This window comes from Juglans microcarpa x Juglans regia, chromosome 1D (assembly GCF_004785595.1).
Source record: "Juglans microcarpa x Juglans regia isolate MS1-56 chromosome 1D, Jm3101_v1.0, whole genome shotgun sequence".
In the NCBI taxonomy this organism is placed as follows: Eukaryota; Viridiplantae; Streptophyta; class Magnoliopsida; order Fagales; family Juglandaceae; genus Juglans; species Juglans microcarpa x Juglans regia.
The window spans coordinates 41,966,645-42,091,496 of NC_054594.1; the positions used below are offsets into that span (position 1 = coordinate 41,966,645).

Below are 124,852 nucleotides of genomic sequence, written 5' to 3' on the forward strand. Positions count from 1 at the left end.
AGGTCTAAGGTTCAAATCCTCTTGGGTGCAAACAATATCTAAGGGCCATCAGACTGGGGGAACTTCCCCTTGAATTACCTGAGGTGCACTTGTGAGAAACTCATTGCCGAGGACCTGTGCACCCTCGGGATTAGTTGAGACTTCGTTCTCGGACACTTGGTGCCAATTAAAAAAAAGATATGTCTCAAATATAATAAAGTACAAGTGTATAAACCAAACCAATTCTATCTATACTAACTGGCATTTATCCCCTATAAGCCAAGGGCGGGGAATGAGGTCATGAGGGTTTTATTCCACATAGGTGCACAAGTTATTGAACTATGGTGCTGGCACATACATGTAAACGTGTTCTGGGAATCCTGTATATTAGTTTTGGCTTGTGGGTTTATGATTATTGAGGAATTGTAAAAAGCAGGTGGTAATAATTTAACGTTCATTTATTTCCTCTCATAGATAGAATTATTGGTGGCTATATCTGACCACCACTGTTTGTTTGCCATTGCAGGTCCAAGAAAAGAAGATCAAGAAAATTTCTGATATGAATTTGGACCCTTTAAAAGGTGTTGGAAATGGCAGTGTTGCTAGTTCGAGTAATTCGGTTAACCCTAAGTCATATCTTGCAAATGGGGGATTCCAAGACAGATTGAGTAATGACTTCTCATTCCCACCAGGGGGCATTCCATCATTACGTTTACCAACGGTAGTTGTTCTAGATCCAAGTTACTAATTTTCTTGCGCTATGCATTTTTTTTTTTTTTTTTTGTATAAGTGCAACGAATACATTCTTAAAATGGGTTTAAATTACATCATTCTGAATCATTCCAGTACTCACTTGGTTATAGCTTACATAAGCTATCAATAATATGAAAGATAAACCAAAGAACAAGAATAACGTCTGGTGCAGCCAACCACACCTTGAAGCCTTTCCTCCAAGGAGCAATGATTTCAGCTGGGTCTCAGATATGGGCTTTAGCACACATCTTAGCAAAGTGCATTTGTGAGTCGCCTGGAATTGAATATGGGGGCTTTTGTGTTATGAGCACAGCTCTTTGGATGAAGTAAATGTTATTGGTCAAACTTTTATCTTGTTTCTGTAAATGTTTACTTTCAGCCTTGTCTATTTGAATTATTTTAAATGTACATACAAGCATGTGTGTATAATTTTGGATTTTTTTTTTATTAAGAACACTCTGGAAAGTGTATATTGTCTGTTGACCGTTGTGATTGGATGAATTGGTCCTTGCACTTAAACACCCAAGGCTGTGAAGTTCTTGTCGTTTTCATGTCCGTGTTTGCATCCATGTGTGCAAATCAATTGCTGCTGGGTGGTGGGAAGTTTCAGAAACAGAAAGTTTTGTTGGATTCCATTAATTTTGTTCATTTTTATTAATTTTTTCCTGATCCATGCAGCACTAATGCTTAATCTATTTAATATGTAGGTAACTAGCCAAGAAACCAGCCTCACAGCTAGATGTCGAAGGGTATACGCTCATGCTCATGATTATCACATCAATTCTATTTCGAATAACAGGTGCTTCCATTTCTTTACTGCTAGTGTTTTTTAATGCTAGTTTCAAACTTTTTGCATTGTTTGTTGCTACTTGGGATCGTATTAAGGTCCATTGCCAAATATCTGAAAACCATTTGAGGCATTAATGATACTCACCTGCTGTTTGGTTTTCTTTTGTTTCCCAAAATTGCTGTTGATGTCACCTGTGCATGCCCATCTTGGACCTTCTATACTTGTAGTCTTCCTCTAGAAAGGAAAATAGGATTAAAACTTTATGCCTTTTCCCACCTTTTGCAATAAACCTTGGTTCTTTATATTTAACGCTGTCTATGTTTGATGAAGTTAATTTATATGGATGAGGCATAGATAGCAGATTGGTATGTGGAGAATGCCGTAGAATTTTGAGATATAAGTGCTACAAAGGATTATTTTCTGACCTTGTATGACATACCTTTTGTAAGATTTATTTGCTTTCCTATTCCGTCCCTTTACTACATCAAACATTCAACATGTGCAAAGATTCTGTTTTGATTCTTGCTTGCATTTGTAATTTTTAATGAATAAGAAAATTTTATTAAGACAAGTAAAAAGGTATAGCCCAAGTACACAGGAAGTATACCAATGCTGAAACCTAGTTACAAGTTTTTTTTTTTAATCATTCGAAACCTATTTACAAGTTAGGAACTAGAGACCTGGAAAAACAACACTTAGGTCCCTACCACCAAACCGAGTCATGCCAAAAGCTATTCCTGGAACCATCACCAACCACAAAAGTAACGTGTTTGGCAAAATCATCCTAACCACTCCTAATATTTTTCCACACCCCCACACCATGTGTACCTTCAACCTCATTCAAGCACAAACACCCACCCCCCCCCCCCAACACACCAAGCTCTCCCATATTTGGAATCAATCATAGCCCTCCACAAGGACTCACATTCCTGATGATATCTCCATAATCACTTCCCAAGATGGGCTTTATTAACGATCCTAAACTTTCGAACCCCCAACACTCCACGCAACAATGGAGTACAAATTTTGTCCCAACTAACTAAATGAAACTTGACTTCCTCCTCGATACCTCCCCACAAGACGTCTCAAAACATCTTTTCAATCCGGTTAGCCACGCCAATTGGTACGGGAACAATGAAAGAAAGTATGGCGATTAGAAGGAGTGCTTTTGATTAAGGTGATTCTTCCCCCTTTTGACAAGTACAACCTCTTCCATCCCGCTAGCCTTCTATCTTTTTAATCACCCCATCCCAGGCTGGTCTTGCCTTAAAAGCAGCCTCCAAAGGGAGCCCAAGGTATCTTATCGGCAGAGAAGAAACTTGACAACCAAGAATTTTTGCCAAATTTCTCATATTTCTCCTTGGACCGACCGGGACCATCTCAGATTTACCCTGATTCATCTTAAGGCCAAACACAGCCTCAACCAAGATTCAACTTAAGGTCGAACACAACCTCAAAACAAAGCAAGAGCGCTCTCAAAGTTTGCACATGACCTGGTTTCACGTCACAAAAAAACGTATCATCTGCAAACAAAAGGCAAGAATTAATCAAACCATCATAAGACCCTCCCACTGAGAACCCTGTCAGCAAACCACCATCAACCGCAACCCCCCAACATTCGGCTAAGAGCATCCATAACAAGGACAAAAAGGAGGGTTGACAACGGATCCCCTTGTCTCAATCTACAAGAACTATTAAAAAAAATCCATAGGGGAGCCATTCCCCAACATGAGAATTGTGCAGTTGAAACACAATGCTTGATCCAATTACACCACTTCCCCTTAAAGCCATATTTCCCAAGTAGATAAAGAAGAACGTCCTAATTGACGTGATCATAAGCCTTCTCCGTGTCAAGCTTACGTAAAATACTTGGCTCACCCAAGTTAATTCTACTGCCCAAACATTCATTAGCTATTAAAAAAAAATCAAGAATTTGTCTCCCTTTAACAAATGCATTCTGAGATTTCGAAACAATCTTCTCCATAATAGTGTTCAAACGGTTGGCAAAAACTTTAGAGATGATTTTATAAACCCATTGACAAGACTAATGGAATGAAAATCCTTCGCGTTAGAAGCTCCGGCCCTCTTAGGAACAAGTGCAATAAAAGCTGCATTTAGACTCTTTTCAAACTTACCAAAAGAGTGCAATGCATGAAACACCTTCATGACATCCTCCCATATAATGTCCCAACAATCCTGAAAGAAAGCCATGATGAAACCATCTGGACCAGGAGCGTTATCCTTAACCGTCCCTCTTACAACATGAAGAACTTCATTCTCAAAATGCCATTCAAGCCATTGAGTACTCAAGAGGTTAATATTATCAAACACTAAATCGTCCAGGTTTGGCCTCCAAACCTTTGAAGATGCAAGACATTTAGTCATCGGGATTTGCAAATATCTCAGTCATGTCTGGTTCATTATTATGCTTGGCACTACTTATAAAAGAAAAAAAAATTATTTTGCTTGGCACTTTGGCATGGTTTAGTAAAGTTTTCACTGATCACTTTGCTCTCTCACTTTTTTTCCCTAGTGATGGTGAAACTTTTATATCTGCGGACGATCTTCGAATAAATCTTTGGAACTTGGAAATTAGCAACCAGAGTTTCAATATTGTGGATGTCAAGCCTACAAACATGGAGGATCTGACCGGTAAGTTTATTATCTGGTATTTGGTGTTTTATTGAGAATCCTAGTGCTAGTTTATGTTCTTGAGCCATGTAATGTGCTTACGATACTTATCCAAAAAAAAAGTTTTAGCTTATGCTTGTTTTTTTTTCATGTATGCTTTCTGATGCATGATTTTGGGCTGAAATTTATTTTGTGAGCTTGTATACTTGTGTACATAAACATTTGCACATGGCCTTGCATGTGCCTTTGGTTGTTTCGAAGGCTCAATCTGGCCATTTAATTTGTGGGAGAATTGGGATCAGATGGGGTAGTCGCAAGAAAATGTGAAGATTTGTGAGACAACTTGGGAGTATCTTGTCTCGCATGACATTTCTTGAAACATGTGAGGCATTGGATTTTCCTGTACTGCTAGACTGGTTTTTGTATAAGCCATCCTTTTGTGATCAATTCAAGAAGTGGCACATGAAAAACTAATACAAATGACTTATCCTTTTTTTTTAGTTGAATTTCTACTTTCCCATTTTCTGTTTTATCCTCACTTGAAAAATAAAAAAATAAAAACCAAGATGAAAGTTTTGCCACCTCCAATAGAAAGTAAAGGAAATTTGTAGGAAGATCGCTATATCTTTTCGTAAATACTTGTGCCTTGTCTAGAAATCTATTTAGGAAAAGAGTGATAATAGTTTTCCTTCTTCATTTTTTGTTATCTGTTATTATTGGTAAGCTTTTGTTAGATGATACTATTAGTTACTTATAAAAAAGATTGATACCATTTGTTACTTCTCAAAAGATGACTATTTGTCAATCATTTGTCAATTTTCTTGCAGAGGTGATAACATCAGCAGAATTCCACCCTACTCATTGTAATATGTTAGCATATAGTAGTTCAAAAGGCTCAATCCGTCTAATTGATTTGCGGCAATCAGCTTTATGTGATTCTCATGCTAAATTGTAAGCATTTGACTTGTTTTCATTCTATTGCGTCATAGTACAGCTGCTATGGAAGTTTGATTGGCTTGCAAATTGTTAGATGGGGTAAAAGGAAAAAGAAAAGTCTCTTTTTTAGGCCCCCAGCATATGGGTTAAAACTGCTTCCAATAGCCTTCTTGGACTCATCTGTGCTGCCCTTTGGATACAGGTTTGAGGAACTGGAAGTACCTGGTTCTAGATCATTTTTCACGGAGATAATTGCTTCAATCTCAGATATTAAATTTGGAAAGGATGGAAGATATATACTTAGTCGTGATTACATGGCTCTAAAGGTTTGGGTTTCTAAACTGGCTATTTATTTTGTTTCATAATTGGCATGTTGTTTTTGAGTGTTACACCACTATTATTGATAATTGGTAATACCACTTAGATAATTGGCATGGTGTTTTTTTTTTTTATCGGTAAATAATAATTTTATTGATGATAGAAAAAAGGCATAGTCAGGGTACGAGAATCTGGCTCTTTTAAGCATGCCATGTCAGGTTTATATGGCTCCATTTGATATATGAAAGACTCATTGATCCATACGTCCCATAGGGTGCTGAAATGGTATTATTGCCATGAATATGATCTGAAACATGATGAAAGTCTCAATACTTAAAGATGTGCCAGAAGTGTATCAGAGACCTGAGACTTGCATGATGTGTATATAGTAGGGTTTTGCTCCATAGAAATGTTAGTCCAAGGACCCATAGTTTATGAACACTATAAGATTATTCAAGGACAGAGCATGTAAAAAGATGTTACATTCAAAGCTTTGGAGGGGAGGTGGGGGGGGGATACCTTTAGCAAAACCTGTTCACTCCAAAAGGGGTGGCTTGTTGATGCTTTAAAGGAGATACACTGAGAAGTGGAGTTGGAGATTTTGGGTCCATGACCCTGGGGCCAGGGTGTATAACTCACCAATTAAAAAAAAAAAAAAGGAACTTAGTTAACATTGTTTAATACTTTAATTTAAGAGACAACAAAGAGCAACATGTTTCAACTTTAGCATGGCCTACAAAAATATTAATTCACAAACACCTAAAATGGTAGGTTCCACAACAATATTAATCCACTTCAATTTGTGAGATTATAGGTTCCACGACAATACGAAGGTCAAGGTGCTATAACAAAGGTTGGAGTTGCTTTCCCAACTTCCTAGTTCTTTTCCTGTTGCTGTAGTGAAGGGCAGAGAGAAGTCTTGAATTTTTTCATCTAGTTATTTTAAGTTTGTGGCGAAGTGTTCTTATTTGTCTCACCGGTTAGAGAATCCTCTACTTGGGTTATGATTGGAATAACTTGCATAGATATTCCTCCCAGAAGAAAAGACACGGAATCATTATCTTCAACACATCATCTAAGTCAGACCGTTTGCTATTTACAATAGCAAATAATGGCGCAAAAAATTTAGAATGGCTACTTTTGATGGTTTATGTTCATGGAAGCATAATTGACTGTAATTTTCAAGACTTTTTTGTCCTGCTATTAGTTATTCTTTTTTCCCTTTTTTTTTTTTGAAGAAATTTTGCTTCAATATGTGTAAGCAACAATTTTATCACAATGTAGTTATTAAAATCGGTTTTATCATGATGTTGTTATAAGATTTGATGTTTTTGTTTTGTTCTGGCTCCTTTGTTACTAACTCGAGTACCATTTACTTGTTTGTCAGTTATGGGACATCAATATGGATTCGGGTCCAGTTTCGACCTTCCAGGTTCATGAATATTTAAGACCGAAGGTGAGATCCCTACTTTTTTAACATGGTGGACCTAAGATTTGTGCTGCTGTGTCTTAGGTCCACCAAATCTAAGATTTGTGCTGCTGTGTTTGCTGTATGCTGATCACCCTGTTCTTGAATGAATCCAGCTCTGTGATTTATATGAAAATGATTCGATCTTTGATAAATTCGAGTGTTGTCTGAGTGGTGATGGATTACGAGTTGCAACAGGTTCTTATAGGTCCGTGTTTTTATGCTACATCACTGTTTGTAATCTCACTGTTATTCGAGCTCTCTGGCACGCATCTCATGTTCCTGTTGATGATATTGCAGCAATCTATTTCGTGTGTTTGGATGTGCCTCAGGAAATACTGAGGCAACAACTTTGGAAGCCAGCAAAAACCCAATGAGGTAATTCTGATAGAAGATATTGATCAGAATGGCTAATAGGATGGTTTATCTAACTGTATATATAAACTTTGATGTTTAGGCGCCAAGCACAGACCCCTGCAAGGCCTTCCAGATCCCTGAGCAGTAGTATAACAAGGGTTGTCAGACGAGGTTACCACCATTGTTTTCTTTTCTGTTCTTTTTTTTCCCCAACTTTCTCATTTTTGGCCATTTAAGTTTTTCATGAGAAGTTTTTCTTGCCCTCGTAAACTTAACCGTTACATTACTTAAATTTGTTGTTGGGAACAGGAGCAGAAAACCCTGGGGCTGATGCAAATGGAAATTCATTCGATTTTACGACAAAGTTGCTGCACCTAGCATGGCACCCAACTGAAAACTCGATTGCCTGTGCTGCTGCAAACAGCTTATACATGTACTATGCATAAAGATGATCTGGGAAGAAACGTATTTGCTTGATTAGATATTTTGGGTTGCTGTTGGGAAAGGCTTTCTGCCTTTACTGCCTACCAGTGACTTGGAGGCCACATCAAATTCTCACATTTCAAGTGCCCCACAAAATATTTTGCATGTGCTTTTGGTATCAAATTCCGGAAGTGGCGGCCGGCATCCACGAGGAAGCAACCTAACTTTGTTCCCGGGTGGGCAGCATCTCTTTTTACTTCCTCCCTTGCCTCCTTTAACAATTGCCAAAATTTCTTTGCTTTTCCTTGTCCTTTTTTTTTTTCAGTATCTTTTTCTGAAAGGGAAGATGCAGTTATGTCCTAAATTTGTGTTGGGTTGAAGTCAAGAAAGAAAATATGATTGTAGCTCTCCTACAACAAAACCCTGAAGAATGTTCAATATATGCCACTAGGTTTAAGATAAAATGTAGCTTTTACTCAGAAATCTGTGCTGGGATAGAGATGTTGAAAACTTGCAGTGCATCAATTTTTTGATTGATTCTTTGTCATGATGGTATACATTTCATTGGGGATGTTTTAGTCTGTCTAGTATTTCGTGTAGTTTTCAATTCAAGTATAAGAACAGAAAAAGGCAATATTTATTTTCTGTCGGTTTTGATACAGTTATATATATTTTGGACTTGTTTTGAGTTCCCAGTAACGAGGCTTGGAAGTTATAATTAATCTCAAAAAATAAAAAATAAAAAAGACCAGAAAAGAAGCGAGAAACCGGTTGGGTCTAGGAAGTCGAGTCGGAGACCTTAACAAAGATAATGCAATGCTCCGACAGCGTAAATCACAGCCAGACGCCAAGATTGATCTAATCTAAGACCTTTTTTTTTTTTTCTTATTTTTGAAAGGGATCTAATCTAAGACCTTGTTTTGTGTGGAAAACTTCCTTGGTATTATTGCAAGAGAAATGAAATTTATAGTCGTGGGTGTATAAATATTACGTAATATTTTAAAAAAAGTAAATATATATGTGATACCCATGAAAAAAAAAATTAAATTTTTAATAGTATTAGTTCTTTTTCAAAGCGACTCACGGTGTTTATATATTTTATGACTGTATGTAATATTATTCTGTTAGTGAAAAAATAATAAAAAAATAATAATATAAATAATAATAAAATAATAAATAATAATAAGATATTCGAAAATAGCCCAAACTAGCCTAAATCTTCATCCTACTAGTGTCGTAATATTCATCAATTTGACCCCATACTAAATAATAGAAATTTTTTTTTTATTTTTTACTTATTTATATCACATCAAAAAATAGTAAAATAATGATTATTACAATGACTTGAAAAATGTTATTTTTTAATTAAAATTTTATTATCTTCATTCATAATAATTAGCATATCATGTGATTGACACGAAGCATTCAAAATGTTTTTCGTTAAAATAGTTTTCATCGGAATCCCAACTTATCTGCCCATGCTTTTGTGGTTGACTAAGACAAAATATAGAAAAAATCTATTCATTATTATAATTTTCATCATTTTATAATGTGATATTAAATGATAGATTTATAAGTAAAATATAATAAATAATTTTTAATCACTTAATATCATATCATAAGATGATAAAAATTAAGATGATAAGTAAAATTATTCTAAAATATATACCTTATTTTCGCTGCCCGTACGTCGGAATTGATCTTATTAACCGCAGCGTCCGCATTAGGCTCCTCGCCCAAGCTCCTTTCCTAAATATTAAAAAAGAAAAATTTTATTTATCATTTTTACTTGCATATCATATATAATTTTTTATTTTTTATTTTTATTAAATACTTAATGTAGAAATAATAAGTAGAAAAATTGAATTAATTAAATTAAAAAAAAAGAATAAGTATAATACTTGGAATGATGAATTGTAAAACTTGGAATAATAAGATAAGATGAGATTAAATGAGTTGAGATTAAAATTAAAAAGTTGAATAAAATATTGTTAGAATAAATTTTTTAATATTATTTTTATTTTGTGATTTGAAAAAGTTGAATTGTTTATTTTATTTTGTATTGGAGGTTAGAAAAGTTATAATGATTAGATGACATGAAATGAGATGTTTTAAAACAAACTCGGCCTAAAATTCGGCAATAAATTTATTTGAGAGAACGAGTACTACGGAGCGGTTTGGATTTAGAGATGAGTTGAGATGAATTAAGATGGTTTGTAAATAGTAAAATAAAAATTGAATTATTTATTATATTTTATGTGAAAATTTGAAAAAATTATTTTAAAATTTGAAAAAGTTGAATTATTTATTATATTTTATATAAAAATTTGAAAAGATTTATGAGATGAGATGAGTGGAGATATATTTTGAATGCAAACGGGTTATTGACCAAGGAATTACAATTTACAAGGCAAAGCCCTCTGCTTTTAAAACTTAACCGGCTCTCGTAGAGAAGGGTTTCTCTCCCCAAAACCCTAAATTCTGCGAAATAAGAGGAAATTACCCAAGGTGTTTTATCTATTTTTCTGTGAAACTAATAGCTTTTTCATTTTTTTTTCCTTGATTTTTCTCGGACACTTTGATCAGAGGCGTCCCACTACTCTTCGCTCGAGTTCAGAGAAAGTTTTGGGAAAAAGAAAATATTTGTATCTTTTGATTGCTCTCGCGTCTTCAGAAAATCATCAGCAAAATATTTGTGTTGGGTGCAGTTCATTGACATAAGGATCTTCTATTCTGGCGTTATGAAACAATGAAGAATCTGAGCTCAGACTCCATTTTGTTTTGTTTTCCTGCACTTCCTTAGCAACCAAACAGACCTATTTTCTATTGAAGTAATGCAGTGAATTGGATTTTTGGAATTTTGATTTTAGTGTGCGTTTATAGTAGTATCAATTGTGTGATCTTTGATTGGGGGCATGGGACTATAATAGTGTGATTATTGTCAGCTTTTTTTTTTTTTTTTTTGAGAAAGTGATTATTGTCAGCTTGATGACCGTGAAAGTCCCTGTTAGTTTTATATGATATGGTTAGGCTGTGTACGAATGACCTGTTAAAATCTGTCAGAACGTTTTAACAGGTCATCTCATTTCATCTTAATACAAGAAATATTTTATCTCATCTTATTATTATAATTTTTTTAAATTCTCAAACAAAATATAATAATCAACTCAACTTTTTCCAATCTCAAAACAATAAAAATATTAAAAAATAATATTCTAACAATATTTTATTCAACTTTCATCTCAACTCATCTCATATCAAATTACTATCCAAACTGCACCTAGTTTTATGCACTATGAGATAGAATTTGCAATTTTACTTGAAACGATATGGTTAGGGTGAGGATGAATGTCCGGTGGATTGAAGTAGATATTCATTATTCATTATTGGATTAGTGATAGTAGATGACACAGTAGACATTTCTGGAATTGTAATGATAGCAGCCATTTGTTTTGATGTCACCATTAGCATTGATGTATTATGGCAAGCGTTTCTAGAGAAAGCACAACGGGGTTACATTGTAATGCTTCCTGGCAATAGAAATTTTTGTCTTATAGAGGCTGGCCAAGTTTTCTTTCAGAATTTTGTGTGACTTCACTTATCAGGGAAAAAAGTAATTATGATTAGGGGGAGTAAGGGGACAATTGGGTCATTACTATTTCATTTCGTCATAATGTTTTAACATGTCTATAGTTAATTGGCTATGCAAATGCATAAAAACATGATAAGCCAGCAAACCCAAATCTGAATTCTCATTACGTGGTCAATGGTTGACTATTATGAAGTAACTGAGCAACTCTATGCTTTTGTCTGGCTATAATGATTATGATTTGAAGTAAATTTCATGTTTTTCATACTTTTATGTTCTGCATACGTTATGTAGATGTAAGCACGGATTTCATGGAGTTATTTGCATTTCGAATAGTATATTATTTGACTTCTTATTTGCTGAGATGCAACAATTCTCTCACCTTGTTAGATTTCAGGGTGTCCATGGCGTCAATGCTAACTCAGTTACAAACTAAGCTGGCTCAGGCTTCACAGTACATGGCCAAACATGGAGGTGCTCGCTACAAGCAGTTGTTGGAGCAGAACAAGCAATATATCCAAGAGCCACCCACCATTGAGAAGTGCCAAACGCTAGCTAATGAATTGTTTTACACTCGTCTTGCCAGGTTCTTCTCTGGGCATTTTGTGTTCAATTCTAAAATTATTATGTGCAGTGGTGTACGGCTATTTGGACATGCATATCAGTTTACATTCTATAACTCGGGGTGTTATATAGTAAAATTAAAGATGCGCTATACTATGCTGTTATGATTTTCAACACGGTGTGCATAGGGCAATTCATCCTTTTATTTATGGTCATATGTAGCTTAAAGTGCCTGGTTGGCCTAAGATTTTTTATCACAGACAAAATTGACGTGTCCTTTGTGTTTCAAATACTGTTAGTCCTGAGAGTAAATTTTTGGGGCGGGGGGTTGGAAATTTGTTTTTGTTAAAGGCTTATAGGATGGGGATTAAAGGGCATGCAACTAGCGAAAATGAGAGTCTGTGTCTATTCCTATGAGCAAGAGTCTGTCTACATCTCATGCCATATGATATAATGGAGTCCTGAAAATATTTGAGAGCATACGAGGCATGCTTGGGAAATACTTTTGAAGCTTTGATTGTGGGCTATGATGGTACGGGAGGAAAGGCAACTTCATATCAGTGTATTAGTTGACACTTGGAGTTAACCAATTACCCAAAAAGCATTATTTATGAGCTAGTCTCTCTCTATCTCGGATTTTCAAGGGTTGGCATTTAACTGTTAGATCTTATCTTTTCACGAATTCAAGTGGTCTGTATTTTATCTTGTTTCTTAGCAATACAATGTTGTTTGACATCTCATAGTTTTGGGGCAATATGTATGGAGAATTTTGGAGTACAAGTATAACAAATATGGGAGTGGACATTATGCAAGACAAGTCATCTTTCCTATCAGTCTTTAGAGTGTTATTATTCTGCGCATTTATATAACCCCATCCTGTAATGTTCATGCAACATTATCTACTTGTTATCCTCGTGTTATATTCATAAATTCTTTATCTTCCTGCTTACTATCTACAGTATTCCTGGTCGTTATGAGTCCTTCTGGAAGGAAGTTGACTATATCAAGTACCTATTCAAGAACAGGCAGGAGATGAAGTTAGAGAATGCTGGCATTGGTGTTCTGTTTGGACTTGAGTGCCTCACTTGGTTTTATGTCGGTGAGATTGTGGGCAGGGGGTTTACGCTCACTGGTTATCATGTTTGAGAGGATGCTTTAGGGGTAAACATCCTAGTTGCTCAGTTATGGAAGATTCTTACATGGTGATCTGCATCAATATGCTTATACATACCATTTTTTCTTGAGATTTGAAGATGAGGCTGACGAGTCAGCAAAACATAGCTAACTCAATAATATATGAATTTACATTTTTGCCATGAATGTTCTCATTTAAAGCCAGATGAGGCAAACTGTTGACATTGAAGTAGATGGATAAGATCAAGGAAGTTCTGCATGAGTTTTATGATGGAAGAGTTTTGGAATTCGGCAAAGTGGATCAGTTTAGCGTCTCTTCAAACCTATATAGTAGGACATTATCTCTGGAATCCTAGGCAGAACAATCTGAACTTTGTTTTCACACCTGCTTGTTTGTTTTATTGTTCCATATTTTTCTCCCCCTCTCAAATTTATTTAGTTGCGCAATTTATGGAGGCACTTGGGCAAATACATCACAGTGTTACCCATGTGAATGCATTGACTTAGTTGAAATTATTGAAGCGAATAGAATTTGCATTAAGAATATGTTGGACGTGAAAGTAGCATCAGAAAAGATGGAAAGAGGGCAAGAATACGCACCTCTCGCCTTCAGTTTTCATCATGAAGCCAGTGAAGAATAAACACCTTTAGCTTTTCTTGATTTTCATATATGGTTGGTCAACCCAATACAGAGTTTTAAATGCAAATTGGCCAGAGTGTTTGGAGGAGAGAATCAAAACACAAACATAGTAGAGAATCGAGTTCCATTCATGTGAATCGAGCTAGTAAAACCACATTGGTTTAGGAGATAAAAGGTCTCCATGCTTTACAGCCTGAAATAAGGTGGGAGAATTCAAATAGTGTAAAATAGTGGAAATGTTTGTATACGAACTAGTGCACACCTTCGTGTTTTGTGTCTAAAATATAGAAACAAGTGAGTTTTTTTGTATGCAGCTAAAATCGAAAGATTTACCGACAAGGTCCTGAAATTCCGAAAAAAAAAAAAAAAAGAAGTGAGAATGGTAGGGTTGCAACAACAATAATTCATTGTCGGTATGGAGTGTGAGACCAGTAGGTCAAGCTGATGTAGGATACGGCAGCATGAAATTCCACCCGCCGACTTGAATAATGCTCCAAGGACGACAAGGGTCCAGGCAGGCAGGCAGACACACACACACACACCCAAAGCAACAAATCAATCCAGTGCTGGGGATAGGTTAGGGCTTAGAGACACACCATCTAAGTCGGTTTGCAAGAGGAATGGATGGACACAGACAGAGACAAGACATTTCCCAGGGTCTACTCTCAACCCCACCACTAAACTAAACTAAACTAAACTAAGACCTTTGTGTTTAATGGCTCTCTGCTCTGTTGTTTGTTCTGGTGTTGTGATTGGTGGAGGTGTTAATGTGATGATAGTTTTGATAAGGGGTTTACGGTCACGCCTAGTGGGGTGTTGGAATGAGTACGTTAACGCAACGCCTGCAATTGGGCGTGGTGGAATCATGGCAATCGATGTTTGGGTTTTTATTATGGCTCCTAGGTTTATCTTTACAATTACATAGATTATTAGTGTTGATTGGAGTGGTTGGCGATGATGACACCCTTCGCCTTCGCCTTCGAACTACACATGGAGAGTTGGGTCACAATTTCATTTTTTAACCCAAAATTCTTTTGGAAAAAAAAAAAATACCAAAAATAACTTATTAGCTACCAACAACACAATGTGCCTCAATCTTCAGAATGAAAAAGGAAAACTGCTCCTCCAACTCACAGGCCGGAATCACCTCCCATCAAAAACTCGTTTTTGGAGGATTCTAAGCAATCGAGACTAATTACGGGATTCAAATCTAGCATCCATGTCAATTGGATCAAAGGTCACGATCTAAAAAACATTGGCAATCATTTTTTTTTTTGTTTTTTTTTTTGACAATTCAATGCATTGGATTCCTCATCCAAAATCAAGCAAAATTCAGGCCACTTCAATTCAGAGATAGATTGAAATGATTTTAAATGAGTTGAATAAAATATTATTTTTAATATTATTATTGTTTTGAGATTTGAAAAAGTTAAATTGTTTATTATATTTTGTGTGAAAATTTGAAAAAATTGTAATGATGAGATGAGATAAGTTGAGATGTGTTTCAAATCCAAACAAAGTCAATCGATCAATTTATACGCAGATAGAATATGATATTATACGTACTAAGTGGTAATCTTATTTTATTAATTTTTCTTTTTTAATTGAAATTTCTAATTTTAAATTTTTAAATTTTAATTATTTTAATAACTGACACATCAATATATATAATTATGTGTGTAAAATTATATGTATAAATATTATTTTTTAAATAAACATAAGGTAATAAATAAATGCATGAATTAAACAGTAATATAATATTGCATTCATCTTCGTACTGTTAGTTTTTGGATGTACAATTGTTCCAGTGGTAACACCTTAATTTCTTATCAATAGAATTAATAATCGAATCTTTCTCTATACTTAAAAAATAAAAATAATAATAATAATAATTACAGCCAGCCGTCCACGTGTTCTTTATGCTAATCGAATCCATTGAATAGTAATGTGGATCAGTCCTAGTGCCTGAATTTTCTCCCGAGGACGGTGGTTATCTTCAATTCCGAGCCATCTCAAAGATCCTTTCCCAATTGACGGTCTGGATTCTCTCCCGTTAAATGATCTTGGCCGTCAATCTCTATCTACAATAATCCGTGGGACCCTTAACGACAGTGTTAAGTCAACAATTTCGGATTTCCGAAGTGCCGATGGAAGACACGTAATCGAAGAAGACAGTCGACTTATATACAGAGCAGAACAACGGAGTGGGACCCGCAATCGGTAGTGACACATGAGTTTCACAATCGTGTTTGATGTAATTAATCAAAATAATTATTTTATATTAAAAAAAAATACAGATAACCGCATTAATAAAATAGATGCGGTTATTATGTCGCTTTATAAATTTTTTTAAATATTTTTTTAATATATTTAAATATTTTTAAAAATTAAAAAAAAATTAATCTACTTAAAATCACTTTTTTAATTATTAAGTAAAAAAAAATTAATCAGCAGTCAAATAAAATGAATAAAATAAAAAGATAAAGTAATTTTTCTTAATAATATATCACTTTAATAAATTTTTTATTTTTAACAACCACCTTTTATAAGTCTAGCTGCCTGTGTGTCACTATAGCACTCGCAGTAGTCCGTATAGCACTCATGCGGGGTTCTGCCACGTGTTGACGGCAACTTAACGCGACGACTTCTGTGGACGCTTTGATTGCATGGCTGGACACCTGGGACAGTGCTGATCCGACAAATTAAGAATTCACGGTCCTGATTTGCTGCTGAAAACTAAATGATGCTTTCTCTGGGTGCGCTTGCTCTGTTTGCACGCAAGCTTGTTTATCGGCTTCTTGGCTTCAGCTTACAGTTCCTGACTTGGCTGGAGACTTTCGTGGCTTAATTGGCAGTGATTACTATAGACTATCATTTCTCTTAACAGTGTAATCAACGGGAGTTAAATCTGTTGGCTCAAACTTCGAGCTTAGTCGACTAGGCTCTCACCATTTTTTTGTAAATATTTTTGGAAATTTATGACGTGTTTCCATATACAAATAAATTAATATTGAAAATTTCATATATTGACGCAAATGATAGGTTTTTTTCTTTTTCTTTAAATATTTTTACTTAGAATTAACCCAACTTTAACTAAAGTTTTTCTATTTTGAGGATCAGACATCTTTTACACATCATCTCTCAAGAATAATTTTCGAACTAATTATTTACATCGATTTTTTTAAATAATAAAAAAACCAAAAATATTTTAAGAGAATTAAAAAAAACATATCACAAAATGTATTTTCTACTAACATTAACTTCAGCAGATCCACTATTTTCCAAACTTCAATAAAAACATATTTAAAAGCTTTCTCGATTTAAATTTATTTTTATAAGTTCGACTCTACAAAAACCTTATCTATTTTGAAATCTCATAAATTTTAAGAAAAATCATTAATCCCAACAAGCCCTAATCTACTTCCACACAAAAACCACATCATCACTTGTTTCTTAATTATAGACCATTTTCTATTATTTAGGACTGGTTTGGATAGTGAAATAAGATGATTTTAAATGAGTTAAATAAAATGTTATTTTTTAATATTATTATTGTTTTAAAATTTAAAAAAACTAAATTATTTATTATATTTTGTATGAAAATTTAGAAAAATCATAATAATGAGATGAAACTCTCTCTACATTCAAACGGCCTTGGTGTTTGCCCAAAACATTTATAATAGATATTTTTTTTTCTAACAAACTATTTTTCATAAAACATGTTCTCGACTTCTGTCACTAATCATTAGCACTAGACAGAGAGAATTAGAAAGATGTGCTTTCCAGGCAAGAATGAAATTAAACAAAGGGAATTGTAATCCTGCACAGTAGTGCATGAGAATATAATATATACTTTGGGAATGTAGTGTCAGCTTATGGAATATTTGCTTAGTTTGCATTCCTCTAACTTGTCCATTAAGTGAGTTTTGTCTTTAGCTCCTCCCATGAAAATGCCACAAAATATATTGTACCTCCAACTTTAATAATACGATCTTATTAATATGATCTTATCTGTAGATGCTTCATCATATCCACATATTAAATTACTCATATATTTAAGGTTAGAGAAACATCTCACCACACCTATTAGGCTATTAGATATTAGAATGTGACAATGTTTCTTAGGGAAGTTCAGAATTCACAAGTGTTTATTAATGTTCATCTAGATTTTCAATATTTTATTTTTTAATAATAATTTTTTAACTTTGTAATTGTCCAATTTGAATAATGAAAATGTTTCATCTCATCTCATCTTATTATTATAATTTTATTAAATTCTCATACAAATATAATAAATAATTCAACTTCTTCAAATTTTAAAATAATATTAATATTAATAAATAATATTTTAACTATATTCTATTTAAAATTCTATTCAAAATAATATAACTCACAAACTAAATATTTTCTAATATTAAATAAACTTAATTATTATACCTATAGGCTATATCTTTTTAAATTATAAGATTATTTAGATAAAAGAATTATAAAAGATTTTAGTGTATGCAGTGAGACTGGCCAGGAGGAGCTTCGCCAGTCCCAGACCCACTTTGAGAGAGAGAGAGAGACAGAGAGAGAGAGAGAGAGAGAGAGAGAGAGAGAGGTTTTCTCTCCATTTGAAGTCTGCTCGTCACTATCACGAAGACACAGATAGGTCATCTCCATCAAGATCTTGAGACCCAGTATTCTTTTCCCTTCTACATCCTTCTCTATAGAATTGAATTCTTCATCCCACGAAACCAAATCCCACTTGTGCTCGAAGCCAAACGCGCACACGCAAAAAAAAAATAAGTCTCGTGCTTCGCTCATGGTTTTCTTCTTTCCTCCATGATCTGAAACTTCACTTCTTTTATGGTTTTCTTCTTTCCTCCATGATCTGAAACTTCACTTCTTTAACAGCTCCGTACTTTTTCATTTTTTCGTGTTGCCTTCTGGATTGGTGGTCATGTGTGGTTTGGTCTCTTCTATGGAAACCCACTTCCGAGTCTGAGAAATTTCCGACTTTTTTTCTTTCATCTTTACTCTACTTGCTTTGCTTCTATTTTCTGCTTCGATATTTTGATAAAACCAATTCGAATCCTCTAAATCCCAGTCCAGTTCAAGTCGAAAAATCCATTTTCCAAATTCCACCAGCCTAACACTTTCAATCTCTACCAAACAATGATTCGACAATTTCTCATAAGCCAGTAACTTTCATCTCATATTTTGGTCTTTTTCTTTCTGGTCGTTTCTAGTTTAAAATACTGTAGAAGTACTCAAAATCCATTCCGTAACCACAGACTCCACCAAATTCTCCTCAATACCAAAAACCCAACACCAAATCAAATCCCTCAAAAAGCCACAATCGGTTAGTCATCAAATTAGCAAGCCTCTTTTTTTTTTTCTCCTCATTCCTATAAAACTTGCACACAAAAGGATCAGAAGTTAGAAAATGCAAGACTCAGCAACATTCCAACCCATCAAACCCCACTTCCCAGAGCAAGAACTACTCAAATGTCCACGCTGCGACTCCACAAACACCAAGTTCTGCTATTACAACAACTACAACCTTTCACAGCCACGCCACTTTTGCAAGAACTGCAGGAGGTACTGGACGAAAGGCGGTGCTCTGAGAAACATCCCAGTTGGCGGTGGAACCCGTAAGAACACAAAGCGGGGATCAAAACCAAAACGGTCTTCTTCGTCATCATCTTCATCGTCAACGGCATCAAATTCGGTGGTGGAGAACCCAGGTCTGGAGCATGACCCCAACCGGCTCTATGGCTCTATGGTGGATCAGGACCGTCGAATGCTGGATATTACGGGGAGCTTTGGTTCACTTCTGGCATCAAATGGGCAGTTTTCCAGTTTACTGGAGGGTCTGAATCCCGATGGGTCGGGTGTGAAAATGTTGCAAATGGGTGAGTTTGCGGAGAATTTGAATTCGGGTCATGTGTTGGAAACAGGTTCAGTACGAAACCTGGGAATGGATGTGCAGAGTGATAACAATTCAGAGAGTTATTTAGGTCTGCAAAGTGGTGATTCAAGCTGCTGGACTGACGGCAATGGGTGGCCTGATCTTTCTATTTACACACCAGGTTCAAGATCTCAGTAGAGAAAATAGAGAGTGTGTTTATTTTTTTCTTATTTATTTTTCTAATTGTGCTGATTATGATAATTTTCTATACTTAGAAACTAGGGTGGCGAAGAGAGGAGCATGAATAAGTCAAGACTTTATTGTGGCATTTTCTAGTGCTACTGCAGGTGGCATACCACGGGCCGCAACACTAGCGCATCCTATTGGTAAATGGTTTATCTTCTGTTGTTTCTGTCTGGTTTTTGTCTGTATGAGTTTTATGAATGATAAGCAGAGAGAGAGTGAGAGAGAGAGAGAACTATTCACTATTGTTTCTTGATTGGTCTGGACTGAGAGAGAATTGGCATTGGTGGTATATATATGAGAATCATTCCACATGCCCATACTATGCTAATATTAGCAGTAACTGTTACTAAATAGCTTGTTCCCATGCTGATCTTGTATCTGTGCATATGTACGGTTTTTTTTTTACATGAATGTATGCCATTCTTGAGGGCTTTGCATGTGTGGAGTTTTGTATGCGTCTCTGCATTCTTGAAGTTGTGATTTTAGGGACGACATTTTCCTGTTTATGAATAAAATAATCGAGTGGTGGGGTAAGTTATGGTAAATTTCATACTCCTATACTTTCTACTGTCTGTCAAGGTCTAGACAAAACTTCAACTTCCCTTCCTCTTATCTTATTGTAAAGTTCTTGCAGCGGTCTTCTCCGCAATTTGCAAAGATTACTGTTATTATTATATTATTTTTATTTTTATTTAATTTTTACTATTTTTATGATAATTGAAAGTAAAAAAGAGTACTAGGCATATCAATGCAATCCGTAGGGCTTTTTAATTTTAAACAGTAGCAGCTACGTACGTATTTTATTTTGAAATGCTACAATGTTATTATTATCTTAAATCTTGGTATTTTCTTTTAAAAAAAATCATTTTATTTTCGATAATCATTTAAAATGTACCGATAAATTCAGAACGAAGAGCATCATTTAAAAATAAAAATAAAAAAAAACTAATTACTATGATAATTGGGGTCATGTTCATTCTAAACAATAGTAGCTTCTAATTAATCCGATGCTTTCCACCATTCTCTGTGTATGATATCATGGGCCACACGCTCTATGATGTGCTTAATTGGACCACCCTAAGGTTTGCCATTTCATCAAAAAACAGCCACTCGTGGGGGGGCTGCTTATCAAGCTTTCACAAAATGGAGAAGGAAAAAATCCCATATAGTAATGTAATGGATTTTTATATGATGAGGAGATCAGCCAATGAGAATAAGTCAGTGACTGAAAACAACGCTTCATGAAACGACAGGTGATTGATGAATTTGAAGAAACTAATAGATAGATCTTTTTATGTGCAAAAATGGGTAATTATTTGCGGGTCCTCATTCCTAGATGGAAAGGGCAAATTCTTTGGTGAGTTTCGGGGTATGGTACTATATATGGTCCTTGACTTGGAGCTCACAACTTGGTTTCCAACCAGAACGGATGAGAATGTCGACTAGCCTTATTAATTGTGTGTGTGGTCTGTGCCAAGCCAGAGGAAGTTTGGCACTTGAGCATGCGCATTGACAATGGTGATCTGCATATCCTCTACGCTCCCCCCCACTTGGTTGTACTGGTCACAGACATGAAATATATATATATATATATATATATATATATATATATTTATAACAAAGCTTCTTAAATTTTGGGTCAGAAGTTGGTCTTCTTCCCAAAAAACTTTACACCAAAAGATAAAACTCCTTTGTTTTGTTTCTTAGTGATTTATAGTGAGGACTTTTGTCTTTCCTTCCAAGTTAAATTAAACTCTTTGAATTGTGGATCCCATGCATTCTTGATTATTGCCTTAGTCGTGTCCTTCCTTGCCTTGGATAAAAGGTAAAGAACACGAGTCGAAGTTACTATTAAAATTGGAATGGCTCCAAACAAAACCGGTTCTCTCTCTCTCTTGGTTCTATTGCTGAAAAGCGTGTGATTGGCTTTTCTTAACAGTAGTCAAGCTTCAACATTTTGCACTTTTTCTTGCTTCCTATGAAAATAATCTCTGTATATAGTCTGTGTACCCATTTATTGTCTTGATCTATTGAATGAATAGTCTTGATTCTTGGAAGCTTCACAAGATATCGGAACTAAACTCACTTTTTTTTTCACGTTTTATGAGGTGGAGACACGTGCTCATATATATATATATATATATATAAAGAATTTGAAATCACAGATAGGTTGAGATGGCTGATAAAAGAAAAAAGGCATCGTGGGAGGTGATTATTTTTTCTTTTCACGAAAGATTGCACGATTAATGATTGTCCTTATCCACAAAGTAAACGTATAAAAAAAGGTCTTGTGAGATTTGTCTTCTTTCGGTCAAAGTTCATGGGAGTTTCGAGTAAGAGCAAGGGTGAGTTTCATCAAAATTATCTTTAAAATTTAGTTAAAAATACATATTTTTCATAAAATCAAAACCATTCAAATATAATCTCATATTTATTAGTCAAAATAATAATATAATATTATTTTTTAATAATAATATTTTAAATTTTTTTCATATCTTGGAACTACACTAACCATATATTGATTAATAATTTAATAACTCAAAATTTTATCCGGCATCCTAATGTGAAAGGCCCAACCAAGTAGCAAGAAAATGAGCAATGTCCTAATGTACAGTTGGTGTATATTTTTTTAAAATAATTCTTTTGAAGATGAACAATATATCTCTAAATTTAAAAGAAACTTTAGTGGTACTGTAGCTCATATGTAGAGTTTTCTTATTTTGACTACTCCAATACAGACCATTTTATTGATATTTAGTCAAATTTTGAAGATGTATTGACATTTGTCTAAGTCAATACCAATACTCTAAGTAGGACAAACTGGATGATATTAAAGCGTGAGTTGGCATGAACCCAGCCAAATGAAACCAATAATTAAAACCCCCCTTTTTTTGGAAAAATGATGGTATGTTCTATGGTTTTGTTTCATTTTAATCACTCATGTATTTAATTTTTTTATATTTATTTTTCTTACTTAATGGTTAAGAAAATAACTATTAATGTATTAACATATTTTTTTATTTTTTAAAAATATTTAAAGATGTTTAGAAAATATAAAAATAAAAAATGCAATTTTGCACTATGGGCCATGACCGTTGGGCGCCATAGTAGCATGGTCTTTTGGGGGAGGGCGTGGGGATATGCCTCAAACGGCTTAATTGGACGGTAAGCGGGGTTGAGAGCTCTAATAAGTAACGGTTGTTTAAAAAAATATTATTAGAATATAATTTTTTAACATTATTTTTATATTATATTTTATGTAAAAGTTTAAAAAAATAATAATAATTACATAAGATGAGATGAAATAATTTATACCAAAGAAAATCAGGGCTTAGACTGGTGTTGAAGACCTAACAAATTCTAGGATATTGCTTAAAAAACAGAGAGATCTTTTATTGGGCTTTTATGTGAACAGTAACTATAGGCGCGCAGCTTATTGGTAGTAATTTTCTTGTTTTTGAGTTGTAAGAGGCCATTACCAACTAAAACTACATTAATTAGACACAATTAGAGATTAATCTCAAGCCCTATATATGGAAGAATGGACTCCATAAATTAAGGTAGCATGCTCTACCAAATTTTGGGTCATAATTGTTGCCCATTGAGTGTTAATTATAAGACCTAGTTAACAAGCTACACACACACACTCTCTCTCTCTCTCTCTCTCTCTAAATAATTAGCTAGAGGAACAACATTATTTTCAAGGTAAGGATAAAGGAAACATAGGTTTGAGGTGGCTCGCAACTACTATTATGAGCACATTTACCATTTACAATAGACTTTTTTATGTTTGGTGGGTTTGAAACACTGCTCGTAGTGATCTTACTCATTCCTCACCAAAGCCACACCCATAATGACAACCTTCATGCGTTGCGTTAATTGTACGTTCCTGAAACTTTAATCAACGGCAGTTTCTCAACAACATGTCTCTGATTTCAGCGACAGGTCGTGTTTTATTACCCTATATAAATGTAGGGAAACGCTTCTAAACCGCCCATCTGGTTTTATAAGAAAACCAGCCCTCCAATCCCAATGCGACACGTAAGAAATTGTGGAATGAACACCATGCATAGACCAAAACACAGGAGATTGAAAATAGAAAGAGGAGAAATCGTGTAGCCCACTGTATCGAAACCAGCAACCAGCTTCCCCACTGCACAGCTCCACGCTCTACCAAAGGCTCATAGTTCCAACTGCAAACTGATCAAGAATTTCCACATCGCTTCTGTTATCCTTGATATTTGATTTCCAAAATTGACCAACTTGATCACAGTCTTCACATGCTCATATGCAAGTGAATAAACCCAAAGACCGAAAGGAATAATGATATAAATACCCATCACGAAGTGGTGAAGTACAATGACAGAACAGATAAGCAAAAATAAAGCCCAATAGTACTCCTCTCACTGGATTCTAATATGTCAAAAGTAGTTCATCCGCACCCTATAAATATGAAGGAGGTGTTCAATGTTAGCAGTGTCTATATTCTCATCTCATGTTGTATATTCTCATTCATTGAATTTTCTAACAAATCCAAGGTTTAAGCTATACTTCAGCTCGCTTTAAGGGAGCACATGAAGCTTTTTTCTGGTCTGATTTCTAACTTTTTTTTTATAAGTCTAAGCCAATGAAAGATTTCTAACTAATAGAATACCACCTGGATCACATCTAACTAAAAAACATGTCATCCTGCTCTTAAAAAATAATGGGGTGAATGAAAGATAAAAGCAAGTGTAAGAAAGAAAAGTTTCCAAGTGTCAAAGCATAATATGATTAAGATAAATGTTTTAGTAATAAATAGTGCTCATAAAAAGTAAACTAATAAATTGACGTGATTTGACGTGGTAAGTTATTTTTATTGTAAAATAAATCTAACATATCATATGAAACCATGTCAATTTGTAAATTTACTTTTACGAGATATTTTTATGACTATAGTACTTCTATATAATTAATGTCAGTGTACTGTAAGAAAGTTTTGAAACTGTCAAACAAAGAACAAAGTGTTCAAACTGATCATCTGGGCTGCTGCATGATCTCTTTTACTACCAGGTTTCTAGCCCTGTTTATGGTCATGAAACACAGATACAAATGTTCCTCTAGTTCATCCAGCTGCTCCCTAAAGCTGCAATCATTCTTCTTCAATTGTCGCGCCACTTCTTCATTGGCTTGAAGCTGCTTGTCCTCTTTTCTCTCAATCCAGAACTTAACCATTGCTCGCATGTGTTCCAGCTCGTCATTCAGCCTCGCCACTTGCTGGCTTATTGTGTCCAAATCCCTATTCAATATGTAAGTCCCCTTAGCGGCTGCATCGAGCTGAGCCATCGCACGAGCTAGCCCCCTTGCGGAAACCAACTCTAGTGAAGCCACCATAAGAGCCGGCATGGCCACGAGTAAAGTTATAACATGAGCTGCGACTATTACAACGAGTGAAGCCGTCAACGCCACGAGAAAAACAGCCGAGCCACGTTCTAATCTATTTACAAGCCGAAGCTTGACTTGAGCCTTGTCACGGCTTGACTCGAGTTGTTTCAACAATCCGAGGCAATTGGATTGAATAGCCCGAACCCGAGTGGGCGATGTTGCGGTTGAAACAAACGGGTTGGTGAAGTCGGCCCGGGTCAAAAGAGTAGTTGCTCTAAGAGAGCGGTGTATGACACGTGTACGGTCAATATCTTTCAATAGCAGGCCACATAGGAGAGAAGCATCGGCGGTTTGGATAAAATAATCGGATAAAATGGATTGGTAAGGGGGTTGAATACGGGCCGAAGCAAGGATACGGGTGACGGTGGGTTGGTCCGGGTCGAGGAGGTGTTCGGCAAAGAGGCGGTAGGATGGGAGCCGAGCTGCAGTGGTTGGAATGGTAGAATCAGCATTGGATAGGGAGAAGACGCGTGCCCAAAACTCAACGTAAGACTCTGTACGAAAGGCATTTGAATATTCCTCGCGCAAGTCCACACCGGCTGGGTCGGGCGGAGTAGTATTATTGCTTGCTCCAGATGCAGCTGCTGCATGCAGTTTTTTGTCTTTTTACATTAAGCAAGCAATTTGTGAAATAAAAATTCTCTTGTAAACTCAATTTACAAAAAAAAATTATTATTATTTAAATAAATTCCAGATAATATTAAATATTGTATAATTCACATTTTTATCTCTTTTTTACTTAAAACGTAAAGTGTGATTAAGAAATCGAACGAAGAGCCAAAAGCCTAAAGGTCTGATGGGATATGTTCCGGTTCTCTAAATGAAAAATTTAAATTCAAAATCCCTCACTCTGCTTTATAAAAATAAATAAAATAAAATAAAAAGAAATCATGAATAAAATGCTTACCAGTGCAAGAAATAAATTTTCTGAAACGAGCACTGATTCTTTTCCTCATGTCGCCTTGTTAACTGTAACGTTCAAACCTACAGAGAAAAATCGAGAAGGAATTCCTGAAAAAATAAACACGATGATGATAAGCTAAACGTACTAACCGGTCTAAGAAAAGTTTTTTTTTTTTTTTTTTTTTGCTTTTGGCTTGGATTCTTCCTACTGCATGGTGCGGAAGAAACTAAAGGGGACAAAGCTGGGCCTTTATAGAGCAAAATGATACAAATAAAATATTTATGAAGCTTTTGCTTGAAAGCAATATGCAGGATATTTCTTCTAAGCTGGACATTGTAGTGCACGTGAAGACCTGTCTCAATATTGGATGATACTTGAAGAAAATGTTTTCTTCCTACTTTATTTGAAGAAAATATGGATATTTGCTTCTAGACGCACGCTTGATCATGCAGCCCAATAAATCAATCGTGGGCTTTTTTTTTTTGATCAAATATTGGCTTCATTGGAGATTGATGTACTGACTTAACTTGAACCTGAGTGTAAAGTCCTAAAATGCATCATCTCTTTGGTCACACAAGTTTCAAGAACATCCTAGGTTAGTGCTATTTATTATTTTATTATTCCTTTTTACCTACTTTTTACTATTATTCACAAAATATCTGAGAATACCTTACTACCAAAACGAAAGCATTTCAGTAGAAAAAGATTATACTCGCAGCTTTTTTTTTCTTTCACCGAAATTGAATTATAAAGAATTTAAAATACACCATCCAATTGAAGGCTGTATGTAGCACACTTCTTTTTAAACCTCAGTGGTAACAATACAGAATTCTGTAATTCCTATTCAACAGGTCTAAGAGACAAAAAAAATCACATGGGGACGACTCGGGCCTTGTACATGCATATATAAGCCATGTGCCAATCACCTGTAACAAGAAAAGATGAAACTTCAGCATAGGTACAGGTTGATAATGATGGGGGGGCTTGCAACAGTAACACTTGTAGAGAAAAACCATATCTAGATGGATAAATCCTATGGTGAATAAATGATTAAAAAAAAAAAAAAAAAAGTAAAGGGTTGGTTCAGTCCTCACAAAACGTATCCCTATTCTATTGTAGGCACACTAACTAACAAGGATGCTTTTCCAATTAACTTTTGCCTGTCTGCACATATGTGCCAGGGCAAACTGATCCCATCATGCGAGCCAATAAAATTCCAATCTTACCTCCTCCAGACAGTTTAGTGATGTCTTCCTCCCGCTGTGCAATTGGGTTGTCATCATCATACTCGATCCATTTCCCTGAGGTCAACAATGGTTATTCATCAGTTGAAAGCTTACATTGAGCCCGAGCCACATGAAATGAAGTACCAAACAGTATTTTGCAGAGAGCTGACCGCTTTCTTGCTTGACCCAAGCAACATAATGCCCCGAGTCAGCACTCCTACCCTTGTGGGTCAACACAGCGACCAAATCATAAACACCAGTCATATGTGTTTCCCTGTCTGATGGACCACCTGCATTGTAGAATCAGTCAAACGGCAAAAATGAGGGACCACATGCACTAGATTTCCAAAAGCCTGAATTAATTGTACAACGGAACCCCCAAGTTCAGCTAACACGCATATAAAGTTGGTACCTTCTTGGGATGTAGCATTGGATGGTTCACCGCTTCCATTTGATGATCCCTGTGTGCAAAGATGAGAACAGATCATAATTCCATTATCACATAGAAATAAGTGTTTGTACATGTGTGTATAACTAGGTTGGGTAGTCACCTCTACATTAGACATCTTCACATCATCTTTCGAACCAGCACCATCCACACCATCCTTGCTAGCTTTCAGACCAAGTTTTTTGCCTTCTTCGTCCCTTAGCACCTAAGTTTTAAAATGTAGAAATGACAATGTCCGACAAAACATAAGGTAAGAATCAAGTATTTTTGAGACGGAGATGTAATTCAAAAAGTTCATCGAAGCCATATGTAAGCAGAAACCTGGCGAGGAGTTTCCAATCTTTTGCGGAGATCATCTGAACACAAATCATAAACATCCAACTCCAATGGATAATCCACTTTCTGAGACAAGTAAAGTCTTTTAAGTAACACTGACACTGACAGTTTTAAATAGGCAGACGCAGGATGTGGACTTGTACTCAACCCATACCACGCAGAATAATCATAAAAGAGAGAGCTCTTGGTTTATTTCCTTTCCCTTTTTTTCATCTCAATTTCCACAATGATATGAAAGAGAGAAATCCACCCTCTGCAGTGTAACAATATACAGGAGAAGGAAACTTGCATTACCCGCAAAATTTTGGCCTTCTGATTTGATTCCCTCTTCCAGAAAAAACGCACAAACTGAACGGTCAAGTACCTTGAGAAAAAAAAATAAATTGCATCAACTGTTAAGGATTCACATAAACTGCAATGAAAGATTTTCTTATTGCTCTAATCAGGATAATTCAGACATTAAATAGGAAGATCCACGTGTCCTAAAACCTCACAGTGGTGGCTTCCATGCTACAAAGGATAAAAAGTACATTTTTTTATTTTTTATGACGGGGGAACCATCCCACGGCAGAGCCCTTATGACTCACCCATGGAACCTAAACCCCCAGGGAGACTAACACAGCGACCCACAGCCTCCCACTTAAATCGCAGTTGGATCCCAGGGGAAATCGAACTTGTGACATGGGGCTCATGCACACTAGTTTGCTCTTACCACTTGGGCTACCCACAGGTGGGCGATAAAAAGTACAATTTACAATCAGAAGAAGCAAGTTGTACCTTGGTAGGCCATTGATACGAGACTCTTTCAAGTAAATTGCACTACGCCCCAAGGAAGGAGAAGCCTTTTCCAATTCTGATTTTAAACCCTACAATAACCAGTAAAATTAACAAGATAACAAAGCTTATTCAACACCTAAAAGTGGAGGATCTCTGGGTAAAGAAATTAGTCACTGCTTACTTGTTACTCAAAGTTTGAACATCCACATATTCCACACAAAATTTCAATTTAGCAATGCAAAGAGAGCACCACAAACTCAAATTCCAATGGACATGGTAATTTGCAAGTGCTTAAAGTGGAAAAAAATAAAGACATTCACAATTGGATGATTATACTCACATGCTTTAGCCCTTCATGCAAATGGTTCACCTCTTGCGATATGTGGCATTTAAGAGAATAAACTGATTCTGTCTCTGAACTTTCTTCACCACTTTCTTGGCAATGCACCCTGGCTCGCACCAGCACAAATAACACATTCATTCAAAAAATAACCAATCTTCCTGGTTTTAATAAAAGAGAATTCAGGTGAATCATAAAAAGATGCCTCAGTACAATTTACAATTAATTACTCATGGAATTCTGCCTATGAAAGCCAATATTTCTTTGTCCCACAGCAGACAATGTGCTTTCCTTTTTGGACTGTCCCAAAATAGATGAGAGTTTCATAAACTGAAAGTGATATCTATTAACTTCTCACCTTACCTTAAAAACTTGAACTCACCTTTTTTCCTTTCAAATATGAATCCAGCTTTCTTGATCCATAAGTGTATTTTGGGAAGAGTGTTCAGTTCATTAAAATGTGTATCATTTGTAAACTCTCATTTATGTTCAGATCAAGGAAGTAATAACTAAACTAAGACTACTGCTTTAAGCCATTGTTTAATTATGAAATAATGGCATGCATGACTACCTGCTAACAAGTTCGATGCCAAAGAGGGCCTTCATAGTGTCAGGAATTTCACTGCAAGAGAATGTCATACAGGATGACGTTATACTACTGATAGGAAAAAAAAGGGAAACAATTAAACCAATAAATGCAGGTAAGACAAAAAAGGATCAGAGTGCTATAGAAGAAACAGCCTTTTGTGAAAATTAGCCATGCAACAAGTTTGAAGGAGGGAAAAGGAAGAGTGGGCACAGGTAAGTATATAGCAATCAATAATCTACTATAATTTTTTCTACAGCCAACATCAGTTCCCAGACATCCACATGGACCTAGTATAGTAGCATTTACATCCTACAGAGTAAAAGGAAAAATACCTAGAACCAGTTGATTTAAGAGACTGAGAAAGTGTATATAAAAGCTGGGTCCAACATTCTTCAGCATCCTGTGACATAGATAAAATTGAATAGATAAACTTATCACCAGATCAAACTAGTAAGATATTACAATCAGAAGAAAGTAGTTTTTTTTAAAGGTATCAGAAGGTAGTTTAAGACCTGTTGCATGAAGACACCATTATGCAGCTGGCCAAATTGAGGATACTTTTTACGCAACACCTGCAAACATCACAAATGAACATAATAGGTTTTCCCTCCATTCCCAGCAGGAAAAATGCAATAGCAACCAATCATGGATCACGTTTGCCAAAAGTGATGTTTATGAAGAGGCTCAGATTTGATGAATTTGATGCATGTCGAAATAACTAGCAAAGAAACCTAACTATGGCTAAGTTCATGAACTCCTATACCAGAGATGGAAGACAGAGCCAAGAAAGAACTCCTAGGAAGTGTTAAATGAACTGTGTACTTTAGCAATGCAATAATAGAAAGCATGGGCTGAATGACATTTCTATAAGCCCTAAGCACATAGCATTGTGCAAGCAGAGGACACATATGCTACTTCATTTTCTTAACAATAAAGTTCTCTGCAAATTTTTTTTCGGATTCATGCTATAGGTTTTTCTGTCCATGGTGCCACACTTGGAATCTTAGTAAATCCCACAAGTACCCAGGTTGCAAAGGAAAGATAAAAAAAAAAAAAAAAAAGTGTCCAATAATAAATAAAAGGGTAAAACAAGAGAACAAACCATCCAAAATTGCATCGGTGCCACAGGTTTGACACTTTTATCAAGCTCATTAAATAAATCACGTGTCGCTATAGTCAGCATATGAGAAGACTGATCCACATCATTGCTTCTTCCAGAGTGTGAGTACCTAATCAGATTTTACAAATTGATGCACACCAGTCACATAAAATGCAGCAAATTAACTATGAAAACAGCAATATAGAGAAACATTCTGAAACAATTCCCCTTTAATAATTGAAGAAAACAACTCACTTGACCAAAGCTGACTTCAACTCTGGAACAGAATGCAGACATTGTACTGTGGAGTTCATGTAACAGGTGTTTCCCAGATTAAATAGACCAGCACTATGACCCTAGAAACAGAAATAGCATGGGCTGAGGATTTCAATTCATAAGGCAGAGGAAAAGACTAAAGTATCAAAATTAAAACAATGACCTTCAAAGTGAACTTGGTATAAATTAGAAAAAAAATGGATAAGTAATCAAATATTTTATTAAAAAAAATTAACACTATCCTAAGATTCTAAGATACTGAATTAGTAAAAAACAAATAACAATATCCTAATTTCAAATTAAGGGAAAAAAAATATTTTGATAACTAATCCATTTTACTTTGAAGACAATAATTAATACATTTGATCAAAAGTGCAATGGGGTGCAACCCAAACGAACGGGGAGCTTGTAAAGGAAACACCCAGCTAAAAGAAGAAATATGAGCAAAAAGTCTTTGAAGTCCAGAAAATTAAGAGAGACAAAGTTGTGGCAAGAAGATGCCATAATAGGCACAGCGTGGTCATGATTTTCAAGATGAACAGGCCAACCTCAGCCTAAACCAAACATGATTGTAACCTTTTTCTGTGACCGCATCATACCCAAGGGAAGAAAAAAACTTTTTTTATGCTCCTATTTGTCTGATTCCATGAATTTTGTTCATTTTCTGGTCATGAATATGAAGTTAAGACGATTGAACCCAGACTTATTTATATACAGAAAATATTTCAATTATTTCTTTTTTTGGCAGATCCATGATATTCATGATCCAGGTCAATTATTAACAATACATATTCATTATCCAACCTACGTCATGGTTCTAAGTCGTCTTTCCTAACTGAGTTCCTAACTAGGTTAAAGCATATGGTAATTGTAGCATGAGGTCAAACAACAACATTACAGATATATCCATTAAAAAAAATATTGCTCCTATATGCAACATTTTTTATAAGCAACTCCTGTATACATTGCTTTTTCTTTTCTTTTTTTATCAGTAAACTCCAATATACATCTCAAGTATATATTAAACAACTTCTAAATACATGTGCATACTTCAGAACAGAAGAGTCATGTATCTTACCATGGCAACCGCTTGCTCTTCTTCTGGAAGATCTTCCACAAAAACAGGTCCCTTCTCTGGAGCCTTGATAATCTCATCTGCGGTTCCCATCATCATTAATTTTTGACCCTAGACAAAATAAATGCAGCGCATCACCTAAGAACAAAATATAGAAGTATAAAAAAGATAAGAGTCAAGGGCATTATGAAGGTCAAAGCACCTCTTTTACTCCTAGTGTCGACCAATCTGCATCATCCTGCATTTCCCCCCAAACAAAATGAATTTGAGAATTATAAGTTTCTTTTTTTAAGCAGCCAATGAGCTTTCACTTGTACTGCACCTCCATGCCATATAAGATTGAGATTGAGAGTGGAGGTGACGTTGCGAGTTCAAGACCAACCAGGTTACACGATTTAAGAACTAAAAAGAAATTTAAATTACTGAAACCTTTGATCAAATGTGAAGAGTGATTTATTGCAGACTTACTTTATGATCCACTAGATTTGAACAGATCAAGATATGGATTGATTTTATAGCAGCATAAACAAAGTCATCTATTTACCTTCAGTAAACCACCCTTAACCATAATCTTCTGCCTTACGGGAGGAACCCCAGTTAGATCATACAGCTGACACTTGAAAACATATGGAGACTGGGTGGTATCAATTTCCACATCTTTAAACAGCTCCCTTTGCCATTTTACATTGACTGTAAGGAGATACACATTGCAATTATCAGAAACAGGGAACTAAGATGTAAATAATCAGAGCACCGGTAATAAGAAAACTAAAAGGAAAAAACAAAAAGAAAAAACAAGGTTTAGATCAGCCACCAACTCACCCCGTATTTAGAAGGTCAATAAAAACTCATCGGCTCTGTTGGTACATGGGCCACCAAAGCCCAATCTAAAGCGGCCCGAGATGGTGAACAAGTCATCACACGACGCGATGACTTGCAAATCATCACCTGGGGCAAGCGCAATGGCAGATAAGTTGCCAGACCACTCTCAATTTTTTGGCAAGACAGTAAAGTAGAAAGCAATCCCTTCCTTAATATAGGAAAAAGTGAACCCTCGAGACCTAAGACATTTATTGCAATATAAAGCAAATACCGTCTTATTAAATAAACAAGACATAAATGAAGGGTCATTAATTGTCAAAAAGACAGAGACATTCGCTTTAAGGAAAATGCTAAATGTACTTAAGAAAAACTTACAAAAAACTTACTTCTCTACATGTTTGTCATTGATAGGCTGAAAATCATAAAATTTGAAATTCAAATTCAAAAAGAACTTGAATTTAAAAAATAAAATAAAAAAACTAACAGAATGAGTCTTATAAGTAAAATTGTAAGTAAAAGTACATGTAAAGACCTTGACGACGCACAAGCTCATTAAAAGAAATGACGGACTGGGATAACCACCAGCCAGCCCGTTATACACGTATATATAGAAAAAGACCCTAGACACTCATCTTCTTTCTCAACTTTTCCTTTCTACTTTATTCTTTTCTCAATGCACAGGCCGCAGAGAGAGATCCATGGCCATGGGTCTCCATGCGCAGACCGTGGCTGTGGGTTTGACTCAGTTTGAAAGTTTTTGGTTTGATTGGGCAGGACCCTGGACAGTGCTGGGAATTTGGGAAATCCACCCGCCCGTTCAGCGGGTACGAGCAGGCAAGTATAGGGGCTGGTAGTAAGGGAAGAGGCTGCCCGTCTATTAGAGCCTGTGCACCTGTCTCAGAGGATCACACCTCACCAGAACCTTCCAGAATAAAATCCCATCGGAATGCCAGCATCAACTCTGACCAATTGGATTACTTTAGCATATTGTAGAGAAATTCTGTTATCCTATAAATACCGAATAGTACTCAGCTGTAAAAGTGTGGATAAAGAAATGTTGTTAGAAAGTCAGTATTACGTCTGCTGTGTACATTCCATTTTGATGAATTCTAGTTGATGAATTTCATCGAACACATTGTGTGCACTGCTGTTCAACTCTCTGTTTTTAATTTGTTTAACACCGTCCATCTAGGGAAGGATGAACTCTAAATGTCCCTCGAAAAGTGGCTCCAGGGCTAACCAGTAAATAGCCCGAGTTATAAGGGTAACCACTCCATTCTCCTGCTTACTAGGATTACTCTACTCGGAATCTAACTTAAGCATCAGACTTTTCATACGTCGGTACTAAATTACAAGTATTGAAGAACTCACTCGAATCCTAAAGTAAGCGCATAACAAATCGACCGTCCGCTGCAATTCCATGTCTAAAAACTAAAAAATATCCATAACTCAAGCCCGAAAAGAGTAAACATGAACAGAAAAAAAAACTCAAAACTAAAAATCGGAAATTTCGAAATTTCCTAAACCCTAAACATCTTGGGAAACCAATCGATCAAGCTCTAATAGTCCCAAAAACCGAACAATGATGTTCAAAACAAACAGCAAAAACAGCAAATCTTGGACTCGGTTAATGAAATGGAAAATATAGTAGATTGAAGATGGAACTCTTGGGAGGGTCGCTGACCTGTAATCATGATTGAGAATCTATACGTCGAAGGATCCAGAGGGAGATATGTCAGGGTTTTGCAGCGCTAATCTTGGAGGGGCAAATAGACAACGTGCTTATGGAAAGCGTTCTTATTCTATGCGAGTTTTATAGTTTTATAGGGACCGATTACGAATTCGAATCTTATTCGAATTTGAGTCCGATTGTGGATTGAATGCTCCTGCACTCCCAATACGGGTCACCTGTTTTGTGCTTTGATACTGAGAAAGAATAGTTGAGAGATTTGTGAATATATATTGAGAGTTTGTAAGTCCCGTTAAGAGTAGTTTGCGCTTGTTTGGATGTTGAAATGAGTTGAGTTAAGTTGAGTTGAATTAAATTAATATTATTATAATATTATTTTTTAATATTATTATTATTTTAAAGTTTAAAAAAATTAAATTATTTATTATATTTTATGTTGAAATTTAAAAAAATTATAATGATGAATTGAGAGGAGTTGAGATGAGTTAATTATCCAAACGAATCCGGGACGTTGACTTTGAATAGAAAGTAGAAAAATGTGCAGATCCATCATTTATTGATTTTATTAATAATAATAATGAAATAATAATTTTATTTATTTATTGTAGTGATAAATATAATTATTATGAGAAATAATTCTCAACAACTTTAAAAATTAATTTTGCACAAAATGTTTTAGACAAATTTTATTTACATGAAATACCGCTAGTCACTACAAGTCTACAACTCTTGGGTGTTGTTGCGATCGAAGCCGTGCGTAAGAAGTCGAGCTGGTGCTTACTGTGGATTTGGGCATCGCTGGTTTATAACGAAGACTAAGAAGGCAGATCATAGGAAATCTCCCTCTCAGATAACTACTCTGTCAAATATTTATCGATTTGAAATAATAAAATATTATTATTATTTTGAGATTTAAAAAAATTAAATTATTTATTATATTTTATGTTAAAATTTAAAAAAATTATAATGATGAGTTGAGATGGATTGATGATCCAAAAGCTCGACGTTGATAATTTAAGTTGAGATGAAAATTTAAAATATTATTTTTTAATATTATTATTATTTTATAATTTAAAAAAATTGAATTAAAATTTAAAAAAATTAAATTATTTATTATATTTTATGTATAAATTTTAAAAAAATTATAATAATAAAATGAGAATTTTATATTTTATCTTTATCCCAAACTTGCAGAAAAAGCCTCCCAACTCGATATCAGCCAATAGGCTTTGAAGGTTGTGGCAATGGGCAAGTCTTCGGAAGCTTACTTGTTTAACCTCATTTATTTTTAGAGAAAAAATAAGATAAATTGAAATTAAAATTAAAAAATTAAATAAAAAATTATTATAATATATTTTTTAATATTATTTTTATTTTAAGATTTGAAAAAATTAAATTATTTATTTTATTTTATATAAAAATTTGAAAAAAATTATAATAATAAAATAAGAAGTTTTTAAAATTTTCAAAATTTTGAATTTTATTATTGAAAGCATACCTGGAAGTTAATGCCATTAAATACTACAGACGTTACCGTTATACAATTCGTTTTGTTCCCAAAACAAAGACCTTTCCAAATAATTTCGAACGAGAGAGAGAGGTTAACATCAAAATGTTACCAAAATATAGAGATCTTATCCCTCTTGTATATCGCTAGTATATTTAAATTTTTTTTAAATGTAAAAAAAAACACATAAATTCATTATTAATAACTTTTTTAAACATTGAAAAAGCACAAATAGACTAATGGTACGGTACACTTGAAGAGGCCAAAGTTAAGGAGACAACCTAGTATTTTCCTTCTAGTAAAATCAAAAGAGGAAAAGAAATATACACACAATCCTCTCAAATTACCATATTATTTTCAATCGAGAAATAATTCATACAAAATATCGCAAACTACTTTTTTTAAAAATCAGATAAATATAATATTCATACAAAAATTTCAAAAGAATTACATACAGCGGAAATTTTATAAATCACACGAACTAGAGTCTTATAAAATCACAGTCAAGTGATTGGTCCGGTGAAACTGAAATTTTTTCTTTTTCAATTTTTATACTTTAGGGTTTTTAATGCACGATGTTTGTGACTATTTTTTTATGAAAAATTTAAACACACAATATTTTTTACAATATATTTTATAATTATGTTTTAAAATAAAAGATATTATTATAAAATACTATATAAAGTAATAATATTATTTTATAAAAATATTATTATTTTATATCATATATTGTAAAAAGTGTTGTGTATATCATTCTTTTTATATATATATATATATATATATATATAATGGTTCTATTTTAATTTATTTTGTATTTCTAAGAGGTAATTAATGCTCCAACGCGCTTATCCGCCGTATGATAGGTAGTGGGGCACACGCGCCGAAAAAGTCAAGAAAAATTCCAAAGTCAGAATTTGCATAAAAATGAAAAAAGCAATAATAGATAAATAGAAGGAAATAATTGTGCGTATGTAGCCGAAAACTTCACATAAAAATTAAAAAAGCTTCGCCCTTTTTATTCTACTGCCACAATCTCCCTGCGACCAGTGAATCTAGGAGCAAGAATCTGAGCCAGGAATAGCACGATCTCACTCTCTAGCTTTCCTCGTTCAAGCAATCCGCAACTGTAAAGGAACGAGTTTTGGAGCGGAAACTTAAAAAGTGCTCAACGACCAGACGGAGACTGCAACTTGGGAGTGTCAAAGTTCATATTTTTCTGTTGTATAATTGAGGTAAATGATGATATTTCTTTTTTTTAAATTATGGGGAGACCTTACGATTGGAAGATAACGTCTGTGTTGGAGATTCATCGATTATTGTTGGTTTAGTTCTGGAGTTGTTAATTCTTGGGCTTTGTATAATTTTGGATTTTTTGACTTTTTGCAATTTTGGGTGTAATTGACTCGTTCATTGGATAAGGGAATTGATTCAGTTTGGGCTTTGGTGTGTTTTTTGAGGACACTGGTTTGAAAACTGTGAATGAAATTATAATTGAATTTTCCTTTTTTTTTCTGGCTTTAGTTTCCATGAAGTTCTCTAAAAACACATCTAATTGTTGTGCATGTTTATGATAATCAAAAGGGTTGTATTGTATGCTAAACTCTAAAAGGGGGGATAAATGGAGAATCGGCTCATGTTTCCTCCTCCTCTTCCTCTTCCTTTTGATAAGTCCTGTGTATCTTTGATTGCACTTATTAATGTGATCCTAGAAATAACTGGGAAGTTTCTAGAATTCCAAGAATTTTTATGTTTTAAGGGCTCACGTACTTTCGATACGTATACAGTGGCCAGTTTTACTCCCTTGTATCTTTTATCGCACTTAATTAATGTGATGCTTGATTTTTCAGATGGATACCTTTTTTTGTAAGTTAGAAATTGTTATTAATAAGTCCAAAATCCAAGTATACGGGGAAGTATCCAAGAGAGTCACCAATTTAAAAAGGAGAAAAAAATACAAAAAAAAAAAAAAAAGAATGCTTAGTCCATTAATGTCTATTAATGCAATCCAAAGTAAAATAATGCACGAAATAGGCAAATAAGGGCCATAAAAAAGATCCGCTATTCTTCTGGGCATGACCCAAGCCAATCCAAGCGGACAAAAGAAGTCCGTCCACAATGCACCAAAATGGTGATTAGTTTGGTGTGTACTTCCTTGTTAAACTCAATTCAACTAAAGACTACAGAGGTTATTAGGTAGAGTTCATTTTTTTAATCTCTTTTAGCGAAATATATTTTAAAAAAATTTCGATTTCTTTTTCTTTTTCATAAATTGATTTGTATATTAATCTTTTGAATGGGACACTTTTACCCAGTTGAGCGCTGCGGGTATTACTGCGAACAGATTGTAGGATTTTAAGGTGTTGGTGAAACTGTCATGCTGAATGTTGCTACCAGGAAGTGGAGTAGGGATGAATTCCACAATGGATGATATGAACCTGATTCAGCAGGCACAGAGGCATCACTTAGTGGCTAGAGAATTAGGAGAAGAGATAGATTTAGAAATTGGCCCTGGGGATGATGATCCTTCATTTGCTAACACCCCACTCATTGGTGGCCCACCCCGAGAACCTTCTTCAGAAGGGCAGGATGAGACCAAGCAGATGGTAATGGTTTCTCAGCTCCCCAGTGATGATCAAGATATGTTAAAGATGCAACCTGCAAAAAGGAAGAAGAAGGTCGTGAAAAGATGGAGAGAGGAATGGGCTGATACCTACAAATGGGCTTATGTTGATGTGAAAGAGGGGACAGCAAGAATTTTCTGCTCTGTATGTAGGGAGTATGGTCGGAAGCATAGAAGAAACCCCTATGGGAATGAAGGCAGTCGGAATATGCAGATGAGTGCACTGGAAGAGCACAATAATAGCTTGCTTCACAAAGAAGCTCTTCGTCTCCAGATGGCCTCTAAGGATAAGATTATTGTTGACAAGCCAATCTATGTTAAAGGTTAGTCATATCATTTTCTAAATTTTACTGGGATTTTGTTGGAGCCTTTAGAAGTTCACAATACGCAATTATATTCTGTAGTTTTTTATGTGGAAAGTAATATTCTCATTTTTTTTTTGGGGGGGGGGGGGGGTGTCCTCATGCTTGATCATGGTATTGACATTCTAGGTGTTGAACTGGTGCTAATAAAAACTTGGAACATAATGAATTTTGTCTTCTGCTGTTCCTTAAAGGATGATGTGACAAAGGTATTAGAAGTAAGCTGTAAATGGATGTACCTTTAATCAGTCTTCAGGGCATCCATTGCTCACTTCTGAGTTAAAGTCTTTTAAGTTCCATTGGATATGGTCACTTTTATGGTCGGATCTACCTTCAAGGCATCAATTAGTCTCTTTTAGAAGATAAAATATTTATAATGACCGTAATTGCGAAACACTGATTTTATGCATCTTTCAAGTTCCTACATGCCTACTCCTCGTTCCTTACATGCATAGATGAGTTTGTTTTCTGTTGCTCATGTAAAATGAAAGAAGAGAATCCTTAAATTATTCTCTACCGATTGGTTGAGAAATTTAAATTAATGTGTTGGAGGCTGTTTATTCATCCCATCTGCTTCTCTGCAACCAAAACTTAGGTACGAGATTTTATTTGAACATTTACAAAAAAATTGATGTTTGTAGATATATATTGTACCTTCCGCATAACTTCATGACATAATTATGAAGTTCTTTCTTTTTGCTTTCTTTTGTTTTATTGACAACTTTTCTTTTTGGCCCGTTCTGGCAATTCTCCTAAAATGAAGCTCTTATGTCAAAAACGGCTGGATCAATTGTTGAAGCAGCACTGAAAAGGGATCCTCATGAGGTTGAATTCGTACAATCAGTGCAGGAAGTTGTCCATGCTTTAGAAAGAGTGATTGCAAAGAATTCTCAGTGAGTTGATATAAAATGGTGTATTTACGTTTGTGTTTCACCATCGGATGTAAAAGGAGTCTTCAATAAGTTCATGAAAAAACTTATGAAGTGGCTTTCTTATGTTTCAGTTATGTCAATATTATGGAGCGGTTATTAGAACCTGAGCGTATTATTATTTTCCGGGTGCCATGGGTTGATGATAGAGGTGAGACACATGTCAACAGAGGCTTTCGGGTTCAATTTAACCAAGCATTGGGTCCATGTAGGGGTGGTATTCGTTTTCATCCATCAATGACCTTAAGTATTGCCAAGTTCCTTGGTTTTGAACAGGTACTGGACTATTTCTGATATTCATATTATTGGACGTCTCTCCTGTAACTTAGTGTGCTAAGTTCTTGTCAAGAGTTTTTCAAGTTTGTCCTCCCTTCCCTTATAAGTTGATTTAGTGATTTAAGGAGTGGTACTTAACATATCTACAATTTCTGTTAGTAGTATTCTTAGTTCAATCTTCTCGAGTTAAAATAATTACAGTAAGAGTAGAAGTCAATTAGATGGAACAATACGAGTAGAAGTAAATTAGATGGAACATCCTATCTTCAGGGAGGATGTGGCTTTACTTTGGAAGTAACATGTGTCTGGTGGGTGCTCTATAATCTCCTAGTTTCTCCTTGTCCACAGACTTTAAAGAATGCCTTATCTCCATACAAACTAGGAGGTGCTGCAGGTGGAAGCGATTTTGATCCAAAAGGAAAAAGTGATAATGAGGTAAAAGCTTCATTCCATTGACTGAATGTTGTCTGCTACTATGGAACTTTTACCCTTTTGTCAAAATTTCTAAAATTTTCTTTCACAAGCTGGCAGATTATGCGCTTTTGCCAAAGTTTCATGAATGAGATATATCGTTATTTGGGTCCTGACAAGGTAATAGATGAAGATTCCATGGCTCTTCTTGCTTCAATGAATATTTAATGTTCCGTCTTCATGTCTGATTTAATGTCATGCATATTAGGACCTTCCATCAGAGGATATGGGTGTTGGTACTCGGGAAATGGGGTATCTTTTTGGACAATATCGACGTCTAGCTGGTCATTTTCAGGTACTTAAAACACCTGTAACAAGCTATTTTCTGATATCTGCTACATCTTTCTTTCTCGTTGTTTTCTTTGTCTTCCTAGAAAACAATGTGAATCCTCTAGCTGAACCTCTACAATTATTGTTCTTTGTAATTTCTTATTTACATAAATATATACGCACGTGCATATATACCTACACATAGGTGTATGTAAATATTGTACCAAATATCTTAATTTATCACAACCTCTAGTAGTTTGAGTTGCTACTTACGTAATTATTCATTCACAGAAAATTAAGTGATTTGTGTTTATGTTTTCATCTGTATGCCTTACGTTTTGCAGGGAAGTTTTACAGGGCCAAGGATATTTTGGTCTGGCTCTAGCCTCCGAACTGAAGCTACTGGCTATGGGCTGGTACTTCATATTACAACACTTTGATGCTTTCTGTGTGTGCATGGATAGTGCATAAATGTGATTGTGTGTGCATGTCTGGCTGACTATGCACCTCATCTCTGTGAAACTCCCTTTTCTCAGTCACCGTGTCTCTAGTGGGTATAATAAGTTCCCCTGTTCACGAAGTTCTCATGCTTCTGCAGGTTTTCTTTGCACAGCTCATGCTTGCAGATGTGAACAAAGAACTCAAAGGATTAAGGTTTCTTGCTCAACTTTTTGAACTTTTCTAAGATGGTTGTGATTCTAGAAGTTGATGGCATAGTTTAGGAATATTCTACTTGATTGGCTGTAGGATGCTGCATTTTTATTCTCGCTATTTAGACAGCCTCATGGAGGTTTAACTTTCTGTTTGAGATACAGATCTCTCCAGCTTTTTTTGTTCATACAAATTTTGAATATTGTATGCTCACACATTGCTTAAAACTTGTTAATTTGGGCCCTGATTCAAGGTTGTCATTCCAGTTCATCATTTTTCAATATTTTTCTATGAATTTTTTCTAGATGTGCAGTAAGTGGTTCTGGAAAGATTGCACTGCATGTTCTGGAGAAGCTTATTGCATATGGTGCTCTTCCCATCACGGTATCCGGTATCTTTTTCTTTTCTTTTTTTCCCCTAAATATTTTGTACCCTGAACTACATGATGAAATTATAATTAATAGGGTTCCTTCAATTATCTTTATTTATTTTTTCTGCCCCTGTTGATTCAAAGCAAAGAGAATACTTTTGGCCTGAAATATTTCATTTGTACCTTAGATGTGTAGTAAAGAACATGTGTATAGTTGTTCATGATTGGTTGGTTAGCCACTTTTTTTATGGGTAAAATAAGTTGGGTAGTCAAATTTTGCCTTGAAACTATGGAAAGTGTTTAAATGTCTTACTTAGACAAGTAATTTATGGTAAGTAGTTGTTTCTACTTACATTTGTAAATCATTCTTTACCTTCTGCATTTTCTTGTTTGTCATTTTTTGTCCTGGTATATAAGTTGAGTGCATGAAATTGTTAGTGGTCGTAAGTGATTTGGTACAAATTAGCGATGCCATACAATCATATTTGAACTTTGTGTTGCAATTCTAAAAATCTTCATGCTTTTGTTTTTTTAACCTCGTACTTTATTCTTGGTGGATGTAGATGATAGACAAGGCTGGAAAATTTTGACATTTTGATGGTTTATGTACTTGAGCTAAATTCTAGTTTATTACAAATTAGTTATTTCTCCTGAGAATTTCACTGTTTAATATCATAAATTTTTGGAAACACGTCTAAAAGGAACTTAAGTGATGCACAGATAGTTGGTAATCAATGAAAGCTCAACTGGCACATTACCTTGGCGAAAAATGTTGGCCGACACTGTATTAAGAATAATAAACTCTTGGGCAAGATTGCTTTTATATTTGATACTGTAAAAGTGGAATTAGAATTCTTCGCATCTTATGTATTCTATATTACTTCTAAGATGTTTCAGGAATTAGAACTGTGGTTAAGATTTTACAATGAATATGTATTACTGACAAGTATCTTATAAACTACAACTTTGCTAACAAAATAATGAACAGATTCAAAGGGGTATTTGGTGGATGAGGATGGATTTGATTACATGAAAATATCATTTTTGAGAGATATCAAAGCCCAGCAGAGAAGTTTGAGGTGTGTCTACAATTCGTTCTTCATGTCTGTTTAACAAATAGCTATCTTTAATAACTTTAAGCTTCCATGTTTATACGCATGGGCTTTCCAGAGACTATTCAAAGACTTATGCTCGATCTAAGTACTATGATGAAGCAAAACCTTGGAATGAAAGGTGTGATGTTGCATTTCCTTGTGCTTCCCAAAATGAAATCGATCAGGCTGATGCCATTAGTCTTGTCAATTCAGGTTGTCGTATACTAGTAGAAGGTAGTAATGTTATTCATTATGGCTTTAACTCTCTTATCATTTTTAAAATTTGTAATTGTTGATAACTTCGATGAAACAATCTTCTATCCTAGGTTCAAACATGCCCTGTACCCCTGAGGCGGTTGACGTTCTGAGAAAAGCTAATATTCTCATTGCTCCTGCAATGGCTGCTGGTGCTGGGGGGGTGCGATTTCACTTTTCCAATCTGTACATGAAATATTTGCCTTATTATAATGTACTACAGTAATGCAATGTTGAAATCTATTTGCATAATCAGAAGCATACTCTTTTGCTTTCCTTTCATTCAATGTTGTCTTAAATAAAGGCCAACTTGTTTCATTCATAATATATGGAACCCCTAGGGGTTGGCTCAAGTGGTAAAGGTCTTGATCTTGGTGGCATGCTCCCTCCAAGGTCCAAGGTTCGAATTCCACTAGGTGCAAACAATCTCTAGAGACCATTGGACTGGGGGGTTTTTCCCTTGAATTACCCAAGATACACTTGTGGAAAACTCCTTGCCGAGGGCCTGTGCACCCTCGGGATTCGTCGGGATGCTGTTCCCGGACATCCGGTGCCAGTAAAAAAAAAATCATGATATTTGGAGTTATGGGATTCATATTTAATCTTGAATAAGGGGTGCAAACTCTGACACTTCAGTTTCTACGAATGTTGATGTCTTTTTTAATATTTAAATGAATTTTTAACTTGGAGCTGTTTTCTTCTTATCTGTTCTTTTGGTACCTTGTGTTGGTGCTAATGTCCTTTTCTTTTCCTAGCTTTCATTTGTCTACAGGAATTCCACTTTATATAATAGAGACGCCGTGGAAAGGAATTACAAAACATAAATTACTAGGGTTGAGTACTTTCTGAACAACAAATGAGTGAATCTTCTTAGATGCAAGAAAAGTAGCTATTTATGTGTCAATCTTGAATTTTAGTATCACAAGGTGTGATAAGTAGTTGTATTATGTTCAAAACACGTCATACAAGTGGATTGGTCCTGGATAACTATTTTTAAGAAAAGTGCAGCAGTGTCAGTCATTGATTATGTGATTGTGACAGTGTTGTCAACTGTAAGCAGCTTTAGTTTGCATAGTGAGAATTGCAAAGCTTTGTATGGCCAAAGATATTATGTTTAGAAGATTGTTTTGTATCTGATATTCTGTTTGTTATAGTCGTGCTTCGACCTGCTGAGTTCTATAGGCCTTGCAGTTTTAAAATGAGGATACATGATGTCAAACATAATCATTAAATCTTTATTAATGGTTTGATTTCTGTTGTTTGAACTGATGTGTAACCTAATATTTTGAATGCTCAGTTTAGATCTTTTAGGGAGATCCGTAAGAGTTATTCTTCTACTTGGTTGCAGGTTGTTGCTGGAGAGCTTGAATTAAATCATGAGTGTAATTTGGTGCATTGGTCACCAGAGGACTTTGAGTCAAAATTACAGGTGAGGCTTTACGTATTTGTATCCTTGGTTTATGGATAAGTTCCTAACTTGAAATTGTTGCAGGAGTTCACAAATACCAAGCAGCAGTTTTCGTTTCTTTTGGGTTGGAGCAGTTTGACCAAACCAACATAGTCTATTTAATTATTTTGTTGAGTAGCCAATTACTTGAATTCTTTACAGAGAACCATTTGACCCAAAACCAATGAATAGTAGTCCTGTTTTTTTTAGTGCCACAGCACATTTAGACTGAAAGTAACTTCTGAATAAGCTCCTTGAAGTGTCTCTATTGAACCACGTTGTTGCTTTCTTTTGTCAGCCTTATCTGTGTAAACATTGATTGCCAACTTGGGTGCTTTTGGGAGAATTTTTCCTTGATTGTTGCTTCTAGTTTATCCAAGTGGTTTACCTTGTTTGGTTGGAATTTCATTATGAAACGAATTTTAAATAAATGGGGAAGACCATGTTTTGTGGATGTATTATTTTATATCTGGATGCAGAAAACTATATTGGACTATCATGGGAAGCATAGTTTTTTGTGAAGTTTTACAGATAGATCAGGACTTCGAAGCCCCCTTTAGGATGACCTAATTTCATAATGCAGGTAAAGTTGGCCCTACATCTTTTGCACAAAGAGGTGCATAAAACAAAAAGTTTGTTATCAAGAACATGTAACTGAACGGTATCAAGTACCCATTGGTAGTCTTTTTTTTTTTCTTTATAAGTAATAATATTATATATATATATATATATATCAATAGGAGTAACCAAGTACACTAGACGTATACAAGAAAACACCTAGCCCATACAAGAGAGCCCCTAATGACCCAAAAAGCCCATGAGCCATTGGTAGTCTTTTTCATAAGGAAGAACATTTTATTTACGATCAAGAAGAAAATAAAGCCAGGCATAATTGAAGTATACCTAGTGAGAGGAGGGAAGAGCAAGAAAACTCTGGAAAGTAAAGCTATAGAGACATAGGTTGGCTGCCATCTGATGGTAGTGGTAGTGCATTAAAAAAGAAAGTATTGAGGTGTCTTCAAAGTTTCGGTCATTCCTTTCCCTCCATATTCATCAATCATACTGCGATCGTCTTCCACAATATCTCACTGTGCCGGCACTCAAACTGCCTCTTCCAATATGCCAAAAGATCTATCACCTTTCTAGGCATCACCCTTACTTGACCCAAAAAGATTAAAAAGCTTGCCATACGGTGGTAGCTACCTCACTCTATTAAATGTCCATGATACCACAGTATAAAACTTTTAAAACCATCATGAGATTTTCATAGGGATCATATCATATGCAGCAGTTGTTTCTCCATCTCTTTGTTTTTAATGGAGAATGTGATGATGTTGAATGACACAATTCAACTGGATGTTAGAAGCATGGTCAAAAAAAAAAAAAAAAATGAAAGAGGTGAAAACGCAATAAAACTCCAGATTTGATCTAATGAGAATGATAACTAGATCTACTTGTTTAGCCAAAAAAGGGGAGACTTTAGTCTGAACTTTGTTCTAGCTCCATTTTGAAGATTGTTGCCTTTTGTTTTTAGAACTTGAGCCGATGTGGCAATTTTCCTTTTGTCTTTTTCAGTGACTTCTGATCTCCCTTTTGCAATTTTTACTGGCAGGAAGCAATAAAACAAACTTACCAGAGAGCCCTGAAAGCTGCAGCTGATTTTGGTTATCAAAAGGAGAGTCCTGAGTAAGTGCTTTCTCATATCAACCCATTGTAGGGATGATTGTCTGTTTATGTATTTATAATAGCTGGTTGTGCTCTTGTATGATTATCGCAAGTATCTTACCAAATGAATTAGCTTGGTATTTGGCCTAATAAAGAGTTCACCCAAGTCAGAAAATGAGCATGCATCATTTTATGAGTTCTCTTAGTATCGTTAAAGGGTTTTGATGGTGTTGAGTTGGAGGAACACATCCACGTATGTTGTTGATTGTTTAAGATCATGTCCAGGGTTAATATCTTGTTGCTTTTTAAATTATTTTAAGCTCGTATCATATTCTTTTTGGGACCGGATGAAACTCTGTAGCGCATAGGACTAATGAATCTGATGGTTAGATCTGTTTGTTTATTCTCTTCTTTTACTTGTCTAACAGAGCTTTGGTACATAGAGCAGTTTGTCTCTGCTTTGACTATTTCTCTAGCTATGAACGATCAAGGATGTGATAATATCATGAGATTGATTATATTAAGAACCTGAACCAATTTATCTCCTCTGCCCTCCTTGGTAAAAATCTCTGGTCGTATAATTTAACTACTCAGGAACTGCATACCATTTAATGACTGTTTTCGCAATTAAACAGCCTTGCAATTAATACAGAAGGGTTTTGATGGGGTTGAGTTGGAGAAACATGTCCATGGTGTGCTGTTGATTGTTTAAGGTCATGTCCGGGGTTTAATACCTTACTGCTTTTTAAATTTTTTTAAGCTTGTAACATATTATTTTTGGGACCAAATGAAACTATGAAACGCATAGGATTTCTTCTGTTCATCAACCCAAATGGCCTCCAAGATTTCAATGCAGAAATAATGGCTGCTGAGTTACATTAATGTATTGGGTCATTGCCCAAACAAATCTGATGGTTAGACCTGTTTTTCTTATTCTCTTCTTTTACTTGTCTAATCAGAGCTTTGGTACATGGAGCAGTCATCTCTGCTTTTATGACTATTGCTCAAGCTATGAACGACCAAGGATGTGTATAGAACTGAAGAGTACTCTACAAACAGTTATCATGCTTCCCAAATATGAATTATGTCATCTGCACCTATTAATGTGTTTGGAGATGTTTCTCATCATTGGTGGCAAGCTGAAGATCATACTCTAATGTCAGCCTATTTATTTCAAGGTGTAAACCTTGGAGACGATGACAGAAATCATTAAGATCACTGCATATTTCTTTGTAATATATTTGTAATGTAATGGTTGAGACTTAGAAAAAGGGTAATTTTTGGAGAACCCTGAGATACACTTGATACAGGAAAAAATGTGAAGTTAGTTCTAGTGGTAGAATAGGCAGGGCCTCCAATTTTATGGCAAAGCAATTGTTTTTTGCTACAATCTTGTGAGATAGTTAGTTAGATTGGAAATAAAATTAAATGATAAATTGCTGTTTAACCCAGTTGCATTCTTGGAGTATTATTGCTGGTGTTGTTATCGTGCTTTCGTTGAGGGCGTCTGAGTGCTGTATCGGCACTGTGCTTCATTCTTTCCGTGAAGTGTTTTGAATTCAGAGATAAATTGAGATGGTTTTAAATGAGTTGAACAAAATATTATTTTTTAATATTATTATTATTTTGAAATGAGAAAAAATTAAATTATTTATTATATTTTGTGTAAAATTTTGAAAAAATTATAATGATGAGATGAAATGAGTTTTCAATCCAAATTGGGGCTTGGAGTTCAAGATGCACCGTCCTACTAAGACTTGATTCATGCGAGCCATCTTGGAAAAAAAAACTTAATCCAATACACAGCAACTCCGTTCTTTCTAGGCTAACAATTCATAAGGTACATTGTAGCCACATAAACACGTTAAAAGTTGGCAGAAAGGTCAAATATACATGAAGAAATAAGCGATAAAGGGGCGAAAAAATATTTCACATAGGCTGCATTTGTTGATAATAACTAGAAAACATAAGTGTATATATATTTCGAATCGAAAATTTTTCTTTAATAAGAAAAACGACGGCAGTTCTGGCTGTTCTGGGTTGGAGGGACGGTGGGTCCTTTCTGGGCCTGGGCGTCATGTGGGATCAACGGGTGGGGGTGGAGGTAGATAGGTCCATAAATCTATCATGTCCATCTGTGGCTTGTACAATGTTTTCATGCAACACCACCACCTATTTACTTGAATTAAAGAACATCATGGTTGCAAAACTGCGTTCCCTTCTCCCCCCCTCAAGATAAACAAGGCAAAAATACATGTGATAAAAATTACACAAATTGATCCATCCCAAATAGTGCTCCATATTCATTTCTTAGTTAGCTTTCCTGGAAGAATGAGAGGATGAGTCAGATTTCTCAGCCAGGTAGTGCTCGAGCATATCTTCATCATCTGTCACACCAAAGAGAGAGGATGTTTCTTTGTCAAACTCAGCATACAAAGCTTATCAACATCACTTATTTGTTGAAAGGAATATCTAAATATGATCTTCAAATCATAAACATGGGATTTTATGGAGAGGAAGAGGAGGAATCACCTTCAAAATCATCATCATCAAAGTCAATCTCTTCCTCATCTTCCACGTCAGTTCCTTCAGTAACTGGAGCTGCGCCTTTCTGTAAAATAGGAAAGGTCATGTAATTATTCATTCTTTATAAACTAGCTAAGTTTTCAGGGGATCTTCATGAGCCGTTCTCTGCAATGCTACAGACTCCTGAGATTGGAGAAATTTAAGATGTCCACTACGTGAGGGAGGGGGTATCAGAGCAACATACCGCAGCAGCTCTTCCGCTTTCAAACCACTGTCTTCCTGTGAGCTTCTTTTCCTTAGTAGCTGTAAGCACAGACTCGGGCATTAACCTGAAAATAAGTGGATTTGTGTATTGTGGTGAAAAACTCGTGAGCTTACATTTAGATATACCCTTTAAGAGACAAGTGAGATTAATTTATCCATTTCCGAATAGCTTATGACATATATCATCATTATGGCACCAATCTACTTGGACTTGTCAAAAAAAAAGAAAGAAAGAAAGAAATAACTTACTTGGCTCGTTCTAGTGCCAATTCTGCTTCATACCTCTCTCTCCATGCCAGAAAGGTATCAACAGTAACTGGTTCTCCATGAGGAATAATTATCTGAAAAAGAAAGGGAGGGCAAGCGTGAGAAAGTTGACTTTTATTGATTATGCAAATGCCTACCAGGTTCATCAGAATGTTTGTTCAAGTACAACTCAACCTGAATAAGGAGCAAGATAGAGAGGCATTGTTCTTTTATAGGATGGAAGGAATTCAGTTCGTTAACAAAACTGATTCAACCTAATCCTAAACTGTTTTATCGAGTCAATAAACGGGGGTAGCTGAATTCCATCTGAAGCCCTACATTTGTTGTAACACCCCAAGGGAGGCCGAAGCCACATCTTGGCCTTTACTCCAAATGGACTGGTCAATGATACAATTGGAACCCCGTTGAAACCATTATAAAGAGCAAGAACTTCTCATTTCCAAGCAATGTGAGATCTCATACACTACCTACCCTTATTATTCAGTATGGGGTATCACATTAGTAGACAACTCAAACATGGAAAAAAGAAATTGGGCTGCCAATTGATAAGCTTAGAATGAAATGAACTCAAGTAGTGGAAGCATATGACAGGATTCCCTAAAGAAGTACAGTCCAAGGTTTAAATTATCTATATAATCTATAAAAGAAGGAATGGAAGCCCTACCAATGACAGTTGACGACTCATATAGAGATGGCAAGAAGAAAAATTTAATCTCTTTTTTTATAAGTAAAAAGAATTTTTACTCATAATAGTAGAAATAGTCGAAGCCTCGTGTACACATGACATATACAAGAGAAAACACCTAGTTAAGAGCTAGAAATAGATACAAGAAAATCTTGGAATTTGAGCCCGTTAAAGTCTATTCCAATCACATGGAGACCGAAATGATGCAAAAAATGATCAGCATTCAAAATGAAACTTCTGTCATGTCTTGTAAGCACCCATTCCCAATTCAAGTACACGTTGATCACCTTCTTAGGACTCTCATTGTACTCCAAGTGCAGTAAAAAAAAGGACTACAACTCTCTTGCCACACAAATCCACCTGAGATATTTTTTTTCTAAGGTTATCTCCAGCAACTTTTTCAGGACTTTACTACACTGGATACTATTCCAAGGAAAACAAAGGACTGTTAGATCCTCTTAAGGGATGCTTGGAGAATGAGATGAGAATTCTGTGAATAGTAATGAAATGGTTTGTGAATAATAGTGAAATATTTTGAGTTAAGATGTTTCATTGGGTTTTGGGAAAATAGAGAAAATGTTGAATAAAAATATTATAAAGTTAAAATATTGTTAGAATACTATTTTTTAATATTATTTTTGTTTTGAAATTTGAAAAAGTTGTATAATTTTTTGTGTTTTGTTTGGAAGTTTGGGAAAGTTGTAATGATTAGGTAATGATTAAATGAAAAAATTGAAAAATTGAAATTGAAAAGTGTTTATGTTTTAGTGATGTTTGGGAAGGAAATTATAAGAAATTTGATATGAGATGAGCTTCCCAAACAGGCCCTTAGTAACCTCATATAAGAGATTATGCCAGGTGATGTTGTTGGAAATATAACTGAGATTGTGAACTCAACTTCGCAACCAAAACAAAGGCCATGCTTTATTTTTCTGTTGGGGTGCATCGAGGTGTGATCTGGCCATACCTATCTTTTAAAAGTTGTTCTACCATGGATTCATTGGATTTCTACCACCTCGTTACAATTAACCCGCCCATTTTCACATCATGAGGCATGTTTCATATCCAAAAAGACAAGCATCCATTCATCATAATAAACATGTCAAATGGGCACAAGCATAGAGAAATAGAAGGACACTAACAGCCAAGATGAAACTAAAAATAAATCAACTCAACAAAGTCTTATCAAATTGATTAGAGACAGCTTCATTTAACTCTTTCACCAGCACAATGATCTTATTTGCAACAGTTCTGCTCAAGGCCTGCAATTGTTATAGTTTTCATTTCTTTTCTTTTCTTTTGTGTGTTTTTGTCATCGTCATTTTCACAACCTCCACCAAAAAAATTTTCTGCCTTTCCATTTTGTGGTGCCTTCTGTTTGAACAATTGCAATTCTATTTAGTTGTCTTGTCATTGGTTCTTGTTTCCAAGACATCTACACACGCACACACATATAGATGCACTATTGCAGTGTCCGCATATGGCCCTGGGACAAGCAGGGGAGGCTCTGTCGTTGGTGCTGGGCATCGAGTCCCTAGTGGCCCTTTTCGGGAGAGAGAAGCTGTCTGAGAGGTGTGGGAGGTACTCTGCATGGTGAGGGAGGTGCAGGTTCAGTGGGGGAATTTGCAGGGGGAGGTGGCCAAAGTGTTGAGGTGTGTCGAGGCTAATAAGGAGGAGAGGGAGGATACGATGCGTTTTGGGGGAGGAAAAGTTCAGGTTTTTCAGGGGCCTTTAAGGGCCCCAAGCAATGGGATGGGCCGAGATTGGCCCAGGCCCGTGTAACTTCACAAGGGCAAGGAGGGTCTCAACCAAAGGGCCGGGCTGATAGGCCTGGGCCCAAGCCCAACTTCCAGAAGACAGCTCGGCAAGAGTGGAGGGCTCAAGTAGGACACACGGGAGCAGGTTGGAGGCCCTCTCTGCAAGAGTCGTCGTCGCGCCGCCACCAGAGGGTGGTGGACTTGCCGGAGTCTTCGTCGCAATGCCATCAGAAGACACTGATGAAGGTGGTGGTGCAAGCGGAGGGTGGGCTGATTCTGCAGGAGAAGCAGAAAACGCCGAATGTGATGAAGGTGGATCTTCCACCACAACCGAGTGCCATTCCCCCTCCAGAGAGTGCACAGAAACTGCCGACGAGGTGTGGGGGAGGAGATGATGGTCCGGCGAGTACCCCTGAGTTGCATAGTGACGTTGTTTTATTGGGAGGACTCGGCCAGTGATAATCTTTTTCTTTCAGACGAGGAGAACTCTCAGAGGCTTATTCAAGTTTCAAGTGACTCTTAGGGGAACTTGGATTCGTGCTTGGGGAAGAGAACGTGGAGGAACAACTGGATTTTAGAATGCAGAACCCTATCCCTTTGAATTGTTTGTTTCTAGATCAATCTAGTGTTTAAGACTGGGTGTTTAACACGGTGAAGGATATCCAGGAAATGGCGGATTTGAAGTGTAAAGGTTATGAGGAGCAGTTCATGGCATTACTCACCGCTATTGAAGCGGGACAACAACAAAGGAAAGCTGGTTCTAAGAAAAAACGTGAACTCATAAGGCTAACCTGGTCCATGAAGTCTGAAGGTAGCATTAGTAGGGATAGGACTAAAGGGAATGGGCTGGCCTATCCCAAATGAAACCAAAAATTGTATCATGGAATGTTCGCAGACTAAACGAGGCTAGCAAGCGTCTTCAAGTAAGAAACTTGTTGCAAGGGTGGAAGGCGGACATCGTTTGTTTACAAGAGATGAAGTTGAAAGTTATTACTACAAAAATTGTACGAAGTATATGGAGCTGCGTACACGTGGATTGGGTAAATTTGGCAGCTATCGGGGCCTCAAGAGGTGTGTTGGTGATGTGGGACCAACAAGTGGTGGAGAAAAAGGAGGAGTTTATAGGGTTATTTTTAGTAGCATACTCTTTTAGGAGTGTATCAAATGGCTATTTGTGGGCCTTTGCAAGTGTTTATGGTCCCAATTTAGACAACGATCGTAGATTATTGTGGGATGAACTAGCCGGAGTACACAGTTGATGGGATCTTCCATGGTGCATTGGTGGAAATTTTAATGTAACAAGATTTCCCAGTGAGTGCTTTGGCAATAGAAAAATGTGTCCAGCAATGTCAGATTTTTCGGAATGCATCTTTGAGTTGAATTTAGTGGATTTACCAATGGCGGGGGTTCATGTACGTGAGCCAATAATCAGGCGTGGTCTCGATTAAATAGATTCTTAATTTTCCCGGAGTGGGAAAGTCATTATCCGGAGGTTTGAAAAAAGAGATTGCCTCGGCTGTGTTCATACCATTGGCCTATCATGTTGGATTGTAGTGGGATTCAAAGAAGACGTCGGTATTTTAAGTTCGAAAACATGTGGCTAAAATTGGAAGGTTTTGTGGATAGGGTCAGACAGTGGTGGTCCTCTTATTATACAAGGTACCCTTAGTTTCACGTTTGCGGGTAAATTGAAAGCTCTAAAACAAGACTTTAAGTTTTGGAATAGACAGTATTTTGGTGACATTGGGGAACACCAAAAGCAAGATAAGGGAGATCCATGAGCTAGAAAGGTTACAAGAGTCTAGGACCTTAACTCCGGAGGAATTAGCCCAAAAGCTAGTGCTGGTTGCTGAACTTGAGAGGATCGTTCTATTAGAAGAGATTTTGTGGCGGCAAAAGTTGAGAGCGTTATGGTTGAAGGAAGGTGACCGAAGTACTGAGTTTTTCCACAGGGTAGCCAATTCTCACAGGAGATCCAACAACATTGAGATGCTAAAGATTGATGGGGTAGATTGAAAAGATGAGTAGAGGATTAATAATCATGTAGTTGGCTTTTTTGAATAGCTACTTACCGAGCATGAGGGTTGGCAGCCTAAGCCTGATGGGCTAGTTTTTTACTCTATTGGGCCTATGGATGGTAACCCGTTTGGAGAGGCCTTTTGAGGAGGTCGAGGTTTTCAAAGTGATGAGGAAAATGGCTAAAGACAAGGCCCTGGGTCCTGATGGGTTTTCTATGGATTTCTTTCAAACTTGTTGGGATGTATTAAAGGATGATCTCATGAAGGTGTTTTAGGAATTTCATTTGGTTGGAAAATTTGAGAAAAGCCTAAACGCCACTTTTCTTGCTTTGATACCGAAGAAGATTGTGGTTGCGGAGATTAAGAAGTTTCGACCCATTAGTCTAGTAAATGGGGTATACAACATTCTTTCCAAGGTACTTGCGAATCGCCTTAGTAAGGTAGTGGGGAAGATAATCTCAAAGCCTCAAAATGCTTTTGTAAAGGATAGACAGATTTTAGACGCGGTTCTTATTGCAAATGAATGTTTGGACAGTAGACTGAAAGCTGAAAATGCAGGGATTATATGCAAGTTAGACATGGAGAAGGTGTATGATCATGTTAATTGCAACTTTCTACTCAACCTTCTTGTGAGGTGTGGTTTTGGGGAGAGATGGAGATCATGGATCCGTTGGTGTATATCTATGGTGAAATTTTCAATTCTGATAAATGGAAGCCCAACAGGTTTTTTTAATAGCTCACAAGGTCTAAGACAAGGAGATCTGTTGTCCCCTTTGCTCTTTGTTATTGTGATGGAGGCTTTGAGCCAAATGACCTCAGCCCTGGTCGCCAATGGGCGTGTGACTAGTTTCTCAATTGGTTCCCCGGGTGGGGGACTTATTAATATTTTACATTTATTGTTTGCAGATGACACTCTTATCTTCTATGAGACAGATCATAATTAGATTCGAGTATTGAAGGCCCTCCTACTTTGTTTTGAAACAGTTTCTGGGCTGAAAGTGAACCTGGAAATATCAGAGGTGGTGCCTATTGGAGGTGTTCAACGTATAAAACAGTTGGCTAATATTTTGGGGTGTAAGATTGCCTCACTCCCTTTGACATATCTTGGTCTTCTGTTGGGGGCCGCCTCGAGGGCAGCTTCTTTATGGGATACAGTGATTGAGAAAGTAGAGTGTCGATTAGCAGGCTGGAAGAGAATGTACCTGTCAAAAGGTGGTAGAATTACCCTGATAAAGAGTACATTATCTAACCTACCGACCTATTTTTTGTCCTTGTTCCCTATTCCAGCAAGTGTGGTGCTTGAAACTACAACAGGACTTCTTGTGGGATGGAATAGGCGAGGAGTTTAAATTCCACCTAGTCAGGTGGGAGAAGGTATGTAGCCCTCTCTCTAATGGTGGTTTGGGCATTAGAAATTTGAGAATTTTTAATCGGGCGTTGCTTGAAAAATGGTTATGGAAATACCATAAAGAACCAGAAGCTCTATGGAAGTTGGTGATTGAGAGTAAATATGGTGGCTTATGGGGGGATGGTGTACAAGAGAAGTGAGAGGGGCAAATGGAGTGGGGTTGTGGAAACATATAAGAAGAGGGGGGATCTTTTCTCGCCACACAAGTTTTCGTCTAGGAGATGGGGCTAGGATCAAATTCTAGTATAATACTTGGTGTGGTAATTGTGCTCTAAAGGATCTATTTCCTGCTCTTTTCAGGGTCGCAAGTGCCGATGATGTTTCAGCGGCGAAAGTCATAGTGATAGTGGGGGAACAAATCCAGTGGAATATCAATTTTAGCCGGGCGACACATGATTGGGAAATGGACAGTTTTGCAACTTTCTTCAGCCTCTTGTACTCAATCAAACCGAGTAACCAGCATGCTGATTTATTATGGTGGATACCTACAGATAAAGGCTTGTTTTCGGTTCCCTTGTTTTATAAGTCTCTTTCTCAAGAGCTTCCAACTCAGCTTCCATGGAAAAGGATTTGGAGACCTAAGATGCCTCTCAGAGCAGTGTTTTTCGTGTGGACGGCTTCCTTGGGTAAGATCCTCACGGCGGATAATTTGAGGAAACGAAGGGGTGATCATCGTAGATTGGTGTTGCATGTGTAGGAATGGGGGTAAATATATGGACCATCTTCTACTACATTGTGAGGAAGCTCAGGGGTTATGGAACGATGTATTTAGTAGACTAGACTTGGGTTGGGTTATGCTTGAAACAGTAATGGCGATGCTTGTTAGTTGGATAGATCTAAGAGGTAATCAACAAATCAAGGCTATATGGAAGATGCTTCCTATTTGTATCATGTGGTGTGTGTGGCAGGAGTGCAATGAATGGACGTTCGAGGACAAAGAGAGATCGATGGAGGAACTAAAAGCTTTCTTTTTTAGAACTCTTTGTTCTTGGGCCATAGCCGTTAATTTTAATGGCCAAGATTTTCATGATTTCCTTGTATCTTTTGCTCCTACGTAATTAGGGCTTTCCTTTTACTGAAAATGGATTTGACTATTCTTTTATTAATATAATTCTACTTATAAAAAAATATATATTTTTAATATATTTGTGTTTACAGTAACCTCTGCAGCTCTGCTACAGTATTCTTTGATTTGGTATTGCCCACCTTTATTTATGCTAAAACCTCATCTTAAGCATAACTTGTTTCCTTCCCTAATCTTAGATATATTTTTAAGTCTAACACTACAATTCTTTGCTGGACTTCACCGCACCTTTTTCTTTTTTGGCACCCACCAGCACCTACCTTAATACAAAACAGCATTGCATGTTTGCCACCCATAACTTAACTTAAAAGGCATAATATAACTTAGAAGAATAACAAGTTCAACATGCAGTGAGTGCAACCATCTACAATTATGTACAGATAACAATATATGAGTTGCAAGTACAATATAATTTTATGCAGTCAATGGATGTGAAAGCTTTTCAGATTTTTTTTTTTGGATAAATAAACAGAATTTATTAACAAAAGAATGGGCAAAATGCCAAAGCTTTTCAGAATTTACAGGCCTAATTTGCTAAGGAATGTCCAAAACAGAAACTATGCTTAGACTTAAAACATAGCAAACATATAAGAGATAAACCAGTGAAAATAAGAAATAAGCGAAATTCAGGAACACCCATACATCCTCTTTTGCAGCCTCTTCAGCATCGGCATTCTCAATGGTCGTGTCTTGACAAAATCGTTCAGAAATCCACTCTTTAACTGATGCAACTAGTGTGTAAATCATAGCCATGCCAAGGTTTTCACACGCCTGTGGAATGGAAATGACAAATGAAGACATGCTATGCACAGCTAGTCCAACCCCACATCACTTAATGAATATTTCAACCATCTTAGAGAAAAAAATGTTAACCAACAAAACTGAGTCATTATTTTTAGCTCGATATAAATTCTAGTTTGCAATGTAACACCCTCAGTCCCACATTGGGAATATGAATAACCCACAGAGTGGGTACGTTATAAAGGCAGTCATGGGTGTTAAACCTCACAATGGCTACTTACTGAGTGAAACTAAGCTTTATAACTGATTTAGGGGAAGCTTCAAATTGAATACTCTTCTCTGAAGTTGTGGGGCAAATGTGACTATCGCTTTCCCTCAGTTGTTTCATGCAACCTCAGTTTCCTAGGTTCTAAAAGGATTTACAGCCCATAAAAATGAAATAAAAAAATAATTCTAAATGGCATTGTCTTTAACATGACTGATCTTTTCCATTTCAAGTCACTCTGTGTGTGAGGGCTGGAGGGAAGCAGAAGGGGTGAATGGAATATTCTGTACAGAATATTCTATATCAGGAAGCTAGATCACATAAAGAATATAAGCATATTTGGTTGGCTCAAATGTTTGCAAATTGCATATCCTAGTACAGAACACCAAGAGATTACCTCTTGTTGAAGCTTTTCTTTCAAAATTCTAAGATCTTCAATTTGTATTCCACGTAAGCTGAAAAATGAAAACTACCATCACTAGGGAACAGAAATGATGCGTTAATTTTAAACAGAACCACAATTCATACAGTTGTAACTTGTCTTCGATCTAGCAGAATAAGGCAACATTGATTACAGAGAGCTATTCATCTATAACTTTGTATTATCACAAATTTGCAACATGATCAAAATGCTTTGAATAAAAAATAAATCTCTATTATCTAGAAGAGCCACTAAAAGCTCCAGATAGAATTCCAACCTTTTAGCAGAAGGGATAATCAACAAGTTAATACATACCAACCTTTTACATTCATAATAAATAGGTAGCATTCCTACAGCAACATCAAAGGGAGCATATAACAGAGAAGAGATGCCACCATATGATGGCACTTATCTTAAATGCATTCACAACATGAAGGTAGTTAATTAAAAAAGTTGCTTGTGTGCCATTTCATGCTTAAATGTAGCAGAGGTGAGTTCAACAAGTTCATGGCAAAGTTAAGCAAGTCAAAGTTGGGGTTGAATAAATGCTAAAGAGCAGAGAATGATGGAGTACTCTTTAGCACAACAATGTACATGTGAAGAACATACTAACCTTTTCACATTTAGAAGTGGAGGCTCATCTGGATATTTTTCTGTTTGCGAGAAAATCAAAGCCAACTGAACTGCAACAGAAATTTTAGAAGAAGTTTATGTCCACGGGAAATTTCCAACATCCTAAACTGGTAAACCAGCAAACAAAGTCTCCCAAAATTTTATTTTTGAGTGCGTATTAGGAAGGAAAGCTTATCGATGTAAAAGATAAATGAAGAATAACCTGGCATGGACGACTCGTCTATTTCATCATCCTGTTAAACATAAAGCAATATTATACATATAAGGAAATACATTTGCCAGGAAGGATTTAAAGCATCCTCAATTTTTTTTTAAGTATTATCCTTGATTTCTAATTGCATATAAAAACAACAGTAAGTAGATTTCTTTTATAAGTAAGAATATACCAATAGCACAACTGTAAGTATAAATTCTCAATCTGATTCTGAAATAACCCAAGAAACTATTTTCCAACGTTTTTTTAGGGCACATTCTTGTACAAATAAGTAGCTCATTGACCACCATTGATTAAGGATAAAATTCAAGCCTCTATCACAAACAATTAACGATGATCTGTGGAGTCGAACATACGCATTTACGATCAATGTAGCTATTGAATAACAAGATAGTAGACATAAAACGTCACCCCACAATGCATCGTCAATAAGAACATAAAAGTATCATTATAACCCATAAAAAAAGAGTCATATACATGCAACAAATGTCCATGACGATTGAAGCTCTTTTAGAAGTATGAAATACATGCATAACTTTGTTTACATAATCCTTATGTTCCCCGAGTTTATGATAGTGGTTCTAGCACCCCACTTCTCATAAAGTTGGCATGAGCACAATCTCCTGTCCAGCTTCACTGGCTAAATAACACCGATAAACTTATTCTACGAACTTACCTAGCATGGAGAGGCACCCCAAACCACCAAAAAAAAAGAACAATCGGATATCTTTTAATGTCGTTTTAGAGTCATCAAACAGAAACATGCTTCACATCAACTCTGCCAATAAAATTTGGGAAAAAAAAAAAATCAAACAAACCACACTGAAGAATGGTAATATGAACCTGTGGGGATAGCTTTATTTGGAAGCATCGATTGGAAGTAGCTAAACCACTCTCACTAGAGTGAATTTCTGTCACAAAACGGAGACGAATTACATGCCAAGAATGGCAAAACAAGCAAATTAAAATAAAAATAGCCATGATAATAGGAATTGAGTTCGGAGACGGAAATAGCATAACAGACCTTTGAAATCATCCATAAGTATTGCTTCCAAGGCCTCAATTTCCATCTCCTGCTCCTGTACATAGTCTGTTCACATGTTCATCGATATTAAAAGAACAATAGTCGCAAACTAATTTTAGCGCAATTGGGTTAACAATGAGATAAATTCCATTGAGTCAATTCGACATCAAGACTATACCTAGAAAACACGGATCCGTAAGAAACAAAAATCCTTACTTTTATGCGGAAAATACAGTTTCCTAGCAAGAGACGAAAGGAGTGAAGGAAGATTAAATACCAGTCATGATTATGATTCTTATGAACAGCCTTTCGATAGTTATTTCTCGCTTCTGATTCGCCGGCGGAAAATGTCAGTGACGCCACGAGCTCAAAGCACTCTTTCTTCGTGAGACGGCCACCCCAGTCCTCCCGCTATCGCTTCGTAATTTATTTATTTGTAAATAAATAGTAAATACCTTTTGATGCGGAAAAAATATATCCATTATCTATTTCTACATTATTTTTTTATTATTATATAATTTTAGTTAAAAAATTTATAAATAAAATATAATAAATAATTTCTACTCCATATTATAAAATGATGATCAGATACTGTATTGCCACTTTTCATCTTACGATTACAAGATAATGAGGAAAATTTGGACAGTAATTTTTTGTTTTTCCGTTTGAAATCTGCCATTTGTGTAATTTTTATTTTTATTTTTAGAAATAACTCCATGTACCTTCAAAGACATCAAACCTAGGACTCGTTTGTTGTGAGAAATAAGATAAGATGAGATGAGATTAAAATTAAAAAGTTGAATAAAATATTATTAGAATATATTTTTTAATATTATTTTTATTTTAAGATTTGAAAAAGTTGAATTATTTATTTTATTTTATATGGAGATTTGAAAAAATTGTAATGATGAAATGAGATGAGATGAGATAAGATGTTTTCTGAAAACAAAAGAGGCCCTAATCTCTCTGTTATAAACTGTGTCCATCTACTTAATATACATGACAACATATGACTACACGGGGCCAATAACATCTTAGAGGGTTGCCACTGCCTGCCACTTGAGGTTTGGCGCCCCTTTGATCTGCATTTTTTTTTTTTATAGTTTTTGTTGAACTTAAATTTTTTTTACACTTCTTGTGTCATGTCGAAGTGTTTTATTGCAGCCATATGGTTGGAATTCTTTATATATTATTTATATATATATATATATAATATAATGGGTGGGAAGATTTTGAATCAGATTTTTCATTTAAAAAATCGGATCATACGTAAATAGCTCTTGATCACATGGTTGGAATTCTGTTAGTAGATTTATGGTATGTAAAATGAAATGGTCAGAATTATAAAATTGAAGGTACAAGGACAAAGGAAAAAAATTATTATGTCCTCTAAAGTGTACTTTGCCACATTGGCCTGGACCAATAGCATTTGTGTTTTGATTTTTTTTTTAATTAATGACGTGGCATCGTGGCTGTCGCATGACAAGGCTACGTCAATGGAGTAACTTCTTTGATATATTTTAGACGGTAGGGTATCAAGATTTTAGGATGAAAATATTCACTTTCAAAAGTCGGAATAATATGTTTGAACATTGAACAGTGGGAGTGGCATAGATATATGTATAATACATGGTAAGGGAAAATTTTAGTAAAAAAAAAACATCAACATCCTCCAAATGGGAACATGTAAAGCATGACTAATTTAACTTTGTGCTACAGTTCCAACAAATTTTACCGCACATTGTAGCTTTCTTGGAAGCAATTAATTCTTAATTAATATTTGTAAATAAAGATAACGTTGTATTTTGGCATTATAAATTGAAAAATAGTACATCTTATCCGTATTCGATAGTTGAATACATTCCATGAAATGATGTAAAAGTTAAACTTATTCATGTTTTTCATAAATGTTTGATAATGTCGGACTAAACTTTCAAACAATTAGTGTTAGATAAAAGAAAAACTCTAAATTTAGTCAAATTGGTGCACCCATTGCATATGGGTGCACACGAATTGATATGATATGGTAGGTGTTTAATAAAACGATGTGTCTTAACATCAGTGGAAGGGCTAGATTGTGGAATGGGCAGGGAACAAAATGTCGACAAGAATGAGCTCTTTCGACTTCAGAGGGAGTTGTAAGGGAGACTATCCAAAACTAATAGCATTGCGGAGGGAGTTGTATACGATCATGTCTTTGGAGTCGTTAACATGGAATGGAAATTCTCCCCGCTGTTTTGTAAAGAAAGGAAAGATACCACCATATTCGAAGCTTCGGTGGCAAAGATGCGGAAAACCAAAGTCACCCAAGGTAGCAGCTTCATTCATGTCTGTGCAATATTAAAAGCTAAAGGATGGTCATAGATTCATAAGACAGTGCAGGTGCGCAGGTATCAACACAATTTGTTGGGTTGTCATGTAGCTTCTTGTTGTATTGTTGGTCCTCCATCGTTCTAGCCCAAAAAGTTAACCCTAAAATGTTGAAATGCGAAAAATAATAATAATAATTGGGTATGGACAACAATATTCTACACCCTTTTGAGTGCAAGAGATTGTTTTTGAGTTTTTTCTGAAATTGCAGGATTTCAAGGGCCATTGCCAAAAACTAATTAGATGCCCCTAATGTTTTATTTGGGCAGAAGTTTAGGTGGGCCTTTTTTTGGAGCCGTCTTCAAAAAGGTCGGAAAAGGTGATATTTTCCAAATATTTTTTTCAAACTCGAAATCAAAGATTGGTGTTATTGAAAATATAAGAAAACGAGAATTTCTGAAACTTTTGATTCTGTAATGTTTATTATATCTCCTACACTACAAAGCAATTACAGTGTATACCATTTGCAGTGGGATATGAAGAAACAAGAGAGACGCGAGAGATCCATGAAATGGGGTGTGAAAATGGGTGATAAAAATGGAGAGACGAAAAACAAGAAGATGGATTTGGGCTGAAATGAGGATTTCGTCCCGTCTCTTTCCTTTTTTCTTTTTTTCTTTTTTCTATTTTTTAGTATAAAACAATTGCCACATTAGTAGCGTTCGCGAATTCGTCGACAAATTTGTCTACCTAGAAGAACCGTAAAAAAGACTGTTATATAGAATTACTGTTAAAAAATGATAATTACATAAAATAGATTCTTCGATAAAATAATAAATATGATTGTTAGGTTTTGAGAGTATGACCATTGAATATATAAAATAAAAGAATTATAAACAATTATTAAAACAGAAATTTAATATTGTAGCCAAAGCCCAAACTTATCATTATTCAATATGGATGATGTATAGAAACTAGATTACCTTAAATATCTAAAATATATCTTCTAAATCAATTTTAGTCAGAAAAATATATAAGCAGGTTTTACCTAAAAAATAAAGAATTCTTATATTCATCATCTCTATGCTATACACATGTTAAGAAAAAAATAAAAAAGATAAAAAATAAAAGAATATATATAATATAAGAATAATGAGTAATTTTTTTTTTTATAATAACTTAATACCCAACCTCTAATGACCATATTACGGTGATCATTATTTTTTAATAAATCAAGTCCCGTGATGACAATTAAATAAAGAAATCCTCCACCCACGACTTCCATTTATTGTTTTAATGCACTCCAAAACGATACAAAAAATAGCTCTTCGCTAATCCAAATTCCTCCTTTCTTTGTTGATATTTTTTAGTAGAAAAGATCTACTTCTTTCATCTTTTCTTGCTTTAGACAATTTCTGATGTACTGGATTTTCACTTATAAAAATAGTACTCTACTTAAAAAAAAAAAAAAAAAAACTCTTCCGCTGGTAATTTATCAACTCGGAGCGGTTTTTCTTAGCTTAGCCTCTGTCACTTGCGCACTCTCCCTCGGCGAAAAAGATAGCAAAAGGTACGTTTGATCCGAACACCCAAACTTTTTCTCATCCGTCCAGCAACTCATTCGCCCTCTCTCTGTATCCGCAGACTGCCAGTCGCAGACAGGGCTTCAAAAACCTCTAAGACGGAACTCAACCAGAGAAGATCGTAAAAAATAAGATAAATAACCGAAATATACGAAACAGATTTTAGAGAAGGTCTGATGAAAAATATTTGAAAAGAACGTAAAGTTAGATCCTTTCCTTCTAATAGATATCCGTATACATTTGTAGTTCTTCTTCTCCGGTCAGATCTCCTTCATCCATGAAGCCTCCAATCATAGCGCCTCTCGCTCCTCAGTGAGTTTTCTTTTTAATAATTTTTTTCTTTTTTAATTTTAATTTTTAATTTTGTTCTTCGGATTTTGCGTTGCATGCAATGTTATGAATTTCTGATATTTGTTGTTCCTGGGTTTTGTTGCTCGTGGTTGTCAGGTTGAGAAGCCCGGGCATTTGCTCATGAAACCGAGGCGTTGGACCTATTTTTGGGGCTTGAGAATACACGGCCGAAATTGATATTTGAGGTCACAATATTTTTCGTTTTTATTGGGTTTGGTTGTTCTTTGTTTGTTGTTGTTCCTGATATGGGGAGTAGTTCTGGTGAGGCCAAATCCAACGGCATCGATGCGTCGGTGGGCGGGTTGGTTTGGGTCCGCCGCAGAAACGGGTCGTGGTGGCCGGGCCGTATAATGGGCCTCGACGAGTTGTCGGAGGGTTCCTTGGTTTCGCCGAGATCAGGGACTCCCGTTAAGCTTCTGGGTCGCGAGGACGCAAGCGTGTGAGTGCTCTTTCTTATTTTACACTCTCCCTACTTGTTTACCTTGGTTGCTAATTGGGTTATTGGGATTTTTCTGTTTCTCTTAGTTTTTGTGTTGGTTGCTACTTCTTTACCTTGGTTGCTAATTGGGTTTTTGGGATTTTTTCCGTTTCTCTTAGTTTTTGTGTTGGTTGGTGTGCTTCGAGCTTCATATGCATTGCGTTTTGATGTGTTTGTTAAACGATTGTAGGTAAATTGTTCGGTTAATTTCCTCTTCAAGTGCTTGATGTCAATGTTGGTGGTTATTAAGCGTTATAATAATGCATTGTAACCGGCAATGCATCTTTACCCAAAAAACAAAGATTATGTAATAGGGCTGAGGATGCAGTCCTGCTAGGTTTATTTTATTTTGTTTTTTATATTTTTTTTATAGGTAGTCTTGCAAGATTTTTATTTTTTCTAATATTCTTGGATTTTAATAATCTGCAGAAGTCTGGGTCTTTTTATTTTTGAGGAAATATAAAAACTATTGAACTCATACTTCATAAGGGAGATGCCCCTTCCCCCTTCCCACAAGCCAAAGAAAAGCAAAAATAACAGAGAAAAACTGACCCACGAAATTAATGCTTGACCTTGTTATGTATACTGTTTCCTCTACGATCACCTCTGTAACACTCTTAACACTCTGTTCTCTTAGGATAGAGATGTTACTAACATTCATAACATAATGCTCGGTGAAGAGAGTCGTATCCATGAAAAATACCTCATTTATTAAAAAAAGCTCAACTAAACTGAACATAACTGTCTTCGAATCATGAAACTGTAAACATAAAGTAAAACATAAAAACATAACGAAACTAATTCTTGAGTAAATAACACGTATTCCTTTCTAAGTCTTACATTAGATCTATTCCTGGCCCTCCAACTCTGCGTCCACATACTCATCATTTGTAACAGTTAAATATAGAAGAAAATAGAGAAACAAACAAAAATGAGTCGAATACTCAGTAAATAGCATATTATACCGTACAATATAATTTGGCCTAGCATGGACTTAATTTCTTAAGACTCTTCACAACATACATACAATATCACAAAATTACAATCATACATGTAACATAACTTTCTGAAAAAACTTTACATACATACATATAGCTTCACAAATTCATATAGCATACGTATTCATCATTAACATGAGCAGAAGCATACATAATCATGGCAAACATGTAATGTGAATGCATAATAACTTGTTTATCTTGTCTTAATATGGAGTGAAACATGCTTGAGTCCGTGTTTCACTTAACTGGCATTACCTGGAGTGAAACACACTTGAGTCTGTGTTTCACCTAACTTGCATAACATGAAGTGAAACACGCTTGAGTCTGTGTTTCACTTAACTGGCATAATATGGAGTGAAACACGCTTGAGTTTGTGTTTTACTTAACTTGCATAACATGGAGTGAAACACGCTTGACTCCGTGGCACTGTCTTAAAACTTTTTATCTTTCTTAATGCATGAGAATTTATTAGGCTTCATGAACTTTTCTAACATAGCATATACTTGTTCATGACATAATATAATATGACATATTCTTGTATATAGCATAGCATAACATGACATTTTTTGTACATGACATAGCATAACATGACATGACATGACGTAGCATGATCTGACCATTTCTGACATTTCATGGCATACATGATCCGAGTACTACATGAACATGGCATGCATGATCTAAGTACTACATGAACATGGCATACATAATCTAAGTATTACATGAACATGGCTTGCATAATCTGGCTATTCTATCACACGGCTTGCATAATCTGGCTATTCTATCACATGGCATACTTGACTTAAGTTACTACATGAACATCTCATGACTTCCATGTGATTTTAGTAACATTCAATCCATCAAACAACAAATTCATTCATTCAAGCATAATCTCATATTTCATCAAAGATCATGAAAGGAATCTAACCTTGACTTGTCTCTTAGCGTAGCGTAGATAATCATCATAAGCACATTATATTTTTATACATAACAATAATATTCACAGTATGCATGCATTTATATGATCATACTATTTACCTCTTAGCGCCGCTTCCTGATTCCACTTTGTAGCGTGTTACCTATACGAGGTACTAGACGTTACTAAATTCCTAGAAAAGCATGTCGTAATACTTTATGTATAATAGAATTTAACTAAAATAATAGGCTTCATAGTATACTTTAAAAATATACTTTAAAAAATCTCTTAAATACTTTTTTATAAAAATGGTGTCTTTGCGTTCATAATTATTTTATATAAAACTTTGGGCTAGCTTAAATTCCAGCGCAGCCCTAATTGAGAAAACAGTCTATTTAAAATCATTAGAATAGTTTCTGGCCCATATTAATTTAAAACCACAAGTCCATTTAAAAAATAAGCCCAGCCCTCTTTTGTCTTAAGAAGGCACTTGGCGGTATGGGCTTAGGGCCCAAAGGCCCATTATGAATTAAAAAGGGTGGCTGCCTTCTGGAAACACACGGGACCAACACAACTGAAGGGAATTTGCTGTGTGATAATAATGGACTCACCGAGACAAGGAGCTGATGCGTGGCGTCTCAGGGTGGTTGGGAGGGACTGGCGACGCAACTGGTGTCTCTAGGCAGTGGTGCGACACTGAGAGAGGAAGAGAGAGTTAGAGAGAGAGGATATGCTAAGCCGAGAATTGAAAATCACGGGGAGAGAGAGATCCTGTCGAGGACTTTCTGGAAGGAAGTGGGTTCACCTGGGTTGGGCTGGTCGGTGATCTCTGGCTCCGAGAGTGGTACTCCGAAGTCCCTTGAGGTGGTTGGCGACGGCAGCACAAGCACACAGCCAAAGAGTCACTGCCGATAAAGAGGGAGAGAGAAATCGACGGGTTGGGCTCAAACGACGACAGCGTATGTCGAGGTGGGGGAAAAGCTCACTGTCGGCGGCTTCTGTGGTAGTTTCCGGCGAGGTGGCTGACTTGGTTGAGGGAGGTGGGTTCTCGATTTGTAGAAGCTGCTACAGTGGCTATGTGTATCAGGTTTCTTGTGTTTATTTCTGGAGGTCTCGGGGTGGGTTTTATAAGCAAGGAATAGGGGTATCGTGGATCATAAGGAGATTGGATAGAGTTTGGAGTTGGGAGTTTGGTTTCCCATTAGGAAACTTATTCAACTAGGAGATAAACACTGAGGCTTACGGGTGAAGATAGTGGAAGAAACTCACCCATTCTAATAAAATCACTATTTTAAAACAGATCTTAAATTTAGTAATAGTAATAATAATAAAAATAATAATTAAAATTACACTTTTGGGGTCTGGATGTTACAACCTCGTATCACCAGGTGGGTTTGGTAAATAGTTGCCTGGATTTCATCGACCATGACCCTCTTTGTAAGGAAAAATTATGCTGTTATGTTATTGTACCGCTTTCTGTATCCTTTCATTATCATATCTGCAGGGTAATGGGACTGATGGTGCAAAAACTATATGCTTCTTGAAAGAATATGCAAGATTTGTAAGGAAAGAAAAGAGGGAGATTCAATTTGCTATGAGGTGGTTTATTGTTTCCACCTTGTTTTGTGGACTAAACCCGAAGTTTTTTTTCCCAGCTTATTTTTTACTATTTCTCATACCAATATTTAACTGCTTCTTGAGTTGCCACTATCAATATTCTTTCTGTTGCAATATAGTTCATCATAATAGGTGCCGTCTATGTTTTCCTACTCATTTGCCAAGTTCGTTATTTCTATATTGTTGATTGAAATTGACTGTTGAGTTGTGAGTTGTTTTTGCATGCATTGAATCTATCTCTTTAGCAGCACACGTAGTTTCTGAGAGTATAGTTATAGGTAAGAAAATTGCTAATGTCAACTTGATGATTGATTTCTTACCCTCCCCCCTTTTGTAGTGATTGGAGACTTGTTGTGTATAAGCCAGGGTGGGATGCATTTATAATGTCATTACCTTGCTATCATTTTTAACTGACAGTGTCACTTGGTTGACAAAACCCCTCTTTGTTTGTTGGTACAGGGATTGGTATAATCTTGAAAAATCCAAGAGGGTAAAGGCGTTTCGGTGTGGGGAGTATGATGAATGCATTGAAAAAGCAAAGGCTTCTGCAGCTAATTCCAATAAAAAAGCTGTTAAATATGCTCGGAGGGAAGATGCGATTCTTCATGCTCTCGAGATTGAGAGTGTCCGCCTGGGCAAGGATCGATTGGACTTCTTTCAAAGGGATAATTCAGTAGGAGACCTTGGTATTGCCAGAGAGTCACCTAGTATGTCTCATTCTGGTGAAGAAAACGAGGATATGGATGATGATGCAAGTGATTATGAAGATAACTCAAATTCAGCACCTGAGTTATCTCAATCTGGTTTATCTTTTGAAGAGCCAAATCATAATAATTCATATAAGGTGCAAGCTGTCACAAGAAGAAGAACCCCAAATGATTCTGAGGATGATGGAACAGAAGGAGTTAAGCGAATGAGAGGACTTGAGGACCTGGGCATGGGTATTGTGTCGAAAAGAAAGACTGGAGGGGTGCTTGATTTAGTTCAACAAGATGGTGCTTCACTCTGTGATTCAAGTGCTGGGAATTGCATATCTAATGGAAGTCCTGTCAATGGTAGCAAAAGTTATTTGTTGTCACTTAAAAGAAAGAGATCTCAAGTGGCGAATGTTCATGAATTTTTGAAAAGAAAAAGTCGCCGCCGACCATTAACGAAGGTTTTGGAGAGTACTGCCATGGTGTTTGTTCCAGTTATTTGTGATCAGCTTCCCAGTTCAAGCGGTTCACCTCTTCGGGGCATATCTGAATGTAGGGTTTCGGTTTTAGAATCTAACGATATGAAGAAATCTGTGACAGTTAACAAGAATTCAGATAGCATTGGAATTTTGTGTGAGAATGGAGTCCCTCTAAAGGCTTCTGAACTTGCTTGTGATGCTTCTGAACTTGCTTGTGATGCTTCCAATATCGTTTACAAGACGAAGGAGAGTGAAACTTCCAGTGTAACTGCATTGGTGGAGAATGATTCTTCTGACAGGTTATTTGATGTACCATTTGTTGGGGTCCTTGGGGAGGAAAAACACTCTGCAGGTATTCTCGAGTAAATTTATAAAATTCATTAACATCAAGTGTACATAACCTCTTCTTTTTGTCTTTATTATCGGTGCACATCCAAAATGATATGATAATTTTGCTTCTTTTTCATCTCTGTTTTTATTTTAGATTATCCTTCTCGGGGGAGGGGGGATATGCAAGGGAAACTTCAAAGAAAGGGCAGAAAAAAGGGAAAACTAAAGCACTCTGTTTTTTGATAAGTAAGAAGTAAATTTTATTCATACGAATGAAATAGTCATAGCCCGTGTACACATGAAGTATACAGAAGAAACACCTAAATACATTCTACAAAACTAAAGCACTTTTGAAAACATGAGCCATTCAATATATCTGCCAAAGAGGAATATGGGAATGGTTCATCAAGATGCTTGTTCACATCTGCTAAGCCACCAATTAGTGGGGTCTTAAGCCAGGATCTGAGCTTATTTTCTTAAAAAGTTAAAATTGGAAGTATATTAAGACCTGGTGTTTAGTCCAATGAAGGTTTATGTATGTAAACATATTGTTTGAGAAGGAAACTTGATAAGCATGCGTGCTTGGGTTCTTGTGTACTTCTATGTTATGTGTGTGCCCGAGTGTTCTGCACCATTGGGTCCCGTGTGGTGGGGGTGAGGGTAGTCGTCTTGCGAGGAAGGTACTAGGTGACGAGAGAATGCTCTTGGTAGAGATTGAAGAATGCGTGCCAAATAGACGAATATTTTTTTTTTTTTTTATAACCATGGGTGTCCGGGCCAGCTTGCGCACACCTCGACTAATCCCATGGGGCCCTACCAAATAGACGAATATTTGGGAAGACAATTTATGATTTTGTTGGTTTACAAATTTGGAAATACTTTTATCAGCCCTAATGGCTAGGAAGTAATGAAGCTCCTGAGATATTGGATCTGGCACTATGGGTGTCGTTTGTAAATGCTACTTGCGACTGTGCGGACACATTTGAACTTATATATCTGTTTTTGGATTTAAATTTATACCCTTAACACATACCTGCATTTTCTGTTTCAGTGATAGATAGTATTAGCATGTAGGCATTAATTGGGTTCCTGGATATATGTTTTCCAGTGATGAGAGGAAGGATAGTGGTGACAGGACATATGCCTTTCGTCCATGAGTCAGCAAGAGTATTTTAAGTTTTACTTTCACAGTCAGAGTTACCTAATAATTTATCTCATCATTTTCCTGCAAACTAGCTATTAGTGTAACGGAGTAATCTGTTTGTTCATTCAGTTGGTTGTGGGTAAAAATGTTTCTCTGTGCTCACGCATGATCTGTTCTGCCAGGTCTTTCGCCTATCCCTGTGTCTTTTTCATCGGGAAGGCCTCACATTGCTGCACTGGGAAGGCAATGTAGTCAGAGTAGTCCAGCTGAAGCTGTATCTTTGAGACATGAGGGACTAAACGAATCTGGTTCTACCAGTTCAGCTGCTGTTCACGTTAATAATATTAGCCAGAGGATAGAGAAAGGTAGTTCAAAGTGGCAGTTAAAACGAAAGAGGAATTCAAGAAACTTAAGTAACAATAGAAAACAGGTCTCCAGAAAACTTGCGGACATGGATGATGAATCCAATGCTTATTTGGCAGGTATAGAGCACTTGGAAGGTTCAGATCAGAAAGTTGATTGCACTGGCGTTGGTGGAGGCCCCACTTCATATAATTGTACCTCACGACCAAAGTGCAAATCAATTGCTGAAGGCCCAGAAGATGGATTCAGGGACTGGGGCAAGCATCTGTCGAGGGATTCTCATATGAGAGTGCCAACAGCTGAGGTGAAGCTATCACCTGATGGCTCTTTGACACCTCAAAGGTCACTCCCGTTTCGTCAATCCCGCTTTACGGTTCGCTCCAGATATCAGATACCAGGTTTTCCTGTCAGAAATATTTCTACTGATGCTTCATTATATGATGTTAAGATTGAGGTGAAAGCGAGCTATCGGCCACAGCATGTTCCATTGGTTTCCCTAATGAGTAAGTTGAATGGTAAAGCCATTGTTGGTCACCCTCTCACAGTTGAGGTTTTGGATGATGGCTGTTGTGATGATCTCTTGAGTAGCATGGAGTGCAGTCTGGAAGCTGGTGAAATGCATAATGCTGTGAAGCCAAATTCAGTAACTGGAAGAGTTAGTGCCAAGCACTTGGCGTTGCGACCACGTTTTTCACTGGCCAAATCACCAAAGATAAAGAAATCTGGGTTATTGTCTAAAAAGACGCGGAAACTGTCTTCATTGACTGGTCACAAGCAGTTTGAAGAAGAGCGGAAACCAATGATAGAAAAGCCCAAAGGTCCTGTTATGGCGTGCATCCCTTTAAAAGTAGTCTTCAGTAGAATAAATGAAGCAGTGAATGGATTGGCACGGCCAACGCACCGTGTGTTAAAATCATGCGTCCCATGAATTTGGTGCGGGGGAGGAGTTGCAGATGCTGGGATCTACCCAACTTTGGTTTGGTATCTTCGGGGGTTTTTTTCTTTAAAAAAAAAATTCAGTTTAGCTGCGTAGTTGCTGCTTTTATTTAACTGTGCTCTGTTTGTGGCACATATGCCATGAAGGTAGAATCCTTCTGTAAGTGTACACAGTCATGACATTTCCATGTAGAGCTGGTAGGAGTGCACTTAACGGAGGCTGCTTTTGGCTCTGTATATAATGTAACATTATGTAAAGATGGTGGATCTGGTGACCTGATATAGGTCTTTAATTTGAGTTCAAGTTGATTCAGAGGCAATAACTTCATTCCCCAGAGTACTTGGTTATTGGACATGATTAGTAATTTACTGAATCCACCTGTTTTTCTAGTACTTGAATCCAAGTACATTTGTCTTCAGTTTTGTGACCCAGAATGAAGTTGGTATTGAGCCATCCCAAATCAGTTTGATATTGTTGCAATCGAGAGTGAGAGTTTCTCTTGAATTGATGATGTAGTCCGTCCTTTTACTCTTTCAGCACAAGAGTTGCGTTATATACAGTTACTTTTATATATTTTTTACGCACTCTACTGATGTGAATGGCTAAAATATTTATTTTATATTATTTTATCACTATCTATTTCTATTTACATACAATATTTAATAATTATTGGAGCAATTCTTTTTAATCACCTCCTAGTCAGCATGATAAGTTTAAGATAATTGTGAATTAATGATGTAAATTTGGAGTACTGCTTTTACTTATGGACAATGCTGGGAGTTCCCGCTGAGGTGTAGTATTGTTTTGTATGTGTTTTTTTTTTTTAAGTTATTTTTTATATAGATTTTTAAATATTTAAAAAAAAAATAAATTTAAAACATCATTAAAAAAATACTTTCTTAATCAGAAAGTAAAAAAAAAAAAAGAAAAAATCATTAAAAAATACTTCCTTAATCATGAATAAAATAAAAAATTATAAAATTTTTTTTTTTATAATTTTTTATTTTACTTCGTAATTAAGAAAATACTTTTTATTAATATTATGATTTTTTTTATTTTTTTTAAAATATTTAAAATTGTTAAAAAAATTTATATAATAAAAAAAATTAAAAAAACACATAGAAATAACCCAGCGGGAGATGTAGCATATTCCTTTACTTATTAACATCCCTTCTGACATTTGCTAGTACAAACATTGTCATCAGTTAAACGACGAAACATTTACCGCCGTTTCCTTTTTTATACGACAACTGTCGTCACTCGTCAGGACAAATGTTCACAAGACGTAAGCGTAATTAAGTGATATGAACTGTACCCCTCAAGTCCCACCAAGCTCCTGCAGGAAATTAGGGTTCCAATATAAATAACAACATAAACCCTTCCTGCTCGTTTACTCTCCAAATCTCCCGTTTCAGATTCAGAAACAAGACCCTCGCTGGTACTCTCTCTCTCTCTACGTATGTGTGTGTGCATGTGTATCTGGTTAACTTGATATCATCTTAGGCAGTTTTGGATCTGGCGTAGCGTGTTGCAGGCACGGAGATGGCGACAGTACCGGGGCCGTTGATATGGGAGATGGTGAAGAAGAACAACTCATTCCTCGTGAAGGAGTTCGGGAGAGGAACGGCGAGCGTGCAGTTCAGCAAGGAGAGCAACAACCTCTACAACCTTAACTCCTACAAGCACTCTGGTAAGCTTATTTGATGGCTTCCTTTATGGATCCGGATAAAATGGGAGATGGATTCAGAAAGTGTCGATTTTACTTCCGTTGTGTTTATTTAATTTTTCGAGTGTTGGATTTATTTTCTTGTTTTTTTGGCTGTCTGGTTTATGAATAGATATAGGGAAACAGTTCGTTTTGGGTTTTTTGTTTGGTATGTGAGAAAGTAAAGCAGAAGAAAACGGATAAGAATTTTTTTTATTTGGTTTCGTTTTGTCTACAGCCCCTTGCCCTTTTAAAAATAATAAGGTTCATAGCTCTCTACATTAGATATATATTGATTAGGACGGAGGAGCAAATAAAGTCATGTGCCTTTTGGCTGTTTGGTTTTTGTGAAAACAAGGTTAAGAAAAAAGAATTAAAAATGTGGTATTTATTTCATTTGTTGTGGTCTCTTTGTTTTGTTTTCTAGGAAATAAATTCTAGTTCTGCCCAATTTCTGTGGGTGCCGGAAAATGTGGAAGATCAGATTTCGATCTTGTATTTCTTACTAATAGTTTACAACTAAGCACAGTGATAGTGCCACTTCATAAAAAAATGCTAAATGTTTTCTAGTTAAATTCAAATTTAATATAACCACCCTCCATTTAAAACAGAGTTAGAAAAAATTCGTGTGTATGTCTTTCTATTTTCTGTTGAGAAGAAGGGAAAGGAAAAGAAAGTAAAAGGGCTTGAAAATTCATACATTTTTGGAATGATTTAGATTTGTAACAGGGGGCTCAGATGAAATTAGTGCGAAGTTTCAAGCTTCAATGCGAAGTTTCTGTTTGCTCACATAAAAGTAGTGGAAAATGAAGGAAACTGAAGTTGTTAAATTTTCCAGTTTCTGCTCTCTATTATATGTAAAACTTTGTTTACTTAAGGGGTTATGACTTTGAAAATGTGTGTGCGTGCGTCAAATTGCATTGGTATAGAAAATGGGATGTTGCTGTGTTTTTGAGAAACTAGGGATTTGTTTGCTATCTGTTATCTGGGAGTTTTCTTTGTTCCTCTTGACCAAAAACGATGCCTTTGTTCTCTCAATGAATGGGCTAAAGATACTCTTTTCTTTGCACACTCTCTTAAAGAGAGCCATCATGAAGTTTTTATTTTTATTTTGAAAAAGCCTTGGGAAATCTGGGCTTCTCTCTTTATTTAAATTTTTATTTCTTTAAATTGTAAGTCTCACAGAATTCATGGAAGTGGCTGAAATTGTGGTTTTGAAACCGAAGATGAATGTATCAAGGTTCTGATTTCCTTTTATATATTCTTGTGTTTCTTAACATAGCTTGAATCATCCATTTTTACCAATAAAAAAAGGCTGGAATCATACATTTTGTTGGGGCAGGTGTAATGGGGGGTCTTTATGTTTGTTTTCTGAAATATACTGTCTCTATTGGAATGGACTCATAAAAATAAAACATTTTTATTGGGATGTCTCAGGGTTGGCAAACAAGAAAACAGTTACCATTCAGCCCGAGGGCAAAAGTCAATCTGTGTTGCTTGCTACAACCAAGACTAAGAAACAGAACAAGCCTGTGGCTTTGTTTCACAAGTCTGTCATGAAAAAGGAGTTCCAAAGGATGGTAAATGCGGTTTCAAACCAGGTAATTTAAGAAGTCAGGTTCGGACATGTTCCGAGTATTTTATCTTCCCAGTGATGTTTTGACGCTAAAGTTCTTAGTCTTGTTAGATTTACTGGAAGCTTTCCTCCAGTCAAGATCTTTATCTATTTTTCCCCCAGGGTTTTTAATTTTTCTTTGCAGTGATGAGCCTCTAACATATAAGAAGAAACCATAGTATGTGGTTTCTTCTATGACATATACTTGTTACGCTTGGCTTCTGAGTATCCTAATCTTTAAAAATATTTTAATTCAACTGTATCTTGTCCGTTGTATATGTTAGTATTTGTATATATTAGTATATGATGTAATTAAGGCTTCAATTGGTTATTGATATTCTTTGCGATTGTTAATCATGTGTGGATATTCATGGTTTGCCCATTCACCTTTTTCTTAAGCAGTCCTTTTGTTTTCCCTCGATTAAATTTATGTTGAAACAGCTAACGCCAGGTTGTATTTCTAAAATCATCGTTATTTGCTCTTCACAGGTTGCAGATAACTACTACAGGCCAGATCTAAAACATGCTGCCCTTTCTAGGTTAAGTGCTGTGCACAGGAGCCTGAAAGTTGCCAAATCCGGTGTCAAGAGGAGGAATAGGCAGGCTGTGAAAGTTCCTGGTAGGAAGTGAGTTAAGAGGGCTGATATTATATCGTGCTGCCTTTCCCCATAGCCATTTTGAATTCCCTTTTTCTTTTTTTTTTTTTTCTTTTTTTTTCTGTGTTTCCATCTTCATTGTGTTGCCTTCTTATTTGGGGTGCCCTCGTAGTTTTGATATACAAAGAGATGTGGTTCGGCATCTTACCTTAATTGTTTTGCAACATGATATGGTTGTTTTATGTAGTCGAGTTTTGAACTTAACGCCAGTAGTCTCTGGTCCGAGCCATACGAAAGTGTCTGCAATAAATGACTAGACGAATTAATTCTTCTTATTGGCCGATGGTGAATTGAAACAGAGTTGTGCCCTTTTTACCCCCGTGGTTTGTTGTACTGTTGTACATTGAGGGAGTTAAGAAAGTTATAAGTTGACCATGTACTTTTTTATCTCGTCCATCGTTTGTGCCAACCTCCCAAACTCTTGACATTGTGATACGTTCGATGTTAATCCAACAAAATTGTTTTTAACGACTTTGTTCAATTGAGTTGTCAAAAAGAATAAAAACCTTTGTTCAATTGTGAAAAGGAGGTCGTGATAATCTTTTTAACCAGCAGGCCGTAGTTGTGCGGCACGGTATGAACTTATGAAGAACTGCCACACGGCAGCTCAAGTTCCGTGCCAATGACGGCTTGCACGGCCAAGTATATAATTAATAAATAAATCAGGATGATATGAAATTGAATATTTTAAAAAATAAATTATTTTCTTTCTAAACTTTCCACACATATTTTTAGGATATTTTGCTTCTTTTCAGTTACTTTTTGCCTTATTGATGTTTTAAAACATTTAAATCATTCATATACGTGCGACAAAAGGGTATATGAACAAAAATACAAATTAACGTCAAATAGATTCCTTTTATTATTCTATTTTACTTCTTCATGTTCCATATTTTTGGTCAGCTCTCTCGAATGTTTCAAGACTTAGCGAGCAAGAACTAATTACGTGGAGAAATGGAAAAAAGAAAACATCGTAGTTTTTAAAATACTTGGTTAATCACCCATGGTTTTATACTTAATTATATAAAGTCAGATTAGATGTATGTTAAGAGTTATGTAGAAGATTTAATACGGCCTCCAATGACCAATTAATCCTTGGTAGTTGCCTCCCTAGCTAATATGAGAAACAACTAAGTAAGGTTGTGTTTGGATATTGAACTGAATTAAATTAAGATAATAAAATATTGTTAAAATATTATTTTTTAATATTATTATTATTTTAAAATTTTAAAAAATTAAATTATTTATTATATTTTATATTAAAATTTAAAAAATTATAATAATGAATTGAGATGGATTTATAAACTAAATGAAGCCTAAGACTCTAACGTAGAGAATTAAAAGCATATATATATATATATATATATATATATCCCCAAACAAAAAAGAAATATTAATATAATAAAAATCAAGCTCTATTACCAACACCTTTTCCAGCAGAATATAATCATTTCATTAACGCATTGTGCAGAATAGAACAACAAACTTGTCTAATAATATAAAAGAATAAAGGTATGCAATGTTGAAAAGTCAAGTCAACGCAAGTGGTCTACCACACGCATTAGAATGGCTTAATTTGCCTTGTTTAGTTCTCTAACCTTATAAATTAGTGCATATGTTTTTTTCTAGCAGCCATTACTATTGCGTGCACCAAATTAAGTTTCTAGGCCTTTGAGCTGCACAACACAAACCGCAGCAGCAGCAGCAGCCACCAGGAAGCTCCAAAAATCATGTCGGTAAAGAAATGTCACTCTCTGGACAACGGTGAAGCCGTAAAGAAGGGCGAGGTTGCAAAGCGCGGACGCTTTGATCGTTGCTTCTCCTTCGTGGAGATTTCAGTAGAACCAGGAAAGCAACTCAAGGACATGGATTCCAACAAGTTGAAGTCTGAGATCAAGAGGTGGGCTAAGGCCGTTGTGTCTTACGCCCGCCAGGTTAGTAGTCGATTCGGAAGCTCTCGTCGCAGTTGAGCTATATATATTATTATTTTATGTTACGGCTCATATGTTTGGATATTCGATCGATCGGGATGAGAACAAGTATCGATCTCTGAGTTTCTTTTTGTTGATGATTTTTCTATTGCCAACCCGTTTCAAGACTGGTTGTTTTAAATCTGATCTGCAGAAATGATGGGTTGGTTAAACTGTTTCAATCGCAGCGGAACTGATCATGAGAGAGCTTGAAGCAAAAAATGAAGATTTTTTCTTTTTGGGGGGGGAGATATACCAGCTTGCATGCGTTGTCAAGATTCTTGGGGAGATGATGAAGTACTGCATGGAATTTATATATATTATAATCTTGTATGATTGGCATCCAATTTAAGATTCTTTTTTCATTGTTTGCTTTCTTCGATTTCGAAATCAGTGTTGTTCATTCAGCCAAAAAAAAAAAAAAAGTACTGTTGGAATAAGAATTAATGATCTCATTTACCAGGTTCCTGTACTAAATCCTAGATATTGTAGATGTCATACAGAAGAAGAAAACCCAACCATGCACGTTGCTTGAAAACCTCATGTCCACGCAAATCCTAGATTAATGTCAGAATTCGAAAATAGATCAGGCCCAAAGGGAAAGGCAGTATTTCGAAATGTTGTATGAGTTTTTTATTTTTAGTTTTGCTGTTTATAATTATATAAAATCCAAAATAATAATATTTCTTTATCCTAATACAGATTGAAATCATTAGTATATTTGGTGCAAAATTTTGAAATAAAAATTCTATTTATCGTCTCCTACACCACACACCAACATATATTAAACACACATATATTGATGTGTAAATATATAAATATGTGTTTAAATAATCACATGTTGGTGTATTGTGGGGATAATAAATAACATTTCTCATTTTGAAATGATTATTGGGCTGAAGGGGTAATGAACTAGTACTCTACGTTTGAAAATAGAGTTGTGTTATTTGACGATCTTTACACCACACACTATTCACATGATATAACTTGATTTATAAGATTTAATTTTTAAGGTATATCCAAAAGGTTGTCGTAAGGTATATCTAGAACCCAGTTAGTTTGTTTTACAGTTTGATTGAAGCTTGCTATTGATACGTGATGTCATAGTGTTGGAGCAATTTTGGATCCAGAAAGTACTTTCTACTTGTACTAAAACCTTGTTTAAGTTAATCTCAGATAAGGCTTCTGAATAATTTTACATAGATGTGTTTAAGTTATATATCCCTCGTTGGAAATGAATTTGATCGTAAGTGGTTTCTACATCTCTGTGATAGTCTCGGAAAGTCCCATGAATGGGGTGGGGGCATGGCTCGCACCATGATGGATGACTTTTCAGGTGGGAAATACTACTAAAGTTAACCTTCCGACGATCATATATGAGCAGTTTGGTCACCCCAACAAAAAGCTATTATACAGAGACAAATATCCCAAACCAAAATCCAACTTTTTCTTTTTCTGAGGTTGGAATTCGGTTAATACTGAAATGAATATGCGTGCCGTTATTACATGAAAAAGCGCCGTCATTTTGCTGCATGAATCCATCACGTAAAAAAGATGTTTCCTTAAAAGACCTAGCGGAAGGAAAAGAGGAGACCAAGAACACAAGTTCACATGGCAAAGACCGCAAATGTTTCAAGCCCACATGATGTACCGTTTAATCGAACGAAAAATGAACTCTCTTTGTGCTGATTTGAAGTCGCTAGAATCGGCATTCGAAATTGGATGGTTGTAGTTTCTGGTAATCATTCGAGTACGGTTCATAAAAGAAAAGAAAATTTTGAGCACCATGGGAGAAATTGCATGCAAAATCTGGCCCTGAAAATGACTAGATAAATGCAAACATTGATATGCATTTCTCACCTTTTCTTACAATGCTGTACTACCTAATTGTACAAAATTTCACTAATCACCATATATCCATCCCCCCCCCCCCCCCCCCCCCCCCCCCCCCCCCCCCCCCCCCCCCTCTCTCCCAAAATCAAGCCGGTTGCATACATTGCAGCAATCCTAACGTACCACAATCTTTAGAACCACTATAATAGGTGAAACATATAGTAAGGCTGTGCCATTCACCCTAGAAGAACACTCCCAGTACTAAAATGAGTTGACCCAAATGCAGAAGAATCCTCTACTGATAAACCACCAATGCTGGGAATTCAAAACTCTGATCAGCTCTGAAGAACTATTCCAGGCTAAACCTCTGGTTCTTTTTGTTCTTCTGTGCCAAAAAGGTAGGAGTGACGCACTAGAAAAGGTCCAGGTCACTCACCTCTCTCTCCCTCTCTTACCACGCCAAAAACCTTTTTGCCAACACAAATGGTTCTCAAGAGCTGTTTCGAACACATATCCTGTGCCTGTGTGGCATTCTTCACCCGACTGGCTCTTACCCAAGCAGGTTCCTGCCAGAAACAAAGTTCATACTCTTTGATCTCTCATATAAACCCAAAAATGTTATTTCAACTGACAAATATTCCAATCTTATGAAGAAAAGTGGAAAGAAGATTCTTTACAAAAGAGACTCACCTCAGGGACAAAGCGGGAGACTCCAAACTTGATCAACAGGAGGATATGTTCCATGACCAGAATTGCTGCAAGTCCAGGCTCTATACTCCAATTCCCCTCCTGATCATATAACCATACTAGAAGTGCACAGTTTGTGCAGATCGACAACACTATCAGGAACTGAAATATGAAGAGATCCTGAATCAGTAGGGCATCAGTACAAAAGTAGATAGGAAACTGGTGATTTCTTAGCTTGTGTAAAATTGACAAAATGAGGAAGTTTGGGGAATAATGGACCTATGAAACAATGATTTATGCATTCTGAATTTAAAGATATTTATATAAAAAGTTATGAATGTTGATGTTAGAACCCAACAGTCTTATATCCTGATGTTCATGCCCAGTTTATGCTTTCCCAAGTCTTCTGAATGAAGAAGGGGCAAGGGGAGGTGTTTTTTTTATCCAAAAGCATGCAAACTAAAATACTTTTCTTGTTCAAGGATTTAAGTACCTGGAAAATGTTTAGCCAAGCTCCAATTGTAGTGGCAGCACGAGGGACAGGCCTTTTAAACATGGTAAGCAGCTTTAATGCATCAGTTTTGATTTCTGTAATGTTGTTCTGCATTGCGTGGAACTTAATCACTCACTTTACTAAGAACCAAAACCAACTTAAAAAGGGAAAAAATGGTGGGGGTACCACTAAAAGCATTATATACCAAAGCAGCAAAGGCAAATGCGAGAGGGAATGCACAAGCAAACATCATGATCATTCCAAACTGCAATGCCAACTCCAAAAAATCTGCAGGTGGATTTTGAGTTTAATCAGTCAAAGAAATGGACAATCTCTAAAATCTCGTGGTTGTTTAAAAGAAAAAACAAGAAAATGAACCTATACAGTTCTAATTTCCAAGTGTACCAACCACACAAGTTATTCTGTCAACATCAAATCAACAAGCGAGCATTATCATTGAGAAAATTATGGAAAAAGAAAAGGAAAGACCCAAAATATCCAGCACATGAAGTAAATGTTTCATCAACCCTATCCAGTTTGGCAACCTAGCTCAATTCAGACTCCTCTCCAGAAAAGTAATGTCTTTTTACAAATATATTATCATCTTTCTAATATTTTGAAAACAAAATAATTTGCTTCGAATTCCATTTGACTCCAAATGCACTATAATCTTGTCTACAGTTATATATATGAATGAGAATATTACCATCAAACAGGCCATCCTCAAGCTCCTCGCCAATGCTTGCTGAATAAGAAGATTTCATGTACTCTTTCTCTACCCTAGTAGTGAACTGAATCTTTCTTGTTGACGATCCTTTTTCACGTTTCTTCTTGTCTCTTGATACAAGAAGGATGCATCAGCCCATGTTCAGGTAACGTGCAAAGAAGGTAAAATTAAGCATTAACCACAAACGCAAGGGACCAACAGATGACACATACAGAAGAAACTTACCGTACTCTGTATTTTTTGTAGCTGTACTTAAGATAGGGTAAAGTATTTTCCAACAAATTTTCAAACACCTGTATAACATTTCCAAATCAAGAGCATATACAGGGCCCAGAAGTAGCAAAATAAAATTCAAACGAACAAAAAGAAAAAAGAAAAATCTGTTTCACCTGAGACACAAGGAGACGCTGAATCAAGACTTGACGAAGAGTCAAAAAATTGCGGTGCAAGAGGGCATGATAGAAAATTCCAATATATGACTGCATGAAGTAAAGACCAAAGACCTGCAAGAGCAATTATGGTCTTGAACTGCATGAAATAAATACCCTCACAAGGGACAGTAAAAGCCTGAGGGGACCTGTTAAAATTCTAGTCAATACCTTGTAGACCAAGCTGTCAGCCCTTTTTTCTGTGGTTTCATTGTTTTCACGCTTAATGAGCTTGACCGATATCTTACCACACACCCTTGTAAAATGCTGAATGGAAAGAATATAAAAGGCTGTCAGCCCAAACCTGAAAAACAGAAACAGAAGATAGTGTCATCTTCATGCAACTAATGCGTGAAGTGAGATCTTCATGCTATTAATACAACACAAAAAAGTGGAAAAAAAAAAATGTTTACTATGAAAAGTTGGGGAAAATCACTCGTTAGGATTTATACATCTACTCCCTTCATGTGGAGAGCCTAAACCTAGATTGAAATGATTTGACAAGGATAGTTGAAGAGAACTTGATAGCAACTTATAAATTATAATAATCTGCATTTACATGAAAAGGAATTGACCGATGGCTACTGTTTTGGACCTTACCCTGACAAACCTTCTAAATCTTTCTCTTTCTTTTATAACAGGAGGTTAAACACCTAGCTCTTTTCCTCATCTATCAATTTACTAAGTTATGCACTAGAGCAATATGATCTAGAAGTTGATACTGGGCAAGTGTTTTAATCTACTATGACATAGCCACAAGGTGCTCCATGGACCCTTTTGACCTTACGAAACCTTTGCTGTTCTTGAAATTGATGTATTTTTTGGTGCATCTCAGTATGTTTTATTTATTTATTTTTTTATAAGAAAGACAGTTTTATTAATATGAATGAAATAGGTAATGCCCATGTACACAGGAAGTATACAAAAGAAACACCTAAATACATTTTAAGAAGCAGAAAACGACAACAATCTCAGTATATTTTATATTTCAATCATAAAATTATAAACGTTATTACTTTATGTCTTACATTGAACATTTTACTTATTACTCAATTAATCAAAATTTACTCTATTTCAAATCACGCAATCAGTTCATTGGTCGGTACTAAACTAAGAGACATTCCAGTATTTATATTTCACCATTGGAAGGCCTTTTCTATTAATTTTAAAAGAAGAAAGAAAGATATTATTTATTCTATCAGTTTATTGAAATACCCTACAAAATAGGAAATAATCTTAGAATTGTATAGATGCACTTATATTTTTCAACCAAAGGAAGCTTCATAGAGGTGGTTTGTGGTAGCATCATCATCTTACATGGATATGGAAAAGTTGAGACAAGAAAATGATTGTATTGAATTATTTATTAAAATGAGTTGATGCGATCTTAAATTCAGATAAACACACAATGAAGGTATGAGAGAGCTAATCTACTAGATATGGCCATGGGATTAAGGACTAGAAGAAAACTTAGGTACCAAGAGAACAATCGAAATAATTCCTTTCAATAAGTTGAAAAAAAATCATACATGCAAATGACCAAGATTCTTACTTCATAATATCAGACCCGATAACCTCGTAAAGATGAGCATAGGCCAACTCAAATGGCAACTGAAGGCATATAATACTCAAGATGAATATAGAATCATTTCTGAATCTCATAAGATATCCAAACCACTCATTTTTTTGGTACACTTCTTTCTCATTTGTGTTATCAGTCCCCCATTTTCTTAATAGTTCCCCAGGTGACTGTAGGGAACTCCACTCCATGCCTAGAAGTTTATATCCCGGGTCAACTGCAACTGAATAACTAATCTGCCATCTACAAAGTGAAACCCAAACAGAATGAAAGGAAGGGCACCAACATATAATTGACCAAACAAAAAGGAAAATACAGGAATGTGAACCTAATAACCAATGTGTAGTTGACCAACCTGGCTAATAGGGCAGAGTTTTTTCGTTTCCAGAACTGGGAAAAGATTACAGCCCATAATATTATGCCTATGAAGAAAACAGGAAGCACCAATAACCGCAACGACCTGAAAAAGACATTTAAGCAAGCACTTTATTTATTTACAAGCAATATTGTACCACATTCCAAACTAGAATAAAATTAACACCCTGCCGAGGCATTAAGAGGTAGAGTATCCAACCCAAAATCAATTAGCTGTAAAGCGATAGCAAACGCAGCTGGGAAGAGCATCCATTGCGTAAACATTCCAAGGAAAGCAAAGTAAATTGCAATCTACACAGTATTAATACCTCTTTGGAAGTTAGCAAATCATATCAAAATAACTGAAAAAAAGAAGAAGAAACTAATACTGCAGTTACACTTACCTTTGTCCCAAAATATGAATAAATTTCATCGATTGGCTGGTTCGTAAGGTTCCACCAGTGCAGCGCCCAACTTTTAAGGAGATTCTTCCTCTTTACTTCATCTATCAACCAAAAGTCATCTCAGTATCTTACTTTGGAATTAAGGTGAGATCAGTGAGCACACGATTTGGTGATAAGCTAACATACCATGCAAAGGAAAGACTTGTTTTACAAAATCCTCTGATTCCAATTTCTGAACTATATTTTCACCAGCTTTCCAATGGTACTCATTTCCTTCAAATTTCAATGTTACAGTTGACTGGCTCTTGTTCACCTGCAAAGTTCAGTAAGTACGTCGGCTCACTGAGACAAAACCGATGACAACTAATAAAACTGAAGTACAAAGACAAACATTGATGATGGTTGATTGAGATGTAAGAAATACTCAGATTGGATAGGATTTAAAAAGAAAATAGAGTGAATTTTTTTTTTTTAAAAAAAAAAGACCTTTTTGGTGAAATCAATTGCCTCTACATATTAAAATCATACCTGCCGATTCATAGACACAAAAATTTAGGAATTTTTTTTATGGACACTTTTTTTGCAATCTCAACCGCCTCCACATATTAAACTTATATCTGCCTATTTGTAGAGGGAAAAAATCTATGAATCTAAGCGGTAAGAAAAGATCACGAGAATACGATAAATCGGTATATATACAATGACTCACAATCCCATATATCAAGTGATGGTAGCAATGAAAACGCTCACACCAGCTGAACAATGAACCATCAGGCTGTCTCACAAAAGCTTGAACCTCCTCCCATTCAAATTGTAAATCCATCCCTGAAACATAGTAAGTAAATACATTCTCTCTACTAGAAAATAAAAACTGTACATTTTTTCAAAAAAAAAAAAAAAAAAAATAGTGAAAGAATATAAGAACTTATAAAAGAAGACAAGCAGAAACATGCCAAATGAGACGAGAAAATAGAAACTGCATGGTAATTACCAATATGAGTCCTTTTCCTTAACTGTAACTCGGCAGCAGCCCTCCCCAAAGTCTCCAAAGGTGCTGCCAGCTGAAATAAAGAGATCGACTTAATTTACTTCAGGCCAGCCAGAAGGAGGATACAGTAAAATAATGTAAAAGGAAAGAATGTCCGATTGTGTGAAATTTCTCTACTCGGCAAGAAGCCATAAAATACAAAGTTTTTTTTTTTTTTTTATTCTTACTCAAAGGTTTTCTCTCCATACACTTTGCGATTAGTTTCTTTTTTCTTTTTTTCTTCTGTCTCTATTTCCCTCCTTTTGATTCCGATGGTGGTTACGGGTGTTTGACGGTGCATTCTAAGGCAATATTGTTTGAGGTGTCAAGGGACGGTAGGTATGTGCAACTTATAGAGGAGGGATGGAAAGTTGTAAAAAATATGAGCTTGGGGCTAGGGACAGTACGATGATTCTCTAAAGCCTTGGAGGAGTGTCTGAAGGTTTTGGGAAAGGGTTTCTATGGATGGGGACAGGGGTTATATTGCACAACGCTGCACCAACTCCAGGGGAGAATACATGGCATTGGTGGAGTATTTTTTTTTTGGGGGGGGGGGGGGGGGGGGGGGGGGTGCGTCGGAGTTTCATCTTTATACCAGGGGACAAAGACGGAGTGGGTTGGAGAAAACTTGTGGTGGTGTTGAAGGAAGCTAGAAGTGTTGAAGGTTCCGTGTGGCTATTACCACCAGCAAAGACGTCGCAAACTTCAAACTTTTGATCGTACAGGGAGGTTCTCCAAGGGAGCAAAGAGATGGAGAGGCCTCGAGATGTGAAGTGCGCAGCGACAGCAAATCTATCGAGATCTGGTGGAGCCACTTTTATGGTTGGTGCTCAGTTACGGGAAGGGGGAAGTAGAGACATTGCTGGGCTGAAAGAGGAAAACTTGCTGCAGATTTTGTTTGATATGGAGATTCAGCTGGGAGAGCTGACTGATAAGATGTGTTGGTTAAAATGGTGCGTCAAAGTAAAAGGACAGGTGGGCTTGGGCTTGGGCTTGGGCTTGGGCCAGGGTCGGGGAGTGTTTGCTAAAGAACCAAGAGACAGGGCTTCAACCCAGCCCAATGAGCCCATCGGTAACGCAATGCAGAAGGGAAAGGGAAAGATTCAGGGCCATGAAGATGGGCTTCAACCCAAGGGGAGGGGTTTGGCCCAAAAGAAACCAGGCCCTGTCTGGAGAAGGACCCAGGCGGAAGCTGGCCCATCGGTGGGTGGGGTCGTGCCACTGTTCCTGGCGAGGACTCCGGCAACCTTGCCAAAGGTTTTCGTTCCTTCGGCGGAGGCTACGACGCCGGCAATAACTTCAATAGTGCATTGCGCCCTCAGAACGTGCAATAACGACGTGGTATTTGCCCCAAATGCATCGGAACCTACATAGAAGGGTGCGATGGTGGTCGCCGGCACATCTACGACGTCAAAACAGGGGATTAGCTCACTAGGGATTGAGAACCCACCCGTTGGGGCCATTCCCATGTGTGGGCTATTTCAGGATACAACTATGGTGGTAGCACAGACCTCTTCATTGGTTGTCGGCGACCCCCTAGGCATAATTCAGGTAGTGGTTGGAGAAGTCTTTGCTAGGCAGAAGCATACAACAGTCAATGGAGAACTCTTGGCTGGGCAAACGTAGACGCAGTTAGCACAGTCAGCACCTGGAGAAGTCTTTGTTCCAAACAGTGATGTCCTAGCACCATTAACTTTAATGGAATCTGGAGAAGCAGGCCTTGACAAGAAAAAAGAGGAGCTTCCTGTGAAGGGGCCAGAAGGGGTGGATATGCAGCTGGTTATCTGTGAAGGGGAGTGCATCGATGGGGGAGATGCTGAATCTATATGCATGCTCTCTCCTAGTCCCAACTCAGAGCGGTTTATTTCGATTTGGTGTTCAAGAAAGTGGAGGAGATGCAAGCCTGCGTTGGGGTGTCTTGTATAGGCTTTGAAGAGCAGTTCAGGTTTCTTCTTGTGGTCATTGAAGATGGTCGATCAAAGTCTGCCACAAAGAGAGATAGAGAACTTAAAAGGCTTAAATGCTCTATAAATTATGAAGTGAAGGAGGGGAGTGGTGGAAGGGATAGAATGAAAGGAAGAGGTGTTACCATTGTCTATGAAACCTAAGATCCTCTATTGGAATGTGCGGGGGCTTAATCATCGCAATAAATGCCTTCGCATAAAATCTTTATTGTGAATGTGGAAGTCTGATGTGGTGTGTTTTCAAGAAACAAAATTGAGGGTCGTCGATAGAAGACTTATTTGCAGCTTGTGGGGGTGTTCGTATGTGGGTTGGTCTTACTTGGCTTCGGTAGGAGTGTCTGGTGGTGTCCTCTTAATGTGGGATAAAAGAGTGTGTTGGGACTTTTTCGGTTGCTAGTCTATTTAAAAATGTAGTAGATGCGGCGTGGGAGTGGGCTTATGTAGGCATTTATGGGCCAAATTTGGATAGAGAGAGGAGAAGGCTTTGGAAGGAGTTGGCGGGCTTACATTGTTTATGGGACGTGCCGTGGTGTATGGGAAGGGAATTTTCACATCTTTATAGCCATGGAGGAGTTCTCCGAGTTGGTGTTTGATTTGGACCTTATGGATCTTCCCCTTGTTGGGGGCGAGTTCACATGGTCCAATAGTCGAGATTGGATAGGTTTCTTGTTTCTCCTTCTTAGGAAGCCCACTTTCCGGAGCTGTGTCAGAAGAGGCTGGCCTGGGTTTGTCCGGATCATTTTCCTATTTTGTCAGATTGTGGTGGCATTCATAGGATCGCCAGTATTTCAAGTTTGAAAATATGTGGTTAGCAGTGAACGGTTTTGCTAAGAAAGTTCATTATTGGTGGTCTTCTTATCAGTTCACAGGTACCCCTAGCTTCATTCTTGCAGATAAGCTTAAAGCTTTAAAGCAAGATCTAAGGAGGTGGAACTTGGAAGTTTTTGGCTCTTCCATAGAGTGGCCAATTCACATAGGTGCAACAACACTATTGAGACACTCAAGACAGGTAACCAAGTTCTTTCTTCCCCCCTGAATTAGAGAACCATATTGTGAATTATTATGGGAACCTGCTCACGGAGCCAACCTGTTGGAGGCCGAAGCTCGATGATTTGCCTTTTGAGTCTATTGATATGCAGAGTGCAAGCTGGTTGGAAAGACCTTTCGAAGAAGATGAGGTGCGTAAGGTCATTAACAGTATGGCTAAAGACAAAGCGCCTGGGCTGGATGGGTTTTCGATGGGGTTCTTCCAACATTGTTGGGAGATTGTGAAATGTGATGTTATGCAGGTCTTTCTTGAATTCCATGCCTTCCAAAAGTTTGAGAAGTGCCTCAATGCGACGTTCATAGCCCTCATACCGAAGAAACATGGGGCGATGGAAGTCGAGGATTTCCGTCCTATAAGCCTGGTGAGTGGGGTTTACAAAATTATTTCGAAGGTTCTTACCAAGCAGTTAATCTTGGTAATGGAGCAAATTATTTCAAAACCTCAAAATGCCTTTGTTCAGGGGAAGCAGATACTTGATTCAGTTCTTATTGCCAATGAGTGCTTGGATCATAGGTTGAAGGAGGGCACACCAGGCATTCTATGCAAGCTTGATATGGAGAAAGCATATGATCATGTAAATTGGGATTTCCTCCTCCTTTACTTACTTGGGAGGTGTGACTTTGGTGATAGGTGAATTTTATGGATTTGATATTGTGTAACTACTGCTCACTTATCAGTGTTAGTTAAGTTTCTTTAATAGTTCACGCGGATTGCGGCAAGGAGACTCATTGTCTCCATTTCTTTTCATTATTGTTATGGAGGCATTTCGCAGAATGGTGAAGGCAACTGTTGAGGGTGGTTTTCTAGCTGGATTTTCGGTGGGTAATGATACTAACGACTCTGTCATGATCTCACATCTTTTATTTGCAGATGATACACTTCTCTTCTGTGAAGCGGAGTTGGGCCAAATTCAAGCTCTACAAGCACTCTTGTTGTGCTTCAACGCCGTGTCGGGGCTTAATGTAAACCTTGATAAATCTAAGATGGTGGCGGTGGGTGTGGTGCCTCGAATCAGTAGTCTAGCAAATCTCTTGGAGTGTAAAGTGTCTTCTCTGCCTATGAAATATTTGGGCTTCCCTTGGGGGTGACTTTCAAAGTTAAAGCTATTTGGGAAGGGGTTATCGAGAAAGTGGAGAAAAGGTTGGCTGGGTGGAAACAGTTGTATCTATTGAAAAGGGAAGAGGGGGGGGGGGGGGGGGGGCTCACACTGATCACAAGCACTTTATCTAATCTCCCGACCTATTTCTTATCTCTATTTCTATTGCCTGCGGGGGTGGCAAATAGGATCGAGAAGTTATTTCGGGTTTTCCTATGGGGTGGTCTGGGGTAGGAAAACAAATTCTATCTTGTTAATTGGAATAAAGTTTGCTCCCCAATCTCGAGTGGAGGATTGAGTGTGCACAATTTGAGGACCTTCAATAAAGTGTTATTGGGGAAATGGCTATGGATGTATCACTTGGAGGGGGAGTTATTGTGGAAGGAAGTTGTTGACTCTAGACACGGAGGTGCTTGAGGTGGTTGGTGTACTAATGTAGTGAGGGGGGTATGGTGTGGGTTTGTGGAGATATATTGGGGGGCTGACAGTGTTTCGAAAACAATATCCGTTTTGTGGTTGGACAGGGCACTAGAATCAGGTTTTGGTAGGATGTTTGATGTGGAGAGCGCTCTTTGAAGATGGCATTCCCAGCTCTCTACAGTATTGCAGCTAATAGGGAGGTTTCGGTAGCGGATTTGCTTGTGTTTGCCCATGGTAAGTGGAATATACTATTCACTCGAGATAACCATGATTGGGAACTGTCTACTGTTTCAGAAATTTTCAGCTTAATATACTCCTCAAGAAATATAACAGCACAAGGTGATAGGATACAATGGAGGTCCAGTGGCAGCAAGAGGTTCACAGTTAAGGCATATTATAAAATATTGGCTTCACAAGGTAATGTATCTTTCCCGTGGAAAAGCATTTGGAGGTCTCGTGTACCTTCCAAAGTGGCTTTCTTTGTGTGGACTGTTGCCCTTGGGTATATTCTAACCACGGACAACTTAAGGAAGATGGGTCTCATTGTGATGGATTAGTATTATTTGTGCAAAAAAATTTCCTTTTACTTAAAAAAAAAAAATTATTTGTGCAAAAAATATGGAGAATCAGTGGACAATCTATTATTGCGTTGTGAGATAACAAGAGGGTTGTGGAATGGGATATTTAGTAGAGTGGATTTTGCTTGGGTTATGTTGTCAAAGGTGGTTGATCTACTTGCTTGCTGTAAAGGTATCCAAGGGTGTCCCCAGGTGGCAGCAGCATAGAAGATGATCCCGTTGTGCATTATGTGATGTATTTGGACGGAAAGGAATGCACGGTGCTTTGAAGATAGGGAACGAACAATGGCGGAGATTTAGAATTTTTTTCTACATACTTTACTCCTATGGTTTTCAGCCATTGTCCTTAATGGAAACAATGTACATGATTTCTTATCTCTAATTTAGCGTTTTTAGAATGTATTTAGGCTTTTCTTCTGTATACTCCCTGTGTACATAGGTTATGCCTACTTTCATTCATATCAATGAAACTTACTTCCTACTTATAAAAAAAAAAAAAAAAGCCATAAATGCCTAAAGTAAAGACTCCAAACAACATTTCTCTGCTTCCCTCTCTTAGGTTAAAGAAATATGTGGAAGATTCTTTTCATCAACGCCACTGCAAGTAACGCTTAACTATTACGTCAGCAAGACACGAACGTGTAAATGAGTAGATCCAAATAATTTTTCTTCCTAATTAGCCACACCCACGAACCAAAAACTGAAAATTCTTCAAAAACTTGAAACTCAGTCATAAGATTCAATAACATGACGCAATGTAAAGGCATGAGTCGGCACATGGCATAAGAAAGATTAATTAAAAAGAGTGAATCGACTTGACGAGGAATATAATTGTAGGGGACTATGAAGACAATTAAAAACCAAACCTTGATAAACTCATCAGCAATGCCTTGGACTCTCTCAACAATCAAACCCGCTTTCCTGAACTCATCAACAAGAACCCCCACGCAATCACAATCCTCGTTTTCTTCGTTTGCACTCCTCTTCGGAACTACAACCCCGATCTCAAAAGCAGTTTGTTCCTCCTCGGGCACGTTCATTTCAAATGCCAGTCACCCACTTCACCCTCGAACCAAAAAAAAAAAAAAAGAAAGAAAGAAACAAGAAAACAAACACCAAGTCTTCTTCTTCAACAAATTGTTCAAAGGGTCTCCGATTATGGTAACCAATGGTGCTTAAATCGAGTAAAGATGTAATCTTTCTCGTCGAATTAAATCAACTTACCAAAAGGGCTCAGATCTTCTGGGATCAAATGTAGATTTAACCAACCAATGACATGGTGTTTCAGACGAAAAAGCTCATGGGTGGGTCTCTGTGTTTAGGATCCAAAAGTTCGCAGCAACCTAACGGACGAATTTCTGACGATACGGCTATTTAGATTATTGACAAGATAACTGCAGTTACTCATACAGAGAGCGAGATAGAGAAAACAGGTGTCTGAGTAATCGAGAATGAGGGAAGAGCTGTTGCGAGGAAGAGACGAAAAGGGAGACAAGGGAAGGAAGCGTGCGCGTGGGTTATGGGTTTGGCGGTTTGTTTTGCATTTTCGGAAGGTACAATGATCGTTTGAATGGAGTCACTGGATACGACTGCCTAGGCACCATGGGTATCCGTACAAAATCAAAATGGCAAATTGACTCTCTATATTTTATTATTCCATTCCCCCTTCTACTTCTATGTAATTTGCAAGATTTCGGGTAAAAGTTGAGCAATCAATCAAAGCATTCAACACAGAGAGGGAATTATGCGGTGAGTGATAAACACCGTTAATTTCTTTTCTTTGGCATCGGGTTCTTTGTGCTAAGAGTCCAACCATTAAATTCGAAGCATTGCGTTGAAGTGGCATAAAAGAATTAATAGCCATGATACATGGACCCCATTGGTACTAAAGCACAACATGGTTGGCACACATGGCGTATGGTGATTGGATGCACTGATGCGGCTTTCTTGAGCTTGATCCTATATCAGGGACTTGGGCTCGAATGTGAGACCGATGGAACTCTAGGGCGGTCAGTCAGCCTCCTTCATCCGTCAAGATTGGTTCTCCAATTAATAATGGTCTTTGGAGTTTTGGTGAAATGAGGATAAGATATTGGTGTACTCATCACATCAAACAGTATTGCACGCACTGTTAGCGTTATGAGTTGTAGTGTATATTATCCACGTATCATAGTCTTTTTGCATGGATTCCCTTCTTCTTTTCTTTTTTTTTTTTTGACAAAATTTGACAAGGATTTGTATCCAATATTCCTAGCGTTATGATGCAGCGTGGGCGCGTCTGCGTGGGCGCGTCTACGTGGGCGCATGGGCAAGGTCGGTAATGTGGAAGTTATGACCAGCCAACCTAGGTCGATAGCTATTAATATGCATGTGACGTCCTTACCTAGCTATTAATGTATGAGAAATGGAATTTGCATTATTTGAATGTGTAGTCTTCGTGTATTTTTTTTTAAAGGTGGATAAATCTGAAAATTACATAAAAAAAAATTATTTTTTTAGTTGTGAGTACCTATATTTTTTCAAATAGAATATACGAAGACGCTTGAAAATGGTATATAATAATACTCTTAATTTATTCTAGTATTTGAATTTTTTTTTTCATTTCTTGTTTTAGGATCAAAATATGTGTTTTGATCCAAATAGGAGAGTTCTACATGGGAGGAGGATTGGTGCATTAATGAATTGACATCCTCTAGAATTTTTTAGGAGTGGCAATATGTGACACGATCCGTTAACCCAACACGAACACGACACGATAAAAGTAGGTTAGGGTTTAACCTTAACGGGTTCGGGTCAAAACGGATTGACCCGTTAAGACACGATAGCTTAACGGGTTGATAACGGGTCAACCCGTTATGACCCGTTATAACTCGTTAAGAAAGTTAAAGTTACAATTATACCCTTATACCTAAAAAATAAAATTTTTGAGATTTTAATTTTGATATTTTTATTGTTTGGATTGTAATTTTGGACTTGTAGTTAGTTTTATATTTTTTATAGATATTGTGATTTAACATATATATAAAATTATGCTAAACTTAACTAGATTAAGAGGGTTAATTTTAGGTTTGTTCAATCCATTTACATAAACGGGTCAAAACGGGTTGACACGACACGACACGACTCGTTATGTTAATGGGTCGTGTTAGGGTTTGAGATATTGACACGATAAGCTTAACGGGTCGGGTTAGGGTTGACCTATATAGTATAATATATATGTCTTGACACGACACGAATACGACCCGTTAACACGATTTGACACCCTAAAATTTTCGTTGTGATTTGAATTTTAAAATGTGAAAAAACATATTAGCTAATAATTTAATTTTCTGAAGCGCTTGCTTGCCCAGTTTGTCAAACTTCATTTTGGAACAATTGTCGTTTATTTTTACAGCTCATCTTATTTAATCATTATAATTTTATCAAATTTTTTATATAAAATAAAATAGACAATTCAATTTTTTTAAATTTTAAAATAAAAATAATATTAAAAAATATATTTAAACAATATTTTATTTAATTTTTTAACTTTAATTTCAACCTAACTCATTATCTCGTCTGAAAAACAAACGAACCAAAGTTGCACAATTAATTAATATATGTACATGCTGTAGGGAGGACTAAGAGTACTGACTCCGAGGAATACATAACATTAAAGTTCATAAAGCAACAAATTTAAGGGCACCACTAGTCCTTTAATTAGTACTACTCGTGATAAGCTTTAGTTTTCGTCGTCTTTGGTGGCCGAAGAACGAGTGCAAGTGAGGAGATGAAGGGCCTTGAGAACCCTTTGAAAGAGTGGTGGAGTTTGGGCACGGGAAAGACGGAAGCCAATGGCGTCAAGGTACCAACCGCTCCGGCCATTGAAGCCGACGATCAATCCTCCATCCATTGACAAAGTAAATGGGGTCCCATCTTCCACCCCAAATGGCCCAAAGGTTCTCTTGTTGCTTTTGAATGCCAGCGATCGGATCACCGAGCTCGTACCCCGCACCACTGGACAATGGTGCCCGCTCACACTCATCAGTCTCTCGTCTGGGTATTGGAGCTTAATCTGCATGGAATCCATTCAAAAATAAAAAAAATAAAAAATACTCTAGCAGTACTTGTTCTATTCTAAAAATTGTTAGCTACTCTTGAAGTATTGATGATGCAATATTTACATCGCATCATGACATATTGTAATAGAAATGACATGATCGTGTGATAAAATAAAAATGAAATTACTCTAGAATTATCTAATAATTTCTTGTTATTTATGACCTCAAAGTTTTTCTGATTACAGCATTCATGTAAAATTCATGAAAAGCATGTAAAAGTATAATTATGGAAAAAGCAAGTCTTTAGATACTTTTATCTTCCGATCAGTGTATCTAATTAATTAATTAATTAATATTATTATTATTATTATTATTATTCTGGAATAGAAAGAATTAATATTGTACACACGATCAGTCGATTATTGAGCTGTTTGTCGTTTAGACACCAATTCTAACAAGAATTCGAGTCAATTACAATATGAAGGCATATTTATTTACTAGTCGAGACGGCCATTTTAATTCACACCAATGTATTACTAATCTTCTAAAAAATGTTGAAGATTATATTTTTCCCTTGAGGGAAATACTAAACCCACAGATGGTGGCCACCGATTCCCTTTTTTATTTTTTTTACTTAATTGTTAAGTAAATATTTTTTTTAATGAATTTATAATTTATATTTATTTTTTAAAAATTTTTAATAGATTTAAAAAATATTTGAAAAAGAGGAAGATAAAAACAGAATTGCCTATTTGGTGGATGTTTCAGTGGCCTCCCTCTATGGGAGTAGCACCACCCATAGAACAAAGAATCATGAAACTAACCTCTGCCGTTTTATTGCCTCCAACACCTCCGTGCTTTTCTGCTGTGAAAGGCTTACGATTGTTATTATAGACCACACGAATTGAATCGATGCAACGGTCATAAACGAGTTTGATTTCTCTCACCCCATTGTAGGTCCCATCGTCCCAGCTGGTCCCACCACTTCCACCCCATGGTCCCATCGATATTAAGCTCTTCTTTTTCCCATTTGCTCGCTCCTTCTCACTTTCCTATAAAACCAATTAACCATTTTCTTATTGAAACCTCGCATCTTTAAATTATCTTCTTATAAAAAAAAAAACTCCTTGAATTTTGATATTTTATTGTCTTTTAAAGATGGGTTTGCACTCATTGACACCATGATCACAGAGTTGAATCTGCAAAAATATGGATATAGTTGCATTCATGAAACTTATAGATATTATACCAAATTATTCTTAGCAATGGATTTTAAAATGTTGTGAAGTGGCATGATTTCTAGAGAGAGAGAAAGTTGAATCTGCAAAAGTATGCATATAGTTGCAATCATGAAAATTGTGAGATATTATACCAAATTATTCTTAGCAACGGACTTTAAAATGTTGTAAAGTGGCATGATTTCGAGCTCCTGCTAAAGATATACAACTTCCTCACGTTAAAAATGGAGATACCGAGTAAATTAAGGTTGGCCCGATGGGGCTCTCGGTTGAAGATGATTTCAATCCTACCTTCTAACGACACAAAAAAAGAATTTTTTAAAGAGCCGTGAAACTCGAGGAAAAGTACAGGAAAAACACGAGGAAAAGTACAGGAAAAAAAAACACTTGCTTACCATATAAATTGATATGACTGGGAACGAGGAACGAAGAGATGCTGACTAGAGAGCTTAACAGGAGCGAAGAAGTGCTACGGGAGAGGCTGTTGTTTGTGGGGGAGAATGATGCCATTTGTGGGGGAGAACGATGCTAAAGTAAAGATAAGGAGTGATAGATCTTAGCAGAATCTGATTCAATTCCCAGCACTCCAACAAAAGACTAGGAATTATGCTTTTGCTTGACATATATTTTGGTTCCAAAGTTTATAATGCTAAAAGATCACTTGCCTTAATTAATTGGGACTTATTTGAAGTAAAACAACCAACTAATCAAAATTGCTCAAAACCCCCTGAAGATCCAGAATATTTTGCATCATCATAGCTAAATAAGCATTCATTTCAAATAAACATAAAAACATCTCGTGAATCTTATATAATTTAATTCAGATTGTAAAGTTCGATCTTTTTACGAATATAACAATTCTCTTGTTAAATTGCAATTCCCAAGTTCAAAAAAGAGTTGAATTTAAAACATTGGTCTTCAGCTTCGTTTCGTACACCTTTTTCTACTCAAGTTCTAAAAAAATAAGGCGACTTCACATTCCACCCCTCAATTATGGTGGGAGGAAATGCCACTTTGCTTAAAATAAAGTGAGCTTTGGCTTCCTACCATGTTCATCAAGATTTCCAAAACAATGCCAAAGTAGTTGTCTGGTACCGCACAGTTGGAGGTGAGTCTAACCAAGTCTTTTTTCTGAGTGACTTCCGTTCAGAGCTCAACCAAGACATCCAGCTAGTTGTCCTTCTATTAGCAGGTCCTTCATACTTGACATCCTTCAGAAAGTGCCGCCAGCATCTATTACTCCGAGTGTTGTATGCGCAGCAGCTTGGATTCTTTTTTCTGTACTTCATCTTTTGATATACCAACTGCAAAAGAAAAGGAATGCAGTTAGAATATGCCCCCCCCAAGAAGAGCCATTTTCTGAGTTTCTTCTTTCATAGTGCATGTTCAGTTAGGCAAAAGTTGTAACATGACATGCTCTGAGAAAAACAATATACACACACACCACACACAAGCTATTGGAGATCCAAAAAATTCATCATTAAGGAGACCAGACTAAGTACTGTATATAATTGAACATTTTTATATGAATTTTTTATAACGTATATTACACTATATATCTAATACTAGAAAACATTATTAACATAAATCAAGAGTCGAAAATTATTATCAATATATTTATGAATTTAAGAATACATTTGTACATTTACAGAAATAAAAAATAAATTGCAAATTACAAATAAGAGCCTTCCTTCTTTAACCAAAAAAAGTGTTAAAGATAACTCAAGGTAATATATTGGTTTTTCCTTCTAGAATTTTTTGGACCAAAATTTTAATTATTAAGAAAAATAATTTCTTATAGGATTTGGGGTTATATGTTAAATTTTAAAAGAAGCCTGAATGATCATTATGATTTGTGTTATTAAGGGGGTTATTTGTGTACTAGAAATCGTTATATTCTTCAATTGATTGCATTTGCTTAGCTCCAATTTTTCAAGTACAGGAAAACTAGCAAACCGATCTTGAAAAACTTCGTCTGTCATGTTGGCATCCACCAACGTCAATCTTTTTAAAGATGCACAAGCAACCAAGTTAATTTCACAGTGTGTGGATTTACTCCCGCAATACCAAAATGTTAGAAGATTTGGAGCAGTAATTTCAACCTTTTCCATTCCATGGAAATGGTGCATCTCAAACCTATCAAGTTTTAGAAGACCCGAAACCTGCAGATCTTTCAAACCTGTGCAGTGTATGAATCTCAAATCCTCAACCAGAGGGCAGCCAGAGATCAAATTACTGATTGCCTGTTGATCAAGGATGACTTGTCGCATATAAAGTTTTTGCAGATGTGGAAGCTTTAAATAACCGCAAGAGTTCAACTTACACCCATATAACCTTAATCCAGTTAATGTCTTTGCAGCAAAAACAGATCGGGGCAATGTTTTTCTTGACAACAAAGTGGAGATCTAGCTCTTTCAGGTGGTTTTTGACTGCCAACTTAATCCACTGATCCATATGAAGGCCCAGTTCTAAATCATAAGAGGTAATACGTAGAACCAATTTACGTATACTTAGTTTTTGCTCAAGGTGTCTCTTCAGAGAATTGTCTACGAAGTCCTTAAAGTTCTCATTCCTCAAATCCAGATTTCCCTCTTCTTGAATATTCTGTTGGTCAAATTTCAAAATGGAGAATGAAGTCCATAGCTCTCTCCACCTTTTGGACAAGATACTGGTTCGAGCTGCATCTTTTGTATTACGAAGGAGAGAGAGGATGTAATGGATGATGTGATCAGGCAACTGGGTGATCAGATTCATGGATTCAACTCTTTGGTGCAGGTTGTTTAAATCTTTTCCACCATGCTCCCTTTTTGGGCCAACACTACCATCAACATTGTTGAAGCTAGTTCTCTTTCGCTTTCTTTGTACACTAGGTGCTTGTGAGACCACATTTATGTTGGTACTCTGATTGACAGCGATGGTTTCTTTTTTCTCGTTCCCAGTAGATAGATTCTTCCTCATACTTTTCTGAAGGACTCCAAGATCTTTCTTATCCACTTCCAGAATGTGCTTGCAGCAGTCTTATGCTAAATTAGAAAAAAAACAAAAACAAAACTTGTTACCTCCTAGTGAAAATAACATTCATGAAAAGATAAAAAAAAAAAAGACAAATCAATTTCCATTAAAAAAATCCCCAATCTTTTTTAAAGAGAGGATTCCGTCTAAACAAACTAATATGATCACAACCCTGAACCTTGCAATTCACACATTCACAATTATCACAGTAACATGGTTAGCCAATCATATAAAATAGAACTTATATAGAAAATCTTACTTAAGTTGCTACTCGGAACTTGGTTTCAGAAACAGATATTTGTATATTGACCCACTTGCCCAAATATTTCAAAGCAAATTTAAATACGTTATACTTTTACATGCTTCTGGCCCCTTAAATCAGATACAAAGCACTGGAAAAACGCCAACCGTATTCAATAGCACCGCCCCCAAAGGGCGGACTCAGCCCAGTCACCTTAATTTAATCTGATGCACCACCCGGCTACCCACCTAAGGGAGTGGACACAGCCCCGTATCCGCTCAGAGCGGACGGCTTTTCACAACCGTATTCATCCGTTCCACCCGCCGCAAATAACATCCCAGATTTAAGATCACTCCGCCTCAAAATAAAACCAAGAATCGAACCCGGGAGAAAAAAATAGAAACCAAAACCAATAACAGGGTCTTCCTATTCTACTCGAAATAAATCTGAGGTACTAACCTTTCGAGATTTATAAACACGGGAGTATTTGCATGAATATCCGCAACAAGGCGTTCCTTTTCCACTCTAAATGAATCTGGAAGTGAGAGACCGAGAGAGTTCAAGAATTATAAAACGGAGGAAGTAACCGGAAAGTATAAACAGGAGAAGAATATACCTATCGAAGCCGTGGTGCGCAAGTATTCGGAAACAGAAACCCTACCCGGCCAGAAATGTTGGCCAGAAATAGGGAAATATTGGCGTAGAAAGAAATCTTGTAAAATTATTTTTATAAAATGGTATTAATAAATTATAAAATTTATTTTATTGTAAGCGAATTTTTTAAGATCATTTTATAGAAATAACATCTCTTGTAAAAAAATATAAAGTAAATTTGGTTTAACAACTCTTGCTACGAGCGAGTTAGGTGCAGCAATTTGGATAATGAATTAAAATGAAATGAGTTGTTATGAAAATTAAAAATTAAATAAAATATTATTAAAAAAATTATTTTTTAATTTATTATTTTAAAATTTAAAAAAATTGAATTATTTATTATATTTTGCATGGTAATTTAAAAAAATTGTAATAATGAGATCAGTGTAATTTTTTGTTAAATATTATAAGGTGATGAGAATTATTTGAAAATAATATTTAAATAATAAGATTTGATTTGTATAATTTGAATTTTAAATTTTTAATTTTTAATTAAATTATGTCATATAATCACTTTATTATATATGTTATTTGTTTTTTTTTTTTTTTGGCAAGTTTATTGCATTAATAAAGATAAAGGTTTTGTACATAGTTGCTTGTACTGTACTATTACAACAAAGTAAATTAAAGAGGAGGATCCTTGTCACTATGAAAATTCACTATGGAAATTCAGTAGACTGGGGAATTGAGAGGGGTATGCTTCCGTAGAGGTTGATGGAGGCTATCCATTGTGCTATGACATGCGTGTATCGATTTTGAGATCGATGATTTATGGTTTATTATTAATTGATAATATATATTATTTTATATTTTATACAATCAATTATAATAAATTTGATAAAAAATTATATATTTACAGTGAATTTTATGCACATAAGTAGCACTGCAGTGAATTTTCTTTAGATTTAACGTTGCTGATAGATGTAAGGGGGGAATGGGAAGTATTGAAAGTTCGAAGGTGTACTTTGATGCAATTATTAGTTTTGGAGGTACATTGTAAATTGAGTGAAAGTTCAAGTAGGTAAAGTGTAATTAACCCTATAACTTGTTCATAAGACGTGGAAATATTTTTCATAGAGTGTGTGAGTATTTTTTATAGGATGTGGGATGTGGAGTGGTGAATAGTGACTGATTAGAATAATTTTTCTTTTAACATAACAAAGCTGATTTTCTTTTCAAATGATAAAATATCAAACTCCATCTTGAATTTATATATATATATATATATAATATAATATACTGTATGATATACATGTTTTTTAAATATTACATATAATCAGGTCATAATGATTAATTGAGTTTGCCGGATCTAATTCAATTAATACCATGTCATAACATAGTTAATATTGTGCACAATCCTAATTTTATTAATTTTGATCGTGTTAAAGAGCCTGTTAAATATTGTCAGCCGTAATATTGACTAGATTATATACTAATAATAACAGATTTTAATATGCATAGATAAAGAGAAATAAAATACTCGCAATTGAGAAGGAAACTTAGTATTTTTTTGCGACTAAAAAATGGTGCCAAAAGCAATATGTCACATGCCGAAGGATTTAGGGTTCAAAAAGGGGGAAGAATGAAGGGGGCTGTGGGGAAGTGAAGAGATGAAATGATACCGGGCCATGGGTTGGGCTGGGCTTCGACGTAGTAAGGAGTTGTGTTTGGAGTTTGGGCTGTCACCAGCTTGGTTTGAGTTAATAAGTAGTGGTCCAATTTGCAGTAGCGAGTCCAATGGGCTGGAGGCCCAGCAGCTTATTTTTATTATGTTTTCTATTTATAATATTTACAGTATTTTGTTAGAGAGCGAATGTTATAGAATAGAATCTATTCTGTTATTCCATGTGTCAGACTCTATTAGAGGGCCAACCTACTGTGCTGAATGTTTATGTTAAATTTCAATCAAAGTTGTTATCCAATTCTCTCTTCTCTCTCTCTAACTTTCTAGAGGTACTCCCCTCTAAGAGGTTCACTATTATAGTCATCCTTACATAAAAAATTCATAAAAATACATCACGGATTTGAGAGTGTAACAGTTGGTATAAGAGATTGATCCATAGTGACCATCACTTGATTCAATCTTCTTCTTTATCATTCGGTTCAGGAACAATGGCAGACGGTACACGCCTCAATCAACTTTAGGATGGGTTATCTTCCTTGAAGAAATCCACTAACTCATAGCTTAAGAACCTGGAAACAAAAATGCTAGCTTTAAAAAGGCAATTAGATTCAGTTATGCAACAATTGACTACTATCACGATTGAATTGCATAAGAGGAACAACAACAACAACAACTCACATGGTGAATCTTTAGCAGATAACCAAGGCCATCAATTTGCACAAGGGGAGCTTGGACAAGAAAACCATCATCGGTAGGTAAGGATTGATTTCCCTACTTTTCATGGTGAGGATCCAAGTGGTTGGTTGTATAAGACCAATCACTACTTTGCATATCACAACACTTTAGCTCAACACAACTTTGTTGGCCTCATTTCATATGGAGGGTCAAGCACTAGTGTGGTTCTAGGATTTAAAGGAATTAGGAACCATATTTGACTGGGAGGGGTTTAGCCGAGCCTTACTAGTAAAATTTGGGTCCTCATCTTATGATGATCTCATGGAATTTTTAACCAGGTTGAAACAAACTGGTTCAGTAGAAGAGTATATATCAGATTTTGAAGGGTTGTCTAATAGGTTGAGAGGCCTATCAGAAGGGTATAAGCTCAATTGCTTTTTAAGTGGACTGAGAGATGAGATAAGACTGTCAGTGCGCATGTTTAACCCCAATAATTTATTGGCAGCCTATAGTTTGGCAAAAATTAAAGAGGAGAATGTAGGAGTGTCTAAAAAAAATATTAGGTGTTAGTACTACCCCCATGAACCTGAAATCCTGAAACACCCACCAAACAGTTTCACAAACAATTCCCACCACCAATCCAAAGCCATTATACCAATTCAAAAGATTAAGCCAAAACAAATGAAAGATACAAGGGATAGGGGTTTCTGTTACTACTGTGAATCCAAGTGGAATCCTGGCCATAGGTGCCAATTAAGTGGGTCCAAATTTTTTTGTAAGTTGGATCTACGTTCGGGGTACCACAAAATAAGAATGAAACCAGAGGATATGCATAAAATTGCTTTTAGGACTCATGATGGGCACTATGAGTTCCTAATGATACCCTTTGGGCTTACTAATGCACCATCTACTTTCCAAAATTTGATGAATGAGATTTTTAGACCTTATCTCAGGAAATTTATTCTGGTTTTCTTTGATGATATATTAGTCTACAACACCAATTTGGAGGCTCATCAGGAGCATTTAAGGGTCACCTTAGAGTTACTTAAACAACACACTCTCTTGGCTAAACTCTCTAAATGCATATTTGCAGTTCAAGAAGTGGCCTATTTGGGTCATTTGATCACTAGTGAAGGTGTTAGGGCCGACCCAGAGAAATTGGTAGCAATGAGGGAACGACCTTTCCCAACTACCTTAAAATCCTTGAGGGGATTTTGGGAATTAACTGGCTATTATAGGCGTTTCATTAAGGGGCATGGGAGCATTGCAGTACCCCTAACCCAATTGTTAAAGAAGTATCAGTTTGAATGGGGTAAAGAAGCTAAAGAGGTTTTTCAGAAACTCAAAGAAGCAGTAACTACACCTCTTGTTTTAATTTTACCTGATTTTACTCTTCCTTTGTGATTGAGTGTGATGCCTCGAGAGTGACAATTGGGGTTGTGCTGATGCAAATGAATAAGCCAATAGCCTATTACAGCCATGCATTAAAGGGCATAATTTTAAGTCTATCCACCTATGAGAAGGAGTTGTATGCCTTCGTGATGACAATACAAAAATGGAGGCCTTACCTCTTGGGTCATTCCTTTGTGGTCAAAACTGACCATCAAAACCTAAAATACTTATTAAAACAGAAGGCAGGGACCCTTATGCAACAAAAGTGGACCTCTAAGCTACTTGGCTATGATATTTTGGTGGAATATAAAAAGGGACCCGAGAACAAGGTTGTAGATACATTGTCCAGGAAAAGAGAAGGGGAAAATCAGAAAGATGAGGTTGTGTTAGCAGTCATTTCAGTGCCCACTTTAGAATGAATGGAAGAAATTAAGGGAAGATGCAACCAAGATCATATGGTGCAGGAGCTATTTGAGAAGGCAAGGAGGGGATAATTACCTTCAGCTTATAGTATAAGGGATGGTCTTATGTTCTACAAACAAATACTAATGGTGGCTAATGACAAAGAATTTAGATATAAGCTATTGCACTTACTGCACACAAGTGCTATAGGGGGACATTCAGGGTTTGACAAAACCCTCCACAGGCTTAGAAGAGACTTTTATTGGCAGGGAATGAAGGCTGAAGTGAAACAATTTATCCGTGATTGTGAGGTGTGCCAAGGTGTGTAAGCTGACCAAACAAGGCCTAGTGGGTTTTTGCAACCACTCCCCATCCCATCTTCACATTGGACTGAAATTTTCATGGATTTCATTGAAGGTCTACCCCCTTCTCATGGATATAATAGTTTGTGGGTTGTTGTGGATAAATTAACAAAGTACGGGCACTTCATTCCTATATTTCATCCCTATACTGCCAAGACCATAGCTCAGCTGTTTGTTAAGCATATATGGAAGTTGCATGGGCTACCTAACTCCATAGTTTCTGACAGGGATAAAACTTTTACTAGTAATTTTTGGCAGGAGTTTTTTAAGATCCAGGGTGTGCAATTGGCTTTTATTATAGCCTATCACACACAGTCTGATGGGCAATTAGAAGTAGTGAATAAGTGTGTGGAGAATTTCTTAAGGTGTTTTTCTCGGGACAGACCTAGGGATTGGTCTCAGTGGATTCCTCTAGTTGAGTGGTGGTACAACACAACTTAGCACTCTTCTACGAGGTTTACTCCCTTTCAAGCCTTGTATGGCTACCCCCAACATAAATTGCTAAGCTATGTACCAGGTCTTTCAAAAATAGAGGCAGTTGATGATGTTTTATAAACAAGGGATTACATAATCGAAATACTCAAGCACAATATCCATAAAGCATAGAACATGATGAAGCATTATGAAGATTTAAAAAGAAAGGAATAGTCTTTACAAGTTGGAGATCAAGTTTATCTTCGGCTTCAACCTTATTGCCAACTTATAGTGGGTCATTGAAGAAATGCAAAGCTAGCTCCAAGGTTTTATGGACCTTACCCAGTAGTACAGAGGGTTAGAACTGTGGCTTACAAGATCCAGTTACCTCCAACGACAACCATATACCCAGTGTTCCATATATCACAGTTTAAGAAAAGGTTGGGCCATCGAAAAGTGCACTTGCCTACCCACAGACACCGCCAGGGTCCTCAAACTAGAGCTTGAGCTTGTGTTGGCTTGTCGAGTTAGGAAGTCCAAGAACCAGCCTCTTACCGAGCTATTGGTTCAATGGCAGGGACAGCCTGCCGACGACGCCACGTGGGAAACATGGGAGCAATTGAAGACCACATTCCCGCACCTTGTGGGCAAGGTACTATGAAGGGAGAGGCTCTACACACCAAAGGATTTAGGATTCAAAAAAAGGGATGAATGAAGGAGGCTGCGGGGAAATGAATAGATGAAATGATACCGAGTTGTTTATGTTGAATTTCAATCCAAGTTGTTATCCAATTCTCTCTTCTCTCTCTCTAACTTTCTGGAGATACTCCCCTATAAGGAGCTCACTATTACAATCATCCTTATATAGAAAATTCATAAAAGTACATCACAGATTTGAGAGTGTAACAAAATCATACTATTAGATGATAAAATTCACAACCGACGACTAGCATAAAAAAAATAGAAGTTATTCTCCTGTGTTAGACCATTAGTAGCCAACTAGGCATACTCAAAATTTTAGTCAAGGTTTGCCTAGTTTGCATAAAATACATCCACATCAAGCTAGCTATATCTACAGTAATTTTAATTTTCACATTCTTGACTAACTAAACGTAGCCAGCCCAAATCTCTAGCCAAATCATTTTGTCACATCAAAATATTATTCCCATGAGAAGCCATCTAAGCTATGCTTGTTGAAGATGAACTAAGACTAATGAATCCGGATGTAATATTTTGGGCCAGGAAAATATTGGGGTTATTGAGGGGACGAAAAGAACAATGTTGGGCTTGTAAGTTTCCAAAAAAAAAAAAAAAAAAAAAAGAAGACAGTTAAAAGATTATACCCGTTTGAATAATATGAATATTAGAAAATTAATGTGTACTTTTTTAATAAAAAATAAATATTTTAATTACCATTAGAATTAAAATAAATGAAAATGTCAAAATCAATATTTTAATATAATAATAATAGATTTAGAGAATTTGTTATTTGATGTTATTGAAAAGTGACTAGATAAACTAGAAAAAATGAATTTTCTAATCAAATTTTGGCTAAAGAATGGCTAGGCCACTACTAATGCTCTTAGAGCACTCTCATTGGATTAGGTAAAAGATAAATCCATTGAAGATTTAGCTATTAAACCATAAAATGTGATCACATTAGAATAATTAAATAATTGAAATTTAACTACAGTTACTTTTAAAATTATTTTCAAATTTTAAAGGAACTATTCATTCATCAAATATATTTTATATTAATTATTTCTCTCCCTTTTATATCAATTATTTTTCTCTTCCTTTTAAATGACAATTGAAAAAATCTAATTCGAATATGATTACTAATTAATATATAATATTATGAATGGTAAAATATGATAAAATAAAATAAATTCATAATTAAAAAAATTAAAATATTTTTAAAATTATTAATTACTCATTACTATATAATGAATAAATGGATAATCCAATGTGGAGATTTGATGTGAATAGCTAGAGCCAAATTTATCTTATATTATTTTATTATCATACAATGAAAAAATAGTTATTCTAATGTAGAGACGTATGTGAATAAAATAACTAAAAATTAAATTCATCTTATATTCATAAAAAATGTACTTTAGTTTTAGTTAATCCAATAAAAATGCTGTTAGTCATTAATTATAGAGAACATCTTCAAACGAGACTTAGTGTGAATCTACATTTTACACCGTCCAATAAAAAATGGACATGTACAAAATTCATGATAGTGATCATAGGGGCTAGTTGAGGAAACATTTCCCCTATTCTGTCTCTCTCTCTCTTCGGTCTCTTCTCTCGAGTTCTTTCTCTCATCTCAAATGATCCCATTTCTTCGTCATCCATTTTGCGGTCGCGAAGCCATCTCTCTCGGTTGACCCAGTCTCTCTCTCTCTCTCCTCAACCCAGTTTGTTAGAAACTTCTGATTTCATCGAGACTAGGAAAATTTTTTTCATGAGAAATCTCATTAACAACGGTTCAATAAGGACCAAATAAAACATACAATGATACTAGTCGAGATTTGAGCAAAAGTTGATTGGCAAAATCCAAAACCAAATTAAAACCCATTGAACAATAATTCTTACTCTAAGAAATACTTAAAATTTAAAGAAGTATCACCGACTCCTATATATGGTTTAACAAACAATCAAAATAAATATCCATAGCAACTTAACTAAGACCACATAAGGTCTAAATTCAACCAACAAATTCACCCACTCGTCCACACAATCAACTACTTACATAGCAATAAATACACCAACGGAAGGGAGAGAGAGGGAGAGCACCTGAGGGGTGAGAAAAAGAGTTTTGGGCTTGCGAGAGAGAACTGCGTGCTGTGGCTACAGAGTGAGAGAAAGTGCTTCAGCTCGAGGGGGAGAGAGAGAGAGAGAGATGAGGGTGGTTATGGAGGTATAGGACTTCGTTCCTACAAGCAAGTCTATTTTTGATTGAGAGGCAGTCTGAGCTGGATGCGATATGAATCTTGGATGTGGTTTGACAGTGAGTTTTGATAAAAGTTGAAAGTTGAATGAAATATTATTAGAATATTATTTTTATTTTAAAATTAAAAAAAAATTAAATTATTTATTATATTTTGTGTAAAAAAATTTTAAAAATATAATAATAAAATGATATGAGATGAGATATCCAATTAAAACCAATTCGACAACTCCAAATGAGATAGAGTCACGTCAGTATTCTAACCAATTAAAACCAATTGTAACGAAACCAAATTAGAATGCACATGGATACAGTGGACATAAATATTTATTGAGTCTCTATCAAGTCCATCAATTAAATATTTATGATAATGAGAGTTAAAAGTTTAATCAAATTAATATCTAACAGTTTAATTTTTAGATTAATAGTTGAGTCTTTAACAATTGACATCAAAGCAGAGACCACGTCATGAGTTTAAATCACGGAGGGAGCGAACTATAGGCTGGATTAAAATGTCTTGATACTTTGTATGAGCATAATTTTAAATTATTGAATACTGATAGATGAGTGAAACTATCAAAAAGAAAAGAGCTATTACTGGGTCAGTGTTAATAGAATGGGCCGTCATGGACGTCAGATTCGAAAGCATGGCAGAATGTTATGATTTTAAAGATTAAAGATTTAACTAAATTAATATTCAATAATTTTAAAACTTTTGGATCAATGATCGTGTCTTTACACTCTCTCCTCTGTCAAGAGTCTCCAAAGCTTCTCGTAGCTGTCCATCTTTACAGAGTCCATGAATTAAAATGCTATAAGTTATCATATTGGGCTTATGCCGTATGCTAATCATCATCTCCAGAGCTCCATGGCTTGTGAGGAACGCCCACGCTTGCAAAGACCATCCATTAAAGCACTGTAGGAATACACATTTGGTTCAGTTTCTTCTCTTCATCTCTTCAAGCAATCCAACCATGAATCAAAGAAGTATAGCTCACAACACTGGGCAAGCGACACTTTGTCTCCATCTCTTTTAATAACTCCTTTGCTTATCCAATCTTTCTTAATCGACACAGCCCATTAATCAGGCCGGTACTATATGTATATGAATCTGGAGTAGAACCACGATTGGGCATCTCTCAAAATATCCAAAAAGACAGGTTAAGGAGAGAGGGCTTCAGAGCGACTGATGGGTAGAGAGAGGCTTTATCTGCTGTATTTACGTCCATTGTAATAATATTAGAAAGCTGACGTGGCTCTCTCTCATTGGATGACGTAAAACTGATATTATCACTGCATCCAGTTTTATGATTTTCTCTTTTTGATTCTCTAGAAATTTTACGCGCCGCGCGTTTACTGAATGGTGTAAATCGGTAATTCTCACCGCGTCCGGCTCCTAGTTATTTTTTCTCCCAAGATCAGCCGGTAAACCAATGCCAAGAAGTGCACACTGCACGATCCACAAATCGCAAAAGCACGTAATGCTTTTTGCCGCGGACACACCGTGAACCGACCCTGTCAAGGCTCCTCAATCTCGAAGGATCCGACAAAACCAGCGAACAAACCACGATACCATTCCTAGGTTTTTCCACCGCCACCCTACTTATTGTCACCCTTCTGTCTCTATTCCCCTCACATTTTCAAGTTCCGTTGTTTTCAAGAAACATCTTTAACGACGTCCCTTTAACCTCTCCGATCACTTCACACTAATTCCACATTCAACGAAAGCTGTTGCAAGGACGAAGACTGAACTGATCACATATTTATTTCTCAAACGTCTTTGGTTTTAACTCGAATCTTATATACAGCCCACACCGCTAGCACCCACATTGGCATCGTAGTATCTCTGCCACCTTTTTGGAAAGTACCCATATAGCGAGGGGTTGGATTTTTATTGGCCTCTTTGGACTGATCTCGGTCCTGGTGGTTTAGATACTATATACGCGTGTTTGATTCTAAATCATTGCCACTGAGAGAAGTTTTCAAATGTAATGGGTGTTACCGGATTTGTGAAATTATGATACCCCGAGGCCGGATTTGATTGGAAATCGAGGTAAAGATGCAATCAAAGTTGATGGCATTGGAGGAAGGCAAGGACCCTGCCAGTTCAGTGAGAACAAATCAATCTAGGGCTCTGCCTTCGAGAGCCCTCCAATTTTTCTTGATATTTTTGGTTCTGGGTCTTGGGGTTTCTATTGTTAGCTTGTATATGATTCGATATTTCAAAGTTCAGATTGTTGCTCCGGTTGCAGATTCCACTCTCAAGGCTTGCTTTGAAGGGCTAACCAATATAGAGAGCTGGATCAGACCTCCATCAAATCTGTTGCACACCATGAATGACACTGAACTGTTGTGGCGGGCTTCATCTGTTCCTCGGATAAAGACTTATCCATTCAAGAGAGTTCCCAAGATTGCCTTCATGTTCTTGACAAAGGGGCAATTGCCAATGGCACCTCTTTGGGAGCGGTTCTTTAAGGGGAATGAGGATCTTTACTCGATCTATGTTCATTCATTGCCATCTTACAATGCCAGTTTTACACCATCCGTTTTTTACAGGAGACAAATCCCAAGCCAGGTATCATAACCTTTCATCTTTTAATACATATCGGGTGCAATGAGTTTCTACATTTCTTTCATAAAGAAAAAAAAGCATTTTATTTAATTGCCATCAAAATTATTCTTCTCCGGAACATGCGTTGAAAACTCTCTATACGATTCTTAAGCATCCTCATAATTTTTGAATTGAAATGGATCTGATGCTGATGAAAAATAATCCTTTGAGATGTATAGGGAGCCTTCAGCTATAGAATTTTGGGACGAAGGAAAGCGTGTAATTGGTTGCAATTGCATTGTTTCTGCATGAATGCTAGAGACTTCCATCTTTATAAATTGCTAAGTATGTGCTTAATATTACTTCCAAGTGGATAGGTCTCTCTCTCTTATTTTGGTCAACGGTAAAGTGATTGTATGGTTGGTAATTTTAAATATAGCATTGATAGGTGATAAGACCATTGAGATTTGGTTTGAAATGTTTCAGCATTTTTGTTGAAGACTATCAACTGCACGGATAAGGGGCATTTAGTGCTAAGTGAATTGATAGATGGCATATAGTTTGAAAGATCCTAACCTAGTTGAATGTTGAAAGGGTTAGCTGACTCAAATTGAAAATGGGCCCTTGCAGTTGATCTACACAAATATTTGGAATAACCATTCTCAATTAGTAAAGGAGGAGGTTCCCTAAAACCATATCGGTTTACATCCAAGCTTTTGCCTTTTTAATGAGCACATAATTTGACCATATGGTGGAGGCCACTCTTTTGTGCAAGTGTCTTACAAACATGGTTTTGTTCGTAGATAGAGTAAAATGTCAGAGCAGGTTTTATCAATCCAACCTTCAATTTATAGTGGACGTCATTGAGTTGGGTCTGACAATAATTATGTTGTGGTTCCAAGATTTGGAGTGGGAGATAATTGGCAATAGCTAACAGTACTCAATACAAGCATATAATTTGAACATAAGGCAGGGATTCTGCTCCTTTGTGTCAGTGTCTTTTAATCATGGTTTTATTTCATGGAGTAAAATGTCAGAGCAGGTTTTGTCCATCCAACCTTGACTTTAGTTGCATGTGATAATAATTTGCTGTGGTTGTAGCAGTTTGAGTGGGAGGTAATTGGTAACCTTAATAAAAAGTCGTGGACCATGCTGCATACTTGTAGCGGTTATCCATTCATTCCCAACCTACCCCTTTTCTTAATTTTCAGTATATCTCCAATGATGCGTTATCATGGCTATCTGCTTCTACATGTAAGAATCCACCAGGCTAAGATGTCGCTTATTGCCACTGAATAACACTGGTGAAAATGACACTTTTAAGGGGAGAAAATATTTCAGTTATAAATTGCCTTCTCTCCAGGTGAATTCGCCAACTAGCAGATATCTTACACCATTAGCTATTTACCTTGAAATTCCCGTTCTGCAATGCTATCCCCATATTTTAGCAGATTATGCTGACTTTATTAGAGCATTTTCTTTTGAAGTCCAGTTTGATTGACAAAATTAATTTAGCAATCCAGTTTCTAGTGAAGCTTCTGAGTCTGTATGCTTTTTATGTCTGGAGGAGGCAATTATGCGTGTGGCGCAATGACAAAAGATGATTAGCTAGATTAAAGATTTTCCAGTTTCTCAATAGCTACTTGAGCACATTTTTATTCAGTACGTTTTCTTTCATGAAAAAAGAGCAAAATAAAACAAAAAGGATCAGCATGTTTTTCCTTGTTGGAAACTTAAATCCACTCATATTTCTGTGGTGGTATTTCTGAGCAGGTGGCAGAGTGGGGAAGAATGAGTATGTGTGATGCTGAGAGGAGACTCCTAGCTAATGCTTTGCTTGATATCTCAAATGAATGGTTTGTCCTCCTTTCGGAGGCATGCATTCCTCTCCACAACTTCAGCATTGTTTATCGCTACATATCAAAATCCAGGTACAGCTTTATGGGATCGATTGATGAACCTGGACCTTATGGGAGAGGGCGCTATGATGAGAACATGGCACCTGAGGTCAACCTCACTGACTGGCGTAAAGGGTATCAGTGGTTTGAAGTAAATCGAGAACTTGCAGTTAAGATAATCGAAGACACCACTTACTACCCTAAATTCAAAAATTTTTGCCAACCGGCATGCTATGTGGATGAACACTACTTCCAGACAATGCTGAGCATCCAAACTCCACATCTTTTGGCAAACAGGAGCCTTACTTATGTGGACTGGTCAAGAGGTGGTGCTCACCCCGCTACATTTGGCAAGGCAGATATCAAGGAGGAGTTTTTCAAGAAGATTTTTGAGAGTAAGACATGCCTTTACAATAACCAGCCCTTGTCACTTTGTTTCCTTTTTGCAAGAAAGTTTGCCCCAAGTGCTTTGGATCCTCTATTGGAATTATCCTCCAAAGTTCTAGGCTTCTGATAAATGCTCGGCTTTTGAGATGCATGTTCTGGTGAATGTTTGTTGGAGCGTGTAGGTTTAGCTATGACCTAGATTATTATCTTAGTAGATCTCAGGCATAATATACATTACGTATATTGAGTTGTCAGTCAACTGTGGAATTTTTGGATGCAAGGTTTTTATGAGATTTTTTGTTAGTGCTGAGATCCATTAAAAAATGTCTTTGAGTTTTTTTATAAGTTATGTTCGAATTGAAGAAGATTTTTAGTTATGAGTTCATTTATTAAATTCTGAGTTCGTAGCACCATGCCTATGCACATTATTCATTACAACAAGCAACTGCCTTGAATTAGTTCACGACCTTTCTAGCCATGGGAATCGCATCATGTTTGACTCTAAAACGTATTACATGACGTGAGATAATTGGTAATGCATCTGTAAAGTATTCATTAACAAGTACTTTTTATGCCCGTTTCTATCTTGTTGGCTGCAAGAACAACCTTTAATTGTGATACATTTTCATGACTCGTAAGCAATGCAAATAATAGATACAAAGCAGCAAGTGGAACGATATATGTATCACTTTTATCTTCTAAAATACAACAACTCTAATTGCATTATTCAAAGCTTTAAAAGACACTCAAGAAAGTCAAAAGAATGCTTGTAGGATGTGAAATGCTTAGGATTGAAGATGTCAAAATATCATTTTCTTTTTCAACCGGATGGATAAGCTGACAAATTGATGACTTTCTTGCTAAGCATATGAAATCAACAGTGCCGACATAATGAACCTAAAATGTTTGGTGGAGATGACTTGATTTCAAAACATGTCATCTACAACTGAAGCAGTTACAAATATAAACACAATACCTGGTGAAAATTTGGTCGTGCCAAAGCCCATATGGAATTCGAACAGGCAACAAGATGGTCAAGAAACATTTACAACTCATCATGATGGTTTCTGTCAGAAACAGAAACCTCCTGTTGGAATTCAAGCAGATACCTAGCAGCCAATGATGCATGAAGAGCAGCACCATATGGAAATGCATCTTCATTAATTTGGAAGTATGGTGAATGCAATGATTCTAGCTGTCCACGTGTCCCATTCTCCATCCCGAGTAAAAAAAAGTATCCAGGTATTACCTCTTGGTAAAATGCAAAATCCTCTGACCCCATCACCGGTTTCAAGTCCTTGACTCTGTGGGTGCCAAGCATATCCCCAGCGACAGCTAAGAAGTACTCATGCAAACCTTTATTGTTTATGGTTGGAGGGAAGAAGTTTTTCTCCTCTGTGAAAAAATTCACAGTTGCATTACACCTCTGCACGGCAGCCTGTCCTGTGATAACCTGTTGAAGAAGCAAATCGGTTTGTTATAGCGAAGAGAGGGCAGGGCGCATTGCATGGGAAGTAAGCTACAGTGGAAGTAACCAAGTTAGAGATATATGCATGAAGAACTGTTTCTTGAGAGTTCATTAGCTATGAATTTTTCATTATCAATTCCAACCAATGTGACATAAGACTTTGCCATATATGGGATGATACATCATTCAACTTCAGTACCTCCTCAATCCGCTGCCGGAGTTGCATAAAACTTTTCTTTGAAAATGCACGAAAGGTGCCGCCAATTGTTACGGAATCCGGAATAACATTGAATGCACCACCTCCTTGGAATCTCGCAACAGTAACTACCTGCAATGACACAGGACAATTGCAAAATATCATAAGAACAATATATCTCATGGAAATTTGATGCCTGACATGCACGAAAACATTGTAACAGAAGAAGCTAGTGCCATGGGTTATCCAAAAAAATGAGGCTCTCAGAGCTAATTGAAGGGGGAACAACTTAGTTAAATATCATGAACTGCATGAGGAGTTAATGAGATCAGAAGACAAGTTGTCATTTGAAGTAATTATACAGTCGTGTTACAAAAAGCCACTACCCAGTGTTAGTCCCCTTGAAAGCTGAGTTAAAAGATGGGGTCCTAATCTTTAAGATGCATGAATTAACTCCAGCTTGACAGCCTGTAAGTTTAATCATTGCATCAGCTAATGGCCTAATGCCCCATACCAGTATCATTTGCCTCTTAAAATAGCATATAAGACACTCACTTTTTTTTCTTTTTTTCTTTTTTCCCTCCCACAAGCATTTCAACGATTTTTTTTTTTTATAATATACCGATATCATTGGAGTCTTCAATTACTTATTTGTGGCTAATTTGCCGCATAAGTTTTACCGTTATTACCCATTCATCAACTGCTGCAGGCATGACAATAGAAATATATAAATCTTTGATCAACTTTCAAGAATAAAAATGGAATAAATTTATCCAATGGCCCTTAATTGAGTTTCAGACTTTCAGCAACAACTTTAATCTTCTAATAATAACAATAACCTCATATACAAGCTACGCAGATTTTTTTAGTTACTATTCTCTTACTCCATCATAATTATGTCCCATGCAACTTATAGACATTGCAAACATGGTGATTTGGTGGTTGGTTTCTCAACAATCACACTTGTTACCAGCCGAACCATCATGTTAGAGAGGTGCTCGAGTCACTTCAACATGAGGTACAAACCTCTGTTAGGTGGCTTTAGAGGATAGTTACTTTTCACAAAATGGATGCAATGTCAACCAACCCCTTCCCCCACTTCCCCTTTTATCTTTATTTCACAAAATACACATAAAAGATTTTATGACTTTGAACAGAAAGGAAAAAGGAGAGATAATCAGAAAAAGATGTAATGTGAGAAATATCAGATGTACCTGTGGGTCCAGTGGATCAGCTTCACGTGAAACAAGATGTTGTAAGCTAACAATCACATTAGAAGCTGCCAATATTGGATCTACTGAATGTTGAGGAATGGCTGCATGGCCTCCTTTTCCACTTATTACAGCTTCAAAGAAGCCGATCCCAGCCCCTATGGGACCAGCTCTGGAGTGTGCTTCGCCAACAGGTAGATTAGGTGCAACATGCAAGCCAAAGATAGCATTTACATTCTCTAATGCTCCAGCATCTATTACTTTCATGGCCCCTCCACCACCTTCCTCAGCTGGTTGGAAAACAAGTATAACAGTTCCCTGCAAGTGTTTGTATATATCAGTAAGCATAAGAGGAGGGATAAAGAACCATAATTGGCCATCTGAGCAATAAGTGACTGTTTTGGGTTATTAGTTGCGCTTTCAATCTCTAATTAGGTCGCAGAACTTCCATCAAGAATAATTGAACCTCCCCAAAGTAGAAGAAGAAGGAGAAAGTTTGCAGATAGTATCCATACAAAAGTAACAAACTATACTTTATTGTTTAATGGAGAATTAGATATTCTTTTCTAACGGCTAACAACTGTTATCGCACTTTTGAGCCCCTCTTCAACAGGGATCTCACTGTAGCAAACTGACTTTTTGACGGATGCATCCTGTTCCCCTTAGCAATTGGTCATAAACTCCATACATATTGGAAAAAGGATGCGTCCTAAAACCGATCACAAATCCATATAAAATTCTGAAATAAGAACTTAGAAAAAAAAACTTCATACTCAGCAAAGCTGGACCATCTACAGATCTTAAAACGCTCATGGCAAGATACACACCGGGCAAGAAGTTCGTTTAATACTCTAAAGCGATGCATGAACACATAAATGAATCCATTAAGAAGCGTTTGAGCAAATCGGAGATCAGTAGCCTTATTGTTATAAATTATTACTGTTATATTATTTACTTTACGTGAGGAGGGCAGTTATATCAGTCAAGCGAAAAACAATATAACATACCGATTTTCTCCTGACATGTGATGATATGAAATTAAGAAGCAAAGATGGACCAACAGACCTTTAACTCTTCACGATGCTCTTGAAGGATCTTTGCAGCTCCAAGAAGCATTGCAACATGGGCATCATGCCCACAAGCATGCATCTTCCCTGGAATTCTACTCTTATGCTCCCACTCCACCATTTCCTGTAAATTCAAGACCCCCGTCAACACAAATAGCAAAAACAAAATTTTTCGAATATCACAGAATAATCCCTACTTGCCAAATTCCCGATCTACACATTCAAATATCAACAAATCATTCAATCTTACAACAATAAACTATACTCATACATCCTGCTTATATTGAATGAATAATCATAATCTAATCGAACCTGCATAGCAAGAGCATCCATATCAGCCCTTATGGCCACGAAAGGGGCTCCACCAGTTCCAATGAAGCCGATAACACCAGTAACTGCAACTGGGTAATTATAGGGAATACCCATCTTATCCAATTCTGCTCTGATAAGCTTACTAGTCTCAAACTCCTCAAAACCCAATTCTGGGTTTTCGTGTATTTTCCTTCTGATTCCCACCATCCAATCAGACAGTTCCGGATTCTTGGCATATTGGAGAAACCTTTTGGGGATTTCTGAGAGCCCATTTGAGGTCGAAGAAGAATCTGAGAAAGCGTACCTCGGACCAAACAAGTTAAGGATGAAAATCAAGGAGACCCACTTGAAGAAACCCATGATTTCTCTGCAAGTGAGCTCGGGATTGGAAGTACAAGGAAGAAAACTGTTTGTTTACGATAAAGTGACGTGGGTTTTTGAAGTACTTTTCATACAAGAAGCAGCACGAATTCGAAGCACAGTTTTATAATGAGGAAAATGTGGAATTACAGAAATAGAATACAAGACTCGTGCTGCAAAGTGTGAGAACTAAAGAAGACGGGTAAGGCCACCCGTGAACGTGGGTTTGAAACTTGAAAGTGGTGGTGGCCGCAACAGTCAGTCACAGCACAACCCACGTGCTAAATCCTAATTTCCACATGTTATTTTTAAGGTTCCCCCATTACGGTACCTTCTTCCAGTGTGCCAAAGTTAAAAGAGTAAAAAAAAAAAAAAGGGAAGAAGGAAGAACAGTGACAAAAGTAGCGTTTTTAGATTTATTTATCTGGTTGATATGACAGCCACTTTGTTATCTCATTTCAGTGGTGGTTCGTTTGTCTAAACTTAAAATGTGAAGGAATTGGAAAGTTGGGAGAAAGTTCAAATGTCACGACAAATCAATGTTAAAAGAGGAAAATAAAAAATAGTACTTGTTTTGCTGAGAATAACATTACGAGTAGAAGTACCCCTCTAGGATTGCCATTATTGCACCAACTTGACCCACTTTAATAGCGAACAGCCGAAGCTTTATAAAATAATGTGTGCAAAAATATTATCTTTGCAATATAAAACAGGAAAATAATGCAATATAAATCCTATTTGAATACTTCTTATGGTAGGCACTAGCCTGGTTTTGGATCAAGTTTTGCTATACAATCTCTACCATACTCCACACTATACTATTTTTAAAATTTTTAATATTTTTTTTAAATTCTTTTTGAGTTTATTTTTTTAAAATTATTTCAAATTTTTTATTCATTATTCATATAATAAATATTTAATAAAATAAAAAAATAATAAAAATTAAAAAAAATATGGAGTATGGAATGTTAGAAGGTTGTGAAGATTTTTTGTTTGGACCATTCTTCTGTCAACGGTCAAGGTAGTGGATAAGAAGGCATGAAAATAAGGGATATAATTTCAAAAGTTTTGGCTAAACGAGATATATATGCCTTATTTGGAAGATGAAAAACCTGTTGAAATTACTTTCAACCCATTAAAAAGTAAAAGTATCTCCACAGAGTCGTTAAGCAGACATTATTGAATAGCACATTTTGAAGGGAGATGAATGGATTTTCTCCATTTTAATTGAAATGTATAATATAAAATAACATATGTTAACAATTTCGTATTATCTCCAAATCAAAATATCCAACCACTACTATGTGGTTGGGTCAACACTACTATTGATTTTCTTGAGCAACGAAAGACCCTGTTGGTATTTTTTTAATAAAGATTAGTTGTAACGTTGGTTTTTTGTCTAGTACTAATGGTCTTTTTTGAAGTTCTTTTAAGCCATTAAGGTTAGGAGTTACGTACCTTGGATTTATTGAACATGATTGAGTGTCTTTTAAAGTTGATCAGTTTTTTTTTTTTTTTTTTTTTTATGATTGATAACGTTGTCTTTTTATTCTTATAAATGAACGTTTCACGTTGGTGTTAATTCCTCGTAGCTGGAATATTGTCTTCGGAAACTCTTTACGTGGGTATCTATTTTTTTTCAAACAAATAGTAAAAGTCGATTTTATGGCCTCTTGTACGTTTCTTTCATTAATTACTCATAACTACTTGCAGCTTTATTGAGGTTTTATTTACAAGGCAATTAGTTCTTGTAGTTGAAAAAAGATCACCTAGAGGGGTTATCACGTATGGTCGTTTTTTGCGTACACTATAGAATGGTTTGATTAGGAAAAAACAAAAGAAGGATGTATATATTTTTGAGAGATTGGAGGTAATAGAGAGGTGTTCTTTGAGTGAAGCTTTATGCTCAATTGGTTGTATAGAGAAAGTTTGAATTATACAATGATCAGTTAGATTATTATATTTTAAAAGAGTCAAGTTAAGAGGAGTTTTGTTGTATCGATTAATCTGAAATTTTGTATATTGTAGATGGCTTAAATTTCCTTAAAGAGAACGAGATTTCCGTACCTTAGTCTAAACTGGTTTCATTTTAATTTTAAATTAATTGTAATGTTTATTATATTATTATATATTTCACCAACAATACCCAAGTTCATAAACAAAACTACTAGTTTGAGTATGAAAAATGATAGTTGTAATTGTAAGTGCATAAGCATTGTGTAATTATTTTAAAAAAAATAAATAAATACGAAATCTATATAAAAAAATTAATTAATTTTTTAATAATGCACTTCATTATTTTTCAAAACAACTATAACACTTATGCACTTAAAATTATATGTAGCATAACTCTTTGAGTATTGGCCTATTCGCTTAGCCTCTATTTATTTGTGTTTTTAAATAAAAGAAAGCATCATACTACACTTTTATCGCACAGTAATAATGTATTATTGTTCATCCATGCTTGAATTTATTTATTTTTAAAATAAATTAATTCAAGAGTTAATACGTAATATCATATTAAAATAAGAGTTTTGCTACACAATCTCTACTATATTCTACACTTTATATTTTTTAAATTTTTTAATATTTTTTTGAATTTATTATTTTTATATTATTTCAAATTTCTTATTCATTATTCATATAATAAATATTTGATAAAAGAAAAAATAATAAAAATTAAAAAAAATATAGAGCGTAGAGTTTGAAGAAATTACGAAGATTTATTCATAAAATAATCATGTGGTCTTTTACTTAGGGGTGGGCTCCGACTCCGACGGAGTCGGAGTTGTCATTTCCGATCTCCGACTCCGACAAAAGTCGGAGTCGAATTTTCCCTCCGACTCCGACTCCGAACGTAGTTAGAGTCCAATTCCGATCGGAGGTCGGAGCTCCGAACTCCGATCGGAACTCCGATCGGAGTTCGGAGTTCCGACTCCGAATAAAATTTCTGAACTCCGAACAAAATTTTGTTCTTTTTTTTATTATTATTTAAATTTTATTGTTCAATTTCGTTTCAGATAGTGAGCAACATATATATTTTTTTTAAAAGTGACGATCTACAAATATTTGGTTTATTCAAGAGTTCTCAATAATTTAAATATTCGTTCTGATTTTGTTACTGAATTTTGATTATATCTTTAATTTGTTTTATGTCCGCCTGAAATTTAGCATTAAAAGTACTCATGACTCATGAGTTGAAAATTACATAAATTTAAAATTTTATAAAAAAGAATGATGGTACGAATTTCTATAATTCGATTAATTTCAGTTGGATAATAAATTCTAAACGTTTGAGAGAGGATGAATAAGTACTAATAGAAATTATAGAATAAAGAGTACTTATCTCACGTCTTTGCTCGGGATATAACTACATAAATATAACTATATAAATAGTTTAAAAAGTAAATAACATGTATGATGTAGCCATAAGTTATAACAGTCTCATTTATAACGTAATAACAATATGACTATAATTTGAAATATAACTACAATTCGATTAAACACGGATTTCAGTCAAATACTTTTTGTTCCATTGGTCATGCCTGAAATGAAGATAGAAAGTAGCAATCAATAGATGAAAAAAAATTGATAATAAAAAATTGAATACGGTAAAAGAATAATTTTATTCTTACCAAGAAAGGAGGTTCTCCCAACTCCATCCCAACTCTCAAGTAGCGTCCGTTCCAGACTCTCAATCATCGGTAATTATGTTAGGGTTCACAATTAGATCTATAAAATCATAAAAATTAGAAGTTAGAAACATTAAAAATAATTAAATCATCATTTAAAAGCATATAAACTTACCCAATTCAAGCCTATAGCTCTCGGCATCAACGCCAACGGTATCTAGTCCAATAGGCGTTTCACTTATCCAATTCTGTGTGCAAACAAGGGCCTCCACGGTTGACGGTGACAATGAACTCCGATAAGCATCCAACACGCGACCTCCAGTGCTAAATGCCGACTCTGAGGCAACTGTAGTGACAGGAATGGCTAGCACATCTCGGGCCACACGGGAAAGGACTGGATACTTGGTGGAATTAACTTTCCACCAAGTTAATAACTGAAATACATCACTAGGTGCCTCGACAGCTTCCATAAAATATCGTTCAACCTCAGATATACAATGCATAATATTCCTTGTTGACAAGAGTTGATGATACTGCTGTATAATACGATTGCCTCTAACCCCTACAGATGGGTCAGTATCACCTGAGGAAACTATCAATCCTGTCGGCCTCGAATGTGAGGAGCTGCCAACTGCGTATGAAGGCTGAGCACTAGTACTGTAGTGATGATATAAGTCATCAACATCACTTTTTAGCAATTTAATAAACTCTGCAGCCTTCACTGTCCCGAGGACGGAATTTACCCAAAATTCTAGAACGGCCAACTTAACTCGGGGGTCAAGGATCACAGCCACAAATAGCAATCTATTTATCTTCTCAATATTCCCCTAATATTTATCATATTTGATCTTCATCCTCGTAGCCATAGCAGATAACAATCCAGCAGAGTCAGTACAACTATTTTCCAACTGGAAGTGAAGCTCCGAGAGCTCGTTGAAAAATGAGTTCGCAGTCGTATATTTGGATCCAGATAGCCGCATGGTTATCTCATAAAAAGTTCTTAAAAATTTAACAAAATAACTCACACTGGTCCAATCATGTGCGTCCGGCGCACCGAGCCCCTGTCCTGCTGGCTCCAACAAAGCATACCTCAGACCCCCATCCTCGACCTCCATCCGCTCGAATGTTTTTTGGTACTTCTGTGCCACATCCAACATCATGTATGTAGAATTCCATCGAGTCGGAACGTCCAAGCACAACATACTAGAACATTCAATCTTCAGATCTTCTGCTATTGCCTTAAACTTGGCAAGCCTTTGAGGGGAACCCCTCACATATCGTACAATGTTGCGGACTCGGGTTATGGAATCATGAACCTCTTTTAATCCCTCAACAACTATGAGGTTAATTATATGAGCACAACATCGAACGTGAATAAACTCGTGGGCCTGAATGACATCATCTCTCACCGTCGTGTTCCGCTTAAACCAATCAATTGTTGTTTCATTCGCACTGGCATTGTCAACTGTAATACACAGCACTTTTCGAATTCCTCAGTCCTTTAAACAATCATCCATCTTCGCCCCAATGGATGCACCTTTATGATCCACAATTTCTTTAAAACCAATAATTTTTTTATGCAAAATCCACTCACTGTCAATGTAGTGTGCTGTGATACACATGTAGCAGACGTTCTGTATGGAAGTCCATGTGTCAGTCGTAAAAGACACTCTCTGGCTAGTGGTAATAAACATCTTCCTCATCTCCTCCTTGTCCTTCGCATGCCTCTTCATACAATCTCGCATCACTGTATACCGTGATGGAATGGGAAATCGTGGCTCAACAAAATTTAGAAACTTTCGAAAGCCTCTTTTCTCGACTGTGGTAAATGGCATCTCATCAGTAATTATCATCTCTGCAAGCATGTCCCTCAACATCTTCTCACTGTATTGAGGGATGACCAATTTCTTAGTCTGTGTACCATCAGTGGCTGTAGAAGTTTGGTAACTGAGGTTGGTCTGATCAGTGGCTTGCAATCCCTTCGCTATCTTATATCGTTGACAACCATTTAGATGTGCTATTAACACACTGGTACCTTGCTTCTTCGAATGGCATCCACAAAGTGATCCACAGTAATGGCATCTTGCTACTGGGTTCGCAATTTCACCAGGAATTTTGGTGAAATGCTCCAATGTCCACGACCTCTTTTTAGAAGGTCGTGGTGGTTGATCTTGCTCAATGGACATCTCCTCCTCTTCGTTGAACATATCCTCATCCTCTATATCAACTGGGAGTGGGAGTCGACTACTCGCACAAGATGTAGCTGCTCTAGATGTAGCTGCCCTAGATGTGGCTCTAGGGGTGGAAGTACCCACCGGTGTAGGAGTTGTAGCATTGGCATCCGCCACATTCCTTTGTGGACGATCATCTCCACTATGTCTAGGATCCATATCACAATCAATGAAGCTGAAAAAATTAAATTAGAAGCAAAAAATTAGTTTAAAAATAAACTAGGCTATTGTATTATACAATAGGACATGTATTATTGTATCATAATATATTATTGTATCGATGTATTATTACATCGAGGTTCGGTTGACTTGCGCTCGACTCAGCGGAACCCATCCAGAGATATTCGCTCGACGTGCGCTCGACGTGCGCTCGAGCGGAAACCATCCAGAGAGGTTCGCTCGACGTGCGCTCGACGTGCGCTCGAGCGGAACCCATCCAGAGAGGTTCGCTCGAAATGCGCTCGACATGGCGCTCGAGCAGAATCCATCCAGAGAGGTTCGCTCGACGTGCGCTCGACATGGCGCTCGAGCAGAATCCATCCAGAGAGGTTCGCTCGACGTGCGCTCGACATGGCGCTCGAGCAGAATCCATCCAGAGAGGTTCGCTCGACGTGCGCTCGACATGGCGCTCGAGCAGAATCCATCCAGAGTCTGGATTCCAGACTCCAGAGAGGTTCGCTCGACGTGCGCTCGACATGGCGCTCGAGCAGAATCCATCCAGAGAGGTTCGCTCGACGTGCGCTAGACGTGGCGCTCGAGCAAAACCCATCCAGAGAGGTTCGTTCGACGTGCACTCGACTTGCGCTCGACACCTCGCTCGAGCGCAAGTCTGCAATACAATGTAAAATTCAGGGTTTTGAGCGCCGTGTTGGGACTATATTGAATATTCAATACAACCAATTCACAAGAATCACAACTGCAGGCTCCAATTCATAAGAGACGTGCTTGAATTAAATTTAGGACTCATAAATTTAGGGCTCACCGTAGGTGGAAGCTGAGTAGAGGAGCAACGAGGAACGGCGGCACGGAGGAGCAACGACGAACGGCGGCACGCTGGCACTAGGACGGAAGACGTGAGAGAGAATGGATGGTTCAGTCACTGGGAGTCTGGGACAGGAGACGCGAGAGAGAAGGGAGAAGGAAGAAGAAGAAGAACTGGAGAAGGAAGAAGAAGGGGAGGAGAAGGCTTCCTTAGGAAGCCATATGAAACGACGCCGTTCCATATTAAGTGGAACGGTGTCGTTCAATAATTTTTTTTTAAACCCAGCTGTAAAACGACGTCGTTTTACAGCTGGGTTTAAAAAAAAATTTCAGAGTCGGAGTCGGAGCTACATGGAGCTCCGACTTCGACTCCGCTTCCGAATCACTAGTCGGAGTAGTTCCGAATTCTGACTCTGAATTCCGACAACTCTGACTCTGTCAAAGTCAACGTCGGAACGGAAGTCGGACGGAGTCGAAATTCTCAAAATTTTGCACACCCCTACTTTTACTCCATGGTTCATAACTTCGTACACATGAAATCCACGAGGGCTCGTGCGTGAGCTGTTTGTGATGTTCTATCTGGTCATACAAGTTAAACTAACGCCACGTGTAAGACAGTGACAACCAAGCTCGCATTGGAGGTTACAAAAAGCCGTAACAGAAGGGGACAAAGACAACTGCCCAAAATTATTTAAGGTACAATTACTTTCTGGCCGTATTCCGATCGTCCAATCATACGACAGTTTTGCCACCAAAGTTAAACAGTAATGGTAGATATTTACAAAAAGAATTCGACTTTAATATTAAATTTT

At 36.5% G+C, this 124,852-nt stretch overlaps 14 protein-coding genes, 3 long non-coding RNA genes and 1 other non-coding gene across 34 annotated transcripts in view; 8 read left to right on the top strand and 10 right to left on the bottom strand.

The window, feature by feature from the left end:
* Nucleotides 1-8,202, top strand: part of LOC121259262 (serine/threonine protein phosphatase 2A 55 kDa regulatory subunit B beta isoform-like) — an 11,480-nt gene extending 3,278 nt beyond the window's left edge. Inside the window, exons 6-15 of the mRNA XM_041160784.1 lie at nt 506-700; nt 1,440-1,531; nt 4,056-4,174; nt 4,981-5,104; nt 5,292-5,415; nt 6,795-6,863; nt 6,992-7,083; nt 7,176-7,253; nt 7,333-7,403; nt 7,542-8,202. Coding sequence (XP_041016718.1) covers nt 506-700; nt 1,440-1,531; nt 4,056-4,174; nt 4,981-5,104; nt 5,292-5,415; nt 6,795-6,863; nt 6,992-7,083; nt 7,176-7,253; nt 7,333-7,403; nt 7,542-7,678 — 1,101 coding nt within the window. The 3' untranslated portion in view covers nt 7,679-8,202. The remainder of the gene's footprint in view (nt 1-505; nt 701-1,439; nt 1,532-4,055; nt 4,175-4,980; nt 5,105-5,291; nt 5,416-6,794; nt 6,864-6,991; nt 7,084-7,175; nt 7,254-7,332; nt 7,404-7,541) is intronic.
* A 1,843-nt stretch (nt 8,203-10,045) lies between these two features.
* LOC121261828 lies at nt 10,046-13,229 on the top strand. The gene is made up of 3 exons (XM_041164224.1): nt 10,046-10,163; nt 11,642-11,830; nt 12,768-13,229. The coding sequence occupies exons 2-3, from the start codon at nt 11,649-11,651 to the stop codon at nt 12,952-12,954; spliced, it is 369 nt and encodes a 122-aa protein (XP_041020158.1). The 5' UTR covers nt 10,046-10,163; nt 11,642-11,648; the 3' UTR covers nt 12,955-13,229.
* A 4,900-nt stretch (nt 13,230-18,129) lies between these two features.
* On the top strand, nt 18,130-20,161 carry LOC121261012 (dof zinc finger protein DOF3.1-like). Its single transcript, XM_041163148.1, has 2 exons — nt 18,130-19,659; nt 19,754-20,161. Exons 1-2 carry the CDS (start codon nt 19,014-19,016, stop codon nt 19,780-19,782), a joined length of 675 nt encoding a protein of 224 aa, XP_041019082.1. The 5' UTR covers nt 18,130-19,013; the 3' UTR covers nt 19,783-20,161.
* Nucleotides 20,162-23,299: 3,138 nt separating this feature from the next.
* LOC121260276 (UPF0496 protein At3g49070) lies at nt 23,300-26,869 on the bottom strand. Of its 4 annotated transcripts, none has more exons than XM_041162123.1 (3): nt 26,730-26,869; nt 26,056-26,132; nt 23,300-25,729 (listed from the first exon to the last, which is right to left on the bottom strand). In XM_041162123.1, exons 2-3 carry the CDS (start codon nt 26,102-26,104, stop codon nt 24,741-24,743), a joined length of 1,038 nt encoding a protein of 345 aa, XP_041018057.1. In that variant the 5' UTR covers nt 26,105-26,132; nt 26,730-26,869; the 3' UTR covers nt 23,300-24,740. The 4 variants fall into 4 exon arrangements, with proteins under 4 accessions (XP_041018057.1, XP_041018046.1, XP_041018052.1 ...); XM_041162112.1 differs by having other exon boundaries at nt 23,300-25,732; XM_041162118.1 differs by lacking the exon at nt 26,730-26,869 and having other exon boundaries at nt 26,056-26,628.
* LOC121247613 (ubiquitin carboxyl-terminal hydrolase 6-like) lies at nt 26,839-33,136 on the bottom strand. The gene is made up of 18 exons (XM_041145994.1): nt 33,086-33,136; nt 32,763-32,948; nt 32,421-32,456; nt 32,222-32,329; nt 31,123-31,223; nt 30,871-30,997; nt 30,281-30,340; nt 30,101-30,168; nt 29,751-29,801; nt 29,180-29,288; nt 28,840-28,928; nt 28,357-28,426; nt 28,048-28,128; nt 27,830-27,931; nt 27,691-27,739; nt 27,449-27,568; nt 27,279-27,353; nt 26,839-26,978 (listed from the first exon to the last, which is right to left on the bottom strand). The coding sequence occupies exons 1-18, from the start codon at nt 33,134-33,136 to the stop codon at nt 26,923-26,925; spliced, it is 1,539 nt and encodes a 512-aa protein (XP_041001928.1). The 3' UTR covers nt 26,839-26,922.
* Nucleotides 33,137-37,199: 4,063 nt separating this feature from the next.
* LOC121258694 (NADP-specific glutamate dehydrogenase-like) lies at nt 37,200-48,094 on the top strand. 4 transcript variants are annotated; one of them, XM_041160246.1, is made up of 16 exons: nt 37,200-37,469; nt 38,550-39,180; nt 39,983-40,112; nt 40,223-40,424; nt 40,773-40,859; nt 40,956-41,015; nt 41,104-41,190; nt 41,510-41,581; nt 41,764-41,819; nt 42,122-42,207; nt 43,175-43,265; nt 43,357-43,514; nt 43,607-43,698; nt 44,884-44,964; nt 46,595-46,668; nt 47,607-48,094. In XM_041160246.1, the coding sequence occupies exons 2-16, from the start codon at nt 38,619-38,621 to the stop codon at nt 47,680-47,682; spliced, it is 1,914 nt and encodes a 637-aa protein (XP_041016180.1). In that variant the 5' UTR covers nt 37,200-37,469; nt 38,550-38,618; the 3' UTR covers nt 47,683-48,094. The 4 variants fall into 4 exon arrangements, 3 of the variants coding, with proteins under 3 accessions (XP_041016180.1, XP_041016173.1, XP_041016177.1); XM_041160239.1 differs by having other exon boundaries at nt 38,575-39,180; XM_041160243.1 differs by lacking the exon at nt 47,607-48,094 and adding an exon at nt 47,076-47,588.
* A 352-nt stretch (nt 48,095-48,446) lies between these two features.
* LOC121260841 (RWD domain-containing protein 1) lies at nt 48,447-60,387 on the bottom strand. Of its 2 annotated transcripts, none has more exons than XM_041162889.1 (11): nt 60,232-60,387; nt 59,955-60,020; nt 59,774-59,841; nt 58,919-58,949; nt 58,697-58,766; nt 58,060-58,117; nt 57,299-57,427; nt 49,687-49,778; nt 49,418-49,502; nt 49,180-49,258; nt 48,447-49,034 (listed from the first exon to the last, which is right to left on the bottom strand). In XM_041162889.1, exons 1-11 carry the CDS (start codon nt 60,236-60,238, stop codon nt 48,958-48,960), a joined length of 762 nt encoding a protein of 253 aa, XP_041018823.1. In that variant the 5' UTR covers nt 60,239-60,387; the 3' UTR covers nt 48,447-48,957. The 2 variants fall into 2 exon arrangements, with proteins under 2 accessions (XP_041018823.1, XP_041018832.1); XM_041162898.1 differs by having other exon boundaries at nt 59,955-60,132; nt 60,232-60,386.
* Nucleotides 60,388-63,629: 3,242 nt separating this feature from the next.
* On the top strand, nt 63,630-72,570 carry LOC121258185 (uncharacterized protein At1g51745-like). 4 transcript variants are annotated; one of them, XM_041159602.1, is made up of 5 exons: nt 63,630-64,159; nt 64,295-64,637; nt 68,664-69,730; nt 71,035-71,217; nt 71,335-72,570. In XM_041159602.1, the coding sequence occupies exons 2-5, from the start codon at nt 64,444-64,446 to the stop codon at nt 72,141-72,143; spliced, it is 2,253 nt and encodes a 750-aa protein (XP_041015536.1). In that variant the 5' UTR covers nt 63,630-64,159; nt 64,295-64,443; the 3' UTR covers nt 72,144-72,570. The 4 variants fall into 4 exon arrangements, with proteins under 4 accessions (XP_041015536.1, XP_041015518.1, XP_041015525.1 ...); XM_041159584.1 differs by having other exon boundaries at nt 63,634-63,834; nt 63,909-64,159; nt 71,035-72,570; XM_041159591.1 differs by having other exon boundaries at nt 63,634-63,834; nt 64,094-64,159; nt 71,035-72,570.
* LOC121262239 lies at nt 65,916-66,145 on the bottom strand. Its single transcript, XR_005940070.1, has 2 exons — nt 66,057-66,145; nt 65,916-65,962 (listed from the first exon to the last, which is right to left on the bottom strand). It is a non-coding gene; the product is annotated as an uncharacterized LOC121262239 (long non-coding RNA).
* Nucleotides 72,571-73,437: 867 nt separating the features above from the next.
* On the top strand, nt 73,438-76,403 carry LOC121261576 (60S ribosomal protein L28-2-like). Of its 4 annotated transcripts, none has more exons than XM_041164019.1 (4): nt 73,438-73,590; nt 73,660-73,842; nt 75,295-75,458; nt 75,962-76,403. In XM_041164019.1, exons 2-4 carry the CDS (start codon nt 73,695-73,697, stop codon nt 76,100-76,102), a joined length of 453 nt encoding a protein of 150 aa, XP_041019953.1. In that variant the 5' UTR covers nt 73,438-73,590; nt 73,660-73,694; the 3' UTR covers nt 76,103-76,403. The 4 variants fall into 4 exon arrangements, with proteins under 4 accessions (XP_041019953.1, XP_041019945.1, XP_041019969.1 ...); XM_041164011.1 differs by having other exon boundaries at nt 73,445-73,590; nt 73,677-73,842; XM_041164035.1 differs by having other exon boundaries at nt 73,470-73,590; nt 73,687-73,842.
* Nucleotides 75,611-75,702, top strand: LOC121243389. The gene has a single exon (XR_005936124.1). It is a non-coding gene; the product is annotated as a small nucleolar RNA R24 (small nucleolar RNA).
* Nucleotides 76,404-79,873: 3,470 nt separating the features above from the next.
* LOC121258516 (anoctamin-like protein At1g73020) lies at nt 79,874-92,518 on the bottom strand. 4 transcript variants are annotated; one of them, XM_041160060.1, is made up of 17 exons: nt 91,961-92,516; nt 91,603-91,795; nt 85,595-85,664; nt 85,313-85,428; nt 84,790-84,916; nt 84,604-84,704; nt 84,420-84,511; nt 84,201-84,305; nt 83,819-84,088; nt 82,438-82,570; nt 82,228-82,341; nt 82,064-82,131; nt 81,818-81,948; nt 81,317-81,399; nt 81,112-81,219; nt 80,622-80,798; nt 79,874-80,497 (listed from the first exon to the last, which is right to left on the bottom strand). In XM_041160060.1, exons 2-17 carry the CDS (start codon nt 91,774-91,776, stop codon nt 80,360-80,362), a joined length of 2,007 nt encoding a protein of 668 aa, XP_041015994.1. In that variant the 5' UTR covers nt 91,777-91,795; nt 91,961-92,516; the 3' UTR covers nt 79,874-80,359. The 4 variants fall into 4 exon arrangements, with proteins under 4 accessions (XP_041015994.1, XP_041015987.1, XP_041016002.1 ...); XM_041160053.1 differs by having other exon boundaries at nt 91,603-91,802; nt 91,961-92,515; XM_041160068.1 differs by having other exon boundaries at nt 80,622-80,780; nt 91,603-91,802; nt 91,961-92,511.
* A 1,806-nt stretch (nt 92,519-94,324) lies between these two features.
* LOC121261328 (jacalin-related lectin 19) lies at nt 94,325-96,611 on the bottom strand. The gene is made up of 3 exons (XM_041163653.1): nt 96,410-96,611; nt 95,601-95,828; nt 94,325-94,790 (listed from the first exon to the last, which is right to left on the bottom strand). Exons 1-3 carry the CDS (start codon nt 96,410-96,412, stop codon nt 94,458-94,460), a joined length of 564 nt encoding a protein of 187 aa, XP_041019587.1. The 5' UTR covers nt 96,413-96,611; the 3' UTR covers nt 94,325-94,457.
* A 1,220-nt stretch (nt 96,612-97,831) lies between these two features.
* Nucleotides 97,832-98,768, bottom strand: LOC121247622 (F-box/LRR-repeat protein 25-like). The gene is made up of 2 exons (XM_041146006.1): nt 98,511-98,768; nt 97,832-98,419 (listed from the first exon to the last, which is right to left on the bottom strand). The coding sequence occupies exons 1-2, from the start codon at nt 98,766-98,768 to the stop codon at nt 97,832-97,834; spliced, it is 846 nt and encodes a 281-aa protein (XP_041001940.1).
* Nucleotides 98,769-98,946: 178 nt separating this feature from the next.
* Nucleotides 98,947-100,016, bottom strand: LOC121262160. The gene is made up of 3 exons (XR_005940050.1): nt 99,884-100,016; nt 99,727-99,802; nt 98,947-99,037 (listed from the first exon to the last, which is right to left on the bottom strand). It is a non-coding gene; the product is annotated as an uncharacterized LOC121262160 (long non-coding RNA).
* Nucleotides 100,017-101,740: 1,724 nt separating this feature from the next.
* Nucleotides 101,741-102,961, bottom strand: LOC121262170. Its single transcript, XR_005940052.1, has 2 exons — nt 102,224-102,961; nt 101,741-102,114 (listed from the first exon to the last, which is right to left on the bottom strand). It is a non-coding gene; the product is annotated as an uncharacterized LOC121262170 (long non-coding RNA).
* A 6,449-nt stretch (nt 102,962-109,410) lies between these two features.
* Nucleotides 109,411-112,959, top strand: LOC121260006 (glycosyltransferase BC10-like). Its single transcript, XM_041161864.1, has 2 exons — nt 109,411-110,321; nt 112,071-112,959. The coding sequence occupies exons 1-2, from the start codon at nt 109,806-109,808 to the stop codon at nt 112,707-112,709; spliced, it is 1,155 nt and encodes a 384-aa protein (XP_041017798.1). The 5' UTR covers nt 109,411-109,805; the 3' UTR covers nt 112,710-112,959.
* A 414-nt stretch (nt 112,960-113,373) lies between these two features.
* Nucleotides 113,374-117,469, bottom strand: LOC121259686 (IAA-amino acid hydrolase ILR1-like 4). Its single transcript, XM_041161386.1, has 5 exons — nt 116,837-117,469; nt 116,523-116,648; nt 115,461-115,775; nt 114,250-114,378; nt 113,374-114,035 (listed from the first exon to the last, which is right to left on the bottom strand). Exons 1-5 carry the CDS (start codon nt 117,194-117,196, stop codon nt 113,628-113,630), a joined length of 1,338 nt encoding a protein of 445 aa, XP_041017320.1. The 5' UTR covers nt 117,197-117,469; the 3' UTR covers nt 113,374-113,627.
* Nucleotides 117,470-124,852: the final 7,383 nt, after the last annotated feature.

Excerpts from the sequence above, each read along its gene's own strand:
- LOC121261828 (XM_041164224.1), top strand. The coding sequence starts at position 11,649 with ATGGCGTCAATGCTAACTCAGTTACAAACTAAGCTGGCTCAGGCTTCA. Across the intron at positions 11,831-12,767 it reads TTTTACACTCGTCTTGCCAG|TATTCCTGGTCGTTATGAGT; the intron begins GTTCTTCTCTGG and ends TACTATCTACAG.
- LOC121261012 (XM_041163148.1), top strand. The coding sequence starts at position 19,014 with ATGCAAGACTCAGCAACATTCCAACCCATCAAACCCCACTTCCCAGAG. Across the intron at positions 19,660-19,753 it reads TCTTTCTATTTACACACCAG|AAACTAGGGTGGCGAAGAGA; the intron begins GTTCAAGATCTC and ends TTCTATACTTAG.
- LOC121260276 (XM_041162112.1), bottom strand. The coding sequence starts at position 26,104 with ATGAGGAAAAGAATCAGTGCTCGTTTCAGAAAATTTATTTCTTGCACT. Across the intron at positions 25,733-26,055 it reads AAAATTTATTTCTTGCACTG|CAGCTGCATCTGGAGCAAGC; the intron begins GTAAGCATTTTA and ends AACTGCATGCAG.
- LOC121247613 (XM_041145994.1), bottom strand. The coding sequence starts at position 33,136 with ATGACTTGTTCACCATCTCGGGCCGCTTTAGATTGGGCTTTGGTGGCC. Across the intron at positions 28,427-28,839 it reads CGTATCAATGGCCTACCAAG|GTACTTGACCGTTCAGTTTG; the intron begins GTACAACTTGCT and ends TTTTTTCTCAAG. Across the intron at positions 27,354-27,448 it reads TTGGGTCAAGCAAGAAAGCG|GGAAATGGATCGAGTATGAT; the intron begins GTCAGCTCTCTG and ends TGTTGACCTCAG.
- LOC121258694 (XM_041160246.1), top strand. The coding sequence starts at position 38,619 with ATGTTGCTACCAGGAAGTGGAGTAGGGATGAATTCCACAATGGATGAT. Across the intron at positions 43,266-43,356 it reads GCCCAGCAGAGAAGTTTGAG|AGACTATTCAAAGACTTATG; the intron begins GTGTGTCTACAA and ends TGGGCTTTCCAG. Across the intron at positions 44,965-46,594 it reads ACTTTGAGTCAAAATTACAG|GAAGCAATAAAACAAACTTA; the intron begins GTGAGGCTTTAC and ends TTTTACTGGCAG.
- LOC121260841 (XM_041162889.1), bottom strand. Across the intron at positions 58,950-59,773 it reads AAATAAAGCTATCCCCACAG|GATGATGAAATAGACGAGTC; the intron begins GTTCATATTACC and ends TATGTTTAACAG. Across the intron at positions 49,503-49,686 it reads TTGGCACTAGAACGAGCCAA|GTTAATGCCCGAGTCTGTGC; the intron begins GTAAGTTATTTC and ends ACTTATTTTCAG.
- LOC121258185 (XM_041159576.1), top strand. The coding sequence starts at position 64,444 with ATGGGGAGTAGTTCTGGTGAGGCCAAATCCAACGGCATCGATGCGTCG. Across the intron at positions 64,638-68,663 it reads GGTCGCGAGGACGCAAGCGT|GGATTGGTATAATCTTGAAA; the intron begins GTGAGTGCTCTT and ends TTGTTGGTACAG. Across the intron at positions 69,731-71,034 it reads GGAGGAAAAACACTCTGCAG|GTCTTTCGCCTATCCCTGTG; the intron begins GTATTCTCGAGT and ends CTGTTCTGCCAG.
- LOC121261576 (XM_041164019.1), top strand. The coding sequence starts at position 73,695 with ATGGCGACAGTACCGGGGCCGTTGATATGGGAGATGGTGAAGAAGAAC. Across the intron at positions 73,843-75,294 it reads TAACTCCTACAAGCACTCTG|GGTTGGCAAACAAGAAAACA; the intron begins GTAAGCTTATTT and ends GGGATGTCTCAG. Across the intron at positions 75,459-75,961 it reads TAAATGCGGTTTCAAACCAG|GTTGCAGATAACTACTACAG; the intron begins GTAATTTAAGAA and ends TGCTCTTCACAG.
- LOC121258516 (XM_041160060.1), bottom strand. The coding sequence starts at position 91,776 with ATGAACGTGCCCGAGGAGGAACAAACTGCTTTTGAGATCGGGGTTGTA. Across the intron at positions 81,949-82,063 it reads TACAAAAAATACAGAGTACG|AGACAAGAAGAAACGTGAAA; the intron begins GTAAGTTTCTTC and ends TCTTGTATCAAG. Across the intron at positions 80,799-81,111 it reads CTTGGCTAAACATTTTCCAG|GATCTCTTCATATTTCAGTT; the intron begins GTACTTAAATCC and ends CTACTGATTCAG.
- LOC121261328 (XM_041163653.1), bottom strand. Across the intron at positions 94,791-95,600 it reads GAGGCAATAAAACGGCAGAG|ATTAAGCTCCAATACCCAGA; the intron begins GTTAGTTTCATG and ends GATTCCATGCAG.
- LOC121247622 (XM_041146006.1), bottom strand. The coding sequence starts at position 98,768 with ATGAATCTGATCACCCAGTTGCCTGATCACATCATCCATTACATCCTC. Across the intron at positions 98,420-98,510 it reads AACTAAGTATACGTAAATTG|ATCTCCACTTTGTTGTCAAG; the intron begins GTTCTACGTATT and ends TGAAAGAGCTAG.
- LOC121260006 (XM_041161864.1), top strand. The coding sequence starts at position 109,806 with ATGCAATCAAAGTTGATGGCATTGGAGGAAGGCAAGGACCCTGCCAGT. Across the intron at positions 110,322-112,070 it reads GGAGACAAATCCCAAGCCAG|GTGGCAGAGTGGGGAAGAAT; the intron begins GTATCATAACCT and ends ATTTCTGAGCAG.
- LOC121259686 (XM_041161386.1), bottom strand. The coding sequence starts at position 117,196 with ATGGGTTTCTTCAAGTGGGTCTCCTTGATTTTCATCCTTAACTTGTTT. Across the intron at positions 116,649-116,836 it reads TGGATGCTCTTGCTATGCAG|GAAATGGTGGAGTGGGAGCA; the intron begins GTTCGATTAGAT and ends TTGAATTTACAG. Across the intron at positions 115,776-116,522 it reads AGCATCGTGAAGAGTTAAAG|GGAACTGTTATACTTGTTTT; the intron begins GTCTGTTGGTCC and ends AAACACTTGCAG.